The sequence below is a fragment of the Numida meleagris genome, chromosome 5 (genome assembly GCF_002078875.1).
Source record: "Numida meleagris isolate 19003 breed g44 Domestic line chromosome 5, NumMel1.0, whole genome shotgun sequence".
In the NCBI taxonomy this organism is placed as follows: Eukaryota; Metazoa; Chordata; class Aves; order Galliformes; family Numididae; genus Numida; species Numida meleagris.
The window spans coordinates 31,910,804-32,017,201 of record NC_034413.1 but is presented as its reverse complement, the minus strand read 5'-3'; the positions used below and the strand labels follow the sequence as shown (position 1 = coordinate 32,017,201).

Below are 106,398 nucleotides of genomic sequence, written 5' to 3'. Positions count from 1 at the left end.
AAATTTCCTTACTACTGTACTTGTGGAATAAATCTCTTAAGTGTAAAGAAAAAAATGCCATTGGGGTTCTATAGTCCAGGTCAGACTAGAAGTAGGACTTGTTAATCCTCGAGTTAGATGAAAAATATACTTTCTGTGCAATGGTGAGAAGAGGTGGCTGTGGGATACCAGAAGGGCAGGACTATTCCAGCTGAATTGACAAAGGCTGTTTGAATGAAGGTTACTGCTTCTGGGGCTTCCTCAGCTTTAAAGTACATCACTATGAACTTGAAATCAGCTCTTTCTCTCTGAAGAAACGAGAATGGTTTATGATTTAGTTCTGCCTAATGGTTTAGATAACATTATTAGCTATAATAATGGCCCTGATTCACCAGAGTACTTAAATATGCAAACAGTAGCTTTTAGGCCAATGGGAATCGCACACACGAAGTTAAATATGTGTTTTAATGCTTGGATAAATTAGATTCCCAGTGTACTCAATGGAGTAGAAATGTTATGAGTCATGTCTGCAATGTATGTCTGCAGTCATTAATTTCAGTTTTTTAACACATTGCAAGAGCTCTGGTGGAAAAATACTACAGAGTACATGCAAATGGCATTTAACCTTCAGGAGTGGGAAGTGAATGAGGGATGCTGGGTTGGTATGAAGTATCCACAGCTGGATGTCCCAGCCTGCCAGTGGTTGGGAAGTGTCCTCTGCACCCCGCAGCACCTTCCCAAATGGTTACTTCCTTAACCCAAATCTATTAAAACATGTCGCCATGGGACTTAACCCTTGCAATCATTAATTTCCATCTGTGAGTACACCTGTTGAGAGGTACCCACCAAAAGGGCCTCAGTAGGACAGCAGAACAGTGTATTTCTTTGAGGGCTCCAGACAAAATACCTCCAGGAAGCAAAGTGCAGGAAGCAAAGGAACTGTTCAGTGAAACTCTTTTGTCCATACTCCACATTGTCTCTGACAAGATACTTCATGCCTTCAAAATCCAGCACGGCTTTCCCTTCTCAGCAAAAGGCTTAGCTCCTTCCTCCTTTACGAGGAGAAGGCATGTGATGAAAAGGTCAAAGATGGAATCATCAAAGGTATAGGTGGAAGTTTGTCATCTGGTAACCAGAAATGGTAGGAAGAGGTTTCCTCACATCCTCTCAGAGCAGCACTCCAAACTGAACACGTGGGGCTTGACAGACTTTTCTGAAGACAATTGTTCAAGAGGATTTCTTTCCTGGATCAAAGGATCCCCCCACTGAAATATTGTCTGTCTTGCACTCATTGATACAGCGATTGCTGGGACACAAGCCTGATTCTTCATCTGAAGAGTCTGACCACAACAACAGACTGAAGTGAAAAGGACCAAAAGGAAAAAATAATGATACAAATGGTGTCATTTTCCAGCTCTGCCCCGGCCTCTGGGAGAAGACAGGAAGCAAAGCAAAAAGCGTTGTGACACTGAGCTCCTGCAGTCCCACCAGCCATTATCTGGGCACAGATTCCTGGCGTGCAGTTGAAGAACTCTTCCCAAGCTCCAGGGAGGGAACTTACAAAGCATCTCAGCAAATCTTCGGGAAGGTCCTTCTTGCATTTTTTTTTTTTGCTGTCATTTCCCAAGCTTCTCCACCCTCAGACTCATCTCACTTTTTGGCTATCAGCCAAGGAGTTTGACCCTTGAAGTGGCAGACAAAGGATTTCACATGAAAACGGCCAGTCAGAAGTAACAGCAATCAACAGTGACAACAACCCAGCTACAGATTTTAGCAGGCAGGGATCCAGAAACAGGACCGTTGCATTTAGCACGGCACAAACCCAGCTTCTGCTGTTTGGGGTTGTTCTAGAAATGCGAGGCACTTATATTGGGGTCGGCACAATTGCACTCTGATTCACGACCTCTGATTTATCCACAGTGGGTGATGAGTTTTCTGTTCCCACAGCTTACAGCCCCTTGTATTCATGCAATCTGAAACACCTATCTGCTTCAGTTCAAGATACACAACCAAAGCAGGCTGTGGTCAGCAGCAACCACCAGGAATGTCACCGTTTTTCTACCCTTGTGATAGGCAAGCGGTCATTCTACATTTAGCTTCACCACTTGTGTTAGATCTGTTGTTCTTCAGCCGTATGATAAGGCAACAACAGCAAACAATGCATAACTCATTTTGAGGCTCCGTTAGCTTTCAGCAGCAGCATTAAGACAACACAAATGTTTCATTTACTCTTAGATGAGGCAAATCCAAGCAAAGGCAGTCCCATGCAGTACAACCACAAACAACAGCCACAAAATAAAAATACACAACAGATAGCAAAGGGAACAGGAGCGACCAGCAGATTCTTCTATGGATCCATACATTTTTGAGGATGAACTACAGCCAGCATTTTTAGAAAGGAGTGAAGCATTCTAACTACCTACCTTATGGGTCCAACGTTCTAAGACCAGATAAGACATTCACTGCAGCTGCTGCTATCACCTTCCCAAACCAATCCTGCCATCTGGTTGGTGTTTTATTGCTTTGCGTTCAACAGGTGTGTAATTAAAACACTAGAGACCTACAGCATCCATGCTTAAATAAGTACTGCTCCTATTACGAGAATGGGGCATGGTACTGATAAAACAAGAATCTCTCAGTGTTCTGCAGTTTGCTTGCTTTCTTTTCCAGCTCCAGCACCCCAAGCATCCCATCGTGTGTGGAAAAGTTTCATCCACAGGACAACACTGGCACACAAAGAAATATTTGTTTGTAAAAATAATGAATGTTACAGGGAGTTTCTGACTGCCAGAGCAATGTGAGTGGGGAGCTGTGGGGCAGGGAGCAAAGGATTCAGGATGGTAGAAACTTTGCTACTTTTTAGGTGAAACTCAATTCAGGTGTCCACACTTCTGCTAACTTCCTAAGCACATCGTGATGTTCATTTAGTCTGATGATTTTCTTGATGGGTAATTTAGGCTTTAGACGTTAACAAAGGTAGGACAAGGAGGACTGTTAAGATGCACACATGCTAATTATAATGATGCACTGCAAATTTCCCTGTGGCTTTGGTTAGCATTAAAAGAGTCGTGTGGATTGATTTATCTAATAAATATTCATTAGGATATCATTGAGGTAGTCTGCCATATGTTTGATTTTCAATGAAGCTTTAATTAAGCTAGTCGCAGGCCTACGATTCAGGAAGATTCTTAAATTCCTGGACCCACTGTCAGAGGAGTTAATCCAGTTAAGTAAACTGCTAAGGCCAGAGGCAAGAGATACCTGGTACCTCCTTTGAGATGTTCCCTATCCTACATGGGCACTGGGCTGCCCTGAGGAACTGTGGTGGGTTGCACTTGGCTGTCTGAATCTGCTTGTGAAATATCATCTTGTTCCACAATCATTAGTCAGGGAATCGCTACCGTGAGTTTTCCCAGGAATACCTTAATTAAATCAACAGAAACCCGTGAACGTTTCTCTTTAATAAAAATACATCATATTTTGAAATGGTCTTGAATTATTCCAGCTTGGACGAAGGAAAATTACTTTAGAATGTATACAGGGCAGTTCCTTTGGGCACTTTTAATGCAATAATTTATTAAGTTCCTCTATCCATCATGTGCACACACGTATCATGTAAATATTACAGCTGTACTCCATGACCAAACAAGCATAATGAAGACGTACACAGAGAACTGACAAATGGGGATGAAGGGAGATCTAGTATTTTCTGTACAAAAAATACGCAGCTTCTTAATAATTTGTAAAAATGCATAACTTTGAGCATTTCAGAGAAGAACGCTGTATAAAAATAAATATTCTATGTACAATAACACACACAGGCCAGTCCAGGGTTAGAATAATCACTGCAAAAGAAAAGATAAACAAATGTTAGTGCCACTTTCCCAGCCATGGGGGATACAATTCTCTCCTTTTTCTTCCCATAAAACTGAACGGTGGTGTAAAACAAAGGAGAGTTTTGCTTCCTGGCATGGTCCTGGAAAACCCACACATGCATCCACACCTATGCTGCTCTCAGCCAGACCGCATGCGCTGCCAACTCAGCACAGCCCCACCATTTCTGAGATCGTTTTACCTTATTCCAGCAGCCTTGAACTGGAAGGCCATCTTCTCCCTGCAGAAGCACGAATGAAATAGCAGTTTAGGACACAGAAAACAGTGTAGAGAATGAGGAAAGAAGGAATGGGTTAACTGTTACAGCTGCAACAAACAATCTGAACCGGGGTTGGAGGAATAGTCGGACTGATATTCCTCACCCCCTTGCAGTGACCCTGTGAGACTAAGCAGTTGGGAAATGCTTTTGTGAATTACTACTGCCATTAATTAACACGTAACATGAGAAAAAAAAAAGGAACCAGGTGTTGATAATAATGTACTCTTGAGCAGGAGATGAGCTGCTGAAAAGTGAGGCCCAAGGAGCTACACCTGCAGCACTGAAGTCAAATACTTCTTGTGTGTGCATGTCAAGTTCTGGGGCTGCTTCTGTTCCCCAGGAGAACCCAACTGCAGGCAGTGAGATTGTACAAAGAGCCAGGCAGGCACATTTCTTCAGTCAAATGACTCAGTTCTCACTACCTCGTGAGAAAGTACATCATCCCATTTGAGAAGGGAACAAACCAAAAGAAATAGAAAAGCAAATGCACAACAGCATACTGGGACAAAAACTATCAGAGACAGAGATATCCAAGAGATTAATGAACTGATATCGTCACGATGCTGCAACCATATTGCTTTCTGAATGCCTTTTTTGGACTGTGGTCCCCTTGTGGTATATTTTCATCCCCTCTCCTCCCACTGTGGGGAAGTCCTGAACTTTAGAGCAATAAATTACTGGGTAACTTGTGGCATTCCCATTGGTACACTGGTGGTGGTAGGAGTGACTGGTGCAGTGCGTTGCAGGAGGAAATGGCAAGTTAGGTGCATGAAGGAATGGGAAGGCAGAGTTATAGTGTTGGGATCAAAGGAAGACCAGGGTCATAAGGAAGTGTTTGTTGCAGGCTCATTTGCGGAGAATGGAAATGGGACATGCTTATTAGTATCAAGTATCTCCATCCACATATCAGATGTGCAAATCATTAGTTCATGGCCCCCATAAGCTATGCACATGAATGTGTCAGCAGGATGCTAAGCTTTTAACCTAGCTGGATCAAAACCCATGCTTACTCAAGTTCTCAAGCTAGCTTGCATGCCAGTACACTGTATGTGTAAATAAAAATAGCAGCATCTGTATTTCACCAGATTTTCTGTCAAGTTTCCTTAACTAAAACAGGTGTGAAGAGGTGTGTATTGTAGCATGGCTGTGAAGAGCAGAGATGAACGAAAGGCAGTCTGTCAGGGCACAGGCAGAATCCCTGGCACCTGTGAAATCAGGTGCTGTATTTGGCCCAAACTTGCTCCATACGAATTCTGGCTGTTGTCAGTGGGAGGTGAAACACATGGCTTTTGTTCCTTTGCAAGTATGATTTCACTTCTGGGATTTGCCTTGTACTACCTGGAACTGACAGAGAGGCAAGTGAGACTTTGCAAGTAGTCACCATGCTGCCATGAAGAGAAAATGGCAGCATGTTGAGGAGGGAGTGCAGGAGGGAACGCTAATGCTAGATCTTCACAAAGGCCAGATAGTGGAGGCTTTTATAATGGCAACTCCAGGGCTTGTTACCCTAGAAAACTAGAAAATCCTGCTAAATATGGTATTGCTTTTTTCCTTGGGATACGCTTTTTAACATTAGAATGTGACTGATATTGGGAAATAGGTAATTCCAAATTCAAGTTTTTGGATGCTGTGGGTACCATTTTCATTTCTGGGAAGAGTCACAAACAGGAATAGTGGGAACTGAGGGTGATAAGTGTCTAGTACTGTCTCACATGGGCCTGCTAACAGCTGCATCTTTTCAGTCAGTATCTAGAGTGACCGAGTGACACAGAGCAGTGTCAAACTGCTAACCACATATAGAAGCACTTAGAGTTAATGAAGGATGTAAGCACTGTAGCTCCTTGGCCTGGAAGCCAAGCTAGTGCAGAAGCAGCCTTCACCTGTTAGTCTAATAGAAGGTCTCAAAGTGAAGGCAAAGCGAGAACTGAAGCAGTATTTAAATTCTCATTCTTGCTGCTTTTTTCCTCATGCCATTAAGTAACACTGGCAGCAGCTGTGAATCATAGGAAGAAGGGAAAAGACTATTTCTGACAACAGCGGTGTGAGGGAGGTGGGATGGAGGGAGGTGAGGAAGGAGTTGTCATACGTCTCTAGGGCATGCAACTACGTGGAGGTATCAGAAAATAACAACCAAGATATAAAAGCAAACAAACATGCAGGAAAGGGAAGGTACGCCATACCAATGGGCATGGGGCATCCAGCCCGTCCAGCCCAGGTAACCCCGGCTCACCCTTCTCGCCTTTAAAACCTCGGAGACCCTGTTTATGAAATCAACCACTATCGTTATTTCAGTTGATGCTAGTCACCTCCATGGCACCGGAGGACAGGCACAGTCCTGCACTGGGACTGTCACAGGGCATTCTGCTGCATACCCAGAACACATGCAGCACACGTTCTCCATTTTAGTTTGTCTGCGTGATCAGCTGCCTGTTCTTCTGCAATCTACAAATCAGTGTAACTGAGTTAAATTGGAGATGATGGGAACGGTATCTCATCTGTTTTCAAATATCCCATTCCATACAGTCATCATCCTCACCGGAAATCCCAGAACATGAATTTCTAGATGCATGATGCATGAGCATTCTTGAGATTTATGGTCATTTTTGGCAGCACGTTCATTGCAGTGCATGAGTTTAGATGAAAATGTATATATATTCATATATTTATTCATCTAGATTTATAGACAATGTATCCTGGCAGAAACGTATCCCACTGAAAATAACTGAGAGGTGCTTCCTGTCTGGGTAATGCAGCTCGAGTGCCCTGTGTCATTCTCAGGCAATCACATCGGCTGGCTGTTACTCCAAGGCAACAAAACCAGTTTTGCTCTTATGTAGACATGATGACACTGAACGCTTCCAGAGAAGAACCACAGGTAGCAGCAAAAGAGGTCCTTTCTTCCCCACCAACAAATCTTAAAACAATACATTTGATAAAACAGAACATACCAACGGACAGGGTGCATCTAATCCAGGCGCTCCTTGGTCTCCCTTATCCCCTTTAGACCCTCTAGAGCCTTTCTTGCCCCTCTCCCCCTGTAAATAACAGTTTAGTCCAAGAAAAAAAAGAATACACAAAAGCTTTAGGATCATCCATTTCAAACAAATGTCAGCGATAGTTTAAAAATGATGAACATATAGGAAACATTTTAAAAGAAGAGAAACCTCCCTTTGAGATGCTAAGTGAAAAACGACCTTTCCTTATACATACTTACATGTATATATATTCCCCTACAAACATAAGAGCCATTCCTAAAATCCCACGCTGATGGACTATGTGGGTGCAGCGTTAAAGGAAGAAGGAGTGCCGTAGTGGCAGTGGAGCACTGCATTGTTAGGATGACCGCTTCCCTGGGCTTCCCATACGTCAGTGGGAAGAGAGGATGGGAAAAACTCCTCTAGACATTGCGTGCCACTTGCTCTCAGTCTCCAGCTGGTGCTGGGAGGTGGCTTTCATGGGCAGCAGTGCTCTGAGGGACAAGCCTTGCAGCAGAGCCCGAGCAGGATCTCCTGTTGTGGCTGTGAGGCATTGCTGGCTCAGGCTCCCTGTGCTGATGTTACTTTTTCTTACTACTCTGAATTCTCATTCAGAAAGAAATTCTCATTCACAGGAACATTTTAGAAGGAAAAAAAACAGCAATATAATGAAAGAGGAGTCTTGCTCCCCTGTGAAGGGGAAGCAATGGGTCAATGAAAACCAGTCACAGCGGTGGCCAAGGGAAAGCCCAGATGCCCTGTTGCCCCTCTCCAACAAGGGACCATACATCCTACCCACCGCAGATCAGCCAAGGCTGGGTGTAACATGGGTATTTGCTGGTCATATCGACAGCAAATCTTTCTGTATAACTGAGGAAATTATCAAAGCTGCTGAGCATAAACAGGGAAAGGGGCTGATGCACAGGGAATTGAATTTAGGGTCCTTGTGGGGAAGGTTAAAGGAATTTAGGGATAACATCAGACAGCACGGGATCCTGTTTCTTCTTTAAAATGTGTTAAACTCAAAGCTGGCAGGAGAAATGGATGGGAGAGCAGAAGCAACAAGACGGAATCACCCAGAACCAAGCACTGGAACAGAGAATGATCCAGGAAAATGCAGCATGGGTTGCTCTGGAGGGAGGAGGAAGGAACCAGGAAGAAAGGCGGAAGAGGAGGAAGGGATAAAGGGGACAAAGGTGGACCTGTAGGAGCGAGGAAGACACACATACACACATGAGAAAAAAATACAGGCATTAGAACAGCAGCAAAGATATCAGCTCGGTAGCAAAAGAGAGGGTTAACACTTTTTCAGCTGGGTTTTCTGATGGGCTGTCTGCACACATTGTAACCTGGTGCCACCATCTCATGTCCCAGGCACTGAACAACAGGCAGCAGGAGGGCTGCTGTGGTTTAAAAAGCACTACTTGGCCTAAAGGAACTAAGAGGGTGCACAGAGGGTTTTGGCAAACTGGTTGGAAGCTTAACAGAGTTGATCCTCAGTTTTTAATGTAGTCAGTGCTGAAAAGCTTCACATGAAAGTACCATGCATGCTGCAGCTGTCCAGAAAAAAAAAAAAAAAAAAAAAAAAGTGAGGTTTCCCAAAGGAACACATCTCCCACTTCCAAAGAGCCAGGTGTTGCATCCCAGGTCCGACCCCTGTAGAACAGGTCAGGTCAAAGTGTTGCCTTCTCTTTAACTTCACAGCTTTCTTCTTGTTCAGTCTGAGGTCTCCTAGCTGAACTGTCACCATTTTGCCAGCAGTTAATTTGGGGGAGATTGTCCCTCACTTCTGAGGAGGTTCTGGCACAGAAGCAGTGTCCCACTGAGGGAAAACTAGCGCTCAGCTGGGAATACCAGGCAGCAGAGCAAATCCTAGGGAACAAGCACTGGGTCAAGTTCTCCTAAATGGTGCTTGTAAGATGTCTGCAATGACTTCAAAGGCATGGAGGCATTCAGACCATACAGCTGAGAGCTCAGGGAAATCCTACTAGCTCATCTACAGCCAGTGAAAAACCCAGTGAAAAGCCAACTGAAGAAGTCTAGGAATTCTGTTACGACTATTTTTCTGTTTAGAAGCCACATAAAACAAAACATCATACATCTTAATAAGGAGGAAGTTAAGAAGCAAAGCCAGAAATGGAATAATTAAAAAAGGGGAGAACTTTGGAGCTCCCAGGAAATGCAGACCTTTCTCCCCTAGTTTAAGATGCCAGTTGGCTACTGCTTTTTAGAACCGCTCCTTCTATGCAGAGTAAGATCAGAAATACATTGCAGAAAAGAACAGAGAACACTCACTATGTATGAAAAGCAAATTCATATCATGAAATCACCGCATGGGCATACGCACTATAAAACTTTATATTTTCAGATAAATTTAGGTGATACCAGAGTCTTACAAAGAGAGGGTGCATGTGTATGTGTGAGTACATGCATAAATACATACACATGTACTATATTAAACTGCTTGATATATTTACACAATAGTAATCTGAAAACCGTAACCCAGAAGTCATTTACGTTTCTAAATGTAAGGTCTTCTTTTTCATGCCTCATTGGGAATTTCAAAGTAACATAGTAAGGTTTGGCAGCTGCATCTCCCTTAATTCTCATGGGAATCCCTATGTACATCACAAAACAAACAGCAGGATTTCCTAAAGCGTACCACGTTGGCCTAACCCTACTATACATGAAGCCCCATACTTCAGTGACAACAGAGTTATGACAACAATGAACACATTAGAAAAGCCATCCTATATCTTTCAGAGAGGTATACTGCGATGTGCTAGAGGACAACACAAACTACAGGTATCACCTTCTAAAATACAAGTTCTTAGAGTCATTAATGTGAACGTCTAGCAGATAGAATTACATGCTAGCTATCTTTACATTGCCCAGATAGTAACCACCGTGCAAAGAACAACATTTGCTTGGTAACTTACCCGGATTCCTTTGTCACCAGGCAGACCTTGTAAACCCTGAAATACATAAACACAAAAAATAGAAATATATTAAAATTGTATAGCCACTCAAAAAGAAGAACATGTGCCCAAGAGTTTGTCCCTTCCATTTACTTCAATTACTATACAATAAAATCTAACATTTATTCTAGATGACCTCCTTCCACCTCCATTAGATGATCCAGGCTAAAACACCACTGCTTTTTGTCTAAGACAGAAACAAGACAAACTGAAAGAACAGAAAACTAACTTCACTGAAGGCAATTTTTGTCACTGTGATGAAAAGACGATGCCTTCTCAGTGCAGACATCTGGATGCCGACCTGTGCAACCTACTGTAAGGACCCTGCTTTAGCAGGAGGTTGGACTTGATGATCTCCAGAGGTCCCTTCCAACCCCTGCAATTCTGTGATTGGACTAAGATACAAATCCTGGGAGTCCCACACAGCTTCTTTTGGTAGTTTGAGGACTATGGTAAGTTAACAGTTCCTTTCAGCTTCATCTGCCTTGTTCTGAATGACTGCTCTGAAACCGCTCAGCTCTTTCTTTTGCTCCCATAGGATATTTAAGATCTTAACTTTGGTTATTTAACACCTAGCCTAGCTGAAACTGCAAATGCTATTTGCAGCAGCAACTTAAGCTATCAACCACAAGGAAATAGGCACTTGTAGATAACAAATCTGTAGTACTCCCGTACTTACAGGAAGTCCTGCTGGTCCCATTGGTCCTACAACTCCAGGATCTCCTTTGCTACCCTGAAAAAGAGACAGAAGAGTAGAAATTGTTACACACCCATTCAGTGTGAACAGGCAGCACAACAACAACCAGCAAAATACTATAGAGGAAATGGAAAGGATGTGTTTCAAAGCACCTAAATCCCCAAGAAAAAGGCAGTTTGAAGTCAAAGATGCCAACTGTGGGGCACAAAGAGAGAAAAAAATCCAGCTCCTAGAAAGACCTAGAGCTTCTCAATTTTAAGGAGCTGTCATATCTTCAAAGAAGTTACAAAGCATTGCTCAGTTTTGAACCAAACTCACTCTTTCTCCTTTTGGTCCCGCTGGTCCCGAAACCCCAATTGGTCCTGGAGTACCCTGTAGTTGCAGGAAGGAAAACACACAGGGTCATTTTTATTGTAGGGCTTCATTAAAGCCAGGAGATGCTGCTGCTCCTCTAGGAAAAAACACAGGTGGGAAGGACAGTCCAGTGTTTAAAGGCATCTAGAACCACTACAGCTTTCAGTGATGGTGGTGATGGGTCTGAAGAACATGTATGGGAACTGCTGCATTAGATCACACCAGCACCATCTCACAGAGCCTCATTTTTTAATTTTCAAGCTATGCCTTGCCAGTTGTTACAGTCAGCATTTCTATTACTGCCATGATAGATTTTTTTCTCTCCAGTTTGTCACAGACAAGGCTGAAAGCTGTAGCAGAATAAAGGCTATTTAGGAATATAGTAAGCAGCTTTCTTTTCTATCATTTCCTTCCCAATAGTGTCAACTGGGCAAAAATAAAGGAATTTGCAGCCAGTCATGCAAGATGAAAGACACCTGTGAAACTTGTTTTGGAGCACTGCCTGTTGAAGGGCCTGCTACAGCTCTTCCAGACAGCATTCTGCAGTCTTGATAAAGCACAGCCTTCAGATTTGCCCCGTGCAGTATATTGCGTAGTGAGGCATTTACCTTCCTAACTGTACAGCATGTACTTTTGTCATACAGTGGCAACAGCTGCTGCTGTGAAAAGGCTGCAAGCAAGGCAACCATGGAGAATGATAGGATGGAGATGGAGACTCCTCACAACAAAGCAGACAGGAGAACTGAGTGTCATGGAACCATGCAGAAGTTTTATTTGTCTTGTTATTGAGATGAAGTGGAACAAGTAGGCTATGATGCTGGGATCCAGACTCACAGTATCAAAAGAGGCAAGTGTGTGACTTATCACTTCTCACTGTTAAGTTTAACCCCCCCCTCCCAAACCTGCTTTGGAGAAAAGGAGGTTATTCTCGATGTAAACAAGACTCTGGTGGAGAAGACGAGACAAGCCACAGTACGGGGGAGAGGAACATAGGGCAATGGAGAAATGGAACTCACCGGTGGTCCAGGCCTGCCGTCTAAACCTGAAGCACCCTGAACAGATGGGGGAAGGTGAACAAAAACAAGGCAGGAGGAATGGGGAAGAGGGTGAGGGGGGAAAGGAGAGGGGAGGGGAGAGGTGAGTGAAGCAGTGACTCCAGACAAACATATGCTTGCAATCAACAACAGCTAAGATCTCAAGGACAGGTGATGGTATTTACAGGCAAACCAACAAAAACATAGAAATACTGAATACATATAATATTGACCTGGAACTTTCAGATCCCCCTCAGAATGCAAATTTCCCCTCTTTCTGTGCCATCAAGAAAACCTCTGAGGAAGAAGCTGCTCTATTGCAGACAAGAACAGTGTGACAGTTGAAACCTGCACTGGTTTTGTGGCAGGACTGGGTTGCCCTGAATTTTCTCATGCATAAAACCAAGCAGTTGTTCTGTTCAGGGCTTAGCTGGCCAGCTGCTATTGTTGATCCAACTGAATATTTTGAGAACATTTCTGAGAGAGCCTTCCCCACTCCACAGCTCAGGAACACTTGTGATCCAGGGGACTTTGACACTGCTGGACTACAGAGGTCAAAAGACCAAGTGCAGGAATGTAGGCATGGGGCCCCGAATGCTGATGGGATTCGATGCAGGGTAACTCCTGGGGTGTCTTCTGCTCAGACTGTCACAAGGACCTCCTTTCCTTGTTCTGGTACTGCACAGACTTTAGAGAATAACTGTTTTTGCACAGAAAGCCCCCATCTGCATTTCTCAGGGCAGAATGGGGACTGAGTTTTTACTTCTCCTGGCTTCTCTGCTCTTCGGATTAGAGCCTTCTGAAAGCATCACTTTCTCCCCACTGGCTATGCATGGAGCCCATCGGAAAAAAACACTCCTAATGAGCTCAGTTGGGTGCCTACAGTTAGATGAGGTGCACCTGAAAAGGAAAACATTTTACAAAGACGTGCACATTTCAGCCAAAGTCAGGGACAAGAGCTAGCTCTGGGTGATCAAACAAAAGCTGACAACAAAATCATAAAGCACAAGATGCACTCTTTGCAGTGCTCATTTACAGGCAGTACCATTCAGTGAAGGGAGAGGGTGTGTTTTACCATCAGAGCATTCACATGAGGAAACAATCTGGGGACTGGTAGAGCAGCTGAGTAGGACTAAGTTACTGCTAACTCATTATCAGCAGTCAGATGAATCTAAGACATTGGGTGAAGAGGCTTTCATCAGATATGGTCTGTGAGCTTTTCTTTGCAAAATTCTCAGGTTTGTATCCAAAGCTCGTGTAATTTCACTGTTCTGCTAAAATCCCTCCGTGTAAGCTAAGCAGCACACTAGCACTACTCTAATACTGAATTCACGTACAGCAAGAAACACGGGAGGCTTCTCCTGCATCAGGGAAAGCATCAGTTCCACTGCAGAAGTGATAGGAAAGTATTGGACAAAGGTTGGATACATTCAGAAACACCACGCTTTTGTACAAAGCCTGCCCAGGCGACAAACTGTTGGGAAGGTGTCTCCTTTTCACTTCTGCACGTCTTTGTGTTTCAAGGACATGTGGCAAGACCAGTAACAGAGGTTGCAAATGACCTATGGGAAAGCTACTGCTTTTCCCAAAGCTGCCAGAAGCAGGAAGAAGTAAAAGGACCACTAAAAGGACCACAGGTTCTGTACAGAAATTGAGGCTTTGTGAGTTTAAGAAGCAAAGGCACAGTTATTTATAGACCATCTCTTTCTCTGACTTTACATATCAAATCCCTGAGTGCATCTCCTATTGAGGGATCTCTTTACGGCTGATACAAGTTTGGCTTGTAAAGCACTGCCTGCTTCCTGGATACTTACGGGTAATCCCAGTGGCCCTCTGTCTCCTTTTTCACCCTGGACACCCTTCTCTCCTTTCATTCCATCAATCCCTGCTTCCCCCTAAAGGAAGGATGGAGAAAATAAATCCACCGCGACAGTACTTACAAACAATCCTTCATTCCACGAGCAACAAAGCAGCAGAGAATGCAAGCGGCAGCAAAGAAAGAGCTGTGCTTTAGCGTGATTCTTGGTTCAATCAGAAGAAAACCAGCATCAGTCAACTGGCTTGTCCTAATCAATGCCAGTAAAAGAAGAGTCAGGTCCAGAGGATAATTAAAGATGGTCAAAGGGGAACTGAACTTCCTCCTGCATTGTTCTCCCTGCTCTTGCAGGGAGCGACAGGTAAATGCGAGCAACCAGCAATGATCTGATAGGGTGGCTTTACATTTTAAACCATAGGTTCTATGGAAGGTAACGACCAGTGTCTATAAGCTTTGAAGACAGTCAAAATCTTTTGGAAAGACAGACTTTCCTTTTCCTTTGCACCTGCTGATAAAGCCTACAGAGATCCTCTGTTAAAGGATTCAAGCAGATCTCACTGAATGTTTCCAATCAGATTTTTTTCACCTACGTGTATTATTTTAATGCAGGCAAATCAGTGGAACAGACTGAGCATAAGCACATGTAGATGGAGGTGAGAAAGCTTTAAATCCCTGAGAACAGTGAAGTTCTTGAATGGCCTTACAGCGGGATATACAGCACGCTGAACCTGGCTAATTTTAAAATAGAGCTCAGTTACTTTGGATTGTATGACAGACCGTCCATCCCGTTGTACAGACCTTTACCCTTCAGACAAAGATTTCAGCTATGTTCTCATGGGAAGATTTCCAAGGGCCAGTGGCTTCCCACTTCTCCAGCTGAGAACAGGAGAGAATGACCACTTTTCTGGGTGGATGCTGCTAATCCACTCCCGTCAGAATCATATACAGGCAGTTTTGTTCTTTAACCAATATGGAAGAACAACTTTGAAAGCTAGGAAGCTGTTGCTGAGAGGAATTCTAGCACTTTGGATAACTCTAGCAAAATTTCAGGATTGAAAATTTGACAGCCATACCTTCGGTCCTGGGAGGCCCTGAAGACCCTGTATTTGGGATGAGAAATGAGGTATGAGCAAAGCTTAAGGGTGTTCCTTAAAACCCAGGTATCCCAGTTCACTGAGCACCATAAAGCCTTCATTTCCTGATCCACTGGGGGCACAAATGCTCAGCCCAAAGGCCTCTTCATTTGTGTAAAGGGCACTTTATGTACTGTTCTCATCTGGTAATGAGGAGGCTCTTGCCAAGAACAACCTGGCAGCAGGCCAGGCTTGCTATTAAGACCATTTTTGCAGTTGATCCCTTTAATCTTGTCCATCCCATCTCACTGCTGTCTTCCCTTCCATCTTAGGCTAATCTAACCTCCTACCCTTTAACTTCCCAGCCCATCGTAGCTCTGACCTACCCTGGAGGTAGTTCTGGAAGTGATACTAAGTGCATTGCTGCTTCAATGCTGCAGTGTTTCTGGCAGTTTTCTGCACCCCAAAACCTCCCCAGCCAATTCCCACCTCATTCACACTCCCAGTGCCCGTCTCCTCAAGTGAAACTTACTGGAGGTCCTGGTGGGCCTTGAGGTCCAGGGGGGCCAGACATCTAGAATGCAATGCAAGAGAAGTCAGTGTCAAGCTGCTGGCCTCAGCAGGTGAAGGGGAACTGCTCAGGGGAGAAGCAGGACATGTGGAGCAGCTGAGCTCCAGCAGGCTTGGAAACCTGGACTGCTCCAGAGGACTGCATTCAGAAGCAACAGCAATCCAGGACACAGTGGCCAAGAAGCAGCAGCAGGATGCTGGAAAGTTTATTGCAGCAGTTGCAGAGATTTAGGAGAAAGGAAAGCAGTGATATTTTTTTCAGAAAAAGGTACACTTCCACTAGTCTCCCACTGTTACTGCAAGGACTTGCAACATCAGCAGCCAGCAGGCAGCTGTTTCAAAATATAGGAAGGAAGGTAGCTGGCTCTATACACACATGAGAACCAATAGCCTGGGGGACTCCTTGCTGTAGGGCATTATGGAAGTTGAATGAGCTTTGAGGAGAGAAGGGGCAAATTCATGAACCCAACATCTATTGAAACTATCTAGGTCCAGGCAGGTATTTTTTCAGAAAAATCCTCCACCACAAATGCTGAGGAAAGTAATTGTTATGCTTCCCATTGTCTTCTGTTCTTCCCCAGGCATTCATTATTGATTGTTCATGAGCTAGATTGTTCTTGTGTAAAAGAAAAGTAGGGCATCAGGAGCTAAAGATGGCCAGCAATTCTGGCAATTCAGTCCCACAACGTAAAGCTTGCTGTCCTCACCAAGGATGTATCATGAGGGTGGGATGTGCTGGCTTTCGGCAGCACTGCTGCCAAAGCCATCCCTCCCTCACTGCAGAAAGGAAATGAGATGGGTGACCTACCGATTCTCCTGGATTTCCTTTGTCTCCACGCTCCCCAGGCTGACCCTTCTCTCCCTGCACACAACAACAGAGCCTGTCACTGCCAGCTGCCTTCTGAAGCATCACACCATCGGAAGGCACATGTCAACCACCCACATGCTGAGAAGCAACAGTTCCCAAAAGGAGGAGTGAGAGTATACCAGGTATTTCACTAACAGCTCACCTATGTCTCTTCAGCACCTCTGCTTCCAGAGATGACAGCCTTACAAAACTGGAGGTCTCTGGGAGCAGTGTCCTGGGGCTGTGTAAGGGGAGCATGGGACTCTGCCCGCCTTTCCCCAACAGCAGCCTGACATCTCCGCTGCACTACAGCCTCCCAGGGAGGGAGCACAGCAAGCCACTCAGCAGCAGCCTCATGCTGACAGCAAACTAGGTGTAGACTGACTTAGCTGTACAGCCTCTGCAGGCAGCTGCCAGAGCCCAGCACCTCCAGAGAGCAGCAGGAGCTGATGCTCAGCTGGCTGCCTGTCTGCTGCTGGAGACCTGACAGATGTCTGCTGATGCCGAAGCACCTAGCTCCAAGGGATAGGATGGTCTGAGGCTCCTGAAATACTCTGCACTTTGGGAAACGTGTGTTGCACTGTATTGTTTTCTTTTCACTGAGCAGGAAAGGTCAGTCTGTCTTTTTCACTCTTACTGTCAATCCTGGAAGTCCAATGGGACCTGGTAATCCTGGCAGTCCTGGCATCCCTTGGTCACCTCGTTCTCCTTTCTCTCCAGTGGGGCCATCAAGACCCTGTGAATCAAGGAAGATTTGCAGCTTTTTGCAAGACTTTTTTTGCAGGTATTACAGACATCATTGCCAGAGACGAGTTGTGCCCTGGGTGCTCCAAGTATGCACTGGAAAACTCAGACAGCTTTCAGGTGCCCAGGGGAAGGCAGGGCTTTGCTGGTATTGAAATCAGACAGTAACATGCCTGAAACACCCTCCTGTCATTGTGGATGTGCCATTCCCCAGAGTGGCAATGGAGGACTGCTTTCCTGCCTCCAAGCTCTGCTTGTGATTATGCAGTTTGCCAGAGTACATGCTAGAAATCACTCCAATAGCCAGCTGTTGTTACCACAAGAGCTTTATCCTACTCCTAGGATCCTGCAGAGAGGCAAAAAAACACTGCATAAAACCCTCTTGACTAGTGTTGGGGTGCAGAAATTATGACAGGCTCAAGCTAGGAGATTGGGCATTCTGCCCCAGTTTATAGGGGCTCTGAGTTATCCCACAGCTCTGCCCACAGCCTGGAGAGCCACAAGGGCGGAACACTGCTGAGAGGCTCCAGTGTACTCACCGGTGAGCCTCCTTGTCCTGGCTCTCCTTTATCTCCCTTTTCTCCTGCAGCCCCAATCTGGCCTGGCTCTCCCTTTATTCCAGGTGGTCCGTCCCTTCCTGGCAGTCCATGAGGTCCAGGGGGGCCCATTTCTCCTGGCTTGCCTCGTGGTCCCTAAAAGAAATCCACTCAACAAGTGAGACTGACAGGTAAGAGAAATGCTAGCCCTGCAGAGGGAACCCCCAGCCCAGAGCCTCTGCTGTTCATTCAATCACAGTAGTGCAATTGGAAGAATCACAAACAGGAAAGAAAAAAAAGAAAAGAAAAACAGAAGTAGGTTTGCCCTGCCATTCCAATTGTTCCATAGAAGTTATCAGAGTATTAAGCCACTAATGCTCATTTCTGTGGAGCCAAACCACTTCCCTCTCCCACCTCCAACGGGAAAAGCAACCATGCATAAGTATCAGTGCAGACTAGCTCCCATTAAGGCTACTGAAGGATAAAACAATCCACAGAGGCAGCTTGTCTTACCTTTTCTCCGTCATGGCCTGGAGGACCTGGTAAGCCAATTTCACCCTGAAACACAAAATTGTTACTTTGGCCTTTTGAAAGCAGCCTTGTTTACCTAGAATGACGGTTCAAGGCCCCAGCACTATTAACAGTCTCCAACCAACACCATCCCTGCAGAGACAAGTTCCCATAATATGTTTCTTAAGGGGGAGGGTGAGCAGGAAGGATCCTTCATCTCTGAGATAATGCCTTATCACTGTGGGAAAAGGGATTCAGGATACCACAGCTGAGCAGGATTGGAGCCTGGCAGGATGTGGCCTGACAGTGCTGACTAGGAAGAAGTGGAGCACTGTGGAGGGACGTGTGTGCATTCTTCCCCTAGTTCTGCAATACCTTTTGTCCTGGTGGCCCTGGAGGTCCAGCCACACCTGGAAGTCCTGGCGGTCCCTAGACAAAGAAAAACTCATTTTCAAACTATCATCAGGGATGGTATTTTTGCGTTTTGTAACCAAAGAGCTCTTCCGCGTTTAAGGGGAATTTTCCTGGAGACTCCTAAAATTATATTTGCTTGGAAAGCAAAGCAATACAAAGCCTTGACTAAGCAACAGCCCAAATCCAAAGAGAGTTATATATATGTATGTGTTCCTCCACTTTCTCATGGAAGAAAACAAAAATGACGACAGCTATTCACTCTTAGAACTGAGATGAACTTAACAAGGGTTTTCCCTTCCCATCTACAAATATATATTTTTAGATTAATAGAGACCATAGGAAGTACTGCACTTCTTAGATCCCACATACAGCTTAAGCAGAGACAACTGGCACTAATATTTATGAACAGATTTTATCATCACTCTTGGCAATTACTGCTTTAAGGAGACCTAGGCAGCAGCTCAGCCTAGGTGCTTATGCCCACTTTGCTCTGTCCAGCTTTTTTCCCCTCAGTCAAGTTTCCTGTTGTCCTAAAAAACAAAATACGTGGACAATTTCACCCTCTTCTTTGGCTTCAAGTAACCACATTGCCTTTCCCTTCAAAGGAGTTGTTGTTGTGACTGGTGTTTTAAATGATTTTTGTATGGGACTTATATCAAGTTATACTTATCAATGGTGAAAACATATGCTCCCCTCCCATTACAAAGTGTCTGCCAAGTGCTGCTAATGAGTTTTCTTCATCTTGGTCAGTCCCCCTTACTCTTCCCTGCCCCTCCTGAGCAGAGGGGGTTACCTCTTATAACAGAGAAATAAACGGCCTGATCATAAATCAAGTGCCAAGATCTGAAGGCAAGATGAGCTCTTCCTTCAGCTGTCAACACTGCCCCAACAGCAATGGCTAAACAGACCTTAACTGCACAAAAATGGTCAGGGCATCTGCTTAGGATGAACGTATGGCTAATCACTTAGAGCCACGCAGTGAAGAACTCACCATCAAGGCCAAGGTTCGTATTTCCTAGAAGAAAAGGAAAGTGAAGAAATAGAGAAAGGGTAACAGTCATTTGAAAACAAAGCTTCTTCCCAGACCTTGTTTCATAGGACCCTATGAAATGAAGCCAAAAAACAGCTCTGAGTTTAATGGAGCAATTCAGTAATTTCTCCCGAACACCATCACGTTTCTTTCCCGAAGCGGAACGCAGACTAACCCAAAGCTGGGCACAGCGGCTCAAAGCATACACCTCTGAGGAGGCTTTGCAGTGCTTTTATTCACCAGTCTACCCTAAGTCCCAGGCCACTCTCTGGGGGATTCACGTGGCCTTACTGTCCACCAGACTTAATTTATCACCTAAGTAAGATACAAAGATATTTTTACTGAAACGGTATGCAGTGAACTGTGGGGTTAAGAATGCTGTAGAATAACCAAATACTTTTCTTTGCTCTTAGTGCCCAGGAAGATTTACACTGTGCTGGGTTTTCCGCATCCCCTGGGAAACCCAATAGTCACCGCATGGATTGCAGGACAGTTGCTCACCTGGAGAGCTTCACTGATGTTACCATCGTAGTCCATCATTTCATCCTTCCCAGGCTCTCCCTTGGGGCCCTGCAAAATACCCAATCTTCAGTCAAAGCTTTGGGATCACCTTTCCTACAGTGTAGCCTGGAAGCTATGGGGGTCACCCTAAAAAAATGGGAGCCTCAGAGAGGCATCTGTTCCACAAGGTTCCAGTTTTGCATTTCTTGAACAAAGCTCTTAAAAGCATATTTTATAGAGGAAATACTATAGAACTGTTGATGACCTCCAGGTTATCGTGCCATAACCATCAGAGTTTACAAATCTGGTACATGGTGAAGCTGAGGGCAGAATCCAGGAACTGCATCCACAGTCGGATTTGGATACCGCACTGCTGCCATTTGCAGATACGCCAAGGGCCTGAAATCAGACTGGGGGCCCAAACCACCTCCTCCTACAAATGAGCAGAGCATTCACCCTGAGGTGGCTCAGAAGTTTTCTCCCCTGTAGGACCAGTATCTTCTGATGAAGGTACAGAGAAACAGCCTGCAAACTTAACCACTGCCCAGCTGTAAGCCCTTTGAGCAATGGTAAGAACATCAACAACGCAGAGGCGCAAGCTAGACTATCAGTGTGGTCCCACTATCCTTAGGCCTCTTGGAAGGGCCAAAACTATTCCAAAGCATTAGTGGAGGGACACTTACCCTCGGGCCCATGGGTCCCTGCTCTCCCGGTGCACCACGTTCTCCCTGTAACAAGAAGGTGCTGTTAGCAATGCCTATCACTTCACTTGCTTGAACTCCAGCAACCATTGCATTCTGCAAGTCCTCTAAAATGATTTGCGACTACACTGGAATAGAAAGCCTTGCACGTAACCTGCAATACCTCATTAACACCACAAAGTAGCTTTGTAGGCTTTTCTTCTGAGAAAGCATGCTTCCAAAATACCTGGAGGTATATCTGTTCCCCAGGCTGGCCTGATGTACTCTCTGGCACACTGGAGATTAAGTGTGCTTCATCGGGTCAGCCTGTTCAACTAACATAGGTACAGCCACTACGCAAGTGGTGGCCAAGTCTGTTCCTCTGCTTAGCCTTCTGCTTTTCACCTGCATCCTAGACAGCTCAGTTTTAAAATGCTCCATTTCTGCTAAGTTTTCAATATATAGGAATATTTTTTGCAGATACCAAACTCAGAGCTGGGCTGCCCACAAACCCTCTGTACCTTTTCCCCCTGTGATCCTGCAGCACCAACGTCACCAGCTTCTCCCTGAGAGAAAAATAAATGGATTGGTCTGAGTTGCATGGACAGACGGTGCAACTCCACTGCTGGCTTTGCATTCCCAGTAGGAAGACCTGCACCCCGGTGCATAACACCTCCTCAGTTAACCCCAATCTTGTGCCATGACTTCACACCCCAATACCTTTCTCCACCACCCAGTGCCAAGACAACAAACTCACTCAAGAGTAAACTGCTCACCTTTGGTCCAGGGGGCCCAGGCAGACCTGGAGGGCCAGGTTCCCCTTTGCCTCCCACCAAGGCATTCTCACCATTTCCCTTCTCTCCCTGCATGCAAGGAAAAACAAATCACATCTCATTCCATCTCTCTAATTTCACATGCCAAGCTGCTGGCCCAGAACAAGCTTTGTCAGTGTCCTTCCCTCAGCTGGCCTCTGGATAGCCCAGGAACATCCCTGCCCCAAGCAACCAGCTGTGTGTGGCCAGGGGCAAGGCCAATACAGCTCTGCCTGGGGGCTCCAGCAGTAAGAGGAAAGCAGTATTCATACGGCATTGTCATTAAACCCTCATCCTTTCCTGACATGGTCACTGTCATTAAGTGAATTGTCCCCTTTTCCAAGGGGCAGGATCCTGGTGAAAGTCTGATCAAAGGTGTGATTGCTGTCTACATCTCAGACTGTAAAAATCAATAAAAATCATAGTGAAAAGGCTGCACACATGTAACATAGTGGAGAAGGAAAGGAGACAAAGAGTGGTCTCCAACTCATGGAAAATACAAACCTTTGGGCCAGGGAGCCCAGGGTCACCAGCTCGGCCCTTCTCACCCTGTTGAGGAAACAGAAACAGTCAGGAGCTGATTCGGCAGGTGGTACTGGAGGAGCAGCCAAAGGATAAGTTAAGTTCATAGAATCATAGAATCATTAAGGTTGGAAAGGATTCCTAAGATCATCTAGTCCATCTGTCCACCTATCACTAATACTGCCCACTAAACAATGTTCCGAAGTACTACATCAACTCTTTTCTTAAACACCTCCAGGGACGGTGACCCCACCACTCCCCTGGGCAGCCTGTTCCAATGTCTAACCACTCTTTCTGAGAATAAATTCTTCCTAACATCCAACCTGAACCTCCTCTGGCACAACTTGAGGCCTTTCCCTCTTGTCCTGTCCCTAACTGCCTAGGAGCAGAGGCCAATCCCCATCTCACTACAACCTCCCTTCATTCAGGGAATAGTAGAGAGTGATGAGGTCTCCTTTGACCCTCATCCTCTCCAGACTGACCCATCCCAGTTCCCTCAGCCATTCCCTACAAGACATGTGCTCCAGACCCCTCACATCTTTGCTGTCCTTCTCTAGACATGCTCCAGGGCTTTGATGTGACTCCTGTAGTGAGGAGCCCAACACTGAACACAGCACTGAGGTGCAGCCTCACCAGAGCTGAGTACAGAGGGACGATCACCTCCTGCTGCTGCTGGCCGCACCATGTCTGATACAAGCCAGGATGCCATTGGCCTTCTTGGCCACCTGGGCACACTGCTGGCTCGTGTTCAGCTGAGCAGTGTCCAGCATCCCCAGACCCTTTTCTTCCACGCAGCTTTCCAGCCACTGCCCTAAGCCTGTAGCATTCTTTAACCTTCCCTGTCACTGAGGCCAGGCTGACAGGCCTGTAGTTCCCTGGATCCTCCTTACAACCCTTCTTGTAGTTGGGTTTCACATTAGCAAGTCTCCAGTCACCTGGGACCTCTCCAGTTGACCAGGACCGCTGATAGATGGTGGAAAGCAGCGTGGCAATCACCTCCGCCAGCCCCTCAACACCCTTGGGTGGATCCCACCTGGCCCTATGGACTTGTGACAGTCCAGGTGGGGAGGCCAGGTGGTGGCAGTTCTCCAACTGTTTCCACCTGAGTCATGGTGGATTTCTTCTGCTCCCCACTCCATACTACCAGGTCAGGGGGTAGAGTACCTGAGGATAACAGGTCTGACTATTAAAGACAGATGTACAGAAGGCACTGAGAACCTCAGCCTTATCCTCAGTAGTGAAGTTCCCCACCACATCCAGTAAAGGATGGAGATTCTCATCGGCCCTCCTCTTACTGTTAATATATTTGTAAACACATTTTTTGTTGTCCCTGACAACAAAAGTTGTTCCTGCTTTCAAACCTCTGTCCCTTCCCTTCAGGGACTTTATTTTAGGCAAAGCCAAGGCATCTGCCAGCAGTACCTGCTCAAGCAGGTGACTGCTTTCCCCTGTGTTTTTGCATTATCTCCACACATCATTGCCATATCTCTCCAAATGAAGGTGAGTGGGAAAGGAATTCAGAATCTCCTGCTCTCTTTCTTATTGCTCATCTGCTAAGCCTGTCACCCCTTTGGCATGAGCTCTCCCTATCCCACATACCTAGAGAAGTTGCTGCCCAGAACGAAGGACTTTCTCCATGCCCTGACAGAGTTCAGCTCTTCCTATACAAACTGCCCACTTCTCAAGTCTCAGTGTTCAGACCTTCCAGTTTCAGTGGCTAACACTGCTTTGGCAAGAATCTCACAACGCAGATTCCTACACCTATCCCAATGGAATTAATGGAATTAATCCTGCTCCTTGCTCCAAACCCCAAACTCATCATGCTCTTTAAATGAAAGCAGTGCAGCATCTCAGCTATCAGCCAAGCTCTGTGACACACAGTGGTGGTGAAAAGCAGTGAAAAGAGTGGCAAAAAATGGCAAGAAGAGGTGACGGTTTGAGACCTGCTGATGTGATGCCTGGTGAGCATGGCCTGCAGGCGAGCTGCGCAAGGCACCGTGGGCAGTGAGCAAAGAGGGTGTCCAGCACCAGCACCCACTTGGTGAAGTGACTTTGCTTAGTTCACCATGGCATTCAGATCACCCTTTGAATTACTGGAAAGTGATCTGTGGGTTTTTTCCTGAAATTAAGTTCTGTTCTGCCCACTCCATCCAACTGCTAAACCCATGGTTCTCAGCTACAGGGTGCTGCCTGGGACTCTGTGTTTCGTAAGGACAGTGTAACAGAGCTTTCTTCATTGCTAGGAAGAGAGGTTTCAAATGCATCATCAGAAAAAGGTTTGCTTACCTGCAATCCTCACATCTCCAAAATCGACTTGTGCAGATTACAAAGGACAATTTAAAACCTCTCTTCTCTACCTCTCTCCACAAAAGCAGCGCAGCAGACCAACAAGGCCAGCACAGAGGTTCCCTTGGTGCCCCGCTGCTGCCTGCACAGGCAGGTGCTGCACACCAGTCTCATCAGAGCTCGAGGGCACACCTCTGACATGCGGAGGGCTTGCATCAGTACTCCAAGAACAGACATGCACTCTCCATGGAAAATAATTAATGAGCGCTAATCTTCTTTTTAGGCAGTTCTAGAGTGCAGTGGCCCATTCCTTTAAGGTGATTTGGCCTGGAAGGCCCATATCCAGCTCTCTTCCCTTACCCACATTCTGCCTTTCTCTGCTTTTGGTACCATACTTTTCATTCAAGGATCACACCTGTAGAGGCTACACAGAACTGCCTTTAATTGTTCCCAGGAAAAGACTATGTCCCAGGTACTTTACATTGCCCTGCTTGCTGCCAGCCCCCCACCTCCTGCAAGGGAGAACACGCAAACACACTTCACCAACAGGAAAAGAGCCAGAAAAGGACACATTATCCCTGCAAGCATGACAATGCAATGCAAAGCAGGCTCCTGTCAGCTCCCACTCTCGGGGAACACAGCACACCAAGCCCAAACACACAATATCCTACCCGCTGCCCCCTTTTCCCTGGCAAACCTGGGGGGCCCATCCTCCCTGGGACTCCAGGCTCTCCCTTCATGGGGAAGAAAAGAGACAGAGAACGTCTGTTACATGGCTGCCGTGTGCTGTAACACAACCCAGTGAGCCTCGAACAAGAGGAGCCAGCTGTTCAGAAACCAAGCCGGCTACTTAGTGATGGAGAGTGACTGGGTATTTTTGTACTGTGCCCGCCGCAGGAACTCACACCAGGTCACGCTACACTGAAACTGGGCATGAGCAGAGGCAGCATGGGGCAGCCCTCAGTGTGTGACAGAAGAACAACATCCCGCAGTCCCTGTTGCGATGTGGCAGTACCTCTGGTGGGCACAGACATGCTGGGAGGCAGAGGAAGGAAGCTCGCTGAGCGAAGTGTGTCGTGGGCATTTTGTGGGGCAGGGAGAAGGGGAGGAAGGCAGCTGGATGGTAATCCCACCAACAGACACCAGCGGGAGGGAGTGGATTTGTTTGGGATGGGCTCTCACCGTACGCTCTTGCTATTTACTACTGCCTTTGCTTACGCTGGTAGGTGTCACTACGACATGGATTTGTGCCCTGAGGAGCACAGAGCTACTCCTCAGCTGCTCTGGGAAGTGGAGGGGAAAAAAGATCACAAACAAAATCACAAACAAAACAGAAGCACAAACTCAGAGCAGTGCTTTCCAAGTACCTTTTCTCCTGGAGTCCCAGGCTCACCCTGGTAAGGAAGAGACAAGAAAATAAAGTGAGAAAATAGAAAGGGAGCACAAAACTTCCTAGAGCTAATAGGGTGCAGGAAGGAGCATTCATCAGTGAGGTCTTGGGGCATTAGGATGCTTTAAATGTCTATTAGTACTTCAGCCCAGAGCTTGTTTCATCTTCATTAGCCATCTCCTGGGCTGCTGAAAATAAACAGCAAGTCAGAGTAACCACCTTGCTGTCCTTCAGGAGAAGACTTAACACAGTATGTCAAGACTCACTTGCTGGCATTAAGAAATTTACCTACTCCTAGCTCTGTTTGCACAGGAGCAGAGCAAGGCTGAGGATACGGCAAGGATGTGTGGGGGATGTCCATATGGGAACAGTGTCACATCAGGGAGAAAAGCTCTCTCTACCAGTTCTGGGGATACCTTCTTTATCCTTGCCTCTTCCTCGGCAGCTGGAGTCAATTAGGTCAGCAGATCGTTGCACACCTCACCTCTGCCAGGGTGACTTATGGCCCCTACACTGGCACCCGGCTCACTTTTTGCTCAGCTGCCATCCCAGCACTGCTGTGGAGTGCCACCTGTCTCCGCTCAGAGTGATGCAGAGCAGCAGATGCAGCCGAGGACAGATCTAGCTTCTCTGCCAGAAGCTACAGCAGTTCTGCCATTCCCCTTCAGTGGGAGCTGTTTGACCATTTTCCTTCACTCTCATAGCTCTCCCTGGCTCTTAAACGCACCCTTCTTGAAGCGCAGAGCAAAACTGACCTTCATTCCTGCAGTGGCCATCCCAGGAGCACCCTGACAGAAAGAGAAGACAGGAACACTTCGTTTGAAACTGAATTATTATATATATATATATATATTTTTTTTTTTTTAAAGAAACAAAACGGTATCAGCCAAGTGGAAGTATAAAGGCAAAATCCACATCTTTTCCCTTTCGAAACTCAGAAGTAATGCTGTAACACCACACAGCACGCATCCTCCTTCCCTGTTCACAGGGACAGTGACTCTGACAGTGACTCTGCTTTCCAGAAAGCTCACCCAAAGACAGACATCATGGGCACAACCCAGTTAGTAAAACCAGATTTCTACCCCGAAAGTCAGCCCTGCTGGTGAAGCAGAGGCCAACAAGCAGGATCAAATCAAGCAACCAAGGAAAGCAAAGTCAGATCGAGGACCAAACGCTCCATTCACTTTGATCCCAGGTACATCAGATCAAGCACTCCATGGAACGCCAGTTTGTAACACCAGAGCCTTGGTCTTATTTGCCCATATTCTGTTCTCATCTCAGGGGACTATCATTGCAGTAAGGTGGCTTCAGGAGAGCTGTAAAGCCAGCCACCCTAGGGGATGAAAAGATTCCCAAACATGACCACATTTTCCTCAACAGCAGGAAAAAAAGCAGGTCTCTGGCATCAACCCTTTGCTCTGGAATCTCTGTGTTAGTATGAGTTAGGGCCTGGTGAAAATGTCCAGTTACAAAAGCAAATATGAGGGATAACAGGGGTCTAAGGAGGGGGAGGAGGTGAAGTAGTGTTAGAAGGTGCAATATAATAGGGGTTGGGATGTAGCACATGAGGCAGAGGACTGGGAGCCAAATTCAAAGTGAAGAGAGCTTGGAGAAGTTCAAACAAAGAGGAGTGGGGAGCCAGAGAGCAGCAGGATCATACCTCTCAGCTTTCTGAAACAAATCAGGGACAAAGCTAAAAAACACAAGGACAGAAGATGGAGATCAGGGATTCTATGCAATAAAAGGGGAAAAAAGCATTCCAGAATTTCTCAGGGGTCAGTAGTTTTTAGTGTATATGGGCAAGAGTCATGAAAGGGATTATGTGCAGAAAGTGGCTTGGGTTAGGCTTTCATGGTACATTTGGGATGCCTGTTCCTCACTTTGGCCTTTAAATGGCAGTGGATGCAGATGTTATTTTCTAGTACTTATCCTAAAGCTGCCATGCACACACATGCAGGCTTGCTCACACACACTGGCCATGATCCATCACTGCATCAGTCCAGGTTCACACTTGCATAACCCTCTGACTGCAGCGGGCTAACACATTGCCAAAGTATGCCGTGGTCACTTGGGACCCCCAGTTTACGAAATGCTGATTTCCTAGAGATACTGGTAACTGGCTGCTCTCACTAGCATCGAGCATTAAGATCCTGATGTTGCAAGACAGCATCAGACCAGATATGCCATTTGCTTTTAAAAACACTTTTCTCCCCATGGTCACAGTCATGAATTAGGCCCTATACTTTGCAATTTAGAAGCAGAAAGAATTCAGCTGAGGACAGTCATTGACCAGCAGACACACACACCAATCCAGGTGATGCTTGCACATCAGGGACAGCTGAGTGGTAAGGGTGAGATCTGGCAGACAAGCATCACTCCACTGTTCACAAAGTACCTTCATGCCATGTCTTCCTGGCAGCCCTGGCATGCCTCTCTCTCCCTGGAAGCAGAGCAAGAAACAGAAAAAGAGCAACAGATACAGTATGAGTCCTCCCAGAGCCCTGTGAGGAGGGCTAAGCACACCTTCTGCTTCAGGGTGTGCTTAGGAACTTCAGGGGCACCCTGGCCCTTTTGACTCTTTTGAGTGTTTAGTCCTTGCTTGGAAGTTTGAGTACCTCTGACCCTATGCAGTATACTGTGTTCATACACAAGAAAAATAAACCAGTAATTATGATTGCTTTGTACTAGTGAAGAGAAGATCACCCTGTGCCCCTCCTTCCCAGCTGTGCACTGTATTTCTTCTTAAATGAGACAAGACCAATGCTGTCTTCTGGGCAGCACACACGCTGTGGAGTCTAGCCCCCTAGAGCAGCCCTGCCTAGGGAAGTAACCACCCCATCCCAGAGAGTTTCCTGGAAGATGCTACCTGTCTGAAGAGCTCTTTAACAATTTAGCCCTGCAAAAGCAAAGCCAACTCAGTGAGAGCGAGAGCAAGGTAACCCCTTACAAGGAGCAAGTTACAGGGCAACCACACTACCTTGACATTTTCTCAGCACATTCACACAGCCCTCATTAACACCTGCAGGATCACACAGGCACCAGAGCTAATTAGAGAGCAGAAACAACAAGCGTGACACTGCACCATTAAAGAGCAGTAAGAAACCTCAGGGCCGAAGCCAGAGGACAAACAGGAAAAGCAACTCTCCTGAATCTCTCTAAGTCCTTAATTATTTGGAAATCTTTGTAAGACAGTAAGGCTCTGGCATGCTGAGTCCTTGGTAGTCCCACTGTGTCCTTCAGGCCAGGGAAGGGCTGCACAGGATGCCAGAGCCAGCAACGGAACAGGGCAGCCAAGCCAGAAACTGAAAAGTATAGCCAAGGGCAGATGCGAGAAGCAAAACGCCCAGCTCACATCCCCAGATTATTATTGCTCTTTTTCTCAGAGCATGGGAAAAAACTTCATCCTAAAGACCTTCATGAAAAAGAGAAAAATATACATCAGCTAGGCCGAAAGTGATTGCTAAGCTGGGGGGCAGCAAGTCAAATGCTTATTCAAATGACCCAGCTGATCATACTTACAGCTTGTGTAACAGCCTTCATGCAACACTACTGTCAGCCTCAAGGTTAGGAACAAGGGGTTTGAATGCAACTTGCAAGCTTCTTCAACAGGGCATGGCCTGAAGTGTTCTCCAGAACACTACCAGAATGCTACCAGAAAAAGCAGTGATAAGCTTTGCAAAATGGGTCCCTACAGATAAACTATGAATCAGCTATAGTATTTGAAATGGGCTCCCCGAACAAAAAGAAAATAGGCTCTGACCCATGTAATTGAATCCAAAGGTGGAAACGTTACAAGCATCCCAGGGTCCCAAATGCCCTTCCTGGAAGGGAGGCAGACAGGAAAAAAGACATTTCCAAAGGCAACAAATTCATGCACCATGTGGATGTTCAGGAGCTGCTACTGGCTGATGTCTGACTGCTGATTTAGGGCTATCTCCGCACTTGTATTTCAATCCCTCTGAGCCAAGAAGAAAGGAAAGAGAGAAAAGTGATATTGACAGTAACAAATGAAAGGCTGTGTGTGGAAGAATAGGCTGGTTTGGGACTGGGAGGTGACCCAATGGAGCTCCAATTTATTAGCACAAAATGCACAGCAGGTTTCGTCTCCGCTCTTATGAAGCAAGATGAGTAAGGGCCCAAGTAGCTAGAGCATGTCCCCAGGCTCTCACCGAGTCACTGCTCTCTAACAGAACAGAGAAGTCTCTCAAGTGTGCATGACCCTGAGATATCACCAAAGACTTGGAGCCTTTCCTTTTGCCAGAGCCCAAACAGAAAGAGCAGGCAGAATTGCTGCAGAGTACAGAAACAGTGGGAGGAAAGGAGTGCCTCCCTCTCTGCTTCGTGCAGGCTGCCTTGCAATAACAGTTGGAAAAACTGGAATACCAATTCCTTTCCCCATCTCTGCCCCTGTTCCCCTCCCAGAGCCACTGAGAAAATAGGAAGAGGAGTCCACGAGGAGCCCCTAGGATCTCCTCAAAACACACTGATGCAAAAAAAAACCCTCAATTGGAGTTGACTAAAAGGTTTAGGAGGCCTTCCCAGATCCAGTATATATTGCAAATGGTTTGTTTTCACATCATCTGCGACTAGGAAATTTCAGTTAGTGTTCCAGAAGATAAATCAGGGGCTGATTAGTCCTCATACGTGGGTGCAGGCAGAGCAGGTGCCTGCTGACTGTGAAACGTGGGAGCATTAAATAGGGGTGGAACGCAGTGTTTCCTTCCAGACGTGTCTCCCACCTAGGCCACGCTCCAACTTCAGTCCTGCAGTTCAGCTTAGCAGGAGAGCATCTGGCTGTTGAGACAGCAGAAAATCTGTAGCTCCTCAAACACACTAGTTCTGGGTGCAATTCTGCTCTCATTTACACCAGCACATACCAGGAGCTTTGTGCTCGATGGAATTACACTGATGTGAAGATGGACACAGGGGAGCCTTTGGACTTTACATGCATGGTATTATTTCTGAAGATGTATTGCCTTCTTATAGGAAGGCAATTGCTGCTGTGATATTCAACTACAAAACCAAAGCCTGCATTTCCAAAGAACTTTTCTTTAAATTCTATGGAACACATTTACGTTAAGTTCTGAACATGCCTTTTCTGCCTTTAAATAGCAATCCACCCAGATGGAAAAAATATAGAAAGTGTATACGCTGCACAATAAATGAGATGCATGGCACATACAAAATACTTGAAATGTATGTGTCACTCCTAATGCTTTTCAAAATATTACACAACCAGCTCTTTCTCATGATGTTTAAAATGTATGGCGTGACACAGTATGCTCTGACCCAAGCAACACTTACCAGTGTTGTAATGTTTTAAGCACAGCCTACCTTAAGTTACATACTTTAAATATATGGGTACGATAAATTTTAGCCAAATAGATAACATCTGGGCACAGAGCAATTGAGCCTGTAAGAAGTGTCCAGAAACAGACAGAAAAGCCTGGTGCCAAATCCCAGCCTGAGTTGCAGAGATTGAGTGGATTTGATGCGTCAGCTAACGAGATTTTACGAGGAAACCCCAACCCATCCCATCAAATGGAGAGATGTAACAAATCATTTGCAAGCTTCATAGTCAGAGAAATGCCTTTGGTAAGAATCAAATTCCACCAAATGGATAAAGGGTGCTTTTATTGCCTGAGCTTGGAGAGTCTGTTTGTGGTTAATCACAGCACAGATGTGTACTCCATTAAATACCCCACAGAGCTGCTCAGACCCAACTTCCTCTTCCAACCCATCAGCCCAAGGAGCATCACCTCCCAGATGATCTGCCATGGTAGAAAACCATATCCCTCATACCTACCTTCATGCCAGTGTCCCCTTTTTCACCCTGCCCAGCGAAGAACGGAGAGAGAGAAAATACACAGAAGGACAGTGAACATGAGGAGAAATTGAGCAAGCAGAAGAATCCTCATAGCAAGGGCTAAAGAGAAAGTTGCCAAAGAAGGGAGTATGTAATAAAGGCAAGCACAGGTCTCTAGAGAGACCACAACACTAGTCTGAACACCGGCTGTAACCCATACCTCCCTGGGAACAACAAGGCAGTGCACCTTTCTGGAGTGGATGCTGAAGGCAGTCCAAGCTAATGCTTCCCACATAGTTTGGGTGTAGACTAACCAACCATCAAGCTGCTTCATGGAGCAGACTCGGCCTTAATGCAAAACCATCTAAAAGCTAGGTCAGATTTATTCTTGAACTGGGGCCTGTGCAGGGCTAGTCCTGATCCTGGTTCAGGACAGCAGGGAATTGGTCTGGCCAAAACTCCTCCAGACCTTTCACACAGGAGCAAGGCTCTCTGTTTACATGGCTTGTACTCTGCTACAGAGAATCTGCACCTGGGCCCTGGCTCGCTGTATTTCTTTAGCATCTCTAGGCTTTGTGCCACTCATCTGCCCTTGGGAGATGGCCTCGCTGGTGCCATGTTAAAGAGTTACCTTGGGGCCAGTAGCTCCAGGGAGGCCATGCGCACCAGGCAGGCCTGACATGCCTGCCTCACCCTAGGGAAAAGAAAGGAAACAGAGAAAGAAGCAAACGCAGTGATGAGCAAAAAAAGGAGCACATGAGGTGACCAGGTCAGAAAAGACAGGTCAGAAAAGACAGGAGAGAGATGTCCTACACTGAAGTGCCCAACACACACCAACCTCCCCTCTGGGTCTCACTAGGGCAGGAGCATCATTCTGCATCAAGACGCTCAGTGTGCAAAAAGTATGGGCTGAAGGAAATGGTCCCACAGTCCTGCATCATATCAGAGCTAACATTTTTGCTCAGCTCTTTTGCTTGTTGTCCCTTTCCCTGACCCACACACTAGGGAAGGATTTTCTCCCCTGCTTTCATCCATTCCTTCAACCTTTCCAGAGGAAGGTTGCAACCTTGGGCTCATTCTCCTGAGAACCTTTGCTCGGTGAGTAAATTAGCCAGGCAAGCTGTTTCAAGTGAGAGGAGCTCACAGGAGAGGCCCTCGCCATGAGATCGTTGCAGGGACCCCCTCACTGCCCCCGCACGCCGAGAGCCACCCGCTCAGCGCACTCAGAACAGGATGGGCTCTGAATGGAAAAACCGACGGACGGTTCACTGCAAGAGGAGGCAATAAATTGCGTCTGTCTGCAGGAGTGGGCTATGGTCCTCAGGGGCTATAATTTCCACTTCCTAACATAACAAAACCTTCTCGGTTTATACAGAGCTAATTAAAAAGCTCTCAGGTCTTGCCTTTTTACCCACAGAGCACCCATAAAGCAGTGCGGAGACAACATGAGACGCAGGACTCCTGCCTGCTTGGAGCATTTGCCTTCCCCTTCTCCCACTGACATCTCTTTAGCAGTATCTCCTCATTCCCTCTTTCCCCTTTGATCTTCCTTTGTGCCTTTCCCCTGTCTCCCTGTCTCTCCATTACACCCTCCAGACTTGACTCAACACTGCTGTTAATTAGTTGCTGTTGCAGACCCACAGGCAATGCCAGCTTCTGCCTTTTAACCAGGGAAAGGATCAACTTTCAAGTCATACATAGCCAGGATTTGGCCCTTTCTAGTAGCATCAGAGCTAGGTCTAAATCTGGAAGTGGGCATGGGGAGGCACATAGAGAGGGAGAAATCTGTACCATTGCTGCCAGAGGGTTAAAAACATCTCTGAGTCCTGACCCTCCTTAACCAGGTGAGCATTGTGGGATCCCTCGACCTGCCACAGCCCCTGGTCCAGTGAAAGGAGCTCCAGAGGAGCTCAGAGATTCGCAGCTGTGATCCCACAAAGTGTCAGTACAGCTTAATTCATTTGACAGTATTGGAACTGCCCCCTTACCTTTCTGCCAGGGTATCCTTGAATCCCAGGGTCTCCCTGCAAAAGGCAAAAAGACAAAACAAAATGAGGCTTGGCCTGAGAAGAACAAATCCCTGCCCCTTCCCCTGGGGCCATTCCATGAGGCCTTTGGCTTGGAATGACTCCACCAAGTCCCTGCGCCTCCATACTCTGGGGCCCCTGTTACCTACAACCCTAGGCGGAAAATCACAATGAGCACCAGCAGCCAGGTAACTCATGCTAGCTCCATGCCCCAGCTCTGTGGTTCCTATCTCCTCACCCTGGTGAAGTATCTCAAAAACAAATGGGGGGTGGGCAGCTGCAGCTGAAAAACAACTACCACTAACCCCCCCCACGCTCACATTTTGGCAAGTGAATAAATGGGAAGTTGTGGTAGAGTTAACAATAGCATTGCAAAATCGGTTCCTGAAGCACTGGTAAATGCTTTGAGAGTGGAAGAAGCCAATAAAACTGTGTGTGGCAAAGAATTTTGCAAGAGGGGCTGATGATGCGTGCCTTGCTCTGCTGAGATGCAACTCGGACACTTTGCCAGGATAAAACCCATGAGTCAGCACGCAGGCTGAGCCCCCAGGGCAATACAGAGCTGGGCTAGAAATCTTTCTCAGATATTTGATGTACCTTCCTTTCCCCGTCCTTCACCTTTCACAATTTACACATCTCTCCATGCAAGGAGAGTCCACCTCTGTTCATCACTTTGCACCTCTAATTGAGGCCAGATGTCTCACCTTTGGTCCAGGAGGCCCAGGTAAGCCCTGTAAATAAAATCAAAACAGACAGTGGAGTTGACAAATGCAGACAGTGCTACACAGGGTGATGGGGGATGTTGACTGCTTACGTTTGAAATGCCCCTTTACAGAGATGACTTGCACTGGTGAGCTCAAACATCCCTGATCCATTCTTCACATAAATACTATTCTAATCCATACGCCCAAATTTCATTTCATTATTTCATGCCCATACTGCTCCATTCTCCCAGGCCTAGTTTCTCTGAATCTGAAGACCAAAAAGCTGATTTTCCTCATGCACTGTGCCCCAGAATCTTTCCTGTCTCTCTGGCTTCGCTTGAGAAACTCGTTCCCAGCCCCCTGTGCAGCTCTGGAGTAAATCAGGGATTGGCAGTGTTCTCTGACTAGCTAAATAGAGAGAATATATTAACAAACAAACCACTTGTGTTTTCAAATGAGAAATAACCAAACAATTTATCTGATATGAACCATGAAGCGCACCGGATATGCCTGAGTGCAAACATAAATATACAAAATATCCATACAGGAGCTGCCTTCCTGATGTGTGCAGATTAGTGGAGAAGACTACCTTAGATAGGCTCTGATACCTCTATTACCCCTGATTTTGCCTGCCAATAGCAATTCAAATGTTTAGTCATCACATACTTGGCTCCTTAGAGCTCAAAGAAAGAGGAGGACACCTGAAACTATTATGTGTAGAGAAGCACTTTTGTCTCAGGGAACAAGACTGGCTCCTTCTTCTAGAAGGCCTTGAAATCTCACAGATGGAAACTCCTTTCACACTGCAGGGCCAGTAAATCACACTTCTCCCCAGAGCTCCAGGAGCACAGCTGGTTTCTGGTACTCACCTTTCCATCTCTGCCAGGCTTCCCAGGTTCTCCAGCTCTGCCCTGTTGTAAGAGAGAGGCATGTTAGCATGCCCTATCCCCTGCTGTTTAGCAGTATTCTAAATTGTGCTTCAGTTTTTGCCCTCCTTGACTGCTTGCTACAACCACGAGAACAGGGCAGGAGCAGGAGTTCAAAGGGATGGCAGGGATTTTATCAGCCAGGTTTCTGCTGCGAGCAAGATAATTATACCCTGTGTATTACTTCTCCCTCTTAGTCCTCTGCAGACAGCCACGGCAAGGAGGAAATGGGGCTGGTGTGACCCACTCACATGTGTGTGAACAGATATCAACAGTGCAGGGCCTTCCTGGGAACTTCTTCCTCCCCACACATCCACCTCCCCTGTAATTCCCCTGCCCATGGCTATCTGGATTCAGAAAAGGCAGCAAATGCCAGAGGAAATTGCCTGCACCCTAGGGAAAGAGGAAACCGGAAGGCTTTTTTGCAATTGGACTTACAGGAGGCCCAATTGGCCCGGGCTGTCCTGGGGTTCCCTCGGGTCCAGCTGGTCCAGTGGGCCCTGGTGGGCCGGGTGGCCCCGGAGGACCTTGGATTCCTGCTTGTCCTTGTTCACCCTGAGGTTTGTTAAAAGAAGGGTTACCAGCAGTCAGAGCCAGGTCAACACACCGCAACCCCAAGGGCCTGAGGTGGGTGAGCCTGGCTGAAGCAGAAGAAGCAGAAGAAAAGTCCCAGGTTAGTGCCCAGAGAGGTTTCCAAGAGCAAGGCAGAGCCCTGCTGCCAAGAACAGCCTGGCTGCCCAGGCAGAAGGAGCCAGCACCCCACGGTTTGCAAAGACATCCAAGGCCACCTTCTCAGAGCATGCCTTAAAAGAGATCTACATGTGGCCAAGTAGTCCACACCCTTTGCGTGTCAAACGCCAACATCTCTTGGGCCTCTCAGGAGGCTCTCCCAAGCACTTGACAGTCACATGTGAAGCAAAGCCTCTCGTGACCACGCTGGCACTTCCTGGCAAAGCCGCAGCATCTTACCTCAGCCTATTTTTTCCCCCTGTGCTATATTTGTTGGACAATGCTCCTGCTTTTTTTCCAAGGACCAAAAGTAGAAATGCCACAAAACCATAAGAAAATAACACGATCATCATGGCATTTCTGGAGTTCGCCCAAGGCAGGCCTATGTGGGCCAGGCAGAGCCTGTTTCTGTAAGATTTAACAAGCGAGTGCGTGCAGAGCCACCTGCCATTTTAAGCTCTCCGAGGAAAGCCATTCCAGCCAGTTCCTCCCCAGGCCCCTCAGTAGCCACTCAGCGGCTGTGGCTCATGCCTCAGCAATGCCATCTGGCCCAAAGGACCAACACTCAGGACCAAGCGGCGCTGCGGAGACAGTGGGTTGGAAGCACCATGTCAAATACCAGACTGCTGATCTATAATTGATGTCTCCAGCAAACTCCTACGGCCCCATGGCACCCACGCTAAGCTGCTGTCTCACGGACTGCCCTGCCCAGATAAAATATCACAACATCCTGCTTCCATCTGAAAAAATCTTCTCCCGCAGGAAGCTAGAAATCAAACACGGTGATTTCTCAAATGTAAATCAGTGGGCCTGCGGTTGAGTCTCTGCTGCTGGGTAAAACCAAGGCTGCTGTCACGCAGCCATGTGTTCAGGGCAGTGCACAAGATCTGTCCCCTGCACGTGTTCCTAACCATGGTGTTGTTTATCCTGGCTGCCTGTAGTAAAACAAGGAGATACAGGGACTTCTGCTTTATTTAGAATTATACGTGAAAGAAATAAGATTCAGATTTCGTCTTTTCCGCTGTGAGCTCTATCTGGAAGAAAATTTCCAAGGTGTGGGCCAGGCTTATGGGAAGCTCAGTAACTGGGAATGGGTGCTGGCCTCCTAGCAGGGGACAAGGGAGATGGGGGAGCAGGAGCCCTGCCCCTGAGTGGGAGCACTGGTGGGAGCTCACCAAGCCCCATTCACATTGCCTTTGCTCAGCTGCATCTAGCACAGCACAGTTTGTGTAAGTGTGTGCCCATCCATGCAGATCCCTAACCACACAAAACATTATTGCCACATCATCATGTTCTTATTAACGCATTCAGCATGAAAAGACCTCCACAGATCTAACTGGACTGTAAGTGGATACTGTAAGTTGGAGATCAGGTGTCACAGTCATCAGATGCCATTCTGTATTTTTAGCTGCTGCCTGGAGCCATTTTTCAGCTCTTTCAAACGCCATTTGGTCACCCTCATTGTGCTTCAGCAATGCGATGCTCATGCCCATGTGCAAAGGGCTCCTGCTGATGTGCTCAGAGGTAGCAGCAGGATTTTCTTCCCTCAGGCACTAGCACTTGACAGCCTTGTGTTTTTTCTTAGTATTCTAATGTCGATCTCCTGGAACTGCTTGGTGCTAGCAGATCTGTAGGAGTGGTTTACACTTTGTCTTGCTTAGAGAATGAATAAGGCAGCAGCATAACATCACGGCAAGATTCTTTGGTGAAGCTGGCCTCGGGGGATGGAGGGAATTTGCAGTCCTGGCTGACAACAGGACACAGGGCAGCTATTCAAGTTTCCCACTTCATCCTGGATAGGAGCTTTGGCTTTCAAAGCCTTCCCAAGAGGTCAGCCCTTGGCCTGGCTCTTCAGGCTGAAGCCGTGGGGCTTTACGTGGTGTGAACGCTGAGCTGATAGGAACTGGGCTGAGAGTACAGGCTCAAGTGATAACACCAGGATTTCACACAGCGCTGGGCAAAGCACCTCGTGGCACTGCAGCGCCCTGCTAGCATCTGACAGCTCAGACAGCGGGGTGACAAAACCCAGCCACTTCATAGAGGGTGCCCAGCACACTTCAGTGGGGTAATTACAGCGGTTTATCCGCACAGAAAAGTCCATCCCAACCGATGGAACAAGGATGCTTCAAGTGGGCTCATTAAAAGCCACATGAGCTCTGACTATGGACGCTCTTACTCACTATTCATATGTCCGTAATTCATTTTATGAATTCATTACCAAAATAACTAAACTAAACATGAGTTATTGCCCTGGAAACCAGAATAAATGTGTTTACACAAAGATTTAATGCAATTTAATGAAATCATTATAAGAGCTTATTTAAACACGTTTTCCCCAGTGTCTCAGACCAGACTAGCCCTCAGAAGTGTTCACTATTTATTCATCTCAGTTAAACTTCACGGACATTAGCTACATTTCAGCAAGAGGTTTCCAGCCTCTTCTGGAGATTGAATATGCAGGACCTGGCTCTGTAAAGTAGGAGACTGCTTGTCAACAGTCCTGGCTGCAGTTTCATGGCCCATTTCTTTTAGTTTTAAGAACTGGCTCCACTGCACTTCTTTTTAGCCACATTATCACATCAAAGATTTGCTCCACTTCAAACAAAGTCCCTCAGCTCTGCCCAAGCCCCTTGGAAGCCCCTCTGCGGTGGAAGACAGACGGGTAGTGAGCTGATTAATTGCAAGCATCAGAACAGGCAACGAGGAGAGGTCTACCTGGAAAGTGCGTCTCTTTATGACCGGAGGTGGAGCCAGCCGCACTGAATTGAGGAGAGGCAACAGCTGAAGATCAAACCAGAAGGTCACAGGGCAAAGGAGGCCGTTAGGGCATCGAGAGTCAGATAGCAGCCAGGGGAGAGAACAGAGAAAAGGGGAACAGAGAGATTGCCGTGAAAGTCAATGACCGCGTGCAGCCACGCGTGGTACAGGTACCTGCCGGCAGACCTCCGAGCTCCTGTGCACCATGTACTGCTCACTGGGGACGTGCTGTCCACCAGACCGAGCCAACCAGGCCCTCCAGCACAGAGCTGCTACAGCTTCCTCTGCTCAGAGAGGGGGCTCACCCAGGGGATTTCTGACTCAGCTCCACTGTTCTCCCAGGCTGTGTTTATTGCAAGACACCCCCACACTGGCTCTGCTCTTCGTTTCTCATCATCAGATCTGAGCAACTACCAAAAAACTCACCTTCTCCAAGTTTTTTCCAAGTGCAGCTTCCCATTTTTTTCCTTCTTCCTTTACAAGGAAGTATCCAGGGGCCTCACCCTTCCCCAGGGTGCGTGTGGCAGTGTGGCTGGCTGGGCCCAGCAGTGGGGCCTAGGGCCAGCACAGGGCACCAGCACGGTCCTTTTGGCAACATGAACACTGCCAAGGGAGAAGACAAGAACTCGGTGTCTCCGAGCCCTGAGCAGAGCACTGCCTTGGGAGCCTGCACTTTGCTTTTCCTCGCTTAACAGTAACAGCAGCCTCCAACTGCTTATAGCCAGGAATGCTGCCCCAGTGCACAAAGCTGACCCGGACACACAGCAATCAAATGCACTAAAGCTCAGGAGCATTTGTTCATCCTCCTGCAGTATCCAGTTTCCACTTGCATACATGCTGCTGTCAGCCTGGCAGTCACCACGCCAGCTCTAGGCCCAGGAATGCTCCACTGGCCTGATCTGCTTTCCTGTTCCTATCAGTTTTCCATTGAAGCTGTTCTCGATTTACACAGGGAGAAGAGAAAGAAGCATTCTGCACTCAGTGCAGCCGTTCCCCACGTGAGCTGTGCTCGGATCCCGGAGGTGTGCCTGCAGGTCTCCCACCACCGTGACCACGCACCCCAGCAGCGCTGCTCAGTCCCTTTAAATGCCACTTCTTGCTCTGGCAGCAAAAGCCAGGACGCAGTCTTGTTGCAAAAGGAAGTGGCCATCCAATACTGCAGCACCGCCACCCTCTGCTCAGGTGGCTGTATTCAAATACACTGATTCTGAAACATTACACCGCTTGCAGGGAAGCAGAGGGAGGACGCTGGAAAAGATAAAGGGGAAAATGGAGGGAAGTGGTAAGAGCCCTCCTGAAAAAAGAGACAAGATCCAGCGACGGACTTCAGTGCAAGAAGGACTGTCTAGAGGAGGCTGAAGCCTCCTGCGGCCAGCTCCTGCCCTGCCCCTCTAGTCCCAGTGGCAAGAGGAGCGTGCAGTATTGGATGCCTTGTGCCTTTGCATCATAACTGGTCCGCCAGACCGTTACCCACAAACCTTCAGCGTAAGGATCTGGTTAGAGCGCAGGGCTGCAAGGGTGGTACTTAGGTACTCCTGCGGGACAGGGAAGACACAACAGGGGTCAGTGAGACACACAGTGTTTTTGAGAGCAGACAGAGCACGGCTGCTCCTCTCTTCCCAGTGCTGAGCGCCTGCCCCAGGTGGCATTCTGGAGCAGCCCCATGCCTGGGATCATCCCTTGCAGAGCCACAGGCCATACAGAAGGAAAAATAGGAAACTACAACATGAGCCAAGGCATACATCCTAAACTTACATTTCCTTCCTAAGAAAACAAAGACCTAACAAAACTGAAACAACATCTCTGGCTTTTCAGTATGTTGGTTTTCATCTCCTTGCTCAGAAAAACTGACGGAAGTTCTTGTCAACCAGTAATTCAAGGAGAAATTGCAATTCAGTCAAATGTGGGGCATGTTTACGGCAAGGCTTGTTCTCGCTTTGATTTTGGGAAGACGAGAGGGAACTGCAGCTCTCTGGGCTGCCTTGCACCACCAGCCCCAACCTTGCAGCCTGTGACCACACACTCCAGGACAGCCCACCCTTGAGCTGATCTGGTGGCAGCACTCTTCCCACGAGCACATCTCTGCCTTGGAAGGACACCCATGGGCTTTTAAAAATGCTAAGCTTGCTGCCCCAGTGAGATCAGAGCTACCTCATAAGAGCCAAGGAGGCATTACCAAGGCTTTGCTGGGACGTGAGGCTTTGCATCAACCTTTTCCCAGCCCTGTGGCATCACCCCAGAATGCCTACAGCCCAGCCCACCAAACCGGTGTGTCCCTAGCCCCAGGTTGCTCCTGGTGACGCACAACCTGCACCTTTGCTTCCCAGTGCTGCTGCCGGTCCCATCCCTGCTTTTCACCTTGAGCTCTGAGGACAGGCAGGAGCCAAAGACTGTAACAAGAATCCAGGACACCGCTTGGGCAAATATTGTTGTTAGCTTCTTTTTAAACATAACAATCTAGTGAGCCGGCTCGCCTAAATAAACACAGCTGACCTGCTATTATTGTACCCAGGCTGGCACATGCCCACAGCTCCCATCTCCCTTGCTGCCAGCTGAGATCGTGCCCCTGCCTCTGCTACGCAGAGCATCCAGGGCCTTGCTCCCCTGAGGACAGGCACCAGAGCCCAGCTATTTGTCCAGAGGCTCATAAAAAATAAACAGAAAGCCCTTAAGCCTGTATCCCTGTACACCCAGATTACAAATTCCAGCCACTTCATATGATGTTGTTCCAATGCATTTCCAGTGGATTTTCAGCACTCCAGTTGCTTTTAGAGCTGGTTAAATTCTGCCCCTGTAATCCCCTCAAACTCCACGATGTACTCTCTCCTCTCTTGGCTGCAGTACATGCTGGCCACGCCAGGACACGGAGGCAAGTGGGGCAACAGCCCGGCTTTCATTAAAGGCTGCTGCCACCAGTCCTCCCATGGCAGACTGTGGAAGTGGGACTGAGGTGGTGCACCCTGCTCCTCCAGAAACTTCAGGCTTCACTGAGTTTTGGGGTGAAGACACCAACCTTCTCCCTCTTCAGGTATATATAGACCCATGCTGCAGCACAGAGGCTCTCCAGGAAGAAGCAATGACAGCATTTAGCTGGGAGTCAACCCCAGCGAGCAGGAACAGAGCGGAGAGCCAACATCCCTCCTGGAAGTCCTTATCTGCAGCTTTTCTGAGAAACACATCAATCAACCAAGCACTGCTCTCAGGCCCGGATGACACATCTTGTTCACGAAACCATCTATATTTCCAACAAAAAGCCATTCAAACAAAAGGGGGATTAACATTCAGGAAGGCACAGGACAGATGATAATAACACTAATGACTTACCCTGTGGGAGTACTCTGCACACTGACCCTGTGAAAGAAGGGGATTAAAAGGAAAGAGTTTAAACCACGAACAGAGGGAACCAAAATAGACATGGGAGGGCAGATCCACAAGGTGTAAATCACGGTGGCTCGGCTGAACTCAGCGAGGCTATGCCAGTTTGCACCCGATAAGCAGCCTACCTCCCACCCACTGACCCCGCAGCCCTCAGCTTTTCCTGTATCTCTCGGCCACTCAAAGTCAAACCGAGCAGCACCAGGCCAGCCCACTTCTCTGTTTGCTTTTTATGTGTCATTTTCAACATATTTCCCATAAAAATTACCTTTTCTCCTTTTTGTCCTGGGGGTCCCTATAAAAGAGAAGAGATTTTTAAAAGGCTCTTGGTAAAGGAGAGGGTTCCATACATGCAAGAGGAAAGGGATGAGGGGAGATACAAACACAGAAGGTGAAGTACTTACGGGCTGTCCCCTGGGACCTGCAGCACCCTTTAAAGAAACACACAGTCGTGAATACAAGATGGGTTTACAGCGACAAAAGCTGTCAGTATAGGCAGTAGGTGGAACCTCAGCTTTTACAAACTTTTGTGGAGAACAGTTCCCAAGAGAGCTTTGGGTTCCCTTTGTTACTTGGGAGGAGTGAAAATGCACACATGTTCTGGCTGCACCACGGGGGGGGATTTATTAAAAGGAGGGGGGGAAAAAACATCAGGAAAACACACCCTCATTGTTCCCTGGATCTCAGCTGACAGCACGTCTCCTCAGCTGACGCACTGGGATCGAACCAGCAGCAGCCAGGACTGAAGCCAGAGCTAGGGATGTGCAGCTGAGAGATGGCAGTTCACCCCTCTGTTGGGGAGCGGGGATGGGGATCTTCAACATGTGCTTGCCAGAGGGCTACACTGACACTTGGGCCTCCAGAAACAGAATTTGCAGAAGAAAACATCCAGCAGTACACTAAGCAAAGCTGACTACAGAGCTGCTACCTTAGTGTGCTTGCATCTCATCATCAGAGAAGTCAAGAGAAACACGATCATGTTTGGGCTCCCATCAAGAGCAACCCAAGTTTGTCATTCCCAAATGAAAGCATTTTGGTACGATGCACAAATGAAACAGAGCTTCAAGAGGGGAAAGAAAAATATTCAAAACAAAAAATATGCTTTTTTTTTGTTAGATAAGTTGAAAGCCACCAGATGGGTTTTCAGAAAACTTTCCATCAACTTTTACTTCTGCTATGAGGCCAACCACGAAAAATGTCAGCTCCCAGAGTGTATTTAAAGAGCATAATTGCTAACTGTGAGGAAAACATATCCCACGCATAACTACAGAGTTGTTGTTGTGACATGATGAATCTGAAAGCCAGAATGTAAAGATTACAGGCATGCATCTCAGCACTGCAATGAAGTTACAGAATTAGGTACGTAGCTAGGCCATTAGCTGAAGCTAGGACCGCTAGTCTGCCTACAAGCTAGTTTCCAGCTGAGAGGCAATGCCATTTCAAACCAATCCATCAACCACAAGCATATATAATTGTTGTTGTTGTTGTTACCATCTCCCCCTTCTGTCCAGGATGACCCTGCAAAAGAAAGAAAACATCCCTCAGCTTCGGCCATTGCAACCTCTAGAAGATGCTTGCTTTACCTGCTTACCCCTTGCCTTCAGAGGTACTCACAGCCACTATTATTTCTCAAGGGAGATGCAACACCACACACACAGAGCCTTGCTCACACACCTAACATGACATTGCTCCCCAACAACCAAAACACTGAGGTTTTTCCTGCAGCAGGCTGGCTACTGCCCTTGTGAGGTGCTGGTCCATAGGTTTGCCTAGAAAGGAAGCAGCCGTGCTCTCTCTCTCTAATCTCTTGACACCTGCATCTCCCCCAAGGCATCTGTGGCATCCTCCTGCCTGCCAACCTTCTGATTTTCATTTAATCCATGCATGCACATGATGTTGCAAAGTAATCCTCTTAAAAACATGCTCTGTAGCATGCAGGCTGGTAGGAGAGTGGGACGTGGCAGGTGGCAGGGCACAAAGCCTCGAGAGAGGCTGTTTGCTTACCGGTTTGCCATCCAAGCCAATAGGACCCTGAAATAAAAGAAAGAAAGGGAGAAATGATGAGAAATGCTTTCACCTGGGCGTCTGTCCACCTGCCCCAGAAAAAACTATGTGCCACAGGACAGCACAGCTGGGTACCACCCAAGCTTCCCAACTGCTTCTGCTGGGACCTTCTCATTGTCAGCCCATTTCAGCAGTAAAGCTGGACACAAGAAGGGGACACAGGAGGGATTATCCATTGGCAATTTGCAGGAAAAAACTCTCAGCATTTCAAATTTTGCAGCGTCTCATCAATTAATTGAAAATCAGCACAGTTATCTGGAGATTTGGATTTAAAAAGGCACCCACCATTGCAAAAACATGAATTTTTGCAAACGATAGTATAATAAAAGTGTCCTGGGGAAGAAGTGACATGTAGTTCAGCAGTGTTTTGAAGGTATGACGTGATGAAAAACAGGCCCCGTGGAGCGCCGTCCCACTTGACACTTTCTCATGCACTGGGCTGATTTGTTCTCTGCTGCTACTCCAAAAGCCAAAGACCACAAGGGCCAGAGGAGATCTGCTTCTCCTCAGCCTCAGGGCAGCTAACAGCCCCCCTTCTCATGAAGGGCAGAGCTGCGGAGCCTGGTCGGAGGGCTCAGAGGCTGCCAATTTCTCCTGTTTTCCAGGCAAGAGCCTCCTCCAAAGACCTGCTCTGGCACATTGCACGTCCTGGAGCAGCAGCTGAGCTGCTCGGCAGGAGCCAGGGCGCCAGGGCTGTTTGTGTTTGCCTTAGGCTTCCTAGCTGCCCAGGATGAGTGCATAAGAATAAATAGCAACCATTTGAGTTTTCCAGCAGCCTTGATGCTCCACAGAGCATTGTCAGCAACTGTGAAACTGAAATGAAATGAGCTTTGTCCTCTTCTAGGCTTGCTTCCCATTCCCTTACCCATCTGTAACTTCTCACTGGAGAAAAATCTCCCCCCTTCTTGTGCTTTTTGCCCTTTCCCTTTGGCATGACCATGACCATGGCATTCAGCCCAGCATGGTCCCCATCTGAACTGCATCACATAGGACCCCATTTGGATTACAGATGCTCACTGCTACTGCAAAATCACCTAAAAGCTCAAGTAAGGTTGGAATGTCAACTACCCGAGGGTTATTTTCTTTGTTTGGGGGGTATTTTTTTGGATGGTTCTCTTTTACTGAACAGATCAGGCTTCAACTATGTTATTTTAACACTTACGTTTGCTTTTTTTTAAGTTAATTTCCTTTTGGCGCAGTACAGTTTGTTTGTTTTCCCTAAGCATCATTTAAAATTAAAAAAAAAAAAAAGAAAGAAAGAAGAAAGCAAATGAAGAAAATACTACTTTTTACAGGGCTATCAGATCAGGTCCTTGGCATCAGACAGAAATGATAAGGGACGGCAAGCACTAGTGACACCTCTTAGTAATACCACACACACGTACCTCAAGAATTCAGCAGCTACACTTACCGGGAATCCAGGAAAACCTCTTGTTCCAGGCTGTCCCTGGAAAGGATGAAAGAGAGACAGCAGTTCAGAGGAACTGAAGGGGATTCCGATGGTCCCTAAGTTCTGTCTATGAAACTTTTCCTCTAGCCTCTGCCCATTCATCCTACAACTCTCCAAGGAGTTACCCAAGACACAGTTTCCCTCCGAGGAGAATGCGACTGAGGGAGAAGGGGAAATCTCACATTCCCACTCCAATTTATACAGGGCCAGGAAAATGCTGGAGCAGGTCCAGTTTGGACTGCAAGCAGTTTCCTTGAAGTTTCTCCATTAATTAAATGGGTGTCCCTAGCCCATACACTAGCCTTTTGGAGTATGTTCCAGAGGCTGAGCTCATCTTATGGCAATCCTTGCTGCCATAAACCGGAGGCGTTTAATGCAGGATGCTGCTCTGTGCAAGACAAACCTTGCAGGTCACTGGTGTCTAAATACAGCCATTCCTCTTCTCCTCCCTCCCCTGTGTCATGTCCCAGTACATTCATTTTCCTCACATATAATTCTGGAGAAGATATGACTTTTATCTTTGACTGCTTTTTCTTGTCTAAGAGCTAAGAGAAAAAGGAGAGTTAGGTGGTGTTATGAGGAACATGAGCACCACATCCTTCACCCTTGCCTTTTTCTAGTTAGCCAGGGCTAGCTACCAGTTTGAGAATAGGGATAGCAAACTTATTGGTTTGCAATGTATTTAGAAGCTTCTTTATTACTCTCTTAAAAACACTGGGGTGGGTGCAGGGCAGAGAAAGAAAATAGAAAAAGAAGAAATTGTTCTTTGCATAATTCTTCAGTTTCTGGAGTCTATGACAACCCAGGTCACAGATACCCTAGGTCTCTGGGCATCTAGTAAAGATACCAGTTTACTTGAGGATTTTTCTGTATTTTTTGTCTCCTAGGAAAGATCTGGGTATGAGAAAGAGTTTGTTTTTTTCACCTTAACCAGAGCAATCCAAAGGAAGGGGAAGAATAGTACAGGTTGGCCCGGCTGCAAGGTGCTGATGAGGTTTGCCATAGCAAAGCAATGTTGTCACCTTGCAAGATAGCCACATCAGCAGGAGAGGGAAGATCTTCAGGTGGCATCTCTTCCAGCCTCCCTGCACCTGCAGAGAGGCTCAGTGGGGATTCAGCCTTGCTGAGGATGCGGAGAAATAACCTCTTTGCACAGTCTGAGGGCTGCCCCTACCACAAAGTGCCTGGACTTGCACCAAACAGTTGTGTTTTTTATACACAGTGCTAGCAGGGCCTGATTACGTTTGCATTGTTTTCTTAGTTTTGCTAAGTTGAACTTGGTCAACTTTGCTTTGCATTGCAAGATACATACTAAACCACCTGGTTCCATTGGCCAGTGACCAGTAGGGAAGATAGGCTATAAATTAAAGGATTTGTTCACCACTGCTTTCCGAAAAGGCGAAAATCAAGTTGAGCCTAGCCACAATTCATTAATTCTGGCTCCCTGTTGGAAGCTTCCCCAGACAAGAAGTGCTAAAAAAAGAATTAAGGAGAAAATCTGGAAATGGTGCAATTTGGCTTCCTCTCTAGACTGCAGACTGCTGCCTCTTTCTCCTTGGAGGACAGCAGAGTGATTTGCACGGTATCAGGCCAAAACAACAGTTCAGCAGTGAGTGATTCCAAGAATCTGTTTTTGTTGGGTAGCTGTTTTTCCCTGTCTTCTTTTTAAGATGTTGATCCTATGAGGTATGTAATCCCAGGAGCTGCCAAATCATGAAGATCATCTGTTTCTGCCACTATCAGCACACTGTCCCTCTCTGGCCAGAAGCTAAGCAGCTCTGAGTGAAAACTTTAACCTTCAAATGAAAATCTGGAAAGTATTTCTCATCCCACATCTTCCCAAATGGCCCCTTGGCTGGGGTTCCCGTGTTTGTCTTCAGTGCTCAGCCATCCTTCTGACCTACCACCAGCTCCTCTGGAAACTGGATCATCTTCGCAACAGGCTTTGGGGTGCAGTGTGTTCTCTGCTTTCTCAAATGGCAGCAAAGGCAATGAGGCAAATAAGCAGCACTGAAAGAGACATTAAGTCTGTCTTGCAGACTAGGCACATGTCCTTCAGGGAAAGAGCAGTGCCCAGCTATGCTTGCAGGTCCTACGTCGATGGGGGCCACCGGGTTTTCTCTCCTCTTACTATTTCACACTATGCAGGAGGCTGAGAGCTACAGCTTGAGGGAAACAGAAGAAAGGTGCAGCCTTTAGCCTCCCAAAAACTGCTCATGGCACTGGCACTTTATCAGAGGCTGGCGTGGAGGGACCCATCAGTCCGCTCTCCTCACCCGGCCAAGTGGCCAAGGGTGATCTGTTGTGTAACAAATGCTTAAGGAAACTCTTTTGCTTCAGTTCTGCCGCCTCTCAAACTCCAGCGTGCTGGGCAGGTGGGCCTGGGAACCCGCAAAGCTGTTACTTATTAGAAACTCTTCTTTTGGAAAGCTAATTGGAAAGCCAGATGTAGCCAAGCATTCGTGCTGCCTAGGTCTCTCTCACTTGACCTCTGCTGTGAAACAAAAGTCGCCAGCGGCCCATGCTCTTGGCAGGTCAAGGACAGTGCTCTTCACAGGTTAATCAAAATCGGAAGTGCCCAGAGGGAGGGAGAGAATTTAGTCTCTGGGTCTTTTCTCATGGAAATCCCCAGAGAAGGCTGCACAGGGATGGAGTGAGGAGGACTGGCTACATTCACACAAAAGCAGAGGCTTGATGGCTGAACTGCAGAGCAAGAAACATCCAGTGTTTAGGGCACATAAGTGCTCCAGCTCTTAATGTCATGCTGGCCTGTTTTCATTGACTCTACACTTGCAAAAAGCTTTGTCTGGCTGACTCCTTGCTTTTGCTGGAGTGGGGTGCAAAATCCTCCCTTGCGTTTCCTCTGCTCCCTCATCAGCAAAGGGGTTTTCAAGATTTCAGTAACTATGCTGGCAAAGAGTTTCCAAGGCTTTGGGAACTGACAAGGACCTCTGGACAACTCTCATCTATCCACCTTTGTGAGCTCCCTAGCCACCAGCTTAGCCCTGATCCTGCTCTTCTGCAAAATCAGGGGGGTTTGTCCTTCGCTAATGAAACCAAAGGCTGAGATCAGCCAGGCAAATCGCATATTCTCCTCAAAAACAGGAGTGGTCCTGTTGCAAGAAGGAAATATGGTTTTTTTACTTGCAAATACAGGACTATAGTTTCCTTGCAAGGCGAGGCTTCTTAGTTTGTTCTGGAGTATGAGCTGTAATTTCATTATATATAGTATATAATAGTGGTATAAAACCAAGCCCGGCTCAGCATGGGAACCACATTATACAGGGATTTTGCTCTCTCCAACTGATTCTGTCTTGCTGCCCCTCCTAAATCTTTTCCTGTAGCTTGCCCACATCCTGAATCAGTCAAAAATAGAGAGGAAAGTCACTCACGGGTGGACCGCGGGGCCCAATGATGGACATGCCTGCTTCTCCTGGAGCACCCTGCAGAGAGACAGGGAAAGGAAAAGGGGTGAGAAAAGGAAGAGGTGAAAATACAATGAGAATGACATTCCCATCAAAACTGAGGCTTAACGAGGGTGCTCAAAGTATAAGAATGTCAGGGCTCATGTGACAGCTGCCTTTCTGGCCTCTCCCAGCTCTTGCCCTCCTCTCTGGGAGAAGAGATGTCATTTGGGACTACCTGTACATCACAAAAAAAAAGGAAGCTGCACAGCAAGTACAATTATAAATGTGTAAAACACTTGTTGGCAAAACACAGGCTCTGCCCCTGTGCAAATATGAAAGACTGCCTGAAACCCCTGCTGTTGCCAGAATACATCATGGTGTCTGGTCAAACTTCAGCTCAAGAGATTATTAATGTTTTTCTGTAATTTCCATTGCTGATGCTCACCCTCAGTCCCTGGTCCCATCCAGTTTGGGACTTCGTAAGCACTTTCCATATTCCTCCCCAGACACAGCTGCATTTTAGTGACTGCCTTCTGCCCATGTCTATTCTTTGTAAAGCAACCTGTCTTCTGCAAACAGGCAAAATATGTGAGGAAAAATAACCTAAGAAAATCCCACAGACTTTGAATATTCTCCAGTGATCATTTATAAGAACATCCTTTGTAGGCAGTATGGAAACACTGGCTGGAGAGCTCCATACCAAAGACCATGTTCTCTATTACAGAGTAAGGAAAAATGGAAAGGGATTACATAAACTGCCCATGTTTTTTGAATGCAAAGCTAGCTATTCTATGAATAGGTCAATTGAGACTTAATGACTGGGTAGGAATGCTAAAGTTTAGGTCTAAATTAAATAACTCCAGGTTGAAGAAGCTTGACGTACTGCACAGTATAAAGCATGTGTTTGGGGTGGAGAAGGGGGAATCCGGAAAATAAAGGCCTTGCTCAACTCTGGTTTCTGGAAGAAACTGGGTCTGCCAGGGAGACAAGTAGTATGATTAACGATGTATCACACTGATTCAGATTGGGCCAGATCCTAAGGCAAACATCAATTCAGAGACCATTTTGGTACCTGAAAACCAATACACACAGAAATACTTGAGATTTTGCCTCTCCTGCACCAAGCTGCACCACAAGAAGGGCTGGAGCCTTTGGGGCTGGTTTCCAGTCCAGCTAGGGCTCAGGACAAGGTCCCAGCAGCAATAATCCCCTGCACCACATAACCCCTGTAGATCCCAGGGCAAGGGCTGGGGCAGTAGTGGCACAGGCCGCCTTCATTCTTGCAGCAGGCGCTGAGAGCCCTCCCAGAGCCAGAACCAGCCAGGTCTGCAGGCTCTATCTGCTTGACTGACAGTCTCAAAGCTGCTGGTGAAAGTACAGCACAAGCCCAAGGCTTTTTCTCTTTTAAAGCGTGAACTGCACTAAGTGGACATGGAAACCAGTTCTTAAGATGGTAACAGGCAGCTGATAAGAGACACACAATTAACAGCTGCCAGAGCAGCAGCTGAGCTCTCTCCTTCCCACAGTTCAAGATAACCTGCATATCCAGGAAGACTCTCACACATTCTGCACCAGAGACAAAAGAAGGGATATGGTGAGCCCCAGGGAAATGGGAGCCACAGGCAGCTGGCCAGCTGCCTCCTGACAGCACTGGGGAAGAGCCTCGCTTGTGTGCATATCAGCTCAGATGGGATGTGGATGAAAACAGCAAATCCCTTGCTGGAAAAGCAAACAGCCGCTCTCCAGCTCCTAGCCACCCACGATGTGCAATGGGCAGGAAACATCATGTCTTTAGAAAGCACTGTGTATCCCGAGAGGTGGCTCCAGAAGCGCCCGGGGCAGGGCAGCTTTTGGATGGAGCATCCCATAAACCATGCAGCCTGCAAGAAACAGAGCTCACTGCAAAACCAAGCTGGGACAGCCAAGGACCTCACAGAGGGCTTTAGGGAAGTATGGGCAATTAAGAGTGAAATCTCAGTCTGTTAGATAATGTTTGTAGGCTCCAATGAACAAGCAGAAGCCTGAAAGCAAGGAGAGAGACTCTCTATCCTACCTAGCTCTTCCTTGCTGTGTTTTTCTATCTTCCATGACAAGGAGCAAATGGCCCTGATATGGTGGTGCCCTGCACAGATGGTTCCCTTACTAGGTGAATATTCATCTCTTTCCTAGTTCCTGTATCTCGCTGCCTCTGGCTGCAGTTTCCCAGTTATTCACCCATCTCAAATGCACCTCATCACTATTCTTGCAGATGTCAAGTCCCGCCGTGTCAGAAACAGGAGTGTGCCATCCCATTCTCCTTGCTATGGCTCACACCAGAGGTAGTGCTGACCCAAGAGGCAGAGAGGAGCTGCAAGGGTGATTAGGGCAAGCGGTGCTGCCAGCATGGAAGAAACTCAGTGGTTAACACCCAGGAAGCCTTGAGGGGAGCCTTGCATGTGCCTGCCAACTTGTACGCTGTTAGTAAATCATCATAAACAAGAAACACAGCTTTTTTGGAGGCTGAGTGGCCTGGGAGGAATTCGGGAGATAAACTTACACTGCTGAGGGAAAGCAGGCAGCATAGGGAGTGGAAACCCGAAGTTGGCTGCGGTGGCCAGGGCTGCAGCTCAGGTATTTGGGCTAGCCCTATAGGAGGGCAGCCAGGGATGCTAAGGGCTGCGAGGAGCCAACTCACCTTCTCTCCAGGTTGCCCTTTTAGTCCCTGGGTCAGTGGCACCCATCGCAGCCACATGCAAGAGGGTGCAGGGGAGAGAGAAAGAGAAAGAGACACAAACACAGGCGTCAGCGGCAAGGGCACATTCCCTTGCCCCAAAACCCAGACTGCGGGGCTGGAATGAGAGGGGCAGCCGCAGTTCCCACCCCAGCCTTCCTTCCCATCCTTATCCCAAGGTTGTCTGAATGGAGAGCAGCCCTAGAACGCAGTGCTCAGCCAGGCAGGGCATGGCCCCCACTTGCTTGAGGCAGGGTTATTTGGAAAGGGCAGCAGTAGGCAGTGGGCAGGTGTGCATGTTAGCAAGCCCGTGGTTAGCAGAATGGAAGGAAACATCCTTCACGTGTATGTGGTTTACAGGGCTGACCACCCCGTTGCAACCAGGAGAGCCCCCTCATGTGTGGGTCTTGGAGAGGGCGGCTTTCCTCACGCTGACACCAGCCCAGAGTCAGCCTGGAAGCACTCTGACATCTCAGGGTTGGAATAGGAGAGGGAGGACAAGGAACATGCTAGAGGTCTTGACTTACCGGCCGCCCAGGAATTCCCATCGCGCCTTTGTCTCCCTGGCAATGAAGGCAAAACCAGAAGCAATTGGAAACTGGCCAAAAGCAAGGTTATAAAACTGCACAAATGAGCTGTGCCATGGATGCAGCTGAATGCTGCAGTGCAAGTGTCCAGGGATTTTGAGAGAGGAAGAGAGCAAGTTATAGAGAAAGTACGTCCATGGGGACCCCAACCTGTCTTTAAGGATCTGTGTAAGTCACCAGTTTGCCTGAGCACAAGGCAAGCCAGAACAGCTCACGACAGAAATAACATATAATGATTTAGGCAAGAAAAGGAAGGCAAGAGATTTTTTCAACCTAACTAAGCCTAATTCCACTTTCCACCACTTCACAAAATCCAGGTCCTGGGAACCAGCTTCACAACGTAGTCAAGTGTCACATTTTTTCTCTTTCTTCACTAAAGTCATCTCTAGTGTAAGCTATTTTTTTATATAGTTATCACTCTTAGACTTGAAAATATGCTCCTCTCCAGAAGCAAGACAAAAATTGTGGGAAAACAAGCCAACACAGGAAAAAGTACGTCTGGAAGAAGACATATGAGTGGCTGTGTTCAGTGTCCTCTACCCCTTCGAGATACTTCCCAGTGAATTGTCAGGGTGTGAACAGTCCTAACAGCAGTTTGGGGAATGGCTTTGGGTCAGGTGACACTGAACAGAGCCTTACAAACATATGAACACAAGACCAGTGGCCTTATAAGTACCCTTATAAATAAATAAATGAGTAAATATCAGCCCTTTCTGCATTCCTGGCTGCCAAAACTGAGCTCTGGGCAGATTTGGAAAACAGTCATAAAGATCCTTTCAGCAATCAGCTGCTATGGCTTTGGTGCTCACGTAGTTTTGGCTCTGTTTTGTAAAAATGACACAATAATAACCTCCCAGTTCTGCTTCCAGCCATGTCTGTGATTTCCTTGTGCTCTCTTTCCCCCCGCTGCATCTTGACACAAACTTAGTTTTTTTATTTCTGCAGCTGGAGATGCTGGGCCCACTGCTGCCACTTCTTTATGCTTTCTCCATAGCTACTTCCAACGTGTATGAACATAGCCTAAAATCTTTAGAAGAGAAATGCGCTTCAGTCTTTCTTTTCCTGGGTATATGCAGAGGTTTCTTTGTGCATCCCAAAGGAACCACCACCAGGAAAGCAAGCTGCTGTGATCCCAAAATCTGTGCTCATTCCTTACTCATGACCATCTCAGATGCAGATATGGTTACTGTGGACTTTTGTATTTGTGGAATTTCACTTAGGGCTTGTAAATCCTGCTGCAATTACCAAGTCCCATCAGTGAGAATATAGCACACTGCACCTCTTCAGCCAGATCACCAGACTGAAAAAGCCTTCTTTGGAAGCAGTATCCCAAATGTAGGAGGATTCATAAGGACTACATTGCCCCTCAGTTTGGTACTACAAAGCTCCTGTGGTTCCTATGCTGTTAGGAGCCACGATCTGTTGGCAACATGCTATTTTTCCACATGAGGATTACTGTGTGGGACTGCTACCTTCTCACAGCTCACAATCCTTGGAGGTCTACTGATGAATGTACTACCAGACAGAAAGAGAGAACAGAAAAAAAAAAGAAAGAATTAAGTATTTACCGGAAGCCCTGGTCTTCCTGTAGTACCCTGAAACAGAATACACAAAGTTAAAGTTAGGGTGAAAATCCAAAGGGAAGGCTTGATAAAAAGAAATCATATGTAAGGGTTTAGGAAACAGAATGGTTAATAATCTCTCCACAGCTTGTTGACCATGAGCTCTGATTGCTTTGGTTTCCTAATCACCTGATGGTAAAATATTCTCTCCTGTCGGCATGGCTCTACCCACAGCTCACTGCCTGCACAGGCTCTGAAGGTATCTGCAAGTCCGTGGAGAACAAGCTAATTACAGGGCTCTGACTTCCTTCCTTAGTTTCCATCTGCTAAATATTAATTTTTCATGTATGGAATTGCTGCAGTTGCCACAGAAATGTTGCATGTTCAGAAATGGGAGGGAAAACATCCACGAGAGGATCTTTTCCTTCGGATGTGGTCCAGACAGCAAATGAGTCCGGCAACCTCAGTACTATTGCACGATTTCATCATTTCCTTCCTTCCTTTGCCCCCTTCAGTCCCAATCTCACCAAATTTCTTGCATGACTGTGGGTTGCCCTTGCCTTCACCAAAGCCTTGACTGACTTCAAGGACAACGGCGGGACCATCTGTTGGGCAAGAGGAGAATGCAAAGGCTCCTTTTGCTCCTGGGGCTGTTGTTCATCCTTTCCTTGGCTTTTTCCCTGATTGGCCAAGACTACAAGCCTGGCTCAGTGCATTTCTAAAGTGTATTTCTGCCCATTCCCATGCTCAGCCAACATCAGCACTAGGGGCTCAGCCCCACCACCTGGCACGTTGTCTTTTGCAAGCTGGGAAAGAAACCGAAGAGAGAGGCATCAGGTCATCAGTGCTTTGGGGTGGCTATCTAGAATGACAGGTCTGACACACAGCCAGGCAGGAGCCCCTGTCTGTTGTACATAAGCTTGAGTTTTCATTTGGTTTTAATAATGAGAAATATGTGAGGAACAAGTATTTCCTATGGCAACATAGAGGACTCTGCCTGTCTTTTCAGCGATGAGCTTCTTCTGCTCACAGCAGCTGAACCAGTCTCGCTTGCCAGCCCCTTGGAACCCCAGAGGTCCTGAGTGAGACGAGGGTGCTGTTAGCTCAGGACAAATTCCACTTTGGCTAAAGATGCTCGGTCTGCCTGACTTCCCCTTGTTATTTCCATTGGCTGTCACATTCCTCACGTCCCATCCTAAAAGTCTGCACGCGGAGACTGGTTCAGGGGTCGCAGGAAGCCAGGATACGGTAGCACATATTGTCAGCACTTCTCTGGTGGTCCCACGCATTTCTGCCAGACTTCAATCTTTCATTATGATATTAAATTTCTAGCCCTTTTCGCTGCAAAGAAAGCCCGGAGTGTGTGTCTTCCTCACCCTGCAAAAGCACAGACTGCTCTCCAGGAGATGTCTGCACTGACCTATTGCTTTCTTTCCTGTTTCTAGCGGCAATAATATAAATGCCAACATCACTACCAGTTTTGTGCTACATCTCTTTAGCATCAGTATGCTTTAGCCCCCTCCAGAAATGTGATCTCCCTGCAACCTAAAGCTAATGCTGAAATACGTTCACTTCAGGGGCCAGTCCTGAAAGCCCTCGGGATAAATGACTGCTGAAGGTTTGCGTGGATCAGGGCTTCCAGCTGTAAAATACTTTCAGACCTTTTGGCCTGGGAAGTGCAACTTTTTGGAAGATTGCTGCCATTGAAGGGACTGTGCTCATACATCTGTGGGAGTCCAGTCTGCAGCATTTTTGACTCGATGAAAGGGGAAAATAGGTTGTGCAGTGACTACCTCTCCTCGGAACGTCATCTGCAAACTGTTTAAGACATTTTTGCAAGAACAGACAAAAGATGACTACCGTATGTTTAACTTCTCATGTTCCTTCATACAAACCAAGTACAGTTACTCTATTGTACAGGAATATAAGCCATTTCCTCTGGAAGGACTGTGCTACAGACAATATAACGTTTCTTTATAATCCTGAGAGATGTCAATACATGGCCTCATTCCTTGCATTACTCCTTCTGATTCACTGTGGTTCTCTTAATAGCTGTAAGAAAACTTCTGCAATAACCTTGCTGTTCTCCTGCAGCCTAAATCATCTGCGCTGAGGTTTTGCATTAGCTAACATTTGAAAAGGAAGCTGTCAACACACTTCTCCCTCTGAAATTGATAGTTACCCAGCTACACTTGAAGGCCCAACAGTTCAGCAAGCCTGGGTGAGTAGCAGCAAGCAAGTCCCTACAGCTCAGCTCGCACCATGTGTTTGCGATCTGTCTTTCCGTTTTTCACAAACACGTCTCGTTCAGCGTGTGGCATCCAGTGCATGCGAAGCACATGCAGCCAATCCCCCTGGGGTATGTGGGGCCAAGTGCTAAAGCACAGATTTCTGAGCCCTCGCATTTGCTTTGTCCCCAGCCCTGCAATTCCTTTGTCTCGCCCTCAGAAGTTGTGACACAGTGAAGAGCAACTCCATCCTGGCACGGGTCCTGAGCACCCACAGTACTTGCTGTTTGTGAGATCCCAGGGTGGACACCACAGACTGGAGATTTTGCCAGTTCATGCCCCACAAACCATGTCAGTAGCTTGTAAACCATAGAGGTTCGGTACTTACAGGTGGACCTGAAACACAGAAGGAAAAAGAACAGGAATTAATTTTTAATGCCATAAATCCTAAGGAGAATGGCAAATTAAACACATTGTAACTGTCCTTTGGGGCTGATCCTCATGTTGCTCCCATTCCCTGATGCACTTCCACCACCTCCTTGTTCTTCAATTAAGGCATCCACACAATTAGCAGCATTGCTCGCCAGTCACCACAAGCGCAGGGCAGCCCCAGAAAACCCCATGTTGGGAAGGCTGTAAGTCGGGCTGTTACACTCACTGTTGGTCCCTTGGCATACGGTGGTCTCCTGAAGTGTGACACTGCTGAGCATGGGGGACTCATTACATGTACAACTCCCCTTCGCATCCCACCTGCCCATCTGAGTCAAGAAAGTCAAACCTGGGAAGCTGAGAGCCCCTGTGTTGCTCAGATGCCCACGCATCTGCCATCAGCAAACCTGCAAAGGCATGCAAAGGTTCATGAGGACACTGTACCTACTGAATACACTGGGTGTCTTTTCTCCATAGTACAAGCTCATTTTCCCTTTTGCTTCTGTCTCTGTTCCCATAGGGGGCAATCTGCCCTCTTGGAAGAGATCCCCTCAAAACCTGCCTGTTTATTTTAGCTTGGAAAACCTTGCCGAACCTGCCAGTGTGGAGCACTGCATCTCCCTCATATAGAACCACTGCACCGTATAGATCAGGGCTTGAACAGCACACTTCTTTCATTGGTTCCCAGAAATTTCCTCAAAACTCTGACAGATATTGTGTGCGGAAAGAAACCCCTGGACTCACTATTTTGTGGTTTCCTCTCCATGGGAGAAGTGAGACACACAATACAACTGTCAGGGGTTTCTACATTTTCCATACTTTCTAGACACTCTTTTTCCCGTTTTCTTTTCTTTTTTTTTTTTGGTCTCTACATCAAGTGCCAAGAAGTAAAACTAAGCAGTATAGCAGGCAAGCTGACAGATAACAGGCAGCAACCTCTACTTTGCACAGGGCGTAGATGTCATGGCGAACACCTGCAGAATATGTTGTCATCCTGAAAATGCCCCTGGATGAACGTCTATAAAGTACAGGAGATTCTGGATGAACAAACATTTTCTATGTTGGAAACATCTCACTTAATATGATGCTAGCAAGCAGTTTGGCTATCAAGTTTCAGTGACCTGAAATTGCGTAGTCAAACAATGTTTTTAGCCTTGTGCTCAGCTTTCATCCAGTTTGATCAAAAAAAGGGAACCCTTCTGTTAAAATAAAATGAATTTAAAAGTTAAGCACCTGGCTGGTGATCAGCAGAGCTAAGGCTGAGCCAGAAGGCTCAACAACCCAAAATGAGAACAACTCTACCCAAATTTAGGACAGGAGCTCAGTGGGCAACGGGCTTGGTTGATCAGCAATTGCCTGCTGCCAGCGTTGGCGCTGGTCACTGTCCCACCCCGTGTGCCATGTCTAAACAACAAAAGAGTTTTTGATCAGAGGTCATTTTGGAGGGCAAGGTCAGACTCAGTCCAGGAATCCCAATTTCTGCCAGACTGGGAGAAAAAAAAGAAAAAAAAAAAGGTTTTTTTTGAGTTTGGCTTGGATGACAATGAGGTTCTGTGAGAGAACTGTTTTGGAGATATTTTGTTTCGGAGTGAGCACCCTGCCACAAGGTCATTGCTTACAGCCTGCCAATACACGGACTTTATTTCCATTAGCAACAGTATAGACCCTTAATAATCCGCCTACCCGTCTGCGAGGCTTTGGGGCACCCGTGGGTTGTGTGAACCAAACTGCTTAGCTAACACTGACAGCAAGCAAACCCTTCCATACAAAATGCAGCCGGTCAGCAGCACAGCTGACAGTGGTACTGCAATACTGCTGAGAGAAAGCATGAGCTTGTGTTTGCTCCAGAAGCTGTGTCCACAGAGCAGAGTAAATCAGCAGTGCCGGCAGCACTGGGCCCGTCGGGCTGTGCACCCCACGCAGATCAAAGGCTGGAGGCATACTGGAGGCCCATCTTTGTTATATGTCCTCTATAAAATTAATGGTTACACAAAGAGGGGCTGCGCACTCTTGTGTAAACACGCATCTGTGAGGTGCGGGGACATGGCTTTGGCTGCAGTAACTCAGTCATAGAGACGATCCAGGGACTGGGCTTCAAATGCCAGGATTGGCTGTGTGATCCAAGAGAAAGGAAAGCCCTGCAGTCACTCCTAAAGGCAACATTACCTTGCATGGGGTAGGGAAGATGCTCTGAGCACAGAGAGGAGGGAAGAGGCACTGCTGGATGAGCTGTCATGGAGCACCAAGGATTTTACGAAGTGAAATAATGCTTCAGCAAAGCGGATTTATCATGTTCTGTCACAGTGATTAACAGGAAGGTTGAGCAGAGCTTCTAAAGAGGCTCAATCTTTAACAAGTAGTTTAATGCACATCAAAGAAAAAAGCGAGTAAGGTGGGAGGGGACCCTCACCCCTCTGCTCCCACTACCCTTGTGAGCAAAGCTACAAAATCAAGCAAGAGCCTCAGAGCACCTGGGCAGAGCTCAGCACAGGCTGCCTGTGCTGCTTCTAACAGGCAACCAGGCTGCACAGGTCCTTACAAAAAGCAAGGTGAACTGCAGCAGTCACCACAGAGTCACTGTACTTTGAAGCCCACCTCGCCAGGAGCGCTCCAGTGCTGGTGCAAAGGCTGCACCATGACCAACAGACTGCAACAGGCAGCTCAGGAAAGGCACGGGAGGGCTGTAAGCAATCGCTGTTTATCCAGCTGCAGCGCTCATCGAGCAGCAGGGGACAGAGGGATGGGATGGAGCAAACGTGCTGGGAGGGGATGAGTGGGAGGAAGCAGTCAGCCTCCTGGAAAGGGGAGACCTCCAGAGCACCTCTGAAAAGGGACATTAGGAAAACAAGGAGTTCTTGTGGGGGTACTTGGGTCCCTCCAAACATATGGCCTCTGGAAATTAGCACCACCTGCACCGTCCCTTCTCTACAGCACTGTTTTTTAGGCAGACGGAAACTCGCCTTACAGAAGCTCTGCCTTTCCTGTAGGCCAAGCAGGTAAAAGAACAGCCGTGGTCTGCAGCCCACAGCACATACAGAGGAGGCAGAGGAGGCATGCCTCCACTCACTTGTCCTTCCTTGTAGCCCGTTCAGTGACTCTATCTAAAACAGAACTGCAGTGACTCCTTTTCTCTCAGCCACACAAAGAGATAAAAAGCCACCCTCCAAACTGCAGTCTCTTCGGGCCCAGAATAGGGGATGCTTAGTTTTGTAAGTGGGTCACATTTCTCCTAGTCTGGAAAGTCCCATGTCCCATTATGTTGCATCTTAAAAGCCGGACAGCATTAGAGTGGGTCAGCGTGGTGTGAGACCTTTGTGCTGATGGCAGAGATATCTCCCAGCAGTGCTCTCCAGACTGATAGGATCATTGAAACTATTCCATCCATTTAAGGGCATTTCCCAACATCTGGAAAAGTGGCCATCCTTAAAACACTCTCAAATGCTGATGCTAAATTTTTGTTCCCCTGGCTTCTTGCAGTCAGTCTACAATGTGGGCGTTTTCCAGCCTGCTCCAAACACATGAGGAATATTCCCCACATATGAGGAATTTCTTTCTACTCCATGGCACAAACAACATAAGGAGAGTAGGGAAAAGACATAAAGACATTGTCATTGCTTCCTTGGATCATCCTCACTACACACAGCAGCAGGAGGGGAGATGTAAACATGTAATTCATCCCTGTGAGGAAATCTAGCCACTTCCAGAGCCAGAAGGCAGCCATAGGGAGCTAGAGAGATACAGTTACTTCCTGACATTCAGGACTGTTAATTGATAACAAGATAGTTGTGGCCAGGCAATTAGTTATGAAATGCTGATTAAAATGTCAGCAGCCCTAGCACAATTCTACCCGGGGCAGGAAGCCCCTCTTTGCAGCACAGCCCCATTTCAGAGCAGGCAGACCCCAGCTGGGGGTCTGGAGCATGGATGGTGGATTCTGCCTGATTTGAAGACTGGCCATAATGCAGTTTTGAAGCCTGGGGGAGTTCTCATAGTCTTTTGGAGATATCTTTCCTATCTCCATCGAGGGACAAATGATTCAAGAGAAGGTGGAGGGAGCACTAACACGGAGAGCTGCAAACAAAAAGGCAAAAATACCAAGTTCCTGCCTGGTAACAATGGAAATACTTGCCATAAATCAATAATCCTAGATCTAAGTTAAATTAAAGACAATTGAAAGTTTCAAAATAGAAAACATTTTATCAGCAGTGATTTCCCAAAACACAGCTCCCAGAAAAGCTGCTTCATGTGATGTCAGCTACCTGGGTATAAAACTCCCTCCAGAGAGCACCAACCTCTGCCAAAGGCCAGGCCCTGTCCCCAAAACAGCTCCATGCAGCAAGGCAAGAGGTTCTTCAAAGAACCACAGCAATGTTGGACAGCAAAAAGGCTATCAGGATTTCACTGCCAAAAAATGTGACCAACACTAAGCTGCGGCACCAGGTTATGCCAGTCACTCAAGCTCGCATCTGAAATCAAACCCATGACATCACCGAGCCTCAGCAGTTGATATCAGCAGCTGCTGAGGACAGAAGTCACTGCTCAGGCACTCTGAGCATTCCCATACATCACCACCAGCCCCAGCCCAGGAGGAAACATCAAACAGCCAGAGAGAAGTCCATGTCAAAAGCGAGCAACAAGGAAGAGAAATAACTAACGAATTTCTCATGGAGAAATTAAGATGATTTAACAGCAGTCGCAAAAACAGTAGAGAGAGTCTAATAGTGAAGTTAAGCCATGGACTCACACTGCATCTCTGAGCATCCACATGTTTTAAGAAATGCCTGAAAGCACAACAGGAGCCAAATGCGCCTCCAGAGCCAGAAGAGGAAAATCTGGGCCATCCACAGCAAGCCCGTTAGGCAGAGCCAAGTGCTCACAGGCAAGAGATCAGTAACAGACAAACAGAAATACTCTGACAAACATCTGGGAGAGCCCCTCGTGAAAACAAAGGGAAAGGGCCAAGAGCAGATGGCCCACAGGGTACTATTGCTGCACCCAAAAGGAGGAGCACAGCACCTCTGGCACTGCCACAGGACACAATGGGATGGCCGAAGTGGGGCAGAACAATACTTGCTTTGGGCAGGCATTCATGGGCCCATTTGCTCTTTCCAAGCAGCAAACAATCGTGTTTGTCTCTGCCACGCTGAAACACTTAGCACCACAGAAAGCGAAGAAAACAGGGTTGGGAAGGGGCCCTGGGGCCAGCGCTCTCAGTGGGTTTTCTCTCCTGGGATCTGGAGGCCCCCTCTGGGTTTTCCAGTAGCAGTGCGGACCCCTGGATGGTAAATTAAAACCGGACGGCAGCAGGCTCGCTGTGCTCCGCCACCTTCTGCCAAAAAGCTGGTGTGCCCTCGGGCTCCTGCAAACTGCCAGCTGAAATCTGCAGCTCTCAACTGTCCCATTTCTCTTCCCCTCCTGCCTCCCTCGGGCAAACCAAACAGAGATGAAAAGATTCCTGGGGAATGAGAGGGACATGAAATCGAGAAGGGAACATCTTCAAAGCAACCAGAGGAAAAAAAGTCTCTACCTAGCCCATTTCAGCAAATATTTCTCTAACCTGCTCCTGTCCCTCTGCAGATGGAAACTCCACACTCTTGCCTCATGATCCGGTCCAGGGAATTCTCGTGCCCTGATTCATAAGGCCCTATTTATTATCTTTCTTAGAGCTACCCAAAATTTCCGGAGTTGTTTAAGCCAATCGATGATCTCTCTGATGTACAGCAGACTTGAAGAACAGATTTGTTTTATTTCTCTCTTATTTGTGGTCACCTTTTACATGTTTGAAGTCTGCTCTACTGCTCCCAATAGTTTTCTCTTGTCTTCAGACTAAACAAAACCTAATTTTTCCAGTCCCTCTGCAGCAGCCATGTTTCCTGGACCTCTGGTCATTCTCATCGGCTCACTGCCTAAGTCAATGGCAGAAGCCTTGGGAAAGGCAGAAGACATGATGTCTACATACCGCATCCATGAGCTCTTTGTCACAGAGGGAAAGTGAGTTTCTTCCTGACACTGCCTTTGCCTGATGTCCATAAGTCTAGTGTGACCCATTCTTCTGCTCCACCCCAGAAGGTCTCCTCACTTACCATGAACTTCTATGTTTTCTTGGGTCTTTAATAGTCCTACCATGTACTATGCTTTCAGGTTTTCTTCTTGCATACCTATCTATTTCAAATCCTTCCAGCTTCACTTTCTTCTGTCATGAATCTCAGCTCACTGAGGAGTTCGTGATTTTCTATTGTTGACTCCTTCCTACATCCTTTGAACAGGGATGGTTTCAGCTCATGCCCCTGACTGCTAACTCTCCTGTACTCTTTCCCCAGGGGCCCAACCACACTAATTCTCTCGCTCCTTCTGCACTTCTGAGTCCCACCTCAAAGAACTGGACGTTTGCACGAGCACCTTACAATCTGCAGTCCGAAGATATCCAATGCAAAAAAGCTACCAGTCCATTAAAATCCTACTCTTGACAGAGTAGATGTTTGACAGTCTTTCTGCAGCCACCTCTCCATATCCTCAACCACATTTATTCCACACCAGGAATGTGGAAGATGCTGTCTGAAAGCTCTGGAGATCCAACTTGGTTTGAAAATCGCATCTGGTTATTCAAAAGAACTGAAATTCCTCCACCAAGGAGCTGACTGCTTCTTCACTGCTTGGTCAGTCCCTGTACAAATCCTGCTCCCCAGAGAGCTGTAGAATTAGAACCACAAGGAAGAACTGGACAAAGTAAATCATGGCTGGGTAAAGAGAAAAACAAAATCCACTCCACTTTTACTTCCTGCTGAAAATTACAATCTCTCTCGTAATGCAGTTGTCTGGGAACAGCAGAAATTTGTAGCTTACTACAGCTAATAATTATTTAAATCAATTCTCTGATCCCATACTTAAAATGCAAATGATACATTTCACTTGTCAAATTTCATAGATTAATTTTCTTCCTATGTCATTTTCGCAATTAGTAGTTGATTTTAGTGCACAGTTACTGTTTTTTCTTTAATTCTTGTTTTTCTTCTCTCTTTTCCATCTGCTAACTCTTTTCTTCTTCCTTCCTCCTTCCAAAATATTTTGCAACTTTTGTAACAGCAAATTCTGTCACCTACTCGGGGAGGAACAAAAGACTATTGTGTTCCATTTATCTTATTTATAATAGATTCCTTCCTCAAATACCTTGTGGACTGCCAGTGCCGTCTTCCAGATCTTGTCTCACACTCTTTTGAGTTATAAAAGTGTTTGGGAGGGTCTTTCCTTTAACCGAGACGTTTTTCCACCCAAGTTGATTGATAGCTCCCAGTTACCACTAATTACCCTATCAGCAGTTGGACATAAGCCTAGCCACAGCGCTCTTCCTCCAGAGGCCAGCAATACATCCCTGTCACTCGTTATCCTCTTCTTCAAGGATGGAACAAACTGGCTAATTAAAGACACCATAAATTCTTCCTTCAGGCTCTTTCCTGATGTGCTGCCTTGTCTCCAAACAGAGCGTGTGGAGGAGAGCACGGATGATGCTAGCCCTTTCAAAAGGAAAAATGTGACAGGGTTTCTGAGCCCAAGCGGGTTTGCACAGCATGTTTTATTGCACAGGAAGAGGAGGGTACACATTCATTCATTCAAATCTAGTTAACACTTTCTTAGCCCACCTCTGACTCTGAAAGGTTTGCTTAGTTTGGCTGCTACCCCTGCGCAGGGCTCTGCCTCGCAGGAGGCAGGCTGGGGCAGCTCGCACAGATGGAGACAACCCATGCTGGCTAACAGCAATAAAAAGATTCAAGGCTTTCTCTGCCTAGAATGAACTGGCATGCAGATCCCTTTCAGGAAACCTCTGGTGCCGAAACCAGGTGTGTTGCACAGCATGTGTTACAGGGAGAGTCACAGGACAGGAAAGGCAAAAAAAAAAAAACAGCCCTAACCAACTGTTTCCACACTCTTGGCCACACTCCAGAAAGCACGTGTATTCTGCCATCTTCTCAATCTCACAAATCTCCCTTAACGAATACATTTGCTAAACTCTACATAGGTTTTGTTGCCCAGGGGCTGCATGTACCTGTCAGGGCCTCCATCTTGAGGCCAAAAGATTTTCTTCTTTATCATATAAGTCACTATGCTGTAAGGACGTTTCTTGATAATCTCAAGAAGAAAAGAGGGCAATGAAGATGGAAAAGTGAGATATTTGCCCCTGGAGTAGAGGAAAAATAACTTGGATGAAAGCCAGTTAAGGCAATGGCTGAATGCACAATGAATCACACAGCCCAAGGACAGAGCATATCCCACTCCAGCCCTTGATCCAAGAGTCGCACAGTTGTAATTTCCCTTCCTAAAGGACCTGAGAACTACTTCCCGCCATCTTCACAAAAACTCCAGGACCCTGTCCCATCAAAAGTCAGGTTAATGCAGTGGCAGAAGATGGTAACCAATCCAGGATGCCTTTGAAATTCAGGGAAAGAGGAAGTCACAAGCCAGCTAATAGCCCCCATTTCCTACTGTTTCCCCAGAAAAATAAAACAAAACATTTGCAATAAGTGCACAAGTCATCCATGAGCAAAAAAAAAAAAAAAATCAATACACGCATGAACCAGCAGTGAACTGAGCAAAACATATTTCTTTCAATTTCTCCTTTCCTTCTGTTTTTAACAGCAAGTTAAATCATGTTGCACTCAAAATGCCAAACAGAGCTTCACAGCGTCGCGGCAGCTCCTCAGGTTTTGGACAGGTACATGACTCTTCGGCAAGCAGAGGGCTGAGAGCTTGCTGTGCCATAGACCCATAAGTGCTGTGGGGCACTTTTAAGGCTCAGTCCTTCTTTCATGTTGCACACAGTAGCATTTATGCAGGAGTTAATCTGTAGGCTACCTTTTGGGGAGACATAACTAATTCCTCTTTGCTGCCAAAATCCTTCTACTAAGGAGCTAATATTTTAAAAGTAAATATAAAAGGAAAAAAAAAAATCCCAGCCCATTGTGTGCTGCCGCTCTGTTAGGGACAGGGCCAACACACAACTCCCAGCAGCTGCTGCTGCCTCCAGCTACATCTCTTCCCTCGGACAGCAGCGGTTGATGATGGAGGAGGACAAGCAAAGAGCAACCACAGGGATCTGGCCTCATCTCAGTACTGGGTCTGTCCTCAGAAGGACCCCTTCCCAAAATAAAGCACAGCCCACATCCCCAAGACCCTCTACCTGCTGCTGGTTCGTCCACACAATGAGGAGAGCTGGTGTGGATGGGATCACTGGGTGGTCCCCGGCATAGCGTGCGTGCTGCCCGGAGCACTACCAAATCATAATAAACAAGTCCCTCACACAAAGCACTGTCAGTTCAAATTCCAGTTCGGTTGATATAATCTTCATCTTTCCTTTGAAATAAAGGATTAAGAAAAAAAAAAAAAGGAAAAAAAAAAAGAAAGAAAAAGCCAGACATTCTAAGGGAGAGGAGTGAGGCAAGCGATGGATTGAGGCTGCCCGTGTGTGCTTCAGCCCCCCGGCGTGGGGAAAATGTGCTGTTAATCAGTTCCCTCCCTGAGGAATATGCTGATTTAATTACCTCCCATCTGCGTGGTCCGGCCACGATGCTGCTCGCCCAAGACACTGCGTGAGGAGGGAGCAGACAGTGAGCCTCAGCAGCTGGGTTGGAGCGGGATGGGAGAGCAGAGCAGAAACTCCTCCAGCCACATTTGGGGAACAGGGGGTGAATCAGTCCAGGGAGGCTGTACAAGGGGGCTGCCTCTTGAATGCCACACCCGCACCATCAAAAGGCTCATCACCACTCCACCAGAGCCACAGGCACCACAGAGGGGATGGATGCACTAAGGGGTCAGTTCTACATCTGAAATGGAAGCTGGTTTGGGGGAAGTGCAGCAAAGACACACAACAAGGGTGTTTCCAGATGGGAAATGGGAGAAACAGCCGGATGAGATGAAGCAGCCCAGTTAGCAGGACCCGATAGCCAGGGTGTCAGCAGGCCACCCTTCAGCTCCCCTGGGGAAGGCAGCTGCACACAGGGTTACATCACAGCTCCGTCTCTGCACCACCCATGCAGCACAGACCCTGCATATGAGTGCATCTCTCCGGCCCTCCAATTGTCACGCTGCTGGCATTTTGTGACGCTAATCATGGGATGCATCAAAGCACTGCTCCAATGCAGACACATGTTTTCCAGGGCTAATGTTTCACAATGCTCACAAACGTCAAAGAAGAAGCACAGAGCAGAGCAGAGAGGCATGCCAGGAAAGCAGGGTGTGAGCTATGGTGAGCCCATCAGTGAGGATGGAAGCAAGAGAAACCTCTGAGCTGGGGGGTTATGCAGGGGCGGGTGTGGGGGAAACTGTGTGAGAGCAAAGGGCCACTGAGCTTTCCCTGCAGAGAGGACACATCCCCGTGCCAAGTGGGTTCGACCTCTCTGTGATGCAGCTGAAATATCCAGCAGCAGAAAGAGCTGGGACCAAGCATCACACCTATGGTACTGCCTACCAACACCCTACAGTCATTTTCCAGGAGCTGAGAGTAGAGAACTGCACCCTGGAGCAGAAGGGCCTTCCTTTGCTCACCTCTATGGCCTCAGTGGGTCCTGGCCCAATGCAGGAGCTCAATCACGAAGCTTGGTCCAGCTTGGACAAGCTGTGATGGACAAGAGGAGCTGTATCACAAGCATCTCCCCTCAAAGCGATGCACTGGGCAGTCACTTTGAAGCGGCTTGAGCATGAGACAAGAGCTTCTGCTCTCCTACCTGAGGGACAGCTGGGATGTTTAATAATTTATGTCCGTACGCTTGCCTGTGCGAAAAGCATTGCTGCATCTTTAATGGCTGCCAGCGATGGGAAACTCGTTGGAGTGTGCGTTCAGAGGGGGAAAAGGTTAAGATGATTAACTGGTGCTAACAAGTTTAGGATGTGGAAGAAGTATTTTCTTGGACGTCCATCAAAGGGAGGATTGAATGATCCCCGGGTGGGGGGGCGGGTGGTATGTGTTTAACAGATGAAGTTTCTGCCTCTACCAGCTCTGCCTCCCAAAGCCTCCCAGCCCTGCATGATGCAACCTTTCCTTTTTAAACTTCTCCCCGGGCCCCATCAGCTGTACCTGCGGCCCCACAACCTGGCACAGAGGCTGAAAGTTGATCTGGGGGGAGGAAAGCCGCCCCACTGCTCTTCCTGTTGATCTGCGCCCTGGGACACCTTTTGGGCACCGGTGGATCAGCCTCGCTCCCTCCCCACGGCTGCGAAGACACAAGCAGATGACCGGAAGAGCAGAGAGGGAATCAGGTATCGCCTGACGCCTCACAGAAGAGGGCTCCTCGTGTCCCCGCTGCAAAACCCTGCTCCCTGTCTGGGTGGGGACGCCAAGCAGAGCCATCCTCACCACCAGCAGCCTGCTTTGTACCTCCCCATTGCCATCAAGCGCGTGGCAGCCGCTAACACTAACACCAGCGCAAAGTCCCCTTGCAAACAGTTTTGGAGCGAGCCGCTTGACGCATGCAACATCCCCCTTGGCCCATCCTGGTATTTTCGGAGCTCCTCGTGGACTGGCAGGCGCCCACGCTTTGCGCAAGTGCCCTGCTGTTGAGCCTGGCAGACGGTGCAACTCGCCCTCATTCCTCCTGCCACCACAAAGCTGTCGGCATGGGCAGCACACGTGAGACCCACATCGCAGGGCCCGGACGTGCGTCAGTGGCTGACGCAAACCAGCCCGGCCATGTGCACGCAGTCCAGGCCTGGGAAAACTCCTCCACCCCAGTAGCGCTCGCACTGAATCAAAGCTCTCGCGTACAGTAGCAGCACAATGCACTCTTTGGGTTTCCCCAGCCATCTGGGATGTCTTTGCCTTGCTTTGTCATAGCGCTGATTTATGCCCATATGTACCATATACATTGCAAGTGCAGGCACGCAATGGTGTAAACACTTCCACCAAACATCTGTACACAAACCCATCAAATATGCAGAAGCTCTCTGCTGCAGCCCTCCACGTGCATCTCGGGTGCCCTGCAGGCAACCTGCTGGGCCCCAGTCTGCATGAAGGGTGCCAGTCTCCACCAGACCCATTATTTGGATGTCTGTGGCAGCAAAAGGATGGTAAAGGTCACAGTGGGACAGTTTCCTCTTACAAATGCAGTCCTCCAGTGGCAGAGGGTAGACAGAGGAGCCCTAGGGCACCCAGGAGGCAGGCCCAAATGTGGCAACAGGAAATTATATAAACAAGCAGATGGACCCAAACAAATAGGCCACCTTCTCACAGAGCACCTGTGTCCATCATTGTACCTCAGCATCTTCCCTTCTGACTGCATTAACTTTGTTTCTAAGTGTATACTGGACAAAGAGGGAAGGCAGAGGTTCTTCCCCTCCTAACTCCACCGGGTGACAGCAGCATCAGGGTGCGCTTGTACTTCAGCTGTCTTGCAGCCTGGGCAACGCTTTCAGCTATATTAATGGCTCACATGAGCCCACAGCAGCAGGTTCACTAAAATCACTTAAATAAGCCTTAATTAAGCTGCTTTCCATCCCAAATGCAGACTAAGCAGGATGAGCTGATGCTTAGGAGAATAAGGAGCATCCTTGCTCCCTGTTACCATCCCTCAGCATGGGATGCGGTAAGCTCCAGGTGAGGTGAGACCTCAAACTGCCCCAGGCGGTTGTGAAAGAGCACAGCTGCCTACGTGTTCTGAGAAAGAGAGCCGACCAAACAAACTGTTTATTTGTTTTTTTCTGAGTCGTTCATCTCCATCTATTCATAACTGCTTGCAGAATCTGTGGAATTCATTGTGTGGTTTGCATCTTCAAAACAAACGAAACAACAGTATGCCTAAACCAAACAAACCCCAACCCAAAATACAGCCAGTAGGCCACGGCGCATGAGCAACCTTCAAGGCTGAAGTGTGTGTATACTCTGGAGGGCCAGAAAAATGTGGATGGGGGAACATAGTTAAATTTCAGGGAATAAAAGAATTCCCAGGGAGATTTCTTAAAAAGGAGGGAGAAAGAGCAGAAGTATTTAAGCAATGATGATGCTGCAACTTTGCTTCCAGACGTGCTGCACCGTGGGGTGCTGTGCCAGCTAATGGCACTTTCTGATGCAGCGATGTGCTGCTCCAGACACGGCACTGCTGGATGCTCAGCCACAGCACCCCAGCAGCGCTGCTCCCCCCAGAGCTCGGCTCTCTTGCTGCCCCTTGCAAGGGCTTTGCTGGTATATTCAGGGAAAAAGGCAATGCACAAAGTTCCCTTCCAATTTTTTCCTTAGAGGTTGTTAATAAGCTGCACTTCGACATTTTTAAAGCAGAAGAAGGATTGCCTTACAGCCCAGAACATCCCCTGCGTAGCCAGCACAGAAAACTGCTGACTTATCATCCTGAAAATGGGTCAAACAAAAACACAGCACTTCAAACACACCTTCTGACAGAGGCTGGGTGTTTCATTATCCGTTCCTGCCTCACGTTTCTCTTGGCTCTGAGCCAGAGCCGCTGACTTGACCTGTAGCCCCTGGCAGTTAAATAGCCATGGAGTGACCTTTCTGCTCCACGCCAGAGATCCAAAATCCCGCTTGGGTGCTGCAATGCCGCTCAGCCTGCACTGCCCGGGATCGGTCCCCATCCCCACCATCCACATCCGCCAGACCCGGTTGTGCCCTTCCCAACATTTCCTCTCTCTGCCGGGCCAGGCAGGGGTCAGGACGTGGGAAATCCTGCCGCCTCCTGCCAGCTGGCCTTGCCGGCACTGGGTGACACGTCCTGGGTGGGAGCCAAGGCCCCACCACAGCCCTGCGACACTTCTCGCTGGCCTCCTCCTGGGGTGAGCGGGTTGCTTGGACCAAGTATGCATGCCATGCATTACAACGCCCCAGGTCACTACTGGGGCCACCACTGCCCCTCTTCTCTCTCCAGTCGCCTTACAAGAAGGTAAACGTGGCAACAATCCGAGTTGCAGTGGCTACTACTAGTAATTGTGAACAGTTAATCAGAGCTGAAGAGAGCAGACACGAGGCTGGGGCAAATGGCAGGAAGGGTGGCACAGGTGAGGTTCTGTGCAAGAAGAAATGCCCAAGGGGTGTTCCCTTGCCAAGACCCAATGACATTCCCAAGAGGACCTCAGTCCACAGCCAACACCAAAACCCCCACAGCTGCCCCCTGCCACCCAAGGCTCCTTTAACAGCAGAAGGGGCATCAAGCTGCACTGGGGCTGAGCAATCTCCTGCTGACTACCCATTCCCAGGAGCTGAAGGGCCAGAGCCACTGTCTCCCCAAGCCCACCTCCCTCCTGTGCCCCGGGAGGGATGGAAAAGCCATTTGTCATCCCTCCGAGCTGCTTCCCCGCCTGCGCAGCTGACCGCCTCCAGCACTGCAGGCTCCCAACCTGCCCAAGGAGAAACCAGACCAAAACAAGCAGTGCGGAGGCAGAGGGAAAGGAGCCAGGCCTTTATTTTTTTAAGGGAAATTGAAGACTGTAGTAGAGAGCCAGCAGAGTGAAAAACAGCCACGTGGGGACTGTGAAAATAGGAGCTGAAGAGAGGAAGATGGGAAAGGTCTAATAAAAAGAGTCGCAGTATATAAAATAGACAGGCACCCACCTCCGCTAGGAAGGCTGTGGGAGGGGGTCTTGGTGGTAATCTTTGGCTGTTTGAGACTGTCCAGGCAGACAGGGTCTGTATCTGCAACTGGGTCTGCATCAGACTGGTAAGGATCAGTGTTTCACTCTGTCAAACGCAATGCTTTTCCCTTACACCATTTCATTATTATGTTATTCTGTGGCAGAAATCAAGAGTGGTCACAAGAAGCTCCTCCAAACCTCAGGTAGCATTCCTGAGCTCTCAGCTATGTCCAGATCCCACGTGGAAAAGAAACGCTTCCATCACGTAAACAAAAGCTACAAGGGGAGCCTCTATCCAAGATATCAGACCCAGGTCCCTCCAAGATCCCACAAGTATTGCCCCTGTGCTGAGATCCCTGCCCACATATGGCCCCGTTGCCAGGAAGGTGAGCAATTCCATATGGTCACCGCTGCTGCTAAGGCTTCAGAACCTTGTCCTAACCTGCATGAAGCTTCCCCAAAGTAGTGGAGAAGCCCACAGTGACCTCTGAGCTCAAAAAACACAGTGCCGCAGCCGAACGTCTTGCTCACTGGTAGTAACGCCCAGTCCCAGCCCAAGTGATCTGAAATACCAGCTTCCCAGCTGAAGGAAACATATATTTCCTTATCGTTTACTATAAATACAGCTGTGCTGTTTTCCTAACTGTGTTATTCTTATGGTCCTTATCGTGTGCACTCAGATAGCCTAAGCACAGTCATACACTTCACAGCCTTCTTGCTTCCCTGTTACCAGCTTTCCCAAACCATTTACATTCTCAGACTCTCGTGTCCTGAAGCCCTCCTACGGCAATGGGTGACCCTGCCCAGGACCTCGACATCCGTACTGAACAGGTCAGCAGATGAACTGGTCTTCCTTTTCCCCTCCTTTGCCACGCAGGGACCTTACTCAGAATTAGGGATGTACTGAAATGTCACTTCTGATAAACATTTATTTTTGGTAAGGAACACGATGTGTGCTTGTTTATAGGTGGTGGAGTAGGCCGGTGAGAAGCAACACGCATGTGCCAAGCCTTGCAACATCTTAATGCTTCTCAGTGCTTCCGAATGTCTTGGTGCTCCACAAAGATCACACTGTCTGGTCCTCAGGGCATTTGGACACAAAAAAAATTCACTGGGGAAGAAGATTCCCAAGGTCTTGGCCTAGACCAGAGACTATGCTGAAACAGCACAACAGCGCTTTCAGGTGACCTGCATTGCATCAGCCCAGAGACCAAAGGGAAACATCCCACGGTAAAAAATCTGAGACAATGGATGGCCAAAGGTGCCTTCATTTCTGCACTGCTCCGAGCCAACCAAGACCTCACTTGCCACAACTTCAGATTTGGACCAAGGGAAAATGCAGGAGGAGGGTCACACTCGGATGGCCTCAAAGATCAGGGAATCTCTGTTTCTTTCTATCCTGCATTCAAGTCTACAACTCCTTCTCCAAGCTGGCTCAGAAACACCAGGAGAATATTTATTCCCGTGGTTTGATGGCATTTGTAAGTCAAGCCTAGGCAGGAACTTGAAAATGGAGTAGAGCTACGATTTGTGTTCCCATCAAAGGGAAAAGGTGAAACTTAAAAACAGTTGCACTCAGTTTTGATCTATGAAGACATTTCATTTGCACAGTCTTTTAAATTTGAACCAAAATGGTTCCTGTTGTTCAAAGGACATTTCCCAGTGTTATGAAAATATAGATCCTAGATTTTAGTTCTCTTCCATCACAAACCTGCAGAGCTTTACATCTTGCTTTTGCAAGCCACCTTACAAATCCATTTTAATCTGAAAAGAGAAAGTACCTCCTATGCTTGTACAAAGACCAGAATATACTGAGTATGAGAAACCTTTAGTTATAGTAAAGACAGGTCCCTATATGACTTCTTCCACAATTGTCCAGTTGCTGACCATACTAAAATACACTTTGATATCCACATTGCCAAACACTGTAAAATACTTCACATCAGGTACCTAGAGAACCAAGAAAGAAACCACAGAAAATGGAAATGCAAGTCTTAGATACTTATCCAAGCACAACTTTTCCTGCCCCTTTCTTTTTGAAATGGAAGTTCAGCTACTCAGTTTGGTTATACACAATCAAGCTCTTCCAAAACTTCAACAACTTTAGAAGAGTGCTGGCTACCCTTCACATCCATTTCTTCTACACAGTCAAATGTACCAAAAGACAATGAGGAAGGCTTTGTGATTCACACTAATGGAATGAAATACCATTCACAAATGTTTTTTCCATAGCAATTTGTCATTTATTGTATTGAAACCACTTCAGAAGAAGTGTCTCAAAGAGCCTTTTGATATTAGCATGATTAAAAACATAATGTAATTAAGAAATCCCATAAGATTTCTGTATGTTATGAGTAGGACCTTCAGTGACCACTTCATTCAACCACCCTAATATACGGGTGCTTTTAAGAGAAGGCTGTTATTCTGCAAGAAGCCTCAGATAGTTGTATAACACCAAGGAATTCAAATCTCCTTGCTCAGAGGCATTTTGGCTCACCAAAATTTAGCTATTTAGCTTTGGCACTGGGTCTAGCCTACATGCCTCAAACCTGTCTCAAATTACCCAAAAAGATACAACTCCCAAGAGCCATTCTGCCCACCTCAATGTTGATATCTAAAGTTAATGGGAAATTTGCCCCCTGGATGCATTTTTTTTTCTTCATCGACCAACCAGATTACTATCTGGATATCTGTAGGTTTTCCTGCTGTTTCTGTCATATGCGTAATTAATATTTACATATGTGCTGGTTACGTGCTTGTCCACGTTCATTTCCTATACTCCAAGCACACTGTTATTCAAGTATGCATAACTTTACATTCATATACAGTGTGGCATTAAACAAGCCTTCAATGAGAAGCAGACAAAAAATGTCCTTACAAGGTGCCCGCAGTCACAGACCCCTACCTGCAGGGCAGTTGCATCGCTGGTGCGTCTCCCGAACTTCTCGATGTCTCGGCAAGTGAAACTTCAATTTCTGTTAAGGAATGAAAAAGAGTAAAAGGAGTCACTAGCACTGCTGAAACCCAAAGCCTCAAGGTTCTTGGTAAAGTGGGATCAGGAGACACTACCCAAGCAGAGATGGGAGAGAGCAGACCAGCCTGGGAATGAAAAGAGGCATTACAGTTCTTAGCCTTTAACTAGGGTTTGATTGGAAGCAGACTGACTGAGTTTCATAATGGCCTCCAAATGTGGTCCTCCTGACAGGCATTACAAAGTCAAGAACCATCAGCGGGGATCGCATCCTCCTGAGAAAGCTGCATTTCTCAGAAGACCTACTTGGAAGACAGAAAAATAGTGATGTGAAGAAGGTACTCTTCCCTCCATGGAAGACTTCATATACCCACAGAAACACCTAGACTGACAGAAGGGCTGCATCAAAAATTACAGCTGAAAGCAGCCTGGAAATAGCAATGGTATTTCATTAAACCATCAAGGGCTTTGAATTTTAATGTTACTGCAGTGCAGAACAAAACAAAACCTATTGAGAACTTTCACAAGGTGGAATCATGTCAAAATGCTCATTTCCATTGAGGTAGTATTTCTAATAGTGCTGGTGTGTTGGTCCACTCAAGGCCACAGCCTCCCTGCTCAATGGAAATATCAATAAGATCGACCCATATCCTGAGTGAAACGCACTTTGGGGACAACATCCACACTACCTCTTGTAGACATAATTAAAATAACTGCAGTTTAGTGAAGAAAATGCAAATCAATTCAAATAAGTTATCCATTAATGCCTGTGAACCACACTTGGTTAATGATTTGAGCTGATTTGAGAATACTGAGTTGCCAGGGTGTCGTGCTAAGGAGACCCTCGCTCTTACCAAGTTACCCTCAAGCCCAACTGTACAATTCTAATTGCATCTTCTTATAGTCCAATCTACTTCATAGTCAAGGCTGACATTCGTAAAGAAATAGTCTTACGTTGGGCTAAAAGAAGCCAATACCCAGGATCATATAGAATTGATCTGATTTTCACAAGTTAATGAGTACTGTCCTGCAAGAAAGCATCATCTGGGGACATTTTATTTTAGTAAGGAAAAAAAAAGGCACATTTCTTCCTGGGTCAGAGAACAGCAGAACTGGCTGGAATGCTTCTATTTTTTACTTTGAAAGGACTGGCTTCCTTGCTGCAAGTCTAAATCAAAATGAATTGTTAGAACTGACCAGAAATTGAATATTTCCAGAGCATCTTTGTTGCACTGTGTACTGAAATGTTTTGATAGTGACTTGATTTGATATCAGGGAGGGGAGAGGGTTTCACAGGAGAAGAGCTGCCAATTCCCACACAGCATTTTATCTGTGTCAAAAAGCACAGATACTTGAATCTTTGCATTTGGGCACGTTCCCATCTAGCTGCCACTCCAAATGGCACAGCTCTGTTCTGCAGTGCTGTCTGGCTTTGAACACGTTGTGCTAATGGTCAAACATGGGCACAAATAGGACAGCGGAGACTTTATTTGGATACTGTATGCAGACATAAGCATTCTCATTTCCTTCTACACACATGCCAATCAAAATGTCTCAACGTGAGACTGCCACATCTGGGTGAGGTTCCCGTATTTGGGAATCAGGCTTTGCTCAGCTTTCATGGTTATACAGGAAGAGTTGATGGTTCACATGGACAGGGCAGGAAGTCAGTTCCTAACCAGCAAGGGTCTGACACCCTGCCTGCAGCAGGACCCTGCAGGCTTGGGGGAGTGGAAGCAGGCAGGCCTGCTGAAATAGCCTTCCCATGGAAAACGGGCCCCACAGGAGGGAAGACAGGGATGCTGCTGTGCAGGGCAGGTACCAGTACCAAGCGTCCATCAGGCGCTCACCAGTGCTGGGCATTTTCCCCATCCCTGGACATCTAGGTGCCTCCCCAGAGCCCAGGAGATCCACACGCCCTATGAGTGCAAAGGGCAGTGCTGCTATGGGATTGCTCCTCTTCAGTGGGAGTCAAACCTGGCAGGAATTTAGGACCGCCTGGATTTCAGTTTCCTGCAAAGTCTACTGAACAAACACTGACAGCAATAGAAAAAATCCTTGGCTTATAGAGACCTCAGGACAATTTTGTGCCGAGATGGTGAAGCAAAACAAATTCCCAGCGTTTTCTGCTTCCCTCATTATCACTGTGCAAAATACTGCCTGGTCCAGCACGAGAAGCTAGATTTGCTCAAGACAGCAAAAAAGAAAAGGCTTTCCTCTAAAAGCAGCTTTTCCCACACAACAGAAAACAGACATTTTAGGGCAAGGCTGATTTTTGTAAGCAAAAATGAAATGATTTGGTCTCTGGAAATCCTTAGCATTTGTGATCTCCTGAGATCCATGGTTGGCTTTTTCACCTGGGTGCTATCTAGAGCACTAAGCATCAGAACAGACACTGGCTACCTCTCGCTCAGGCAGAAATGCTAAAAACACTTCTTAGACAGAAGATGAGACTGCCCACATGGCATGTTTGCTCTTGCCTGTCATGTTTTCCAGTGACTTCATGGCTGCACCTTCCCCCTACACATATGAAAGTGGCTGAAAAAGCCTGTGCCAGTGGCAGGGCTGACCAGCTCCTAGAAGGGGCCTCCTAAACCTTGCAAGTGTCTATTTCGGATGGGCACTTGAGATTAGGTGAAAGAGAGGGCACTTCTTCAAAGGGGCCAGATTAATAGCTGTTTAGCAGATGCAGTTGTTTGCAGTCACCCGGGGAGGTGAAATCATTTCCCACCACTATCTCCAACAGCTAAAAGAAACATGTCTTAAATAGATAATCTATTACAACCATCAGGAGGATTTCAAGGGCTGGTGGTTCTGTTAACTCTCATTGTTTTATCGCCAATTTTGCTGTTTTTTCTTAAAGGTCTAGTCCCTGGAAACTCAGGACTATGTGGCAGAGAGCAAAAGCGAGCAGTGAGCTCTCCTGAATGGAGAGAAAATATGAAGCAATGCCATCCAGGTTCAAGGACTGCGGGCAGCTGAAAGAAAGGGGGATTTGGCTACCGGAAGAACCAGAAGGAAAAACAGAAGAACTCTCATGATTTTATCTTAATGTTTTCCACTCCAAAAGGCAAGGCTTAGAGAAAACCTTCTGACACTTGGGAATAAATTTTTCCACTATGGTTCTGAAGATATTTAAGCAAATGATGGAAAAAAAAAAAAAGAAAAAAGCTTCAAGTGGGGAAGGAAAGAGAGTTTTCAGATGTTCCTCCTTTGTTTGCTTAAGTAAGGAGAGCATCCCGGGGAAATGAGACCACTGGGACAGCAGTGATGACCATAGCTCCCTTCCCATTCATGGCACAGCCTTTCATTCTTTATAGCATCACTAGACACATGACAAATACCTTTGATCCAAACCTAAGAAGCCAAGCGTACCCATCAGGGAGCAGAAGGGCATCTGATCTTCCCCCAGGCTTTAGAGGATACCTGCTTTTGTTTGTACACACACACAACTCCTGCTCTTTTTCCCTTTCCAGGAGCACTACAACCGTCCTGCTCTCCACCCTGCCAAGCTTTTGGCAAGCAAAACAGTACCAAATGTTACCCAGCATGGGAAAGGACCTCATTTTCTTCTTTGGAAACTTTTGTCTCTACTACAAATGCCAGTAGTGAGTTTATTTGTGCTCTTTATATGATTTTCTGCTGCCCCATAAATTTGCAGAGGAATTTGTACACAGAGCCAAAGGTCTCTCTGAACTACCCATTCTGGACCACTGCACGCAGACATTTTCAGGGGAAAACAGTCAATTTGTGCCTTGCAAAAAACTCCCCTCTGCTGTTTGCTGACACCAGGAAGAGGTTTTTACAGTAGCAAGCAAAGCAGCGCTGGCGAGGCAGCTTCAGAGAAAGTATCTGCCACCTTGCCTGTCCTGCCCAACTGAGATGGAACATTCCCACCACGTGGTTTAAAATTAACACCTTACACAAACCAACGCACCTCCTCTCCCTGTCAGTTTTGCTTTATTTCTGCTTGTCCAACGGGCATCTGCCCGGTCTCTGGCATTTTGCACTTCTTGGTGCAATCCTTATGGTGTCTGCACGGCTGCCCACACACTCTGGGGACACCCAGATGTGAAAGCATCACGGTCTAGAGGGCACCATGTGCTCTAGCTCAGAACAGTACAAGTTTAAGCACAACCTTAAAGCTCCTCTATCAGGCTTCAGAAGGTTTGCTTCTTCACATTCCTCCAGCTCATGGGCAGAGAAGATAGGGAATGGATGGCAATGAGGAGCAACAGAGATTTAGCTCACCCATAGCAAAAGCTGGAGCATGCCCTGGCACACGGGCCAGTGGCCCTCAGCACCTTCACCAGACTCTTGCCCTCTCCTGCTGTGCTCACCAGCAGCACTCTCCCAGCCTCGCCAAATTTCAAGGGCTGACCCCAGCCTTGCTTCAGTGCCTTCCTACGTCCATCACCTCCCACCTCCCCACCCACCATGGTGATCAAAGCAGTGGCTTCTTTAAAGCCTTGCTACTTTTTTTTTTTTTTTTTTTGGTGATGGATAACATGGAGTTGGGAGCTGTGAAACCCATTAAGTTCAAAGCAGGAGGAAACTGCATGAATGTGGCAGTGAGGCAGCAAGGCAGGAGGGGGAATGAATATCTCATTTTCACACCCACCACAGCCATCCTGGCCACAGCCACCATTCCCCCAGCCCAAATCTGCACTGTCTCTTGTCTCACCATCCAGTCTGGGAGACCACACAAATTAAGCCTCACTTCAGACCTAATGAAAAGGATGGCTTCCTTCCCTAAGCAAAAGCCCCATATACCAGCCCACCACCATAGCAGACCTCCACCCTGCACCTTGAGCTGCTTGTCCCATGCCACCACCTCTGAAACGGCTGCTTTAGGAGCTGAGCCAAAGCAGGCGGAGAGGGCAGGGAAAGTCCTGCACTAAGGGGCACAGCCCTCCTGCTACTCCTGCAGGCAGCAGCTCTCCCTGGACATTAAAAACTCAAGAGTCGAGCCAGGCATCTCCTTCTTGGGCTCTGGTACCTTTCTCCAAGCTATTTTTGAAACTCTGGCCAAGCAGGCAGCTGGTAGTTCCAGCAATGCCAGTCCTGGAAGCAGCAGCCCCTGTCCCATGACTGCTCCCTGCACCAGCTGTGGGGCTGGGACCACCATAGGGGCTCAGGAAGGGCTGCTCAGAAAGCAGGGGTGCTGCCGGGCACATGGGCAGTGCGATAGCCCCATTTCCTTGCTAAGCCGAGCTATAAAAAGGCAGAAAGGTGCCACAGGCAGCAGGACGCTCTGTCCATCCGGCCCCCCGGCACTGCTCCCAGGAGGGGTCCTTGCGGCACGTCTCAAATCACCCAGGATAAACCCTGACTTCCCAGGAGGCTCGTGCCAGCAGCGATGAGGAGGACGCTGCACAGCATCCCCTGCCCGCTGGCGGGAATGCAGTCCTTGCACAAGGGTGCAGCTGCACGGCACCAGTCTGGCCACTGGCACTTGTCCTTATTCTCCTCAAAGCTCTCCTCTCTGGGATATTGCCTGACATATCTTTGATGACTTCAGTGACATCAAAGTCCTGATGAGACAAGGCTTCCTGCAGGGTGCCCATCCCTCCTGGGGCAAAGGCACCCAAACAAACCCCAGCAGCATCAGCACAGGCTTTGGCAGATCAGTTGTGAAAGTCTGAGCTTTTCTGCTCTCTTTACTGGCTCAAGCTCAGGTTTCTTCAGCAGCAGCTCTCCCGTCCTCAGCCGTAGAGGAACAGCCCACTGGCTCTAGTGGGGTTTGGATGGGACCCAAGCGGGTGTAGCACAGCCATATGCTTTGCAGTGATGCCCCAGCAGCACCAGAAATTGGCAGCACCGGCACATCTCATTTCCCAAGCCAAGTGCAGTGGAAGGAGTCAGGGCTGACACAACAGAGAAGCCAGCTTGTCACGACATCGACACTTTTGCAGCTACCTGCTGCTATAGCACAGCCTGGGCTTTCCTCCTCCCATGGTCACACCAGCTATGGTGTACCTTGCCTGTCCCTCTCCCAGGGCTCAAACCTACACTGAATTCACAAGTTTAACCTCCAGCCCAAGCTGTCTCGGCAGGCAATGCCACCAGTCACCAAACAGTGAGGGCTGGAGGCTCTTCCCCCCCCTGCAGGGAATGGGAATGAGGTTTCCCCTTTTGCAAAGAGTCAGGGCTCAGACGCAGCATGGGCTAGGGCAGAGGGAAGCAAACACCAGGCAGGTTTGAGAGGTGGGAGGGACCTGAAAGCATGAGAAATTCAGCCTAGCAGCATCACTCCCGCAGAAATACATTTCTAAAGTGGGAAGAAACACGCAATGCAACTATGTAAGTGTGCACATGCATTAAAATGTATAGTACAGCATAGCATCCGTGCAAAATGAAAGGACACCAACCTCATCAAGCAGTTGGTCAACTCTTCCCAAAATAGCCGTCTCCATTTGGTCTGCTGAGAGCCAGGCAGGGAGCTGCGTGGATCTGTCCGCTTCCAAGTGGGACACCCGGGACTGCAGATCAGAGGTCCGAAAGTACAGCAGGAGGCTCAGCACCAGAGAGAGCAGGGAGATGCCGGGCAGCCCCGAGCCCAGCAGCAGCGGGAGGCGGCAGCATCTCTCCCCGTCGCCGGTCCTGGGGGGAGCCACGCAGCCCCTATCAAAAGCTGCTTCGCTGACACCCTTCCAGCTCTTCTCCTCCAACATTCCCTCCCTGTCCTGAGAAGCAATAAATAAATAAATAGAATAAATAAAGCCTCCCTCCTATTCCAAGAAGCACAATCCAGAAGGCATAGAAAACAAACGTCCAAGGGGACCCCGGCGCCAGCAAATGACAGTTAACAGCAATAATGACAAAAGTGGACGGGGGTGTCTAAAAATTAAAAAAAAAAAAAAAAGAAAAAAAGAAAAATACACATACAAAAAAGGGGCGCAGAAAAAAAAAAAACGGATCCAACTGCAGCAAAGATTCGGAGAGGAGAAAAAAATCTGATGAGAATTCTTTTTTTTTTTTTGTCTTTCAGCCTTTTGAGCCGCTGGTAGGTTTTGGTTTCCTTCTAAGCTGCCAGTTTCAGTTCCTTCGCAGACCGGCCAGGAGCTCACACATGAAAGTCCCCATTAGAGAGAGGTAATTCTCAGCTGTTCCGGCGACGCTGTGCTCTGGCTGATCGTGGCTCCTCTGTAACATGACACACTCCCTCCAAACGACGGGGCTGGGATGAGCGAGCCGCGGCTTCCCAAAGTAACCTCCTCTGCTCGTCCGCTCTCTCCACCTCTCTTTCTCCGCATGATTTATTTATTTATGCAAAGCGCCGGGGTGGGATCGGGCGGTGAGACGCCCCGGTCCCGCTCGGTCCCCAAACCACCTCTCCGCCGCCAGCCCTTCCCTTTGAAGTGGCTCTCGCTGAGGTTATTTATAGCGGCAGGAAAGAGACTGTAAAGCAAAGGGTGGGCTCGCACCAGCCCGCGCCTTGCTTTGCTCCCCGCGGCCGGAGAGCGCAAATGGGACGGCACACGTGGACTGCCGAGTCCCCAGCTGGACCCCAAGGCGGCACCGAGGCAATGGGCCGTGGGATATTTTGACCCCAGGATTCGGGAGGAGCGGCTGAAGAGGGGGAGAACCAGAGAAAAACAGCTAGAGACCAAAGCCAAGAGTCAAGGGTGCTCGCAAAAACTTAACTAAGGGCAGAGGGGAGCGATGCCCCATGCAGGCAAACTACAGCATGAGGTGGGGAACCCTTAGGGCTTGAGCTGGTTCTAAGACCTGACAAGCCCAGGGGACCACAGAAGTTCAGAGCAATTAATCTGCTGAGGCCCTCTAGTGAAGCAGAGCTTCCCGTCATCTCCCCCACATCCCACCAGCCATGGGGCACCAGGCAGAATCCCCCCCGGGCAGCGAGCAGCCTCCCCAAAACGTGCTATAGGGCAGCCCCAAGCTATGCATCCAGGAAACAAAGCCCCTTTCTGTTCTTCAAGGGTAACAGAGGCCCACCTCCCCCAGGTTTTCCAATCATGACATAAAATATTTTACCCTCCAGAGTGACACACGGGCTCCGCTGAGCCCCTGCCTGTCCGTCCATCCTTTGATCTGCATCTCGTGCACACGTGGCAGCAAAGCAGCACAGGGCCCATTGCTGCACGCACTCATTAAAAGCCGGGCAGCAAATTGGTCTCTTAAAATCTGGCTCCCTTGTGACTCCTTCACTGTCATTTACACATTTTAAATGAAGATTTTGCATGCAGTCTGTGCTGGAAATTATTGGCAGGGAAAACATATTCATCTCTCGCCCGCTCTCCATTTCAGGGGGCTGGAAGAAATAGACCTTCAGGGAGCAGGCTAAAGCAAGCAAGACTTGTTTCTTCTCCTCCAGACAAACCCTTGGAGGGCCCAGTAGCACACAGCCCCAATTCTTTGAACCACCTCATGCCTTTTGCAGCCACTCGCTTCCCGAAATGGGGTTTTAGCATCTGCGAGGCAGGAAATCCTTTCTTTATTTCTTTTAGCAGGTTCGTTGTCATCTCACTGCTCAAATTCGCCTTGCCACTCCGGTGTGCGTGGAGAACACTCCTCTGATGGCTGCAGCTTTTCAACAGTTTCTCATATGAGTGAACAGGGCTGTGTAACACATAGCCCGGGCACGTGCAGGGTATTTGTTCAGGAGGTGCAGCTCCCCCATCTGACACCCCTTGTTCTGTCGCTCGCAGCCACACACACATTCACAACTTACTTCTTTGCAGAGGCAAAGGACTCTTCGAGGCCATAGCTCTGCAGCTTGGGTGCAGAAAAATGCACCCACAAAGCTGGAGGCGGAAATCTGCTGGGTGTCTACATTTCATTTCCCCGCGCCAGCTTGGGAGAGCTCTCTGCTCTTTCACTCCGATTTGCAGTAGAGATCCTGCTGTCCAGACACAAGCATCGCCCGAATGACTCTGTAAGTGCCTTTTCCTGCCTCCCCGCCAGCTCCTCTCCAGCTGATCAGTTCACTCACAGGGTATGTTATAGCTGCCGCAGGCTGGGGAGCTGCAGTCAGCTGGGTTTCACAGGGAAGCCTTGGCTGCAGATGTGCAAGGGGGTAATTTTTCTATCCGTGAGGCATTTAGGAGGCCTGTCAACCCATCCCAGTACAAATGGACTAATTTAGCTACGAACCTCAGCCAGCTGTGCGTATAGAGCATGCAGCACTGCCTGTTGAACAAGCTGCCTCCAGAGACCGCCCCAGCACACAGTCATCTCACAGCTCCTGGAGTTAAGCTAAGCCCAACCTTCAGCTCCTTCTGCAGCTTCAGAGGTAGTGGGTGCCAGCCTGAAACCAGCCCTCCTGTAAGTGATGGCTCTGGAAGTTGGTCGAGTAGAAGCAGATGCTCAACAAATCAGAGTGATTTCACTGACCAGTGACTCTCAGAGCAGGCTGGACTGCTGAGCTTGGGGATATATCCCACTCTTCTCCAGGAGGCTGATCCAATTCCTGACGAGGACAGTGACCACACATTTCCACCACTTTTAACAGGTCCTCCGGGAGTGGTTACAGACCTCAGCACAAACATGCAATGAAATCTGGAGCAAATATAAGGTAATATATATCTCCCAAGACAACTGAATGTATCCATACAACAGAATAAAGTGTTTCACATCTAGCACATGGCATTGGGTCAACCAATGCACTGGACACGGTTACGTACAGGTATGAGAGCCTCTAGGTTTGTCAGTCTGTAGATGGTACCAGCACTTTATCCATCCTGGGACATTCACATGTGGGCATCAAAGTGCTTCACAGAGAGGAAAGGTTCCCCAGTGCTGCTCTGGCACAGGCACACAGTGCTCGAAGGGCAATGACATGTGTCTTCCTTTGGCCTGGAAAAGGGTGGGCAGCAGCAGCAGACCTTCCTCACTATACTACACTTTAAGTTGAGCTTTTTTTTTTTTTAAACAAACAAACAAACAAACAAATATGCCCTTCCTGTCACTAACTGGAAGCTGAGGCCAACTGCACGGAGATGGCCATGCACTCAGCCCCATCAGTAATCTCCAAAACCGCCTGTAGAGAGATTCTCCTTTTCAATCCACTTAGCAGGGAGAAAATAAGCTCAACTCCACTCCTCTTTTTATCCTCCCCCCCCCCCCCCCCCCAGGAAATGTGGGGGTCTTCATGTGCTCCAACGAGCCATTAACTAGCAGCCAACATCTCCAGCTATTGTAAATATATGAACTCAAGGCCTTTTGCTGCGTTTATTAGACTCAAGAACAACATCTGGAAACAGATGTTTTCTGAGAGCAAAGAAGGGGAGGGAGGAGGGGAAAAAACAAGGGGGAAGAAAAGGACTCTTACAAGTGGAAGTGCACAGGTCTGCAGACCATCCCTTCACAAAATATCATTCAGAAGAAGCATTGCAAGAGGCTGAGCAGCCACGTTGCTCCTACATAAGGCAGCGAGAGCATGACATCTCGGGGGGGCTGTTAGAGAGCAGCAATGATGGGGGGGGTAGAAAAGCTCGTGTCTGCTGAGAACAGTTGCAGAGCTCACAAAAATGAGCTCTCCTCATCATGAGCTTTCCAGTCCTCAACTTCTCCAGTTCAGTCTGGAGAAGAGGAAGCTCAGGGAGGTCCTTATTGCTCTCTATAACTACCTGAAGGGAGGTTGTAGTGAACTGGGGGTCGGCCTCTTCTCTCTTGTAACTAGTGACAGGACAAGGGGGAACGGCCTCAAGTTGCACCAGGGGAGATTTAGGCTGGACATTAGGAAACACTACTTTTCTGAAAGAGTGGTCAGGCGCTGGAATGGGCTGCCCAGGGAGGTGGTTGAGTCACCGTCCCCGGAGGTGTTCAAGAAACATTTAGATATAGTGTTGAGAGACATGGTTTAGTGGGGTTATTGGTGGTAGGTGGATGGTTGGACTAGATGATCTTGCAGGTCTTTTCCAACCTAGCTAATTCTATGATTCTCTGTGTCCCACAGACTGTCAGGCTCATGGTGGGGCAATGTTCCCCACCCTGCAGCCTGGCAGCATCTGCCACAGTGACCCACGTGCCTTTCGGTTGGGGCACAAAGAGGCAAGGCCTGGGATCCCCAAGGGACACCACCAGAGTCCCATCTGCCACAGAGAGCCCTTCCCCAAAGGGCAAGCAGGGTGGGAATTTCCCACTTGAGGGCTGTGAGGGACCAAGGGGCCCTACGCTGACTTAATGATCTCTTAATGACCCCACGCCTCATGTTTAGACAATATTTAGAGAATTGCATAGTGATAAGAGAGGAAAAAGTTACGTAGGCACATGCGTATTTAAAAATAAGCCATGCATCATTAGTGAAACTCCACTCTCTACTAGCTACACTTTCTCTTAGGCATCAGAGGTGACTGAGGTACAATAGAGCTCTGATACCAAAACTTCCCTGAAGAGCTTCTGGGGGAAATGTGTCTATACCCATATGCTTACATGCACACACTCACATTCTTTACAGCCATCATTTTCTCTTCTGTAATTCCAGGTTCACCTCTAGCATCTCCAACCCTGTCTCTCCTTTGATAGGCAGCTACAAATACTTCGCTGCTCAGGTCAGAATTATTGAGTATTACCTACCTAATTTGGCAGTTGTTTATAGGAAGCATTAAGCAGTCTATGGAGCAGAACATAGTTCCTGCCTGAGCAGCTGCTCCAACTCATTGTGGAGTTATAGAATAAAGACGCTTCCAATCCTTTGGGAAAAGGGTTATGAAAATGCATGGAAAAAATGTACTGTCCACACATACTAATATTGTGGCTGTTTTCAATCACTTGGTCCCTACAAAACAAAGGGGCTCACTGAACAATATGAACTCCTAGCCTTGACAAGGGCAGAAAGAAGCAAAGCTAGCCGTAGCTAGTTGGGGCTTCACATTTCCATAACCTTAAAATGCCCAAGCTCAGTGGCAAGAAGCTGAGCAGCAAGAAGCTGCTCTCAGAGCTGTGAGAGATGCTGAAGAACAGAGCAGAGCTGGGCTGTGCCAGGGGAAGGAAGGATTGAGCCTGGCCACCAGAAGCTCCTGCAGAGGCTGGATTAGAGCTTCCAAGGGATGATAAAGCAAACCCTGTTTTTTGCAGTTTCAAACAAATCGCTCCTAAAGGCTGACCACCCCATTTCCCGTGTCCCCCCACTTCAGAGGGAAAGCCCAGATCATCTTTGTAAGAGCAGCAGGCAGCAAGAGGTAGATGCACAGTTTAGCTGCCCACATTCCTTGTGTTTTCAACTAACCTCTTGCCTCTTCTTCAGAAATATTTCACAGCCAAGCGGGGGGTGGGGAAGAGTTTTATTCCCTTTTTGGCAGTAGATTTTTTTTCTGCCTGGTCTGGGGCTGATTTTTAATGGGTCATGCTGGGTGCCATGGGAGTCTGTAAAGATGGTCATCTCTGCTGGCCTCATTTCTGCTGTTATCTTGGTTCTTGCAGCGCCTGGGTGGTAAGACTTTTAGAGGAAGAGAAGTTAATTAAGAAGAATGACACTGCTGCAAGTAAAACAAGGAAAAGCCTCCATGCCTGCAGCAGCATTACCCAAATTTTCTAGCTTAAAAGTACACACAACAGCCTGTGGAAGATGGGTTTTGCTCAGGACTGAGAGATACCTGCCTCAGGAAAACTGCTTTAATAGTATACAGTTCTGTGCAAGGTTGGTACTGCAGAAAGCCTGCAGTCTTGCTGCCCAGCTGGGTTCCTGCATCCACCTCAAAGCACACGCTCCTTCTACCCCACCTCTCTGCTAGGCACAAGGGTCCTGTTCAGCCTCTGCTACTGTTTGCCAAGGATGCATTTCTAAGTCACCCCTTTCTCTCACCTTTGGCAGCAGCAGTTCAGGCTGCCCAGAAACCCAGGCAAGCAATACACACAGGGTGAGCGCACTACAGGATTAACTGGAAACCCCAAAAGCCTATGGCCAACCAGGCCTGCCCACAGGAGCCCAGGCACAGCACTCGTACCCTGAGGCAGGCACAGTTGTGTTGCAGCTCAATCTTGGAAACCAAAGCCTACAGCACCAAGGCAGGCGTTTGCCCATGCGCAAGCAGCTGGGTAACCCACAGCAGCTTTGTACAGCCTTTGAAGCTAATGAATTGGAGCTGGGAGGGTTGGGAAACCCAGACTAAGTGTCAACTGCACTGAGGGAAATAAAAATAATGAAACAAGTCTCCTCCAGAAGATGGATTGCTTGAGTCCAGGAGCAAAGGGGAGTGAATATAGCTAGTTCAGGAAACTGAAAACAATTTTTGGTTAAAAGTTCCTTTTGCTCTGACACTTGGTCTTTTATCAAAGCTCATTCGGACCCTGACAGCAGTGCGCAAAGCAGCTCTGCTCCGTTGTAATGCAAAAGACAGGCCCAGCGGCCAGGAGGTCAGGTTTGATTTCCCTGGAAATTGCTCACAGAAGAAAGCCAGGAGACAAGGAACGCTGCTAATGTCCTTCTGTGACACCACAGCTTCCCCTGCACAGGGTGAAGCCCTTGCTCATGCCCTCTGCCTTCACTCCACACCTTGTCCCTGCGCTCCAGCAGGAAAGAGAGCAAAGTAAAAGCAAGGAAGGGGAGACATGAGCCCCTGACCTCAGAGCAGAGGGGCAGTGCTGGAGAGCAGCACAGCTCCTTGCATCAGGGGTTTTCCCTCGCACCGATGTTGCTTTCCTAGCACCTGATGTAAATCCTCCTGCCAGGAGGGTTAGCCTGACTTATAAGCAGCTCTATCAGCAAATCCTCAGCCATCTGTAGTCTCTTTCCACTCCTTGTGTTTTTCAGATGCCAGTGCAAGTTTGCATACTTTCAGCAGCATTGCAAGGGAAGCACGGAAAGCTGCTCTTGCACCCCAAAGGGTTTCTGGCAAGGCTGGATCACAAGTCAGATAGGCATATCCAAGGTTGTGGTCTTCCTTCAGATCACTGCACCCTCATCATGCTGGTGCATCCAAGGGGTGCATCCAAGGCAGATTGCCAAAAAAAACCAAACTTGTTTTAAGAGAAAAGGTCCAGTTCCTCTCACTTGGGACTTGTTACAGCCCATGGAAATATACCTTTTTGCTTCCCTTGGCTTTGTCCCCTATGCCTCAAGCTGGCTTGACATCAGTGTAGTTGCTCCCAGTTTATGCTGGTTCAGAAAAAAGCAATCCATTGTGACAGGTCTCAGTTGGAAGATGGGAGAGTCGAGTCCTCCAGCCACAAAACTCTGCATACACAGGGGGAGGAGTTGAGCCCCCGCCATTTTACCACAGGCATCTGAAACTGCCTTGTGATGCTTTATAGCCTTCTCCCTCTTCCTCCTCAATAAATCATTGCTATCTGCTTTGTACACATAAAAGTAAAAATAACTGGAAGTTGCATTTGAGCATTGGTACCTGCTTCAAATTTAAGAGGCCTGTTGCAAATTACAACAGCAGGGAATAAAGCATAAATACTTATTCTTTAGATCAGTATTAAAAAGCAGTAAACACACCGTTGCAATTTCCCTTTAAGGACACTAGCCAGTAAAGGTGGCTCACATTCTTCAGGCTCAAAACATTTATGTGTTTTGCTCATATGCTGGTACCAGTGTAGCAAAGAAGAATCACTTCTCTGCGTTGAAAGGGGTGAGCACGGTGAAAGGGTGAGTGTCCCCCTTGAGGATGCTGCTGCCCACCACTCACTTTGCAAAAGCTCATCCTGCACAGCTAGCATACAGCATCACGGGCACCACGATGCATATGGGCAAAGCCACTGCAGCCTGTGCCATCTGCAGAGGTTTGGCCATTCCTGAGGGCTTCACTGCATGTCGGCAGGAGGAGTGCTGCCTCCCGCGGGCGCTGGGCCGTGCACAACTGGCCCTGCATATTTGGAGCACGGGAGTTAGCGCGGAGGCTGAAATATCACGCCTATCAGTAGGGCCCTGTGAAGAGAAAATAGCAGAGGATCTGGTGGCAGTTTCCTTTCAAGACGTACAGGAATAGCAGCGCACATCTCTGCCGGATCATATGGACTGAATTCCTCTACCCAAATCCTTTGGCTTTGAATTCTTCTGCAAACCATTTTTTCCCTCCTTGGCTTGTTTGTTGTTTCAGGACCGCTAAATCACCGAGAATGGTTTATATTATATAACCACCCTGTCCTTATTGCGTTTCGGGGAGGAGACTCTGACATACAGCCAGATCTAATTTGTACTTTAAATTGGCTTCTGGGCCAGGCAGTCACGCCTTCCAGATGGAAAATCCAGTTGCACTTACCAGCAAGTATCCCAGTGCGCTTGGCTCCCGAATCAGCTTTGTTCCTATCACTCCAAAGCCTGCTCTGTGGCATGCTTTACTTTTCTTTTACAGCTGAAGAGAGGTTGATGGTCATAGCAGTTCCTGGTGAGGCAGCATCACGTTCCACCACCTGTACCAGTTCAGCTGTCAGCCCTGCCTCGCTGTCCTGTTATTTTTCCTAGAAGCCTATTCAACAGCTGTAGCTTGATAGCTGCCAGATTCAGGATTTGTCTCCCAGGGACAGTCCTTTCAGGTTGCCTTTTCCAAGGGTGACTCTGCTACACTTGCTCAACCTGTTAAAATAATTTTTGATTCAGAGTAGCGTTAAAGTAAAGCAAATGCCATGTCGCTTTTGTGCATGCAAAGATTTGGATGGCAAAAGATCCTCTCTTCTCCTGCCAGAGCAGAATCAAAGGTTCTTTCAGCCCTGGCTTAGGTTACAGCCAGGATCTGGCCAGCGGCACGTTATGCATGGCACACACTAACACTGCTCATAGCAACAGGGAACTAAAATGCTGCTGTTGATGGTGACAAGCCTGAGCTGTCATTTGCTTTGAAGGGGAGCTAGCGAGGTGAGGTGACCACTGCCTTGAAACAGCCCCACACACAGCTGGGAGCAGGTCTCAGAGCTGTCCTGTTCTACACGTCCATCTTTCAGAGCCAGAGGGAATGGCAGCCCAGGCAAGGCACACAAGCTATACCTCACAAGCAGGTGCAATGCCTGGGGCTGGCCATTTGCTTGTATTCATCCACAGGAGAAACAGCATTCAAAGACGCCATTTTCTGCACTGTAGGGAGGTGTGAACCTGCATCTGGTCTGTGGCTTTCTCACTAGTCCCTGGGACATTTTTTGCCTTTTTAACCTTGCTCTCTCAAGCCATACACAGTTGTAAAATAGTATGGTCTGATAGACAGGACAACAGTATGATCCTTTTCCCACCTCTGCCACTCTTCTGCTCAGTAGCATTGGGAAAGGCTGTCCACTCTTTGTGTCACCATCCCTTTCCCTATCTGTGACATGAGACTAATGACTCTACTCCATAAGCTGCTCTGAGATAAAAGGCTGACCAGGGTTATCATCTGGGGAAAAAGGACAGATAAACCATCAGCCACAGAGCACTTCCAGACTGAATTACCAAAGCCCTCCCTTGCATACAAGTCCTGAACCTAATGCTGCCCACGATGAACATGTTGTCTTCCTGGTCTGGAAAGGCTTGTCACCAGGGCATCATTCAAGCCTGCTGATGCTCACCTCACACCTCCAAGAGACACATGCCATGCATCACTCAGGGAAGAGTGGTGCTGTGGGATACAAAAGAAGCCCTCCAGGGCAGCACAGGGCAAGGGCCCCTAACTATTAATGGTCTGTCTGATACCGATAGAGGCACAACCGCCTCTCCGCAACCCTTCTGCAACCTCCCCAGGTTTCTCTGTGTTTTTAGGAGCTCCCTCTGCTCTGCTTAGAAACATGCATGGAATCAAAATGAACTTTTTGGGGAAAGATTAACAGTTGAAGAATGAGGTTCCTTGGGATCATCATCTGTGGACAGCTGAAGACTGAAAAGCAGGTGAGAAGATTGCCAGTCATTAGCTGAACAAGCATGATCACACTTGAAAGCCTTCATGAGAAACCCACCCCTAAAAGCCAATGCTGCAGCTTGAAAGCATTTGGGTGGTTTCTGCCCTGATGGGGGCAATGAGCACTGCAATGCACAAGAGCGGGAGCACAGTGGCTGGCAGGGACAACAAGGGTCAACCAGGCATGTTTCTGGTGCAGGAGAGCTGAGGTGTTGATTACATAGCAGAGATGGACAGATCTGCAGTCATGTCTCCATCGTACAGCACCCACACACCTCCTGGGTCTCCATTTCCAGCACCTCTTCTAGGGACACACATTTAGCACGGTAGTATAAACCACCATCGAATCTGAGTGGCTGCACTTTATAGCCACTTCAGCTCAGGCCCAAACAATTGCAAAGTCCACTGTAGCAAAGATTAGGCCCGTATATTATTTTTAAAGCAGTAGTTTGTTTTGGTTTCACTCTCTTGCCTGCACCTCTCTGAAACTGCCCTCTGTTTGTTTGGGATATTTGCAGGCACGCAATGTTTTCCCATCCAACTTTACAAGGGACATTGCTGTCTTAGCAGGCTCTGCCTTTGACTCCTGTGCTGCTATGGCCAAGTCCTTGGACTCCTTGCAGTGTAAATCAAACAATGTCTACAAAAGCAGATGTGAAAAAATAACATGCAAAAGGGCTGACACATTGAACTATGAGCAATAATTGCAGGTGCACAGGAGAGTTCCAAGACTGATGCTTATTGCTCCAGTGGATAAAGAGGCCACAAGGACCAGGGACCTACACTGCATACTCCAAGTCAAACCCATGCAAATTCTTCATTCTTATTGAAAACTGGCACTTCAGAAAACGGGGAATTGCAGCCCAGGGTATCTCCCAAAAGCTTCTCCCAAAGCACTCCCAGCCCTGTTTGATGCTTCCCTCATGCAGGGCTGAGGCCCAGCAGCAGGGACTAGATAGAACTGGTTCCTGAAAAGATGGAAGAATAGTTTCCTGAGGGAAAAGAAGAATTAGGCTTGTTTCACTTTGAAGGCTTGTTTGTTTGGTGCCTCTGGAAAAAAAAAAAAAAAAAAAAAAGCGATGTTTTTGATATTAAAAAAAAAACCACCCTCAAATGAAGAAGAAATCATTAAAAACTACATAAAGCAGTTATGCCTGTTGACAAAAAATGCTGGCTGGCTGCAGTGCCATGCTAAGTTACACATGTCACAGCATTGCTCAGCAGCAACGAGGGCCCTTGCAGATCGCCACTGACAGAAGCTGATGAAAAATCCTTGTCTGGCTTGGAACCCACACCTCCTCCTGCCCCACTGCTTAGATCATTGTATGCTGTTTGTGTGAATGGTGCAACCTTAGCAGCATACATGTTTATCTACCTCTTAGTGCCACCCACCAGCTCCCACCCCACTGTGCTGAGGAGCATCCATCACAGACCAACGCCTCCTTCTCTCAGGAAATCTCTTTCTTAGATGCCTTCCTCTAGCTGATTTCTTGGGGCCACCCTTCTGCAGAGCCATGCAATGATTGCTGCAGATAGCTGCATATGGAAGAGCAGATACACAATTGACAACAGCATACAAATAAACGATGCTCCTGGTAAAAAGCTGTGCTAACAGCCAAGCAGTCCAACAAGCTGCCCCATGCTCCCAGACTCATGAGGACAAAACCAAGATGAATAATCCAAAGAATTAATCTCAAGTATCTCCTTTAAACTCTAAACCAGCTAATCGGAGTACTCGTACATAGTGCACACTGATACTACAGTAAACCAGAGGGAGGGCTACCTTTCTTGGCATAGCTGCCATCTATGCTCACATTACAATAGCAATAGAATTACGCTATCTGTGGTTAACTTTTCACTTACCTATCGAACACCCCATAGTCAAAACAGCTTGTCTTGCAAAATATGTTACCAGTTGCAAATGTCAAAGCAACTTTTCTCCCTCTTTCCTTAGACAAAACACATTCTCACTCCCATGAATTAACACTAGGGAGGGTTTCCTACATGATTACAGGAAACCAAGAGCCAAACCCACGCAGCTCCACACTGAGGTGCCTAGTGCTCTGAAACTGGAAACCCACTCAAACACTTCCCTTCAGCTGAGCCAGAGGCCTCAGGGGTCCCAGCAACCTAAGGTAGTGCCCGAAGGTCTGTCAATCAGAGACAAAACCCACATTTCTGCTGCCAAAACACAACAAAAAGCAGCGTTTCTGCCATTTCTTCAGCCTGTTTCCCCTGAGGCACCACCTCAGCCCCTGAGGGGAGGAGGCATGAGGGCAGGGCCAAAACTTGCAAGAACCCTCTGGAACCTTCTGGAATGCTCCAGAATGAGCCCCCTTGGCACCACCAGGCAGGGAGGATGCTTCCCTCCCAGTCCTCCTCAGTCAGGGGACCTAAAATAAGTCTCCATGCATGCTCAAGGAGCCACCACCTTGGGGATTACCCCAGGCCCACAGCACTTTGCCCCAGCTCAGCCCAAGGCAGGATGTGGGAGGCTGCACACTGCTGGCCCTACCTCTGCCCACAGTTCCAGAAATGGTAGTAATTAAGTTGTAAATGCAGTGATCCCCTTTCCTCCCCCCGTATGTTTTCACTTCAGCCGTACAGCAGAAATATTTCCTGGCATCTGTCTTCAATTGAGGGCAGGGAGGGAGGTAAGCTGGTGGAGAGGAGTCCTGAGGAAGGGACATGCTCTTAGAGCTCCTTTGGGGGGGGTGGGGGGTTGAAAGAAGGCAGAAAAGAAGAGCAACGGTGCCTTTGATCAACATTTCCACAATGCTGTATCAGTTTAGTGAGTGCAATCCCTGTTATCTCAGGCATGTGGTCCACCATGCTCCAGCACCAAGCTGCAGGCAGCTTCACTTCTGGATGCTAGAAAAATATCCTCATCTTCACTTGTATGTTTCCTTGCTGGAAATCCAACAAGGCAAATCTCCCTCCCCCCCCCACAATATTAGCAAAGCAGATATCAGTACAAAAGCCAAAATAGGAAGAACAACGCACTGACAAACTCACTGCTGGCCTCAACACAACACTCCTGCCTGGGAAAGCACAGAGGCAACACATCCCTATCGCTGCCTGCTATGTGCAAGCTACAGGAACCAGGAGCAGCAGGAAACAATTGCATGCAGAAATCAGAGACCACTGCAAGAAGAGATAATGATCCACACCTGCTGCATGCTGGGGAGCACCTGGGGCTGGGCTCAAAAACCAAGCTCTGACCAAAAGTTCAGAAGCTCCTCTTTGCAGGTGAGTGCTCAGACCATCACAGCCCTGTGCCATGTGAGCTGTGCACAACAGTGTGGTGAAATATCACCTGTAAGCAGCTCTTGCTCTTATATAAGGTAATTTTTCCTCACTCCTGTTCACTGCACGCACACAGAGAGTTTATTATCCTCTTTCCATCTGCAAGACATGAGGTTTTCTCTTCAATGTTATAACCCTTCCAGCACTTTTTTCATATCCTTGCTGGGACATATAAAAAAAAGCTTCTCAGTGCAAAGCTGTTTTCCATGGCACATCCTCCAGACTGCCCTGCTCCTTCCCACAAGTTCCAGCTTTTCTCCCAAATCCACCTTGTACCAAAAAAGTGTTTACTTACGCAAGAAACACGTTGTTCCCACTGTGTCATGGCCCCTTTGTTAGTATACAAAGGTCTTGTGAACAGTGCCTGCTAATTCCAGAGGGAAAGCCGAGCAATTAGTGACCAACAGAGCCCCGACTAATCATTCTGCATGCATTACCTTTACAGAGAAGCCAACAAAGTAATAAAATCACCAGGGCCAGTGTGAACTTCTGCATTGCCCAAATGGAATCACCTGCTGCTATGGCATTTCCATAAAACCCCATCCCCTCTTCCTCCAGGTCACTCCACCCCCACATTTCTTTTCCTGTAGTATGGGCTTAAAGGGCAAAAGCGCTCATGGGAGTTGCATTGTGTCATAGGAAACATCAGAATATCTTATCTGGGCACCAGCTGTCATTCTTCATTTCAATAACCTGTAGAAAATCCCAAAATTTATACCCTGTAAACACTACAACATGCACCAGAGTTAAAATTAATAGCAAAAAAAAAACCAAATAATGAGGAGATATATCCACATCCAACGCTCAGAGCTCTGTCTTACGTGAGAATACACAGAAAAGCCTGATTTTGTAATATCCTCTTTTCAGGTTACTCTGGGTCCCCAGACCCATGACAGAAGGACCTAAGCCCTATCTTTCCAAGCAAGCATAGCTCCTTAGCGTGTACAACCCTGCACAACTGGGAAGGTTGAGCTTGCTGCCACGCTTCCAGGTGGTCCCAATTAATCCCACGGAGTTAGAGCACAGCACGTAATCGGGAGCTCGCCTGTGCAGTCGGCAACTGGGAGCCCCAGACATGCTGTATTTATCTGTAAATCAAAGTGAAACTAAGCAGCTCCCTGTCCTTGACAGCATTGGTGTGTCTCCCAGAACGTGTTACAAATGATTTTTATGACATGCTATGTGTCTTTCCACGTTGGATGGAGTGTTTATTCAAGAGTTTCTTCCGAAAAAAAATATCAGGGGCTGTCCATTGGGACCAGAATAAATTCAAGAGCATATGCCGTCTTGTTTTATTTTTTTGCCTATCAATAGACTGTTTTAAGAACGAAGAAGAGTTCTGTTAATGGAAAAGCTTTCCAACGCTTTGATTTCTGTTATTTTTCCCCCCTCTTTTTTTCTCTGCAAAATGCCACTTGCAGTTCACCATCTTTTTGTTCTGGGTAGTCATGCTAACACTTCTGACCAAAGGCTTCTGGCCAAATTTTGCCCTCAGATATGCGTATTCAACTGCTGGTGAAAATTAGTGGTTTGTTTGCGTGCAAGTTGCAGGAAGGAATTTGGCTCAGCCGGCAGCATTTTCCAAGTGGCCACAGAGTACATGCACACCAATTGTTCAGAGCCACACTTTGGACACCATGGCCCAAGGGCAGCCAAATTCCCAGACCCCCACGCATCGCATACCAAAACATTCATGGTGCTGAGCTGCTGAGGAAGCATACCTCAGTGCTGGAGGAGGATGTAGAACATCTGCTTGGTATGCTGGCATGGGAGCTGGCTGTTGGGCTTTCCTCTCTGCGCCACTTTTGTGGCCACAACCCTGCTGAGCTACCTGAAGGAATCTGTAGGTAGGGGCATCACAGAGGAAAGCTGGCATTATGTGTTACAAGTGTGCATTATCCACACATCTACCTGTGGTTCTGGTGCCTTGCTGAGTGACACAGCTTGCATAGAACCCTGCTTGCTCTCCAATGACTGCAGAGGTAGGCGAGTGCCTCCACAACACATCGTGGAGTTATGTCACCATACACTCAAGGCCTCGAATGTCACATCCTACCTACCCTCCCATGACAAGGTGGTGACCAAACTGTATTAGAAAAAAAACTTGCTTTTAGAAGGTCTAGTTGTTCCATGCATTCACACTCTCCATGGAGGAATCTGACCTGATGGTGAAATCAGGATGGAGGAAGCAACGTTGTGCACGGCTGATCCCCATGTTATTTCAGTTAGTAGCAGGGCGGTAATGAGTTCCAAGAGGAGTGGAAGGCGGAAGAATGAACAAGCCCAGTGTTTATCTCTTTTGTTCATTCAGCTAACAACTGATTCTCCACACACACTGTTCTTCAACAGAAAGGATGAAGAGCAAATGCTGTGGCACACCCACCACATTTCCAGCCCAAAGGCCTTTCTGGTGTTTGTGTCCATCTCTGTGCCAGCCTTTTAAGGCTCTTCTCTCCTCCATACTGAGGCACACATGGAGAAAACAACAGCCCCAACACAAAACCTAGCCCACATCCTTTTAAAACCAGATTATTCCCACTCATGGATTTTGGGAGACAACCTAAATGTGGTCCAAACTGATTGGCTCATAGAAATCTCCCAGGTAAGCCTTTGAACTGAATACAAGTAAGTCATTACCACTGTACAGAAGCCACTTTTTTGTCAACAGGATTGCTTAACAGCTCTCTGGACCAGCGCCTTGTTACAGCAGCACACAAATCTTCTCCTGGGAGAGTTACATAGATGGTGCAAGCTTCTTTGGTCATTCAGCTGGATTTTTTGGCCTTTACCCTTTGGTCCATGTTCTGCAACAGTCCTCCTGACAACCACGAAGATCATCATCGAATGAGCGCTTCATGCCATCAACAAAAGGACTGGAAGTGACTTTGCAGGACTGCACATGGCTTATAGACATATTGGCGTAACACAAGAGTTTGATCTTTGACTAGAAAATATTTATAACCTTCAAAAGTCTACACCTTCATAAATGTGAGATTTTTTGGATTGAACTTGTTCTGTGACATCCAAGAAACTCCCAGTGGGGCTGAACCAAAAAAAGCCCAATAAACTGCTCAGCTAAAAGAACAGAAAATAATTGCCCTCAAAGGAAGAACCTCTCCAGTGTCTTGGCTACATAACATAATGATAAACCTGAATAAAACTGGTCTTGGTCTCTGTTGACGCCAAAGACCTGGATGGATGTTGTTGCCCTCACTTTGAACTGAAGGACACAAAAGGCCTCACTTATTCTTCCTTCTTCATTCCCTGCCATAAAAGCCAGGAAATGTAGTAATATGGCATTTCCAGTGCCATTTCATTCACTTTGTGCTTGAATTATTTTTATTTCCCAAGGCAAATGAAGAAGTGTGAGACAAGCGGTCGTCCTTAATTCCAAATTTCCTGCCATTGACCAGTTTAAACCATAGATCTGATGTTGTTAGGACAATATTTTCTTCTATACATGTCTTGTTAGCTACTTACTGTTTATTTCCTACAGCAGCTGGGAACACGGAAACGTGTACTGAAAGGGCTGAGTCACCTCTCCGTTGTCTAATGTTAGCATCACAGCCTGGATGCAGCTTGGTAAGGATGTTTGTGCCTCCAAACCTAGGAGCCCCTGTCGGGGTGGAGTACAGACCTTCAAAACAGGAGAAAAAAGCAGTGAGAAGCAGTGCCAAATGGGGGAGTGCCAATGAACAGTGAGCAGGGATGGATGGTTAGACCTTAATCCCAGTAAATGGAAAGCAGATAGCCCTGAAGGGGGGGGGGGGGGAACTTCTGCTACTCTCGTCTCATCATCTAAACAGAGAGGTTTTCAGCTCTTTGTGGGCAAGCAGAGCTTGCAAGGAACAGAGGGAGCCACTGCGTTTATCTTCTCCCCGGTTTGCTTGCCAGCTGGAAGCAAGACCCCAGCACAAGCCCCAAGCACCAGCCTGGGGACTCCCCATGGATTCAGTTTGGTTTAATAACATCCGTGTTCCCTGGGAGCTAGGGATTTGTTGTGGAGATGCTGCCAGAAGGGCTTAGCTTTGGTTCCTCTTCCCAAACACTTGCAGAAAGGCTGCAAAGTGTCCGTTGGGACTCTGAGCTGAGGGGAAGACACAGGCAAGCAGGGAGAGATGCACTATCAGGGCTGTGGTTCCTGACAGAGACATGGGGCAGCATCAAGCTCTAGTTCTCCAGGGCTAGGACAGATGGAGGGTCCTCCTGTCCTGAATGTTCCTTCAGAAAAGCAGGCAAGGGATGGATGGGTACCAGGGGGATTGCTCAGAGGCCATCTCACTGCCTGTTCCACCTTTACACCTCTCCACTGGCAAGGAAGGTGCCACTTGGGGCTGCTCGTCACCAGCTGAGAGATAAGCAGAGGTGCAAGAAAAAATAATTACCTTTCTATTTTTTTAGGGAAATCCTGCAAAAGAAGGATAGGGGATATGAGACTGCCGGCAGGAAACCAAGTCTTAGTGAAGTGAGGTGTAATGAACAGAAAACACCAGTCCATAGGGCTCTCTGCAGGGGATGGTCACAACCCTAATGGAGCCATCAGAAAAATACTGTTTTCCTTGCAGTAACACCTCAAGACCAATTTACTACAAAGAGGAGAGAGCTGTAAATGAGTGGGAAGTCGCTTCATCCAGTGCTGCTACCCAGGGACTGCATGAGGCCAGTTCAATTTGCACCTTTTATCACCCCTGCCTGAGTCTTGTTGCTGCTTCGCAGGAGCCCTCTCCCCAAGGCAATAAAACCAAAATTACTGCAGAAAGCAGGTCGTGGAAACAGCTCACCTGGAATTCAGGGGAGCTTTGCTGGGGTGAGAGCTGCCAAAAGACAGCAGCGGATCCGTCTGCCCCAGGTACCCAGCAGATCCCAGTCTGACACAGCACCAGGTGTCCTTTCCGTGTGCTGAAGCAATATGAGCTGAGCTCCTCAGTTCTGTGGGCACCAAATTACAACCAGAGCATCCCCATGCTCTACAATCCACTTCCTCGCTTACACTTCCCCTTTGCATTTCTTTCCCCTTCAGGAGACCCTCTGCAATTTTTTCCATCATTTTTCTTCACCATTTCTGAGAATTGAGGGTCCCAGCAGCTGCTTGCCTCTCTTCTGCTGCAGCACTGCTGAGGATGAGCTGACCTGCCGAGCACCCCTTCCCAATCGAGAGCTCCTCTCTCCCAGCTTTCTTTTCAGGCAAAATTAGGCTGGGTTTCAAGCAAACCTGGGCTGGGCTTCAATTGAGCTTGAGCCAAGTCCTAATTTATATTGTCAGTGTATTGTTTGGGGTCAAAACCATAAGACACATGGAGGCTTCACTTCATTTTTGCTCCAGTTCGAAAGCATCTGAGATGTCCTGGCTGCATTTCATTGCTGGCAGTTGCCCGGACCACGGCACAGAGCAGGACTCATCTGGGAGCTGAAGGAGGGGCTGCGCTGAGCAAAGGGTTAATGTACAGGGCTCCAAGTCCGGCCCAGGCAGTTATTTCAAGGTCATGCTCCCAAGTGATAAATTCTCAAAAAATAAATCTCAGTGCAGGGGAAGATGCTGTTACTCTTAATTACACAGAGATGCATTTTAGCAAGTAACCCTTTGCCTGCAAGGGTTGCACATGAGGGTAGAGCTTAACTAGGAAAATGCTTCTTCATTTAAGCACATCCAGCCAATAATTTTGATTTTGGCAGGCTAGGGTTTTGTCTGCACCGCAAAAACAGAAAACACCCAGAATTAGCAAGGGGAGCAGTAAGTCAAACTGGCATCAGGTGCCACAGTAGGAAGTCCCTGCATTCCCATGAATTTTGCCAGCAGTGAGGATGGAAAAGTTGGTCAAGTTCAGCCAAGAACATCTACCCCATGCACAGCTCCCATGTGTATGTAACAGAGGTATGACAAAGCAGATATGAGCTACCTCTTCCCAGCATCAACACAAAAGAGGCAAGCCGGGGTCTGCTACAGTGAGCGGAGGGTCTGCATCTCCTCCAACAGAAAACGCTGACTTCAGAGAAGCCACCAAGATGACTGCATGGAGGCCAGTGAGGCCACAAGCTGGAGCACAACTCTTCTCTGCAAATGTTGCTCTCCCCATGGGAAAGTTTAGTCTTGCTGGGAGCCTGCATTTATCTTGTGGCTGGAGGAATCACTCTGAACTGGAGACCAGTAAGTTAAACAATCTCCCCAGCTTGCTTGTCTTTGTGCTGCAAACATGTTACACAGCGCTTCCATAGTTTGGGCAATAGTGAGGCTGTGTGTCATGTATTATTCCTGGCCATCTGGAACAAGCATTAACCACAAATAAGCAAATTTTCTTCTTCTTTACTGCAAAGAAAGAAGAACTTCGCCAGAGCAGTGCTTGCTTCCACCGATGACAGATGTTTTGGGCACGCTTGGGTACCGGCGTGCATGCAAACCAGAAATCACCCTCCTCCGCCCTGAGGAACAGCCAAGTTTTACAGGCCGAGATTCTTAAATGCTAAGAAAAAAAAAATCTGCTTTTTAAGTTGACTCAAGATGACTTTTTTTCCTGGCTCTTTGGCCCAGTATCCCTGCGGACCAAAGCTCGCCCCATGGCTCCATCTCTCTTTGTCCTGCCAAGTTCTGCAGCGGCGGGCAGCTTGCAAGCGACGCACGGCGGGCAGCCGTATGGCTGACGGCGGAGGGACACACAGAAGCAAGACCCCCACCAACAGGTCTGAACAAGTGCCTGGAAAAGTCCCCATCCCCGGGATTATGGGCTTCCTACAGAGCCAGCCCATACCCGCCTGCACACACTCTCCCTCGCCTCTCGTACACTCACACACACGGACTGCCGCTCACTCACTCACTTTCAACCTCCCACACAAACCAGAGGGACAAAATGAAATCAATAAATAACCACCGTTAGCTCCTGCATTTCCAAAGCAGTGAACGGGGATTTGAATACATGTAATTTCCATTAACCTCATTTAGAGTCAAAAACCCTAACACCCTGGCCACTGCTCCATGAACGTCCAGGCTTTACTGCAAGCCACCGGTGCTGGCAAGCCCTCGCTGTTTCTTTGCCCAGATCCAGGATTTTTTTTTGTTATTATTATTTTTTTTAGATGGGCAGCTGCTCTCCTTAAGTTCTCATTTCACTGCTGCTGTTCTCAATTACCAGCATTATTCAGAAGGGGGCTGTGGTCCAGAACCACCACCCCTGGGTGCCTGGGATTTCGGTAGCAGGCTGCCGGAGCGCTCTGCACTTGGCTGCTAACCTGCGTGCACTTCAAAGCTGTTCCATTTCTCTCAGAAGTTGTCCTGAAAATATGTGTGCCCACAGCCTCTGCTACCCAGGCAGGAGCAAGGAGATGTGTCCTATCCCATTTTTGACAGTCTCCCATAACATTCACATAGGTAAGTTTGGGAAGTGTGGGATAGACGAGTGAGGCATCTCCCGTACGAGGAAAAGCTGAGAGACCTGGGGCTGTTCAGCCTGGAGGAGGGAAGACAGAGGGGATCTTATCAGCGCCTGTAAATAACTTCTCTGGAGATATTCAAAACCCTTTTCATTATTGTAAACTTCTCATTATTTATTTTTCAAGCCCTGACAGCCAGACAATGCAAGGGCAACCAATTGCAATCTTCCTTGCCTTCATTCTATGTTGTGCTGAACAGCTCTCCAAACTGTAGCTTAGCAGCACTTTGCCCTAGAGTCACACCCTGACTTACCCAAACCTCTGCCTGTGTATTTTTAGAGGCTGCTCAGAAGTATGAGGAGACAAGGCAATTGTCCTCCTTTTTAGGAAATCCTTTTCAAGAATACCAATTTATAACGGGAGCCCAGTGCAAAAGTAAGCACCCTTCCACAGGAAAGGGCCTTCACAATGGCCTTCAAAGCATTTGGTGATGATGCAGGTGAATTGTTCTGGGTTTTTCCTTTGTACTCATTTTCTCTTTCTGTCTACTGGCAGAGGGACAAAAAAAAAAAAGATACATATATTTTTAATGACTAAAAAATATTTTGGAAATGAAAGAAAAACAGATGAGAAAGGAACGTGTACATTTAGCTTTCATGCTACTGAAAACCACACTTTACGTAAAGACGCTTTCATACGTGTTTGCTTCCTATGAAAAAAAAATCTCTTCTCAACACGTACCTCAAAGTGTTCTTGAAAAAATGCCTTTTGTTTAAAGAAATTCAGCTGCGTCTCAAGCAGCTTAGTACACGTGAAGCCAAACACTTCTGGCAAAAGTCAAGGCTGATTATGGTATGGAAAAAAAATTCCAGATCTGCTCCTTCCTAGTTATGCAGCCAGAAAGAGAAAAAATGTTGCTGCAAGAGCAGATATTTAGAAGTCCCTAGGAAACAGGTAAGTGGAATAGAGAGATTATTTTGTACAGCATTGCTGTAACAACAGCATCTAAGGCTTGTCGTCACAGGAAACCGATTGTGAAAAAACTAGCATATCCGTGCAGGGGTCAGTAACTATTTCAGATTCCCCCTTTTCCCATCCAGATGAGCACAAAGCAAATTAACTGTGTGGGGAGACCTTTTTCCAGCACTGCATTTGCAAGGCTTTCTTATACAAGAGTCCAGAGTTGGGCTATTGTTCCTCAGCATGGGTGATGCAAAGCCTGGTTTTGCTTCATGAAGAGTTTGCCTACAGCTACACTGAAGCAAAGCTTTCTTTCAGGTCACACCTAGAGACAAGCGAGCAAACCTCAAAATCTGTATTTACACACAGAAACGCACTTATCCACCTGGCTGTAAGGAACAAGTCCATCTATGCAGCATGGAGCCAGTTGCACAGGACAATACGTACCACTGCGCACAGCTGCCGAGCAGAACAGTTTATGAAAGCTCATGCACTCCATCCTCAACCATCTGGCTTGGGCTTACCAGTGTCCAGCCCGAGCCGTGCTTACGCACAACCCTTCCCTCCAACAGAACCTGGAAGGATGTCTTTTTTAACATTTTTTGCAAGGCCATCTGTTTTCACAAACCCTCCCAGAGTTTGAAGCTTTGGGGATGTTTTTCCCCCTTGCTGCCCTTTCCTCAGGGTGAAGCTGGTTGGTGGGGAGGACACAGCAGAGCCCCATGCACAGCAGTGCTGTGATCATCCTATAGACCGCTCCCCAAGGGGCAGAGGTGCAGGTGCGGTCTGCTCACAGCACACACCAGCGTCCCCGCACACCTCTCACCCCCAGCCTTCCCCTTGCATAGCACGGGATCTGCTGCCCTAAAAATAAGTTCTCTGGTTGACAGCTGATCCCCACACAAAAGACCCTCCATATCCCAGGAATTCCAGCGGGCTGACAGGCAGGGGAGCAGTCCCACTTTGTGCTCCTGGCCCCGAATACTGCCGTCAGCCTGTCCATCTGTCCGTCCCCCAGCATCCTCGCAGCTGAGCTCGCTACAAGCCCAAGCAGCCCCCGCACTGGCGGCTCCGGGCTGTAGTGGGGGTTAGCGGATATCAGGGCCATGCAAGTGCCACCTGCTTTGGCCAGTCACTGCCACAGAGTGAGCCCAGTGTGGATGGATGGAGGGCCATAGCAGCCTGCTAAATGCTTTGTCTCAGCCTCACATTACCCGTACATGCTGCAATCCTGCTCGGCGCAGCTCTCCAGCCACAATCCCCGCTCATGCCTGCTGGCACAGAGCTGGCAGTGGCATCGTGGATGGTGCAGGCACTGATGACACTGAAGCCCTTTGTTGTCTATTTATACCCTGCCCTCTAGAAGCAGCTTGCTGGCCACAGTCCCTTGGCGCCTTGTCACTCCTCACTTTGCAAACCAGCTTCCAGTGACCCCACTGCTGCCATCTGGGGAGCTGCTCCCTTCTCATTTGCTCCTTCTAAAATAAAGCACCATTAGGTGTCCAGATCGCACTGTCTGGTTAAAAGGCAGGGAGATACTCTTCTTATCAAAGGCATAGCAACGGGCTACTGACACCAAGATCCTAACTGTTGCCTTCATATTGTTCCTGGCATGCTGAAGTTCATGCCTCCTGCTGCGCAGGTGGGTACCAGAGGCAGGGCTCTGAACAGGGCTCACTGCAATTACCCAAACACAAAATGCAGCCATTACAATAACCAACTTATACATGCCCTGTACAGGAATTTCCCTATCATTATGCTTGTTTTCCAAAAGTATTAGATAACCCCATGGATACCCAGTGCCCCTTAATGATCTCAAGGCCTTTGAGCTCTCAAAGAGCACCAGGAGCTCTGTGACAAATCCATGGATGGACATAGCCTATGCCATCTGGGTAACAATACCTCCCTTCACATCCCTCCTGATTCTTTAAGGTTTTTCTACTCACATCTTAAGGGACTCCCAAAAGCCACATTCTCCAAAACCACGAGACAGATATTTGGATCAGACCAGAGAAAATGCCCAAGGAAGGACACAGCACTCAGCAGAGATCCTCTGGACACCCTACTGGGGACAAGCCCTCTGCTAATCCCAAGCCCCATTTCTCCCTACCCCAGGGATTGGGACAGCAAACAGACAGATTTATGAGCAGCGCATGTCTGCACAGCCCAGGGATCCTCCAGCTGTCTCTGGAGCTGCTCACAAAGCCGTGGCTGGGAAGTGTCAGCTGGGGCTGGGGGAGCTGGGTCATGTTGCAGAGGAGGGGACCAAGAAGGAGGAGGAGGGCCATGGCAGGTGATGGAGTTGATGTGGCACGCAGCAGGTGGCCTTCCTGATGCATTTCTGGGGCTACTGCTGCTGTTTGCACTTGGGAAATCAAAGGATGGAAGGAAAACAAGCAAGGTCCCAGATGGCAGAGACTCATGTAGAAAGGCCACCCCAACCCGACCCATCTCCCCGCCCACGTGGATGCATCCAGCCTGGTCACTGCAGCCAGCTACCTCAGCCTGGCCTCCAGCTGCAGCTCTCCAGCAGTGGGACACATATATGGGGTGGAAGCAGCAGCACTTTTCTCCTCAAGGCCAGAGCACGGTGATATAGGAAGCTCTTGGGGATCTGCTCATCACCAAAAAGCAGAAGCACAAAGCAATATAGCCCCAGCCTCTCCACCCTGTAAAGCAGCCAAGGCCACATCCATGCCAGGGATGCCAGGAAGAGATCAGTGATGGCAAACCCCAACCACTGTGACAAATTTTCAAAGCATTTCCCATTTGCTTTCCCAAAAGCTGCTTGCTTTGTGCTGGAAGGCTCTGGGGCAGCCTCAGGGGTTCTTCATGCCCAGAAGGCTGAAGCCATTGTTCAAATAACTTTAAAATGCACACATTGCTGGTGAAGCTTTGAGGACCATATTGTTTCCTAAACCATTGCTCCACGGGCCCCAAAGGACTCATGGGAATGAAGGAAGCAAGCACTGGTTTCTGCTTTCCTCAAACAGATTGCTTAGTGGCACTGAGATCTAAAGAAATCACCGTGAAATGCAATCCTTGTGCTATTTGTGCTATTCTCTTTAATTTCTTCCCTGGAATTTAGGGGTTTGTACTCTGTGGGAGGCTGTTTTGTGCTGAACTTGGAAAGTTCCAGCCCTTCTCAGCAGCCCAGCTGGCCCTAAGTCTTGGGTTCACCAAGCTCTCTGGAGGATGCTCCATCACTGGGCTCCATCTCTCACCTTTGGATTATTTTTTGGGCAAAGCCTAAGCACTGCCCACCAGCAGACCTGGGTCCAGTGGTTCTCCTGCCAATATGCTTTTTCCCATTCAGAAGAGAAATGACAGCTGTCCTCCTGCCTGAACAGCTACATGGCAGCCTAGGGACAGTACCTTCATCCCTGCACCTTTTGGAAGCACTCACATGCATCGAGGGGCTGCAAGAAAGCTGTTGCCCAGTAAAGTTTCTAAATGCTTTACATGCGCACAGAAAGAGAAACCACAAGGCCATGAAAAAAAAAAATAAAAAGAAAAAAAGAATAACCACAAGCATTAGTGATGTCTTCTGCGAGGCAAGGGAGCCTTGAAAGAACATTACATCTCTGGGTGCACCGCCACGAGCCACTGCTGCAAGTCCCCAGGTGGAATCTTCTGTCCCTCTTGCTGCCGCAACCCAGCTACTGGTCCTCAGGAGCAGGCTGGAAATGCGGTCCAGGCTCCAAAAAGCTGCTGCCATCTCCTGGAAGGAGGATCCTTCCCCAAGAGAGAGAGAGGCAAGAGCATGCTGGGGCAGTGAGCCAGAGGGGAGCATGGCCACCATCAGC

At 47.8% G+C, this 106,398-nt stretch overlaps 1 protein-coding gene and 1 long non-coding RNA gene across 14 annotated transcripts; both read right to left on the bottom strand.

The window, feature by feature from the left end:
• Positions 3,422-81,568, bottom strand: COL13A1 (collagen type XIII alpha 1 chain). Of its 11 annotated transcripts, XM_021397763.1 has the most exons (44): positions 81,084-81,568; positions 80,567-80,881; positions 74,130-74,199; positions 56,622-56,629; positions 54,012-54,038; positions 52,384-52,419; positions 51,821-51,847; positions 49,132-49,182; positions 45,701-45,736; positions 44,230-44,256; positions 43,717-43,743; positions 42,630-42,656; positions 42,494-42,520; positions 42,175-42,201; positions 40,329-40,385; positions 35,803-35,919; positions 35,308-35,349; positions 34,439-34,465; positions 33,696-33,731; positions 28,297-28,341; positions 26,657-26,689; positions 25,879-25,905; positions 25,183-25,245; positions 22,208-22,252; positions 21,668-21,754; positions 21,413-21,457; positions 20,895-20,939; positions 20,212-20,280; positions 19,672-19,695; positions 18,642-18,695; positions 18,270-18,314; positions 17,760-17,912; positions 17,114-17,212; positions 16,438-16,491; positions 15,592-15,633; positions 15,060-15,086; positions 13,985-14,065; positions 12,153-12,188; positions 11,101-11,154; positions 10,765-10,818; positions 10,047-10,082; positions 7,081-7,167; positions 4,055-4,093; positions 3,422-3,824 (listed from the first exon to the last, which is right to left on the bottom strand). In XM_021397763.1, the coding sequence occupies exons 2-44, from the start codon at positions 80,867-80,869 to the stop codon at positions 3,822-3,824; spliced, it is 2,319 nt and encodes a 772-aa protein (XP_021253438.1). In that variant the 5' UTR covers positions 80,870-80,881; positions 81,084-81,568; the 3' UTR covers positions 3,422-3,821. The 11 variants fall into 11 exon arrangements, with proteins under 11 accessions (XP_021253438.1, XP_021253437.1, XP_021253440.1 ...); XM_021397762.1 differs by lacking the exon at positions 81,084-81,568 and having other exon boundaries at positions 80,567-81,068; XM_021397765.1 differs by lacking the exons at positions 12,153-12,188; positions 81,084-81,568 and having other exon boundaries at positions 80,567-81,068.
• On the bottom strand, positions 86,111-93,252 carry LOC110400504. Of its 3 annotated transcripts, XR_002439898.1 has the most exons (4): positions 92,828-93,252; positions 89,366-89,679; positions 88,793-89,031; positions 86,111-86,598 (listed from the first exon to the last, which is right to left on the bottom strand). It is a non-coding gene; the product is annotated as an uncharacterized LOC110400504 (long non-coding RNA). The 3 variants fall into 3 exon arrangements; XR_002439897.1 differs by lacking the exon at positions 88,793-89,031 and having other exon boundaries at positions 92,828-93,247; XR_002439896.1 differs by lacking the exon at positions 86,111-86,598 and having other exon boundaries at positions 87,729-89,031; positions 92,828-93,247.

Coding starts and splice junctions, on each gene's coding strand:
- COL13A1 (XM_021397763.1), bottom strand. CDS start 80,869: ATGTTGGAGGAGAAGAGCTGGAAGGGTGTCAGCGAAGCAGCTTTTGAT. Junction 45,737..49,131: donor TTGGGCCCCGCGGTCCACCC/GTGAGTGACTTT, acceptor CATCCTTTCCAG/GGACAGCCTGGAACAAGAGG. Junction 7,168..10,046: donor CTGGTGACAAAGGAATCCGG/GTAAGTTACCAA, acceptor TGTTATTTACAG/GGGGAGAGGGGCAAGAAAGG.